General features: G+C 35.4%; 6 protein-coding genes and 5 long non-coding RNA genes across 14 annotated transcripts; 5 read left to right on the top strand and 6 right to left on the bottom strand.

Moving 5' to 3' along the window:
- The first annotated feature begins 6,675 nt into the window (after positions 1–6,675).
- Positions 6,676–9,302, top strand: LOC136062839 (uncharacterized). Its single transcript, XR_010624571.1, has 2 exons — positions 6,676–7,334; positions 8,906–9,302. It is a non-coding gene; the product is annotated as an uncharacterized LOC136062839 (long non-coding RNA).
- A 465-nt stretch (positions 9,303–9,767) lies between these two features.
- On the bottom strand, positions 9,768–10,942 carry LOC112032421 (protein FAR1-RELATED SEQUENCE 5-like). The gene is made up of 4 exons (XM_065762428.1): positions 10,405–10,942; positions 10,183–10,308; positions 9,865–10,062; positions 9,768–9,793 (listed from the first exon to the last, which is right to left on the bottom strand). Exons 1-4 carry the CDS (start codon positions 10,940–10,942, stop codon positions 9,768–9,770), a joined length of 888 nt encoding a protein of 295 aa, XP_065618500.1.
- Positions 10,943–11,018: 76 nt separating this feature from the next.
- Positions 11,019–13,328, bottom strand: LOC112032420 (uncharacterized). Its single transcript, XR_010624573.1, has 3 exons — positions 13,131–13,328; positions 11,964–12,025; positions 11,019–11,528 (listed from the first exon to the last, which is right to left on the bottom strand). It is a non-coding gene; the product is annotated as an uncharacterized LOC112032420 (long non-coding RNA).
- Positions 13,329–15,861: 2,533 nt separating this feature from the next.
- LOC112032419 (potassium transporter 7) lies at positions 15,862–37,172 on the bottom strand. 2 transcript variants are annotated; one of them, XM_065762432.1, is made up of 10 exons: positions 36,546–37,170; positions 34,408–34,636; positions 33,889–34,137; positions 33,649–33,699; positions 24,405–24,665; positions 20,315–20,367; positions 20,051–20,168; positions 19,622–19,876; positions 17,709–18,231; positions 15,862–17,353 (listed from the first exon to the last, which is right to left on the bottom strand). In XM_065762432.1, the coding sequence occupies exons 1-10, from the start codon at positions 36,822–36,824 to the stop codon at positions 16,813–16,815; spliced, it is 2,559 nt and encodes an 852-aa protein (XP_065618504.1). In that variant the 5' UTR covers positions 36,825–37,170; the 3' UTR covers positions 15,862–16,812. The 2 variants fall into 2 exon arrangements, with proteins under 2 accessions (XP_065618504.1, XP_065618505.1); XM_065762433.1 differs by lacking the exon at positions 33,649–33,699 and having other exon boundaries at positions 36,546–37,172.
- Positions 37,173–54,751: 17,579 nt separating this feature from the next.
- Positions 54,752–56,940, top strand: LOC136062834 (uncharacterized). Of its 2 annotated transcripts, none has more exons than XR_010624564.1 (3): positions 54,752–54,851; positions 54,985–55,056; positions 55,149–56,848. It is a non-coding gene; the product is annotated as an uncharacterized LOC136062834 (long non-coding RNA). The 2 variants fall into 2 exon arrangements; XR_010624563.1 differs by lacking the exon at positions 54,752–54,851 and adding an exon at positions 56,911–56,940 and having other exon boundaries at positions 54,867–55,056; positions 55,149–56,783.
- A 427-nt stretch (positions 56,941–57,367) lies between these two features.
- Positions 57,368–60,297, bottom strand: LOC112008711 (G-type lectin S-receptor-like serine/threonine-protein kinase At5g35370). Its single transcript, XM_065762436.1, is given in 2 exon segments — positions 57,368–58,187; positions 58,189–60,297. Coding segments are annotated over 2 exon segments (2,586 nt in total). The 5' UTR covers positions 60,193–60,297; the 3' UTR covers positions 57,368–57,605.
- Positions 60,298–64,793: 4,496 nt separating this feature from the next.
- On the top strand, positions 64,794–66,288 carry LOC136062836 (uncharacterized). The gene is made up of 2 exons (XR_010624566.1): positions 64,794–64,926; positions 65,964–66,288. It is a non-coding gene; the product is annotated as an uncharacterized LOC136062836 (long non-coding RNA).
- A 213-nt stretch (positions 66,289–66,501) lies between these two features.
- LOC112008656 (uncharacterized) lies at positions 66,502–69,582 on the bottom strand. Of its 2 annotated transcripts, none has more exons than XR_010624570.1 (4): positions 69,310–69,582; positions 68,892–68,972; positions 67,002–67,462; positions 66,502–66,896 (listed from the first exon to the last, which is right to left on the bottom strand). It is a non-coding gene; the product is annotated as an uncharacterized LOC112008656 (long non-coding RNA). The 2 variants fall into 2 exon arrangements; XR_010624569.1 differs by having other exon boundaries at positions 66,502–66,873.
- A 5,490-nt stretch (positions 69,583–75,072) lies between these two features.
- On the top strand, positions 75,073–82,137 carry LOC112008647 (serine/arginine-rich splicing factor SC35). Its single transcript, XM_065762431.1, has 11 exons — positions 75,073–75,287; positions 75,380–75,458; positions 75,584–75,663; positions 75,749–75,815; positions 76,381–76,452; positions 80,083–80,313; positions 80,429–80,615; positions 80,746–80,876; positions 81,135–81,340; positions 81,444–81,650; positions 81,748–82,137. Exons 1-7 carry the CDS (start codon positions 75,212–75,214, stop codon positions 80,598–80,600), a joined length of 777 nt encoding a protein of 258 aa, XP_065618503.1. The 5' UTR covers positions 75,073–75,211; the 3' UTR covers positions 80,601–80,615; positions 80,746–80,876; positions 81,135–81,340; positions 81,444–81,650; positions 81,748–82,137.
- An 11,336-nt stretch (positions 82,138–93,473) lies between these two features.
- LOC112036616 (MDIS1-interacting receptor like kinase 2) lies at positions 93,474–97,051 on the top strand. Its single transcript, XM_024069450.2, has 2 exons — positions 93,474–95,936; positions 96,490–97,051. Exons 1-2 carry the CDS (start codon positions 93,506–93,508, stop codon positions 96,888–96,890), a joined length of 2,832 nt encoding a protein of 943 aa, XP_023925218.2. The 5' UTR covers positions 93,474–93,505; the 3' UTR covers positions 96,891–97,051.
- Positions 97,052–107,192: 10,141 nt separating this feature from the next.
- Positions 107,193–121,007, bottom strand: LOC112036615 (SUPPRESSOR OF ABI3-5). The gene is made up of 10 exons (XM_065762427.1): positions 120,773–121,007; positions 120,342–120,576; positions 119,890–120,015; positions 119,658–119,810; positions 118,140–118,266; positions 117,957–117,998; positions 114,873–115,214; positions 114,657–114,699; positions 107,662–107,739; positions 107,193–107,552 (listed from the first exon to the last, which is right to left on the bottom strand). Exons 1-10 carry the CDS (start codon positions 120,865–120,867, stop codon positions 107,486–107,488), a joined length of 1,308 nt encoding a protein of 435 aa, XP_065618499.1. The 5' UTR covers positions 120,868–121,007; the 3' UTR covers positions 107,193–107,485.
- Between the last annotated feature and the right edge of the window lie 1,941 nt (positions 121,008–122,948).

The raw sequence follows: 122,948 nt of genomic DNA, 5'->3' as shown, positions 1-122,948 counted from the left end.
TGATTCGGCCTGATGACTTACATTCACGATGTGAAAGTTCTTCAACAACTAGATATTTGACGTAAATACTTTGTGTTATAATGAACACAATGTATGATTTATGTATGATTTATATATTATAGAGAACTTGACTAACCCTAGACTAACTCAAGATTAAGTTTATTCTACAAATACATAGATCTGCAATTGGTTTAGGCCACTTAGACTATAATATATCTAACACAACGAAACATTCAAGGTTAAAATCTTCTCACCCCAATTATCTAATTAAAAATAAAAAAGAAAAAAAATTAAATAAAAAAAGAAGGAACAATGGGTAAAATCGAGTTTCAATAAGAAGGTCGGTAGTTTAGAGAGAATGTGTACAAAACCCAATAGTAACAAACTAGAATTAAAATTAAATTCATTAACGAAATGAGGTTCATTAGGAAAAAATATATCATATTTCGGATACATGAGTTCTCTCTCTCACATGAGAGTGGATATACCTCCTCGTCCATCAATTTGCCAAACACAAAAATAAGTGTGCTGGTAGAAACAAGTACAATTTGGGACCAAACAAGGTAGAGTAATCAGTAATGTACATGAATGCTACCTAGTCAAAGGAAAAGGCCAAGTCTAGCTTGAGTTTCAAGCAACAATGTGAGAAACAATTGCAAAGCTGAGGTTTAAACATTTGCTACAATCTCATTTCGTTAAGGATACTAGACAGTTTGTATTTAACGGTGATGTAGAAAGTATAATGGAAGTTGTTTCCAAGCCTAAAAAAAACCCTGGCGTGGATGTTGATCAAATTGTGAGTAATATTAAAGATCTGGTCAACTCAGTGAACTGCAATTTCACCTTTTGTTTTATTAGCAAGAATAAAATCATGCCAATGATTGTATAGTAAAATGTTTTGAAATGTAATGTTAGTGAGCTTTGGCTTGAGGGACTTCCCCAAGTTGCTAGAGGTGCCCTAGGTAGGAACCCTTAATATATTTCTCCTGGTTTTTAGGTGTACCATGATCAAATTAGTGCCCAAAAGGCCCCCAAACTCAATGAAAAATTTTATATAAAAATTGGGAGGATAGAAAATAAAGTAAGTATAAATATACTCATATGTCCTTATTAAAAAATTATGCCCAATTAAAAATAAAAAATAAAAAACCAACAAACAAACAAACAACAACCCAAAAAAAAAAAAAAAAGCAATCACCCAAGTATATTAAAAAATAAAAATCATGCCAAGTACAAAAGAAAAAATGTATTAAAAAAAAAAAAAAAAAAGGCACATACAGTTAAACCCAAAAAATGAGGAAAAAAGAAATAAAGAAGACCCAAATCGAAAAAAACAACAAAACAAACAAAGCAAAGCCCAAAAAAAAAAAAAAAAAAGGAAGCTGTGTATGTGTATTACGCCCAGGAAGAAAAAAGTAGGAACAAAAATGAAAAAGAGAGTAAGAAACAATCAAAATATGAGAGGATTCGTAGTTTAGTAATTGATTGCAAGTACTCTTCTTCTCAGTATTTTCTCTCCAAATTGAGGAGATAGCATTTGATGGTCCACCTAACAAAACACCCAAAAACTTACTCTCCCCTTTTCTTTCCTTTCTTTTCCATCTGCTTTAAAACACACCCAACCAAACGGACCATTAAACTGCTACCTGAACCCCTCCCCTCCCCCTTAACCGCTAGGTACTAAATACACCTAGGCAGGTGCAATTAGACCAATGGTGTCTTGGCAATCTTTCTACAATGCTAGTCAAAGAGTATAAGTTCAAATGCAAGATGTCTAGTGACATAAACTTTGAAACTCAGTGCATGATAGGTTCAAGATGTTGCGGTGGAGAATTGGAGCTAATTTTTTGCCCAAAAAAAGATTTGCTTGCTCAAAGATAGGATTCTTGAAGCTAGATGCTGCCTATGTGAATGAAGCGATGTGTTGTGCATCTCTGTTTTTTTAAAATGCCCTATGGCAAGGGCTCTCGAATTTGGANATGGCAAGGGCTCTTGGTTTTAGCTATAGTTGGAGTCTCAAATCATAAAGGGTGAGGGTCTTCAGTAATAAAGACATTCTAAAGTAGGCTCTAGATCCCTTTATTCAGGCAGCTTTGACAACACAACATTCCAAATCTCTTGCTTATTAGCGTTCATTGCTTATGGTCATCACTTCAGAGACTCTTTGGATTTTAAGGAACTAGATTTCTCATAAGGAAGAATAGGTAAATCTAGTTTTAACTATCAACAATCTGGAGTACAGGGTCAAGGAATTCTTGCTGGTTGTTGAATGTTTATAGAAGCAAGTGCTGCATGATGTAGTGCACTGAACATGCCCACCCCTGGCATGGTGAAGAAGGCCGGCCCCAAACATTTTGGGGTTTAAGGCGACAACTAAAATGGAGCTTTTTATATTTATGTATTAATTAAATTAATATTTATTTTATATTTTAAAATTATAATATATTTCATTTAAAATCTATTTCTCTTGCCTTTTGTGATGCAAATTAACTAATTAAATTTTTGTATTCAAGTTATTCTAACATCCCATTTTCAATCGATAATATAGCTAATCCACTTAATCTTTCTTGGGACACTGTTGATCTTAGATATGATTTTATTAATTTTAATTTTGAAAAACTTATTTCCTGCAGAAGCAACTGTAACAGGTATTATTAGTAAAATTCTATAAGCAATACATATATTTGGAAATGAATCTAACATTTTTATATAATTTAGTATGTTAATTGTTCAAACCTATTCTCGATTGAACAAATTGCTTAATCTACTATATATAAGAAATAATCAATACTAAAAGATTCTTCAACAATCATGTTGTCTCATTATGAACATTAAGGTGAACTTGTTCATTTGAGACTCAATTAATTTTTCTTATTTTTTTTTAATTTTTTTTCATATCCAAATGCATATTTTCTAGTAGACATTTCTAATTTAACTATATTTACAAATAAATTAAACACTATCCATAATATATTTATAATAACTGGAATAAAAAATAAATTTCTAGCATAGAGCAATAGAACCTAATATATAAAAAGTACTAATGTAGCTTTACCGAATAATAATAAGTATCTAGCAATCTCAACTTGCATAAATAAAGAGATTAATTATACTATTCAATGAATTAACACTAATAAAAATTATATATATTTATTCTAAGTTACAACTTACAATTTTTTGTTTTTTTGGATTGAAATTTTTTTTTAATTATTTTTTGAGATAGGTTCAAGTTACACCTGGTGTAACCCTTAAGGAATTACACATTTTTTGTATCGTAGATTTCTAATAAATCCAACGGTTGAAAAAATAGCATTAAATAATTATTACTCTCCACCTTATTTTCCTAATTAATTATATTTTTTCTCTATCCTCATTTATTATTTTCCATAGACCTCATTGAATTTTGTTTAACTGTGTCCCTTTCTTCCTAAAATTGCTAGATGTATAAGAATCTAGGCAAAAAGCAAAGACTAACAAAGTTTAAATTTTTCTTCTCTCAAAATCCTTGGGTGCCGGCCTGCTGCATATGAGGTTCTCAGCAATGAAGAAAAACAAACAAGATATGATAGAGGAGAAGACGTTGAAGACATGGGGGACAGGGTGGGGGTGGTTTCAACTTTGGTGGGGGATAGCCATTTACATTTACTTTTGAGGGAGGCTTCCTTGGTGGTGGTGGATTTGGTGGAGGATTTTCAGGTGGGTATGAATTCCACTCTTGATTTTAGTGAAGAATGGACTCCTCTTCCCCTCAGGTTCACAAAGAAAGAAAAAGTGTGGTTTTATTGAGGAGCCCAAAACACCAATGTGACTAATTACTGACTGGTACATGGTGGTAAATATTTAGGCAACCCAGAGAGGCTTGTTACTTGAAAAGTGTATCCCTTGAGAAAGATTTAAAGATATATAATTTGTGATTTTATAAATACACTATGCCTGACAGAACTGCCCCTAAACAATTCACAAAATGAGCAAGAGCCTTGTGGTTTCCAGTTTCAACACATTATAGCAAAAACACATGACAAAACTCAAATCTATTGAAGACAAAAAATAAAATAAAGAAGGAAGCAGGACAAGTAGAGTGTTTATGTAAAGAAAGCATCAGATTTTGTGGAGTGTTAGTCAATGAGAGAAGGTGGCAGAGTGTCAAAACTGTGTTCTATAATAAAAATAATTTTCGTTACTAAGCTTGCAAAAGTTTTTTATTTTATTTTAAAGGAAGAAAGGGACATAGTTAAACAATATCCAATGAGGTCTATGGAAAGTAATAAATGAGGATAGAAAAAATAAGTTATTTAAAGAAGGAAGCAGGACAAGTAGAGTGTTTATGTAAAGAAAGCATCAGATTTTGTGGAGTGTTAGTCAATGAGAGAAGGTGGCAGAGTGTCAAAACTGTGTTCTATAATAAAAATAATTTTCGTTACTAAGCTTGCAAAAGTTTTTTATTTTATTTTAAAGGAAGAAAGGGACATAGTTAAACAATATCCAATGAGGTCTATGGAAAGTAATAAATGAGGATAGAAAAAATAAGTTATTAATTAGGTAAATAAGGTGGAAATCCTTAATCATTTAATGCTATTTTTTCAACCGTTGGATTTATTAAAAATCTACGATACAAAAAATGTGGTGTAACTTGAACCCGTCTCTTTTTTTTTTTTTGCTAGCTCTACGTGACACCAGTATATATAGTATAGTACTACTATTCTACTAATAATACACAGTAAAAGTTAAACAGATCCAATAACAAAACATAATATAAAAAAGCAAAAAATGCAAGATTTAAAAAATAAATTAAAAAAATACCAAAACTTTACAAGCCCATAAGTAAAGTAAGCCCACAGCACAGCCACAGCCCACGAAAGTCCACCATGACGAAACAAAAAGCACGCATGAAGATTCACAGCGCACTAAGGAAAACTGAAAAATCATATTTTAAAGAGGGAAAGAGTGGAACAAACAATACCTTAGGTCAGGTCCTTGATGAGATCGAAGGAGAAGTAGAGCTGAGACAGAGAGACGTAGAGAGCAAGAGTGAGAGAGAGCAACGGTGGGTAAATTTTAGGGATTTGAGATTTTTGATTGTTTTGATTTGTGATTGTTTTGTATGTAATATTTTTAGACTAGATTTGTATCTTATCTTGTTGAATTTTGGTTTGTCTAGAGGTTAATGACATTTTTTTTGGGATAATTGATTTTGTTTAAATCAAAGAATTTTCTTCTTTCTTCTTTGGTCAAAAGGATGTAGCCGTTTTTTGGAGTTTTATTGGAAACCAAAAAAAAATTTTCCTGCTACCCCCTTCTTTTCCTTTTTTTTTTTTTTTTTTTCCCCTGCTAGCCCTTCTTTTTGGCTCTAGATCCCTTTATTCAGGCAGCTTTGACAACACAACATTCCAAATCTCTTGCTTATTAGCGTTCATTGCTTATGGTCATCACTTCAGAGACTCTTTGGATTTTAAGGAACTAGATTTCTCATAAGGAAGAATAGGTAAATCTAGTTTTAACTATCAACAATCTGGAGTACAGGGTCAAGGAATTCTTGCTGGTTGTTGAATGTTTATAGAAGCAAGTGCTGCATGATGTAGTGCACTGAACATGCCCACCCCTGGCATGGTGAAGAAGGCTGGCCCCAAACATTTTGGGGTTTAAGGCGACAACTAAAATGGAGCTTTTTATATTTATGTATTAATTAAATTAATATTTATTTTATATTTTTAAATTATAATATATTTCATTTAAAATCTATTTATCTTGCCTTTTGTGATGCAAATTAACTAATTAAATTTTTGTATTCAAGTTATTCTAACATCCCATTTTCAATCGATAATATAGCTAATCCACTTAATCTTTCTTGGGACATTGTTGATCTTATATATGATTTTATTAATTTTAATTTTGAAAAACTTATTTCCTGCAGAAGCAACTGTAACAGGTATTGTTAGTAAAATTCTATAAGCAATACATATATTTGGAAATGAATCTAACATTTTTATATAATTTAGTATGTTAATTGTTCAAACCTATTCTCGATTGAACAAATTGCTTAATCTACTATATATAAGAAATAATCAATACTAAAAGATTCTTCAACAAATCATGTTGTCTCATTATGAACATTAAGGTGAACTTGTTCATTTGAGACTCAATTAATTTTTCTTATTTTTTTTTTAATTTTTTTTCATATCCAAATGCATATTTTCTAGTAGACATTTCTAATTTAACTATATTTACAAATAAATTAAACACTATCCATAATATATTTATAATAACTGGAATAAAAAATAAATTTCTAGCATAGAGCAATAGAACCTAATATATAAAAAGTACTAATGTAGCTTTACCGAATAATAATAAGTATCTAGCAATCTCAACTTGCATAAATAAAGACATTAATTATACTATTCAATGAATTAACACTAATAAAAATTATATATATTTATTCTAAGTTACAACTTACAATTTTTTGTTTTTTGGATTGAAATTTTTTTTTAATTATTTTTTGAGATAGGTTCAAGTTACACCTGGTGTAACCCTTAAGGAATTACACCTTTTTTGTACCGTAGATTTCTAATAAATCCAACAGTTGAAAAAATAGCATTAAATAATTATTACTCTCCACCTTATTTTCCTAATTAATTATATTTTTTCTCTATCCTCATTTATTATTTTCCATAGACCTCATTGAATTTTGTTTAACTGTGTCCATTTCTTCCTAAAATTGCTAGATGTATAAGAATCTAGGCAAAAAACAAAGACTAACAGTTTAAATTTTTCTTCTCTCAAAATCCTTGGGTGCCGGCTTGCTGCATATGAGGTTCTCAGCAATGAAGAAAAACAAACGAGATATGATAGAGGAGAAGACGTTGAAGACATGGGGGACAGGGTGGGGGTGGTTTCAACTTTGGTGGGGGACAACCATTTACATTTACTTTTGAGGGAGGCTTCCCTGGTGGTGGTGGATTTGGTGGAGGATTTTCAGGTGGGTATGAATTCCACTCTTGATTTTAGTGAAGAATGGACTCCTCTTCCCTCAGGTTCACAAAGAAAGAAAAAGAGAAAACGTTCTGTCCGGAGCTGGCAGAAAAGAGGCTATTTACGCCACTAGTCAAAAGCTGCCACATCATATATTCAATGAGGCCTCAGTACACTCTATCACACAGGATTGAAGCTCAAATAAAACCAAAATCACCAAACAAACGTGTTTAGAAGCCCTCACCTAGAGAAAACAGAACCAGCACCAGCACCAACGCCTCCTCTTCTCTGATCAACGGAGCTCCTCCCCGCCGCTATAGCCGCCGCCGCTTCGTTCTGAGCCGGCGCCCACACACCCAAATACTGCGGTTTGTTCCGATTTCCCCTCCGTTGTTTGATTAGTTATCTCCCTAATATTTAGGTTTTGAAATTTTGATGGGTTTGGGTTTTTTTTTTGGATATCAATCTGCTCATACTGGTATAGGTTTTGTTGATTTATATGGATTTTGCTTCTTTTTTATTTTTTTTACCCTTTATTGTTTGATTTGTTATTTCCCCAAAATTTAGGTTTCGAAATTTTGATGGGTTTGGGTTATTTTTTGGATATCAATCTGTTCATATTGGTATAGGTTTTGTTGATTTATATGGATTTTGATTCTTTTCTATTTTTTTTTTTATTTCCCCTAGTGAATGGATATTTTAGTTTTATTATTTTCTTTTTCGTTTTATTTTCTGGGTAATGGAGTGGAGTCATGGTTATTATTATTAAGGGAAGTGACACCAAAGTCTGCTATACAATGGAGATTTCATCTTTACATAACCTATGAAATGTTGACAAGATGCAATCCGTGCCAAATTGCTAGATTAAGCAATACCACCGATATTTTTCTCAATATATATGATGTTAGTAGCCAATAATGATTTCATTTCCCAGTTGAATGAATGTAACTAGCTACCATTGATCTAACAAACTGTCAGTTTATCTAATCAAATAAAAGGAAAACAATTTCATGTCACTTCCAATGGTGCAAGATTTAAGTTTTAGAAGGACAAATATTGCAGAACAGGATAATACTACAGCATAGAAAAAGTATAATGTAACCCATATGAAATTTGCCCACTAAAATATCCTTTAGCAAATGTATAATGTGAAACTTATAGAGATTTTGATTTTGGTTTTAGTTCTTGACAATGGATACCTCTGATTCCTAACCTTACAAACTTTGACTGAAATTAGTAACACTTATTTTATTTTTAAATGTTACCAGATCCTTATTGAGATGTATCAAAGTTGCTATTCAACTGTTGAGGCTCCTTTTCTTTGTTTTTTTGGTTGATGAGCTTGATTGTTCTCCTTGTTCGTAGCTAGGATTGTGTTTCTCAATTATCTGAACTATATATAGTAATACTATTGGATTATAAACCTCACTGGATATCTTTTTTTCTTTCTTTCTTGTTTTTGAAAGGTGGTAGTCCTTTCTATTATGTTATCAAAAAGCTTATTGTTCTGATGTATTGAATTTCCTTGTACAAATTGTTTCAACTTGGATCAGTGCCTACCATTTAATTTTTAAGTACTTGTATGACGATTGAATTTGTGCTTTTTCTTAATTCAAGATATTTTCTTAACTCTATTTATTTATGGCTAAGACTAGCATGAACCATTTCACATCTTCCATTCTTGAAATCCTCCTCTCATTCATGTATATTTGAGGCAACTTTCCATTTCAATTTAAACTTGAAACATATTTAGAACCAATGTAAAACCATAAAAAGGTGAAAATACCTCCATTTCATGACCATTTGGTGGTGGAAGACATTAACTTGTCCTGTCTGTCTACTTTATTGCAATGTACAAGAGTACAAAGATTCCATAAAAGATGTTTTTATTTATTTATTTTTTTTTTAATGAAAGTAAATTTGTGTTTAAAATTGGCAGATGGAAGCGATGAATATCAAAAATGTGCCATCATGTCTCAGATTTTCGTCCATATCTTCTGGTGAATGCTATTCCTAGCTAAGAAATGAAACTTTAGTACTACAAAGCACTCGAGTGATTAAAATGAAAGATGCAAGTGATGAAACTGTTATATATTGCTATGTTTAAAGGTGGGAACGACTTGTGTGGAGGGTGGAGTGGATCAGCCAAGGAGATTGTACGAGATACTTTGCATATAAGGATAGCTGTTGCATGTATATCGATATTTGATTTGTTGATGATTAGATATAGTTGTATTTGATTATCAAATATTTGATAATGAATTGTTGATGATTAGATTATTTGTATTTAAACACCGAAGGAATAATAAGCAGTAGAAAATGGACTTTCTTTCCCATGAGCTACCACCTTATATATCTTCTTCACTCCTTCTTCACAATATTTGGATGCCTTGTATTTTTGACTACAAAATAACTTTTCTTGAAATTTCATAAACATCTTTCTTGTATAAACTTTTGTCACCTCTACTTCCATCTTGTAACATGTTTTCAAAATTGGCACTAAATTTTTTGTCTTTACATCCTGTTCTTTCTCTTTAAGATAACGTGCATTCAAAGCTTGCTCATATTGATACACAAAGTCACTTATCGTTGTACTTGAACGAACATAATCTTTAAAAAATTTATTCACGCTTTCACTCCTTTGAGTTGTAGACATCCCAGCACAAAATTTCCTTCGTAAGTAAGCGGGAATCCATTTTTCACGCCGCATATAGAGATTTCCCAACCAATCGTTATCCCCCAATCCATAGTTCTCCATAATCTTACTCCATCCTAACTCAAACTCTTCAATGGTGAGTGTATCATGGATGCAATGGTGAAATTCTCCCTGAAAATATGGATATTTATTATATATATGGGACAACTGATCTGGAACTTTCTGTAAAATATGCCACATACACAATCTATGAGTTGCATTAGGCAATACATTTGCAATTGCCTTAGCCATAGCCTTGTCATCATCTGTGATAATTGTAGAAGGAGGATTTCCAAGCATTGCATTAAGCCAAGTCTTCAACAACCATGTATAAGATTCAGCTGTTTCATTCACAAGCAAAGCACATCCAAACATCACAGATTGATGATGGTGGTTAACCCCTGTGAAAGGAACAAAAGACATCTTATAAGTATTTGTTTGGTATGTAGCATCAAAAGTAACAACATCTCCAAAATATTGATATGCAATTCTTGACCTAGCATCTGCCTAAAAGCAATTACCCATGCACCCATTTTCATCAACTTCAACTGCATAAACAAAACCTGGATTTTTACACTGTTGCTCAATAAAATATTTATACATTCCCTGGACATCTCCATCTTGAAGCAACTTTCTTCTTTTATTACCTAAATAATTTTGAATATCAACCAGAATACATCCAACATTATAATCACCACCGAATTCTTTACTTAACACAGACATTATCTTGCTTGGAGGTATACCTGTCTCATTGAGTGTATCTATAAGATTCCTTTGAGCATTTGTTATCACTCTATGCCCACGAAGCATGCTTGTACTCTTAGGAGTAAGAAGCTCATGATTATGATCCTCCACAAACTTACACACAACCCATGTATCTTCAATTTTCTTTAATCCTATCATTGCTTTGCATCCCACTCTTGTTTCTGCACGCTCTAGACCTATTCTTTCTGTGTCTTCATCATGTCTACGACGAAACCCTTCCTTTGAACAAACATATTCAATACCAACCAATATTCTATCATTTTTAGTCTTTCGAGTATGATTTACTCGTATGCCAAACCCCTTTCGCCTTGCATATGCATTATAACATGCTTTAGCATCCTCAAGCTTATCAAATACCATATTAAGACATGGTTCCAAATGCCTATTGCATGCAAAAGGTTGATTTGAATCATTCAATGACAAGTCTACATCATTTTGATCTTCATTTATTTCTAACTCATCATCCACCATATCATAAAGTGAGATTGTTTCAGGTTCTTCATTGCTCGCACTCATATTTTCAATTCAAGTAATTTTAAATTTCAAAATACCCTATAAAAAACAAAAGAGAAGAAAAATTCATAAGAAACGATTGAGAATAAATTCAAATATTATGCTATTACAATACCAAAGTTGCCCAATTTGGCAAACTTGTTTAATTACAGACTTGTTTTAGGATACAAGTAAAGAGTAAATCCAACCACTCAATACAAAATTGAACAACCAATTTGAATTTTTAGAAATTCAAATTAATTCCACATAAGCACAACAAAGGCAGAGTACATTTGAACACCCTGCTTAACAACTCAATAAACACTACATAAAATAGCTCCAACTACATCTTTAATTGCACTCTGGTACATATAGAGAGCAAATTGACATTACAAGTAGGAGAAAATTGAAATTACAAGTAATATAAAATTATATTTAAAGCTAAGAATATGATAATATCTATCAAATAAATGATACCAGTTGTGTCCCAAAGGCCTAGGTTCACGGTGGAGAATTCAACAACCACAGTAAAAATGAAGGACCAAAGTAAAGGTTCTGGACTCAAATTTGAGAAGTCAGCCGCTAATACCATTCAGAAGGCTAAGGACATCTGCAACAGTAAATCGGTAACAATCACATATATAGTACAATCGATTAGGATCACATCTTATAAAGTAGAACTCATTGATTCAAATCTTTCCCTTTTCTCGATTTGGGGACAATTTCATGTGCATAATAAATAAATAAGGAAATGCTAAACCTACTAAAAATATTTAAAAAAAAAAAAAAAAAAACTAGTCACTAACAATTAATATGATCTAAACCTACTAAAAATATTTAAAAAAAAAAAAAAAAAAACTAGTCACTAACAATTAATATGATTAGCATCACTTTAATAATATAATATAATAAATTATTTGAATTAATTTTTTTGTGATTAATAATACATTAGTGTGTAAAATTTATGTAATTAGAATTATAGTACCCGCTTAACAAAAAGAAATAAAAATAAAAGATCAATGTTATTGAGCCGGATGTGACTTACATGGTTGAGTGAGTGTCATGTTGCTGCTAACCTTTGTAAATGGCACTAATTGTATGCAAGGCCTGCATAATTACACTCAAAATGATCTTTCTAGATACTAAATAATTGACATAGTATTATTGGAGAATTTGAACCTATAGGCCGGCCAGACCTTCTAGAATGAAGTTTTGCATTATGGTAAGAATTATTGTTATAGCTTATCGAATTAATGAATTAAAATTTCTGTGCAGATTGATGATGTGTCAACTGAAGTGAGTCAAGGAGATCCCTGGAATGTTTTGTGTGAGGCTATAGATAAACACCATGCATCTATTTCGGTAATGGGCAATCATGGTTATGGAGCAATTAAAAGGTACAATTCTATAGCACCCAGTTACCAATTACATTAGACTATAATGTACATTTCTAGTTTTTGTGCTTATTTGGTGCAAAGCAATACTTTTCATAAGTTTTAAAATTGATTCCACAAGGAATTCAAAGTCCAAACCCTCTTTCTGCATCTAGAGCTCATTGGGTACAACTATTGAACATTTCATGTTGGTATTTGAAGTACTGTTTTTAGTACAAGGAGTTAGCTTACAAAGTTTACATACATTCATTCAACTGGGAAATGAAATCATTATTGGCTACTAACATCATATATATTGAGAAAAATATCGGTGGTATTGCTTAATCTAGCAATTTGGCACGGATTGCATCTTGTCAACATTTCATAGGTTATGTAAAGATGAAATCTCCATTGTATAGCAGATTTTGGTGTCACTTCCCTTAATAATAATAACCACGACTCCACTCCATTACCCAGAAAATAAAACGAAAAAGAAAATAATAAAACTAAAATATCCATTCACTAGGGGAAATAAAATAAAAATAAAAAAGAATAAAAATCCATATAAATCAACAAAACCTATACCAATATGAACAGATTGATATCCAAAAAATAACCCAAACCCATCAAAATTTCAAAACCTAAATTTTGGGGAAATAACAAATCAAACAATAAAGGGTAAAAAAAATAAAGAAGAAGCAAAATCCATATAAATCAACAAAACCTATACCAGTATGAGCAGATTGATATCCAAAAAATAACCCGAACCCATCAAAATTTCAAAACCTAAATATTGGGGAGATAACTAATCAAACAACAGAGGGGAAATCGGAACAAACCGCAGTACTTGGGTGTGTGGGCGCCGGCTCAGAACGAAGTGGTAGCGGCTATAGCGGCGGGGAGGAGCTCCGTTGATCAGAGAAGAGGAGGCGTTGGTGCTGGTGCTGGTTCTGTTTTCTCCAGGTGAGGGCTTCTGAACACGTTTGTTTGGTGATTTTGGTTTTATTTGAGCTTCAATCCTGTGTGATAGAGTGTACTAAGGCCTCATTGAATATATGACGTGGCAGCTTCTGACTGGTGGCGTAAATAGCCTCTTTTCTGCCAGCTCCGCACAAAACGTTTATAATAACTGGAATAAAAAATAAATTTCTAGCATAGAGCAATAGAACCTAATATATAAAAAGTACTAATGTAGCTTTACCGAATAATAATAAGTATCTAGCAATCTCAACTTGCATAAATAAAGACATTAATTATACTATTCAATGAATTAACACTAATAAAAATTATATATATTTATTCTAAGTTACAACTTACAATTTTTTGTTTTTTGGATTGAATTTTTTTTTTAATTATTTTTTGAGATAGGTTCAAGTTACACCTGGTGTAACCCTTAAGGAATTACACCTTTTTTATACCGTAGATTTCTAATAAATCCAACAGTTGAAAAAATAGCATTAAATAATTATTACTCTCCACCTTATTTTCCTAATTAATTATATTTTTTCTCTATCCTCATTTATTATTTTCCATAGACCTCATTGAATTTTGTTTAACTGTGTCCATTTCTTCCTAAAATTGCTAGATGTATAAGAATCTAGGCAAAAAACAAAGACTAACAAAGTTTAAATTTTTCTTCTCTCAAAATCCTTGGGTGCTGGCTTGCTGCATATGAGGTTCTCAGCAATGAAGAAAAACAAACGAGATATGATAGAGGAGAAGACGTTGAAGACATGGGGGACAGGGTGGGGGTGGTTTCAACTTTGGTGGGGGACAGCCATTTACATTTACTTTTGAGGGAGGCTTCCCTGGTGGTGGTGGATTTGGTGGAGGATTTTCAAGTGGGTATGAATTCCACTCTTGATTTTAGTGAAGAATGGACTCCTCTTCCCCTCAGGTTCACAAAGAAAGAAAAAGTGTGGTTTTATTGAGGAACCCAAAACACCAATGTGACTAATTACTGACTGGTACATGGTGGTAAATATTTAGGCAACCCAGAGAGGCTTGTTACTTGAAAAGTGTATCCCTTGAGAAAAATTTAAAGATATATAATTTGTGATTTTATAAATACACTATGCCTGCCAGAACTGCCCCTAAACAATTCACAAAATGAGCAAGAGCCTTGTGGTTTCCAGTTTCAATGCATTATAGCAAAAACACATGACAAAACTCAAATCTATTGAAGACAAAAAATAAAATAAAGAAGGAAGCAGGACAAGTAGAGTGTTTATGTAAAGAAAGCATCAGATTTTGTGGAGTGTTAGTCAATGAGAGAAGGTGGCAGAGTGTCAAAACTGTGTTCTATAATAAAAATAATTTTCGTTACTAAGCTTGCAAAAGTTTTTTATTTTATTTTAAAGGAAGAAAGGGACATAGTTAAACAATATCCAATGAGGTCTATGGAAAGTAATAAATGAGGATAGAAAAAATAAGTTATTAATTAGGTAAATAAGGTGGAAATCCTTAATCATTTAATGCTATTTTTTCAACCGTTGGATCTATTAAAAATCTACGGTACAAAAAATGTGGTGTAACTTGAACCCATCTCTTTTTTTTTTTTGCTAGCTCTACGTGACACTAGTATATATAGTATAGTACTACTATTCTACTAATAATACACAGTAAAAGTTAAACAGATCCAATAACAAAACATAAATTTTTTCTATATGTTACAATTTTGAAGGACTTCACAACCACTTGGGGGCCTTAGGAATTGACCTAGTGGAAGAGCCAGCCCGTGAAACTCAATGTACATGTTGCAATTTCGAAGGATTTCACAACTCTAGTTGTGGTGGCTCAAAATGACAATGGTAAGATCTGAAAAGCTCGAGCAAAGGAACATAGTTGTTATGATCCTATGTAAGCACAGGCCACTGCAATTCTATGGGCTTTGTAGTTGGCAAGCTTAGAAAGTTTCCAAAGAGTTACTATGGAGAGAGATGCAAAGGCCTGTTTTGATGTTCTCACTAGAGCCTCGCAAGCTCTTTGGCATGTTTCTAATGTGATTAGTAATATAAATGAACTTAGAAATTCCTTTGAAAGTTGAAATTTATGCTGGGTTAGAAGAGTGGCAAATGAAGTAGCTCATACTATGGAAGAATTTGCCTCTCCTCTTAGGTGGTTTTTATCTTGTAATAAGACATCCCTTCTTGAAGTTGTAGAAACAGTATCCTATGTTTTTATTACATGTAGCATCTCTCAGACTCTCACATTGTGTGGAGATGACGTAATGTTTGTCATTCAGCAACATATCTTAAAAGAATTGCCTCTTTTAAATTGTAATTTGGAGATCTCTAAGTCTCAAAAAAGTATAGTGTCATATTTTTTACTAATTAAAATGACCAGCAGAGAAAGATTACTTATGGCCCGTAGGCCAACTGGTACATCCCCTTGTATGGGGCATAGGGCTGTCCAACCCACCTGGTCACCCGCCCAACCCGACCCGCCGCTGCCATGTCCAGGGGTCCATTCCCTCAATGATGAAGACTAAGTTGGGTGGCTATTTAGGCCTGGTTGTGAGTTGCTTAGAGGAACTAATAGGTGGATAGCACCTCTGCAAAAAACACTGAATTCTCAAAATAGCACTCAAGGCTAAGTATTTTCATTAACAAACAAAACTTGTTACAATTTGAAGCCAACCTACTATTATTTATACAAGCTGGATCAAGTTACAGGCACTTGATTGGCTCAACTAATCTTTATCTACTAGTGATCTAGACTAAAACTAACCAATTAACAACCTAACTGATTCCAAGAAGATCTTATTGGCTAGAGCACCATAACTACCTTTACCCTAGTGTTTGGCAACAGGTCTAACTATCTACCTATTACACTGAATCTGTTACATCTGAGACTTCCAACTCTCCTTGCTCCTTCCAGCCGTTTCCACAAGGCTTGGTAACAGCTTGGACACTTTAGCTAACCTTATTTTGTCATTGGCTGGCTGCTGCAAGACTTGGACTTCAATAGGCAAGGCTGCTGCTGTAAACTAGTTGTTGCTACTTTGCACAGCTGATGCAATTAAAACGAGGCTACTGGATGCTCCTGCATCACCCAACCCCCTTTTAGCTTGGAGAGAGTGAGAGAGAATTAAGTGAAGTAAATCTATGGACTTCTCTCATGCCTAAAGAGTTGACAGGAGGTGTTTAACCATGCCAGTCCAAAGTCATTTGAGGTAAAACTATTCCAAGTGGAATTATGTCATGATGAATCACATTCACATATCTTTGAGATTGTAATTACAAGAGTAGATTTTTTTTTTTTATATGCATAACTCAAAATCAATACAAGGCAACCCAAAAGGAAATAATACAAAAACTTTCCGATTAATGAGATAAAATGTTTCTAGATTGGTGGATCCAAATAGCCAGGTATAATCACGAAAAATTTGCTCGCATTCAAAAATGTGACTTGCATCAACAGCAGAGCATGCCAGAAAACCCATTTTGAATCTCAATAGTCTGTGTCAACCTTTGTTGTCAATTAAATTGAAATTTTCCTTATTAGTAGCAAAGCCCACCTTCAAACCATGTATGTCATGCCAACCTGCATTAGATTTGAGTGGGGCACACTCAAATTTGCAATCCCCCTTCTGCAGTTCTTTCTCAAGAAAGCATAAAAGTAATTTATGACTAGTTTCTTAATAAACCAGGAATCTTTCCTCGCTCTAATATCTCCATGACCAAGAAGATAAACTACCCCAGATTCTTTAGCCTTGCGTATAAAAGACAGCTCTCTCTCAAGACTATGCTCTGTATCAGACATTGCTGGGTCTGCCGGAGGCAGTACTGGCCTCATCTCCTCTGACGTGCTTGCTTCCAAAATGGGCTTGCTTGTGTCCCTGAACTCTGACAGGAGAGGAACACCGAGTGAATAGACACTCCCATTGGGAGCTATAAGAATCCTTGAGGCAGATAACTCATCCTCAGAATCTGTATCACCATCCCCATCACTCTCCAATGATCGTTCCTGAGCTTCACGACGGATGAACTTCTCAAGACTCTCAATCAGCAGCTGCTCAAATGTCTGGTGATTTTCTTTGCGAACATCTTTATAGCCATACCTGTTAGAGTAACAAATTTCAGTTGTTTGGTTACAGAGTAAGTTAACACATAAAACAAATATAAACCGATATATATAAATATATCAAACAAAAAGCATTACATGATAACAATGTTAAGATTCAACCTCATTACTTTTAGGAATTAAAAGGAAGTTTATTTGGCATTTTTGGTGAAGTGCTCAATTGGTAGTAAATGGAATGTTAAAAGGGTAATTCTCAGTTAAAGGTAGTTAATTTCCCATAGATGACTCAACCATTTGGCTTCACCTTTTATGTGGAAGCCAATAGGTTTAATAGTACATGTCCAAAGATCTAAAGAAGACAGCTCCCTGCTTACAAGAATCTGGCAGTTTACCTGGCAATGCAACGAAATATGTGGTAGCCTTTTGCGCAGACACGCCGGAAAAGGAACCTTTCACTCTGAGGCACTACAGGAACTGGAACATACTTTATACAGACAAATATTATCATAGAGTGGATTGCCGGGAGAGTTGTCAGAAAATGGCCAAATATTGCTGGTATTCCCTTCACCAGCTCATTATATAGTAAACCAATGCCGGGAGCTCTGATTGTCCCAAGATCAGAACCCAATTCCCGCATCAAATCCATTGATAGCTTTTGCTTTACTTCAGTTTCATACTTCAGCTTGCTTCCATAATTCCAGATATACATTATCAAAAACATTATTACAGCAAAAACCAATATTATCCAACTTCCATCTACTACACTCCATAAAACTGATGAGAAAAAAATCAATTCCAACCCCAAAAAAAATACCAAAAAACTCAGCACAATGACAATGTTTATCTGCCATATAAGAAGCATAACAATGGTTACTAAAATCGTTGTCATCATCATTACTCCCAACTCAGCAATGCCTGTAAAAAAGAATTGAGATCAGAAAAAATTAAAAAATTAAAAGCTTGTTTAAGTCACCACAGAGGAAGCAGTACTAAGATCAAATAAAACAAAAATTGGTAGATCCAATTGATTCCTATCTAATATACAACATTATCATTCATACTTCAAAAACCTTTCCTCCCTATTTTCCTAAAGCTCTTATTCTCTATCACCGCTTTCCAACAAACTTCATTTGGAGGGAAAATGACTAGTAGAAACAACTATTCTTTTATTATTAAATGGGATTGAGGAACCACTAACCACTGTGATGTACATAAATTCTTAACGTTTAAGTTTTATGGCACCTTTTTTCTTTTTGGTATGAGATAATCTTTACATGTACTGAAAAAAGTCATCAAATAGAGAAGAATTCACTTGTATTCTGCTATGACTTCATTCCTCAAAATGACTGAAAACGGAATAGAAATTCTTTAATGATAATATAAGTACTAAAAATAAATAAAAAATAAAAAATAAATTGTCAAAAAAAAAGTGAAGGGGGACTTCAAAAAATGAATGCAAGGCACACTGCCAGGCTCGCCAACGCCTACAGAAAAAGGCAGAAAATGTGTATGTTAAATTTCACAAGGAAACAATTTATATAGCATTCACATTTAATTTTATGGCATTTGAAATAGATTATTCCTTATTTTGAATGCAAAAATCTTTAGGTTTTCTAGAAAAGAAATCGGATTGGTAAAATCATATTTAAACAGTAGTCCTCTGTTGTTTTGTAACAACCCCACTTTGGATCCCTCAAAATACTATAGAAAACAGAATAAAAGGACTGCAGTTCCAAAGTAATACAGTATAACGTAGGAAGGATTTATTGTAAGAATGCTGTGGATTCCAAAAACTAAACAAGAGCAAGCAAACTGCCAAGTCAAACACCAATATTTGCAAGCCGATGGAAAATTGAATACAAAAGAAGGGATCAAGTCTATCCATTGCTGCAAATATAGTGCTCCCTAAAGCACCCATTCCGGGAAAAAAATGTTTAGGCTGTCTGCTTCACATAAACTCAAGGAGAGTGGGGGGTAAACACTACTATATCAGTGGGTGCAAATCATTTCTTCAGTTTCAACAGAAACTAGACAGTTATAAGCAGAAACATACAAGGAAAATAAAGGCAGATTTCATCACAACAAAAATGAACAGAAGATGAAAAACAAAATTTAAATGATAACAGGGGGAAAAAAAGGCAAGGAAGAATCATTTCTTCTATTTCAACATAAACTAGACGGTTATAAGCAGAAGCCTACAAGGAAAATAAAGCCCAGAATTCAACCACACAACAAAAGTGAATAGAAAATGAAAAACAAAATTTACAATAATAATGGGGATAAAAAGGCAAGAAAGAATTATTACCATATGCATTTCCAATCTCATTAATGCTTGATATACAGCAGACAAACACCAGGCAAACTGCCAGCAAAAACCAGTTTATGACAGGAATATAAATCTGGCCCATGAACTTCCGAGAAGTATGAATGATTTTAAGACGAGGGAAACAGCCAAGTGCTGTTGATTGTTTTATGCAAGAAAATGTGGCTGTTGTCATTGCCCGACTGGCAATTAATGCAGCAACATTAGCAATGAGGAAGACTGGCCAGAAAGCACCACCTACATACAGAAATTTTTGCTTTACAGTGTAAGCATTCCAAATAGCAAAACAGAATATTCTAGTACATAAAAATAAATAAACCAAGTATTACAAGTAGGTCCTGAAAACTATATATAAAGAATTGTATAGACCTTAGTACTTGCATACTGGTTGAGATAAATGGTGAGGCTTACTAGGAATAGAAGAAAAGAAAGCTTGCTCAGCAGCAAGACCTGGGTTTTCCATAAGATACGCAGCTTGACCCAAATAACCCAAAAGAAGGCAAGGCAGAACAAGAAATACAAATGTAAGCTGCGAACAACCATTATCAAGTACATTAGAAATGTAGCTAATCTAATCAGCAATAACAGTAACAGAAAAGAACACTGAAAATGCTATCACTATTAAGGAAACATGTAAGATATATGATCCAGTAACTGAATCTCTTGCTTCTTTACCTGAACTGATCGCACAGAAAAGTAGCAAAGATCTGCAAACATTGCTTCGGAACCTGAAACAAAATTTGTCATCAGCAATATTATAAAGGTCAAGACAATAATAAAAAATTATAATAACCATTGATGTCAAATTGCATTTTCGCATTTTTAAAAGCACAAAAATTATTTATATTAATTTAGATTTCTTATGAATGTACGTTAGCCTTTGGGGCAAATATATAATATCATTGCAAGCACCTCAAATAAATAAGACTAAAGTACACTTTTGGCCCTTAAAGTTTGGGGTTGTTTTCATTTTGACTTTTCATTTTAGCCCTTCATGAAAAAGAAAATTTTGAAATGTAAAAGGCCAAACAAAAATTAAATCAAATATGAAGGCCAAAATGAAAAGTTTGAAACATAAAAGGCCAAAACGAAAACAAACCCAAAATTTAAGGGTCAAAAGTGTACTTTAGTCTATAAATAATATGCATGTTTGTGAGAGCTAGTTCTTAAATCTTTTTTAATTTTTAATATTAATATTTTTTTTTAAAAAAAAATTTTATAAAAAAAAAACTTCCCAAGACTTGAAATGGCATCAAGGCCATAAAATAAATAATAATAATAATAAATAAAAACCTTCTGACACCACCTCCTGAGTCACCCATTGCCATCAACCACACTAATCACATCTCTTAAGTCTGGTGTCCACAACTATACTCAGAAAACCCAAAACTAAGCCACCAATACTTTGAAACCATACTGAGCAACCAAACCTAGTCACCATCACTCATTCAGCCACCATTGCGACTCCAACCAACATCATCTGAAGCCACCATCTGACTGTAATGACCTGACCTAGTTGCCATCACAACTCCAAAACATTCCCAGTGATGTCTGTAGTCCAACCATTATAGCAATTCATATTGCTTCTAATCCTTTTTTTCATGAGCAAACTAGGTATATAAAGGTGGATTGTCATCTTATTCAAGAATGAGTGGAAAGTAGCGTTATTAATGTTTAGGACAAAATTGTAATTAACCTAGTAATATGCATGTTAAACCATTGTAATTAACCTAGTAATATGTTTGGGATTTAATGGGTGTTGCCATCAACAGTAGCAGCTTTATTGTTTGGTTGGAGGAATTGATTCAGGAAACGCTCATCAGACATTGGGAATCTTGTCCTGTCATGTTTGATGTGGATCATGCGGAAGGAACGTAATAATCGCACCTTTGAGAATATTGAGTGCACTCAAGAGGAATTGCACTCCGTGCTAATTCAAATGTTATTTTATTGGTCTAGAGTGTGAGGTTTTACTCATTGTAATTATTTGTTAGAGTTCCAAGACTCTTTCTTTTTCCTAATGACTTCTGTAATTTTATAATCACTTTGTGTTCATCATCGTGAGCATATAGTGATTTTGAAATTAATAAGACTTTATTACTTTTTTTAAAAAGAATAATAATTCAAAATCCTGGTAATATGCAAGTGTTTGAGTGTAAAATTGAACTAAAAAAGAAAAAAAATAAACATAAACACACTTCCAAAGACTTAACAAGATTGTTTACTAATTCCATCAATATTTCACTCCTTCGATTGCTAATAAATGATGAAACATATCCATAATTCATGCCTCCAAATTTGTTCTTACAAGACATAAGGCATGATCCCTGGTTCTGTTGCAACATCAGTGATGAATCTATCGTATATCTCATTGTTACAAATGTGGAAGAAATTTAGATGAGTACGGATTCCATGTCTTGCCTAAACCAAACTAGTTGATATGACTAACTCATTATTCCTTTTAACGCATGTGCCTGTTGAACAAATGTGATGAATATTATTCCAAAAACCTTTCTCCAAATTCAAATACCCGAGTAGCATCTCCTATGACAAAACTATGACCATATAATAAAAATTGGATAAGAGACCAAAAAATTCCCAATAAGTGAGGCGTTACATGAGGGAGCAGTTTTAAACACCTGCCATAGGTATGTAAAATTCTCACTTTCCAGCTTCTTTCATACACCAAGATTCATCTTTTCCAACCTTAGTTAAAGTACAAACTCTAAACCTTTCTCTACCATTCTAAACCCTCATTCACAAGCCAAACTCCATCACAAAATTGATTTCTGGCAGGATACCAATCAATCCCAAATCAGACTACTAAGACCTGTCTACCTTCCCAAAAATCACAATATGATGTGATTCTAAAATGCATTTATAACACGCATGACAAATCTAATCAGCCTTCTTAGTTCTGACATAGGACGAGGGTGAACAAAGCAAAATCTGACTTAGAATCCCTGGACCAGATCTGGGCAGCAATGATATTTTGAGGATTAGGGTTAGGATTGGTGGGAGAAATGCTGGAAATAGTAAGGGTTATAAGGTTTTTAATGGGAAAAAAGAATAATACTTATCAAAAAAAAAAGGGAAAAAAGAATAATAGAACTTGGGGAAAAACAAAGGAGAAAAACCGCGATCTGGGATGTTGTTCCAAGGCTATGAACATTGAACAGTAACCCATGAACAGTAATGGGACTGTTTTGAGTTCATTTGGAGCTATTTGATGGATAGGTGGTTTAGGGATTTTTTTATTTTTTATTTTTTTTGGATAAGTAATAAGTTTTGTTGATATCAAAAAAGGAATACCCTAGCACATAGGGAGTGTACAAGGGGTCAACAATTCAAGTACAAAAATTACAAGAATCAGGGAAATCAATAAAAGAAGGGAATGATTGGTTTTGCATAGCAACCAACCAATCCAATAAAGTTCTAAAGAAAAATAACTTGAGGTCTAGTATGGATCTCTCATTATCTTCAAAACACCTACTATTTCTCTCTCTCCAAAGACACCACATAAAGCAATGGGGAACAATTAACCAAATATAACCATTTCAATGACGACCAAACCTGCCTTGCCAACATGCTAGGGCACAGCTTAATTAAAATTATAGGTAAATAAATTGAAATTATATTAAGAATTAGTGAACCACTAGACAATTTAATAAATTTATTTTATTTTATATAATAACACTTTGATAAAGTTTTACTTAAAAGTATACAACATATCTAAACAATTAATGATCAACATGATTAAACCACATAAATTTTAAGATATTTAATACATACATACATTAAGACACTTAGCGCAAGTACGATGTTTAGTGTATAAATATTGGAGTTTAATTTAAATTTCTTGAAACTTAGATAATAGAATTTTATGCAAAACAAACTATTGGTGATAGAGTGTAATTTAGAATAAACTATCCTAATATTATCTTTAAAAAATAATAATATAATAATAAAAATAAAAAACTATCTTAATATTTAATGAGTGAAGACACTTGTCATAGACAGAAGGTAGTTGCACAACCACGACTTCTAGGACCCAACTTTCATTACATAGTTTACGATATTTTTTTATTCATTCAAAAGAAAGATTACATCCCATTAAATAGAAAAATAATGCCTATTCCTAGTAGAACTTAGACGTCTTAAAACCCTAATAAGACTTGGGCTTAGACTCCTTGGGATTTACTACTAAGCCCAAACTAAATAACTATACTCAAATTAAACTCAATATAAGACCTAATGGACCATTAGTACAGCCTAGTTCAGAAATAAGGAAATTACAAAATGCCCTTGGCAATTAAAAATAAATAAAATAAAACTGAGATTGACTTTCCACTGCCTGCATCACCTTCACTCATAAATTTATCTATTCAGTTGTCAAATGCCACCCAATCCAGCAACAACAGTTAAATCCCTTAAACTGCAACCCATTAATCTCTTATATACCCTTTAGAATCAAATTTTTCAGTTTGACAAATTATTCAACCTAAAGGTAATAAAGAAAATTAATTTGGATTTGGCCAGCATGAATTCTATCTAATCCATAATCTAACATATAACTATCAGGTACTTCTCAAAAAAAAAAAAAAAAACTATCAGGACAATAAAGAGCAATAAAATTATTCAAATGTTATCACTGAAAGGAGAAAACCAAAATCACAAGTTTAATCAAAATTCTGAACATTTTTACAAGGAAAGAAAAGCAAGCATTTGCATTAGTGAATCCAATATTCCCAAACTGAAGAATTACCTGTTGCACACAAGAGACAACCCCCAAGACAGTACCATGCCTTAGTTGAGTTCCTCTTAAAGAAGTAATAGATATGAACAGGATTAAATGCTCTCAAGACACTAGTGTCATATTTAACAAGGTTGTAAATCCCAAAGCCCGCAAGAGAACAAAACCAAATGAATAAAGCAGGGCCAACAGCAAGTCCCACTTTACTTGTCCCAAACTTCTGGACGCTGAACAAAATCACAAGAAAAGCAACTGAAATCATCCTCACTTCACCTGCACACAAAAATAAAATTTATTACTTAAAACATGACTAGTTTCCTCAATAAGATATTAAAATTTTCAATGTAATAAGCACACTCAATATATGCACAAGTAAAAAGAAAATTAGAAAGAAATGAGTGTCAGTTGGCTCAATATAGATTCTAAGTCATTAGATAATGGACCTGGCATCAAATCCTGCCTATACCAAGGGAGGGAGGTTTTCAAGATGGAAATGAGCCACCTCCCATTGCATATAGCCCATACAACCAATGGCTTCCAACAGAAAGAAATAAAAGGAAGAAAAGTTCCCTACCCTATTTTTTTTAAGTAAAAAATTTCATTAAAGAGGGCGAAGGGATGCAAGCCATGTACAAGGAAACGTACAAGATAGAAAGCACAAACACTTCATTTGGGGTGCCGTATCCATGTCGTACACGGGACACACCTAGGACACTTTTGCACCCGTGTCCCAACCGTATATTGCTAGACATGAGAGTGACACTTATCTATTATTTCTTTTTAGTTTTAATCTTGAACACTTATCAAGTTATCTTTTATTTACTCTTTTAGATCTTATTCTTTAGTTTGTATTCTAATTTCTAAACATTTTTTTTTTATAAGTAATAAAAGTTTTATTCTGATTTCTAAACATCATGTATTCACTTTATTATCCTTTATTGCTCTTAAATTGATATATTTAACATTATATGAAAAAATAAAGTGCGGGAAGTACCTATACGAATCCTATATTTAACATTAATGATATATTCACTTTCCCAACATTCTATTTTATTTGAAGTCATGAATTTCCTAGTTAAAGACTCTATATTCCAAATACCTATAAGAATCCTATTTTCTTGGACTAACTTCTTTATCCACACCCATCCAACAAAGTGCGGGAAGTCTTGCCTATTTTTCACCTCACCTATGCGCCGATGTAGCACATCACTTATGGGAAACAGCCTAGCTAACCCTTACCCACTTTTACTGCATCCAAGGTCCAAAGCAATATGTCACTAGTAGGGGACACTCCAACGAGTATCTATAATGGATCCATTCATAACAAAGTGACTAAATTTTACACTAGCCGTCAACCTACTGCAGCCCTCCTAAGAAGTTTAGAATTCACATCTAACACTAAGCTTTCATGTTCTTCAAAACACTAAGTATTCCTTTTCTTCCAACTTCACCATATAAGGAAATGAGGAATTGCATTCCAAATGCCTATGCTACAATATTTACCAAAGCAAACATGCTTACAAGCTAGTGAACCAATCACACCAGTAGGCATTACTAACTAAATCCTGAAGAGACTGCAAATCATCGCCAAAGTATGCTACCAAACTCCCAATGAATAAGTGACCAGCAGTCTGCCCACTCTTCTTGAACAAACAACAACAAACATTCACAATTAAATGTCGCTAAAAAAATTCCCTACCCTATATATCACTTCAAAATTTTTGATAAGTGAAAATAACTAACATGCTGATATGGATTGAATTCATAACCTCACTCTTCACTTTTTTTATTTTAAAAATTTTTATTTTTTTGATAAGTAATAAGTTTATTGATATCAAAAAGTGGAGCACCCTAGTACACAAGGAGTGTACAAGGGGTCAAACAATCAAGAACAAAAATTACAAGAATCTAGGAAATCAAGAAAAGATAAAAATGATTGGTTCCACAATGCAACCAACCAATCCATTAAAGTTCTAAAGAAAAATAGCTTCAAGTCTGATATTAATCTCTCCTTATCTTCAAGCACCTACTATTTCTCTTTCTCCAAAGACACCACAATAAGCAATGGGGAACAATCAACCATATCTACCCATTTCGATGACAACCAAATCTGCCTTGCCAACATGCTAAAAGCCCCACTACAGATTGTGGCATAACCCAGCTCACTCCAAACAATCCGAACACCATAGCCCACATATCCATTGCAACCGGACAATGAAGAAAAAGATGATCAACCGATTCACCATTACACTTGCACATGTAGCACCAATCCAATATCCAAACCTTCCTTTTTTGTAAATTGTTAATCGTTAAGCACTTCCCCAAAGCAGCAATCCAAACAAAGAAAGCTACTCGAGAAGGAATCTTCTGTTTCCAAATACTTTTCCAAGGAAAGCAATAGTCATTAGAGCCCACTAAGAGACTATAATAGTCTTTAACCAGGAAGCCCTTCTCTCTATCAAGTTTCCAACACATCTTATCCTCACCAAACCATTTCACCGAAGCACCATAAATGGTATCCATGAAACCAGCCAATGCCTCTAATTCCCGAGCATGCACACCCTAAAGAAACTTACATCCCAAAAAAGAACTCCATTATCAAGCTTCATAATCTCAACCACACTAACCTCCTTGTCTCGCCAAACTCTAAACAATTCAGGATAGTTAACTGCAAGAGAAGTCTCACCACACCAATGGTTTTGCCAAAATTTCACCCTAGACCCATCCCCAACATCATATAGAATGTGGTGAGACAAAGAAGGCCATCCCCGACTAATATATTTCTACAAGCCAACACCATATGGACCATTAATAGGCCTAGTACACCAGCCACCCCATTCACTACCATATTTCATCTCTATCACTTGCCTTCTTATGGGAAACAGCCTAGCTAACCCTTACCCACTTTTACTGCATCCAAGGTCCAAAGCAATATGTCACTAGTAGGGGACACTCCAACGAGTATCTATAATGGATCCATTCATAACAAAGTGACTAAATTTTACACTAGCCGTCAACCTACTGCAGCCCTCCTAAGAAGTTTAGAATTCACATCTAACACTAAGCTTTCATGTTCTTCAAAACACTAAGTATTCCTTTTCTTCCAACTTCACCATATAAGGAAATGAGGAATTGCATTCCAAATGCCTATGCTACAATATTTACCAAAGCAAACATGCTTACAAGCTAGTGAACCAATCACACCAGTAGGCATTACTAACTAAATCCTGAAGAGACTGCAAATCATCGCCAAAGTATGCTACCAAACTCCCAATGAATAAGTGACCAGCAGTCTGCCCACTCTTCTTGAACAAACAACAACAAACATTCACAATTAAATGTCGCTAAAAAAATTCCCTACCCTATATATCACTTCAAAATTTTTGATAAGTGAAAATAACTAACATGCTGATATGGATTGAATTCATAACCTCACTCTTCACTTTTTTTATTTTAAAAATTTTTATTTTTTTGATAAGTAATAAGTTTATTGATATCAAAAAGTGGAGCACCCTAGTACACAAGGAGTGTACAAGGGGTCAAACAATCAAGAACAAAAATTACAAGAATCTAGGAAATCAAGAAAAGATAAAAATGATTGGCTCCACAATGCAACCAACCAATCCATTAAAGTTCTAAAGAAAAATAGCTTCAAGTCTAATATTAATCTCTCCTTATCTTCAAAGCACCTACTATTTCTCTTTCTCCAAAGACACCACAATAAGCAATGGGGAACAATCAACCATATCTACCCATTTCAATGACAACCAAATCTGCCTTGCCAACATGCTAAAAGCCCCACTACAGATTGTGGCATAACCCAGCTCACTCCAAACAATCCAAACACCATAGCCCACATATCCATTACAACCGGACAATGAAGAAAAAGATGATCAACCGATTCACCATTACACTTGCACATGTAGCACCAATCCAATATCCAAACCTTCCTTTTTTGTAAATTGTCAATCGTTAAGCACTTCCCCAAAGCAGCAATCCAAACAAAGAAAGCTACTCGAGAAGGAATCTTCTGCTTCCAAATACTTTTCCAAGGAAAGCAATAGTCATTAGAGCCCACTAAGAGACTATAATAGTCTTTAACCAGGAAGCCCTTCTCTCTATCAAGTTTCCAACACATCTTATCCTCACCAAACCATTTCACCGAAGCACCATAAATAGTATCCATGAAACCAGCCAATGCCTCTAATTCCCGAGCATGCACACCCCTAAAGAAACTTACATCCCAAAAAAGAACTCCATTATCAAGCTTCATAATCTCAACCACACTAACCTCCTTGTCTCGCCAAACTCTAAACAATTCAGGATAGCTAACTGCAAGAGAAGTCTCACCAACACCAATGGTTTTGCCAAAATTTCACCCTAGAACCATCCCCAACATCATATAGAATGTGGTGAGACAAAGAAGGCCATCCCCGACTAATATATTTCTACAAGCCAACACCATATGGACCATTAATAGGCCTAGTACACCAGCCACCCCATTCACTACCATATTTCATCTCTATCACTTGCCTCCAAAGGGCAGCCCTCTCCATCCCAAATCTCCATAGCCACTTCCCAAGCAAACCTTCATTAAAAAGTTTTACCTTCCTTATCCCCAAGCCACTCGAAGCAATGGGAATGCAAACAGTAGCCCATTTAACCAAATGGAATTTTGGTTCATCTCCAATGCCACCCCATAAGAAATTTCTCTAAAGTTTCTCAATTCGGTTAGCAACGGCTACAGGAATAGGAAATAGAAATAGAAAATAAGTGGATAAATTAGATAGAGTGCTTTTAATTAAAGCGACTCTACCTCCCTTAGATAAGTACAAACGTTTCCATCCTGCTAATCTCCATTCTATCTTCTCCAAAATTGGGTTCCATATGGCCTTATCCTTAAATTTAGCTCCCAAAGGAAGACCCAAATACTTCATTGGAAGAGTACTTTGTTTACAGCGAAGGACAATCAACAACAAGTCCAAATTATCCACCAACCAACAGGAACCAACTCTGACTTACCCAAATTTATCTCTAGACCAAAGATAGCCTCAAACCAAATGAGGATCATACAAAGAAACAAAACCTAATCCAGATCAACACCACAAAAAATCAAAGTGTCATCCGCAAAGAGAAGATGAGACACCACCAATGATCTTCCCTCTTCACGACCCACACCAAAGCCTGACATGTGACCATCATAGACAATTATATCCATCATTCCCCCAAGGGCTTCCATAACCAGTACAAACAGCAAAGGAGACAATAGGTCACCTTGTCTCAACCCCCTGGAACTCTCAAAAAACCCACAAAGAGAGCCATTTATCAAAATAGAGAAATGAATTGTAAATATACAAAAGAATATCCACTGCTACCATTTAGCAGAGAACCCACCATTTTCTAGTAATTGCATAAGAAATCTCCAGTTTACATGATCAAAGGCCTTCTCAACATCTAATTTACAAAGTAGCCCTGACAACCCAGTTTTCAATCTACTATCAAGGCATTCATTAGCAATAAGTACAGGGTCAAGAATCTGTCGATTCCTCACAAAAGCATTCTGTGAAGCAAAAATTATATCTTCCATGACTATGCGAAGTCTGTTGGCTAAGACCTTAGCAATGATTTTATAAACCCCCCAACAAGACTAATGGGGCGAAAATTCTTAACTTCAATTGCTTCATTTTTTTTTTTTTTTAGGTATGAGAGTGATGAAAGTTGCATTCAAACTCTTCTTAAACTGACCTTTAGCAAAAAAAATGGTGAAAAACAGACATAAGATCAGTTTTGAGAATTCCCCAGCAAGCTTGGAAGAAAGCCATTGGAAACCCATCTGGTCCAGGCGATTTGTCACCATTAAAATTCTGAATGACCTCAAAAATTTCTACCTCATCGAAGGGTCTATCTAGCCAATCTGCATTACCACCAGATATCCTAGGAAATACCAAGACTTCTGGAAACGGTCTATCAACTTGCTCCTCAGAGTATAATTTCATAAAGAATTGAGTAATACAATCAGTAATCATACCTTGATCTGAAGACAAGATTCCATCAACCATAAGGCTCTCAATACCATTATTTCTTCTATGGGAATTAGCCATTCTATGGAAAATTTTGGTATTTGCGTCCCCCTCCCTCAAAGGCAACACCCTAGACTTCTGCCTCCAACTAACCTCTTCTAAAAGAGTGAGCTTTTCAATATCGGTACGGATATTAGTTTGTTCCAACTTTTCCTCAGCTGTTAAAGGCTAAGTCTCCTCTCTGAAATCCAAATCATTCAACTTGTTCTAGAGTTGCTGTTTTTTAATAGTGACATTACCAAACTCCGCTTTGTTCCACTTTTTTAGATCCAACTTCAAAGCTACCAACTTCAGCTAATACAAAACTTGGGTTGCCTTGGAACAAATAAGATGCCCACCAAGCCTCACTTTATCAACAAAATTCTCCAACCTCAACCACATATTTTCAAAATGAAAAGGAGTTCTACCTTTCCAATGACTTCCCCCCTCCAGCAAAATTGGGAAGTGGTCTGAAAGTACCCTGGATAGTCTTTTTTGGGTAAACATAGTGAAGTGATCCACCAAAAGTGGAGAGAAAAGAAATTGATCTATTCTAGAAGCGGAGGAATTATTGGATCAAGTATAAAGGCCCTCGTCCATAGGTATATCCATCAGCCCATGGAAAGAGATAAAATCAGAAAATCCATACATAGTCCGAGTACAACTTGCAGCCCCTAATCTTTCTTATGGGAAGCGGATTACATTGAAGTCCCCTCCTATACACCATGGCAAATCCCACCAACTAATCAGCCCTGTCAACTCCTCCCACATTTTCCTACGCCTCTTATTCAAATTTGGCCCATATACTCCTGTAAACGCCCACTCAAATTGATCCCCAACATTTTTAAATTTGCATGAAACAGAAAAATACCCCACTGCTTCATCCACTTTTTCCACCACTCTTCGGTCCCACGTCGGAACAATACCTCCAGAAGCACCTTCAAAACCCAGGAATAGCCAATCTACATATGGACAGCCCCATATACTTCGAACAATTCCTCTAGTTATCCATTCAAGTTTATTCTGCTGCAAACATACAATATCGGCCCTCCAGGTACGCAGCAAGTTACGAATCTGAAGCCTCTTCTCAACCACATTCAAACCTCTGACATTCCAAAAAAGTATCTTCAAATTCATTTTGAAACAAATAGTGCCTGCTCCCTATTAGTACCATTACGCCTAATATGAAGTAGAACCATAATTAATCGAACTAAATAGACCCTTCAACTCTCTTATACCTTTCACTCCTAAACTCTTCAAGTCAGATGCTTTTTTCTCCAAAGCAACCCTACAGTGTAACTCAGCCTCAACAGATAACAAGAAATTTGTCGCTTGATTTTCCAAACCTTGTAAGGACACGCCAGGAAGTTATCAAACCCATTGAATCTACTTTGGAACCACTCAAAGTAAGATTCTTTCCTTACTGGATTCCCCACACCCTCAACTTCCTATCCTTCCATGGCCAAGGGTAGTGAAAAAGCTAGTGGTTCCACCGCTAGAGGTGACAAACCCCCTTCGTTAGGTAGCTCAACAGCCTCCGAATAGGTCTGAAGCCCAGCCCTCCACAAGTACTTCATCCCCCTCAAACTGAGCTGATGACACCTCCAAAGAATCTAAAGACATCAATGGAACCAAGGCCAACTGATTTTGCTCTCCCAAAACCTCTGTGACTTCACCCGGTGGTAGAGAAATTTGTATCAAAACCACCACTCTCCTTCCATCTCATAATTCAAGCACCCACTACTCTGAATTCCCCCATTTCTTGACAACATTGTCAAAATGTTCCAGAAGTAACAATCTGATGTCTCGCTGCAAGTTAACTTCAACCTCAAAGATGGTTGTTGACACCTCAGTCTCATCGGAGCCAAGAGATTCTATATCGGCCTCGTCAGTGTCGCGAAACTCAATCTCGGCATTATCGGAGAGCTTCATTGGCTGGGCTAGCATCGAAGAGCTGCAAGGAACAGCTTGAGAATGCTTCAGCTCGACAATCACTACCTTGCAGCTTTTAGATCCTTGCTTAGAGCTCACTGTGACCGACGGCAAAGAGATCCCAGTGTTTTGGGTCTCGTCAGATGGAAAAGAAAAAGGGTGGGTTTGTTTGGCTTGGACCGCCATACTGAAATGGGCTTGGGAATAGCAGTTTGGCGATTTTATTAATAGCAAAGGAATCTAAGTGTGCAAGAAGTACAAGAAGGAATTCTCTAAAGAAATACAAATGAACATAGTCAAAGAAAGTTAGAAGAAAAGAAAATGAGACCTTGCCAAATGCATAAGACCACTCATACAAAGTTTGTAAAAACGAGAGTTTCATCTCAATAGTTGGCAACTCAATGTTGTTAAATGTGCAATTATTTCTCTCTCCAAATCGTCCCCATAAGGTCTTCACACTTATTAATGGGAGTAGGCAATACAATTTGGCCAACTGATCATTAGCTCTGCAAATTCAAAATTTTGGGAAAGTGGAATGGAAAAGTATCCCTTAACCTAAAAGGTTTGATCTATCTAGTATAGTCAGAAACTCATTGATATATAGACAAATTTAAAAGGGCAGTCGTAAGTGTGTTGTGTACTCTCCGATAGCTCCATATTCTCCTTGAATAGAACAACACTACTCCCCAATTTATCAACGATCTCAACACTTGAGCCAAGATATTCTAGAATTGTGGTCTACTCTCAATGTGTGACCTTAGCACCTTTTATAGGCTATTGTTCTCTACAATTGTAAATCTATACATTGCACTGACACTTCAACTGAGGGATTGAACTGTAATCTTTTCTAAAAACAAAAAACATTTCAATTTTCTTCTACAGTCCTTTTAATAAGTAAAAAAACATATATTCTCTTCTACAATACCAATGACAGAGGTTTACAATTACCATACAGTCCTAAATATTCACCACCTAATAGGACCAACAGATCAATTACATTTTAATTGATTTAATCATTAAGAAGAATACCCCCAGAAACTTTTGATCATGTATTAGTATAACTATATATCTTTCTTTTTTTATAAGAGTATTAGTATAACTATATATCAAAAAGCAGGAAATTAAACAATCACAACTAAAAATGTGTAGAGCTGAATAACAGGTTGTCATATTAACTTGCTCAATTTTTTTTAATAAAAGTAACAAAAAAATTTATTAAAAAAACAGAAACCAAGTACACTGGGGGTGTGCTCAGGCTGAAGTACCTTCCCCAATGGCTTCTACTCCAACTTTTAGGCCACTAACAGCTGACGTGACTGCAATAATTCAATGATAAATGATCATAAGGAAACAACCAAACTGATGGATAATTATGTAAATCCATTCTTTACACAATAAAACTGACTTACATAAAATATACATCTAAAAGGTTTTTCTTTGTTTTAATCATAGGATTAGAAAGTCTCCCAGAAGCAACAAGAAGCATGAAGGAATACAGTAACGACCTGACATCGCTGGTGTAATAACCCCATCAGCTATCACCATAGAGGTGCCAGCAAGCACTAACATCAGAAGAAGCTTTTTCAAAGCCTGTGAATTCTCAAGTCTTTCCTTGATTTTTAGTGATCTCTCAAGCTCAGCAGATGGCACCTTTAGCCTGAAGCTCGATATACGGGCATCCGATGGAAGCTGATTCGGGAGAAGACTAACCTTAGCATGCCGACAGATCAATGAGTATAAAGCAAAAGTACCACCTGCAGCATTAAGTGATCCTTTGAAATAATTATCTATATGCAAAATTTACATGAATCCCAATGCACACGCAAAGGGGAGGAAGGAAAAAAAAAACCACCTACTTCTCCCCCCACCCCCCAACTCACAATCACAAACACACACAAAAGCCAATGGACTTCCAAGTTTTTTTTTTTTTTTTTTTGGGGGGGGGGGGGGGGGGGATAGTTACAATTGGGGAGGAAAGATTTGAACCCTGGACTTCAAGATTTAATTCAAAACATTCAGCATACCTTCACCATCATCATTAGCCCAAAGGACAACCAGGACATACTTGACCAGAGGGATCAAGATTAAGGTGTATAGGACAAGTGATAATGCTCCAATAACATCTTCTTTTCCATTAATAGGTGCCTTGCTAAACATCACACTAAAGGTATATAATGGACTTGTTCCAACATCACCAAAGACAACCCCAAGGGTCTGGAAAGCAAGTGAAATTCTTCTTGCCATACTAAAGTCCTGCAATTATATTTACATAACCAAGACAATAAGTACTGGCCCTTTTAAAAAAAAAAAAAAAAAAAACAACTGCTATATAATCAATCCTTTCCTCCTTCACTAAAGTACAAGATCAAAGCAAGCTTGCACTAATAAAAATATGAATTTTCTTCCAACTAAAAAAATAAATTAATCATCACGAGGGGAGAAGTATAGAGTATAAGAAATTGTATGCAGAAATAAACAATTAGCCTCCAATCATTGAATGATGAGTCAAAGATTCAAAAAAAGTAAAAAAGGGCATTAACTTACATATACCACAAAACATAACCACTGAATGAAGATGCACCTCATCTTGTGTGTGTGTGTGTGTGTATTTGTTGATAAGTAACGAAAATTTATTGATCAAAAAGAAAATATCCATGAGCACCAGAGGTGCAATCGAGTAGCAGTACATCAATCTATCAAATTACAATGCTCAAACATGTCTAATAAAAAAAAAGAGGGAAGAGAAGTAGAAGCAACACTCCAATCCAGTAAAGAATGAAGGAGGAGAGATTTAATCTCAAGAGTAGAGTGCTCACTTCCCTCAAAGACCGCTCAAGTATTTTGTGACATCATCCAGAGTGTGAACATATAATCTTACCATTTCTTTGTAAGCTACTGACCAAGGACACAAGATAGAACACAAAATAACAGCAAAGTGAGTGCATAAACAGGTAGGAAATCATTATTTAGCAGTTTCTGCTCAATCCACCTTCCCTATAGGCAACCATCTCTAGCCATATTAATAGGCTTCCAAAAAATAACAAAAATTTAAAATAAAAATACACATTTACTGTTCCTTAAACCACATAGGAAGCACAAGTACAGGTGAGGGTATGGGTTTGACATGGTGACACAGCAATTAGGTGCTCCAAGCCCAAACGTTTTCATGTTGGCTGAGGCCATTGGGCCATCCTAATCATAAGAGAGTACCAAACGGAAATGTCCAAAGTTGACGATCGGTCCTCATCATTGAATCTTTGCAATGCAGACATCACCGAGTCCTTCAACAAGCTCAGCAGTCAGCGCTACACTAGAATAGCCAAATCGAGGTCAGGTCCCTAGCTGAGCTCCTTGGAGTTCCAAGCCCCATACGTAAACATATTCTAAGAATGTCCTGGAACATGTACTCTAGTTCCAGAGTTCCTAGCGAGATTGCAATGCAGCCTCATTGGTCTGTGCAAGTTATGGTTCCGTGGAGGCACTAACCTGATTCAAGTCCTTCAGCGGCAATTGCCACTTGGTCTCACCCCATTGGTGAATGAGATAAAACGAGACAGAGTGGTCAACTCAGTACATGTAAGCCAAGTCACTCACTATTCACTCTAGAGGTTTTTTTTTTTTTTTTGGGACCAAGTCTCAGAACAGACTAATCCCCACTCATTGCTCAGGATTCTAATAACACAATGATAATGGGATTATTTTATTCCTCTGAACTTTTACCAAAAAGCCCCGATCCAAGTCCCATATAATGATCTTCAACCAAAAAAAAAAAAAAAAAAATGAAGAATTGAACAGAAGGTGATTCAATTCCTTAGCTATTTCTCATTATTCTTCCATAGAGTAATAATTTAGACAAATCTTAAAATCCCAAATATCAGTCCCACCTCTAAGTGCATATAACGCTAAGAAAGATTCATACAAATCACAGAATCACTTTTGCAAATCGCTAAGACATACCAAACTCCATTTAAATTGAGTTCAACACACTAAGTTCTAGTAAAGTAAAATCAAACTTTACTTATCTCATCAGACATTTCTCATGAACCAAACAGTAACTATGACAAAAACACTTAAAATCAAACACACACACACACACACACCGAGTGATTCACAATAGTTCCACATAACGCAAAATTTTCAAAAAGGAAAAAGAATTCAGCACCTCATATTCATTTCTGACTGCGCCAGGGATCTCGAGGGCCTCGACATCGAAGGAGTCGATGCGCGGACCAGTGCGAATCAGTCTCTGCTCGGCATTGTCATCTTCATCCTCCGAATCCAACGCGGCAGCCGTGTTCGCAGTCCGCTGCGAAGCGTCGTCGTCTTCGTCATAGTCGTCCTCGATCTCGGAATCGTCTTCGTCCTGGAACACCCAGCGTGACTCCGTGGAGTCCATCGAGGCCAGTCCTCCATCGATCTCCGACTCCTCCTCCTCCGCCATCGCCGGCCACTACCGGTTTTGAGTTCAAGAAATGCGCGTAGCCGGGGAGGTTTTCTCACGAGCGAGGTGTTTGGGTGGCAGGAAAATGAGGGAAAATGTTTTTAGGGTTTGGCATGGAAAATTTTGGGTTTGGAATTGGATTTGGATTTTGTTTTTGTTTCTCTCAGGAAACAGTTTCCCAGTGTGGCTCTCTCTTTATGTACTGTACAGTATTGAGCTTGGAGATCACGCGATTTAAGAGAGTAAAACAGGTAAATTGGCTGGCTGCGTTCGTGGGTTTTGTACGTTAACTAATTTTACTGGGAAAATGTTTTGAGGCAAATTTATTGTTTTTTTCTCTTTTCATGAACTGAGTGTGTCGTATCTGTCTCCAGTGTCAACAACGTGTGTGTGATTCGATAAAGTAATTTTTTAATGAAGTTAAATACTAGTAATAAAAATAGATATTTGGAAAGAACAAATGGAAAATATCATAACATAACCTTTTTAATTTTTTTATTTTTTTAAAGAAGAAGGTGTAGCCGTGTCGGCGTATCGCAAAGAAAATCTATATTTAGGGGGCTTGTCCAGATGGCGAACAGCATTTTTTTCTCCTTATATTTTGCTCCATTTTTCAATTTGGTTCCTAGAATATTAATAGTATCCACTTTAGTCTTTACAACTAAATTAGACACACATATGTCATATAATTGAGATTTTTTTTTCTTCTATCTTTTACTAAATTTGACACACATATGTCATATAATTGACAATTTTTTTTTCTTCTATCTTTTCTGTAAAAAAAAAAAGAATTTTTTTCTTGGGTATTTAAAAAAAAAAAAAAAGTTATCAGCTAAGCAATTACTTGTTACTATGTTAGTTTCCAGCTTTTGGCTTCAATTCTTGTCTATTCTAAAAACAAATAAGTATTTTAACGTAATAATAAAGAGCAATCATCATTGAACAGATATCATAAAATTGAAAACTATGGTCTTAATTAAAAATAATGTCATGTAGCCAATTTGTAAAGATTATATAGTAAACGTATAATAGTACTCCCAAAATTCGTATTTCCCAATCCTAAAATATATATATATATATATCAATTAGTCCTTTTACTTTGGTTCTCGTCCTTTCTTTCTGGGTCATCATCCATTCTATGCAACAATGCCCGTAAGGGTTTCATGTTCATTTTTCTCATTTCTCTAGTTTTCATTGCTCTGTTGTTTCGTTTTGTAATCGTTTTGCCTCCTCCTTTTCTGATTGTTTGTGTTTCCCTGCCTTTTTATTGTGGTGCATTTCCTTATTTATCATTTGTGCTCTGAATTCATTCTCATTTTGTTTATGTTGCCTATACATTTTATGTTCTTGTAGTATGTTTCCTTATTTTGTTGTTTCTCTGCACTCCACATCATGGAACTTGACGATCTCAGAGAAAAAGATCACCTTTGTTCCTGGTGGTAGAGATAGGTTTCAAGGGGCTTCAATTTATTGTTGGTGGCATCAAGTTGTAATCTTGTTTGCTTTCTTGCCCAAAACAATTGCTAGCTACTGATATATTTGCCTTGCCAGTATTTGCGTTGATGCCTAATGGCGAGAAGCTGTGAGTTAGACAAGGCCGTGAATTGGGTTTGCAAATAGCAGACCCATTTCCCTTAGCGTTGAAAAGATGAATTGCGGCTTATGGTTTATCACTCTATCTGACCTATGGCTATAGTTTAGTTGATATGAAGCTAGAGGCTTATGGTTTATCAGATGGTTAAGTGGACGCCCACTTTGCGTAACATGTGAGTTTACAAATGTAATGTGTTAAGTTGGCACCATATACTAAGATGTACCTAGCCAAATTGACTAAGCCATTGTGCATCATAGGACATTTTCTAATTGCTGGCAAGTGGCAATTATAATCCTACCAAATAAATCATAGTTAATGAAAATATACAACCATATTTACCAAAATTTTTTTTTATTGTTAGAAAATATTTTATTATTCAAGTAACCAAATGTGTTTTTTATTTAGAAAACAAGAAAATTGTTTTTTTTTTTTTAATTTTTATTCTTAAAAAAAAAATTTTGAAACTTATAAAAAAAAAAAAAAAAAACATTTATAAACATACAATCTTGCCAGTTTGCCTTTTTTACTTTTTTCCTTTTAATTGTTAACTAAGCATTACTTTGTTTTCAGTATTTTTACGTGATTGTTTATGAAATATGTTCTTAGTTGACTTCTCTGAGTTTCTCTAACTTTGCCGGCCATTATCATCATTCGCTCACTCTCTATATATCATTATTATTTTCCATCTACGACTATAACACGCACGCGCATATATATTCTCCATCTACATCAAAATGTTCTCCATTTTTTTTTCTCGATAATGTCATTAACATAACTAGAGCATAGTACATCAGGTTAAGCATTCTCAAAAAAAAAAAAAGGTTAAGCATTACAAAATTCTAGGTGTGCCCAGTTGTGATGAATATACATTTTTTGTGGCTAAAGAGACCATAACAACTACATCAGACAAGACCACTCTAGGAACAACCTTCATGCTGAACTTCACCCCTTGTTGTCTTAGGTATTGCAAGTTAGTAATCATAGCTTTGTTTTTGCTAGTGTGGTCTTCTCCCATTATTGCAGACTTGTTTCACATTTATGCTTCTTGTGAGCACAATGATGTGTAGGAAACTCAACTCATTAGTACACATAAGTGCCACCACCAGTGCTTCCTAAATTGCTATGACTGGAGAACCAATTCCATTACTATTGCATCCCATAAAAATCTTGATGCCCTCTTTATTTATGGCTTCAAAGGCATACCCAATTCTTTTAGACTTTCTGTTCCTGTGGTTGCCAATCTTGATAAGCAATTGTCATTCCCTATTATCCACTTCCTTCTTGTTGCGGCGTTTAGGCTCCCAGTTTGAGGAATGAGTTATGCTAAATGCTACTTGACTACCGCTGAGGGTTTCTCTATGTGTTCCAATCTGACGGCAGTAGAGGTTTGATTTGTTTCTTACAGTGATTATGAAGGAATCGTAGTTAATCTAGTGGTTGCGAGGGTGGATGATGATATTCCTTAGTATTTAGTGCCATCTAGATGTGAGCAACTTTTCCACATGGAGAATTCTCATGATTAATTGTCTTTGGTGGTTAATATGGAGGTGGTTTATGATTATCAAGTCCAACTTCTTGTTGTCATTAACCACGTGTCACCATCAGATAATGCTTATCCTAATGATATTTTTCTAAAAATCCACCAATTTCTAGTTGTTGTTATCCAAGACACTACAAACCTCATCCCACTAAACTAATTCCATCACCTAAATGTAAAACTTGATCATATAGACTTAACAAAGCCCCTAATACTAAATGTCAAAAACCATGTCTACCCCCTTCACCCTTTTGCGTCATCTTCAGTCTTTTGTAATGAGCATTATTTGTTGGAATGTCTGAGGGCTTGGGAACCCTTGGACAATTAGAGATCTCCTTTCATTAATATAGGAGAAGGTTCCCAATGTCTTTGTTGGGCAATTTAAACCCCAATTGATAGAATTAACAAGTTATTAAACTAAGTTGTTAATTAGATTTATTATGAATAATCCTTGTTGAAACAAACATACATCAATATTATGTCAATATTATGCACAACAAAATAGTAAATAAGACAAGAAATGATGACCCAGAAAATCAAAAACTTGGGGAGAAACCTTCTCAAATAGTAATTCACTATAATAAAGAAAAGTTTCAGATCTAATACAAAATCTTTGTCCCTAAACTCTACAAACCCAGTAAATGAACTTATAGCAAAAACCTTCTACCGTTTCAAAACCTCTAAACTCTCCAATATATGAACACTCCACCCACAATCACAATTGAAACCTCCAATTGACTGCAAGAACCTCTTGAAGGTTTTCTTCACAGTAGCAAGTTTGTGTTGGTTGCTATGACTTCAACTTTTATTACCAATGGAATTTTCAAATTTACTTTGAAACCCTTTGGTATGGTGAAATAGAGAAAACTTGGTTACAAAACCCTAAACACATAAACGGAGTGTTTCTCTCTCTCTCTCTCTCTCTCTCTAAAAAGCCCTCTAATAGACAGCTTATGATGTTCTTTAAATACCGGTTCAGACAGATCTCAGTTTGGGTTTCAAACAAATAAGTTATAGGCTTTTTCGCGTTGCTGATTTTTGCTAATTTGCGTAGCTAAATGTATCAAGGAGGTATCAAGTTGTATTGAGGAAGGAGTAAGTTTCGAGCTTCTATCAAAAGGTATCGAGGTAGTATCAAGTCAAGACTGCTATTGAGGTACATGTTGAAAAAGTGTTTTTCTTGACCTTTTCTTGACATTTTCTTGAGCAAATTTTGTGTCTTCAACTTAGTCTTCAATTACAACTTTAAAACACATCAAAACTCAATAAAAGACACATAATTTGGCATAGTTTGACAATACCAAAACACATGACCCTAACAATCTTGTTCCTTACCAAACACCCTTAAATGTGAAAATAAGTCATTTTTTAATGTTCAATTTTAGGATTTGAATAATAAAAAGAGAAAATGAAAAGTGAATACACCATTTTTAGAAACCAAACAGGGCCTTAACTTCTCACCAAAATTGACTTATTAAACCCATCTCATTGAAGGTAAGCCAAATTTTTAGTTTACATTCTCCAAAACTATCGTTGTGGGAAGGTAGATTATTAATGTAGTTATTCTTTTTGGTTAAACGATTTTAATAAATTGTGAATACATTTATTTGTGTACTAGTTCTGGATATATGTGTATTGGTTATGTATGTCAAACTTTATTTAGATGGCAAATGCCACAAGTGATGCTGAGGATGGAAAATTGTGGCCTCCCCTAGTAGAGAAGCATTTCATAGATGTGTTAGTGGAGGAGGAGGTTAGAGGGAATATGCCCTAAGGGCAATTTAAGAAAGGACTTTAGGGATCCATTCAACGCGAGTTTAACCTATGCGCAAATAAAAATTACCAAAAAGACCAATTAAGGAAGAAATATCAAAGGTTGAAGGTTAGCACCAAGTCTTCTTTGAGCTCATCGGATGTTTGGGGATGAGATGGGACCCCGTTGCGAAGACAGTTGTAGGAAGTGATAAGGCATGGGCACATGCAATTGCGGTAAGTTTCACAACTGTACATAATAATTACCAAGTAATTCGTAGTGATTTTTATATAAATCTATACGACATGCGATTAACCCGATATATACAATTGTTAATAGGCCAACCGTAGGTGCAAGGAGTTCTGAAAAAAGAGGCTTGAACACTACAAGCTGTTGGGATAGCTTTTCAATGCCAACACTACCATGGGCTTCCTACAAATTTCTTCTGCCTAACCAGCTCAAAATAGTGACGAAGAGCGAGAGCTCGATGCGGCATTCCCATTGACGAGGGTACATGTGAATGTCGAAGCCGATAGTGGGGATGAAGTAAAGGAGCTGCCCACACCAATTGAAAGGCAAAGCAACAGGCGTTCTAAAAAGTGGCCAGTCGAACCAGTTCATTCAAGCAAAAAAAAGAAGGAAGGAAGCTCTCTTAGCGAGACGACTAAGGCTATAAAGGGCTTCGCTAAGATGTCAAGGGCAAGGCTTAATAATTCCACCGACAATATGCCCCAATTAGGAGAGTCTTTTGTGGGGGGGGATAGTTTCTCAATTGACAAAGCAGTTGTTATGTTCAACTCTTACATAGATGTGGATCATTTCACCTATTGCAGGGTCATAAAGGAGCTTCATAATCCCAAAACTAGAGTTGCTTTCTTTGTCATGACGGTAGACAGGAGAAGGGCTTGGATGGATTTCGTTGGTAGTGGACTATAGTCGACTTAAAGGGGGTGGTTGATGGTGTCGTCTGTTTTGATAGCCGCGATTTGATAGTTGTGGCTGAACATCATCTTTAGTTTTACTAGTCGCGGACCAACGCATTGCGCATGATAATTTCTTTTATGGTGATTGGATGTTTTTGTCATGGAATTTATTTTGTATTATTAGAGATTAGTATTTGAAATAGAAAGATGAAATTTTATTGTTGAATTAATTTTTTGGAACATAATTTTAACCATACTCAGTTTGCTAATTTGTACATTTCCAAGTCAATTTGGCACATTTTGCATGTTACATGTAATTCTTCGTTTCCATAAGAGTAAGGGCAGTCACGATCCCAATGACCCACTCTATTTTTCTTGCATACTTGGTTTTTTGGGATGCAAAATATGTTTGTTCAAAAAGTTGTATGTCAAAGGATTTGTCGATAGTTTTGTAGCAATTGTTTCCCATCTTGTTGGTTTAAAATTGATAATAGTCAGATTCCTTCCTCATTAGATTCACATAAGAGTGCAATTGCGAGTCCATATTTTGCATTTTTGTCCCCTTCTTTGTTGGCTTGAAGAATGATTTCTTTTCTTGCTTTAGTTTTACTTTGCACAGAATATTTGGGAGCTCCGACCCAAAATAGTGCTTGTTTGTTTCCCGCCTTAAAGCATCGATGAATGAGCTTTTCTTCATCTTTTCGAAGGAATAAAGGATTTTGAAGCAGTCCAGTCAAATTGATGTGGTGAAGAACTTTTGTTTTTTTGGTTAGGCAATTAAATCACTTGTAACTGTTTTTTAAAACAAAGAATTGTAGACACCCAATTTTACAACTTGCATTTAACCAACCGGTAGATCTTTAGATTTGTGATACAAAATAAATCTTGATTTTCTAACGATCATAATGGTATGTCATGGGTTTTGATCGGACCACCTAATCAAAAAGTTATCATACAAACAATTTTCAATGATCATGGTTCACCTACACGATGGGCCTAATCAAATCCTATTTTAAACACTTAATTTTGATTGGTTCTCACAAGAATTAATTTAAAATTAATTAAGTGTAATTTTTTATTGGATTTCATTTTATTTCATTTTTAAAAAAAAAAAGAAATAATAAAAAAATGTGTTTTTTTTTTTACGGCATCTTATCTGCTCTTTTAAAAAAAAAAAAAAATTGGAGATAGGATACATGAAAAATTCAAAAAAAGAAAAAGAAAAAAGAAAAATGCTCAAAAAACGTCATTATTTTCAGCAGCAACTTGAATCGCATTTTTGGCCCAGAAAAAGTTGAAATTTGGTTTTCTATATTTCTATAAAAGTTGTAGAGAATTAAATTTCCTTTCCAAAAACATCAATCCCGAATCAATTGGAATTTTGAGCAGAAAGTTATGGCCAAAATACGAAACAGGTGCAGAAGATAATACAAATTCCATCTTCAATCATCTTTCAAAATTTCAAATGGGGATCAAACTCAAATCTGTTCAGGCTTATCTAATAGGCTTATCCCTTCCCTTAGTTTCAGAAGAAAGTTTTTTGAAAAATAAAGTGGATAGAGAAACAGATACATCCTGTGAAAAATTTCAAAAATGCTCAAAATACGTTACTATTTTCAGCAGCAATTTGAAATGCATTTTTGGTCTGGAAAACGTTGGAATTTGGTTTTATCTATTTCTGAAAAAGTTGTAGATAATTGAATTTCCTTTCAAAAAACACCAATCTTGAATCAATTGGAATTTTGAGCGGAAAGTTAGAGCCAAAATATGAAGCAGGTGCAGCATCATCTTCAACTTCCTTTCAAAATTCAAAAGGGGATTTATCTCCCTCCTTAGAGCATCCACATCCGGATCTCATATCCTATTCTATTTTACCATTTCAAAAAACTACTTTATCACTTATACTATACCATTTTACAATACACCCAACATCCCATATTTTATTTTTTTTCATTCTACTTATTAAAATAATAAAAATTACAAGATAAAATAATATAAAAAATCTCTCTCTCTTCTCTCTTCATCTCTGTTCTCCGTCTCTCTGTTTTTCCCTCTCTCATCCACCTACCAACAACCCAAACCCAGAACAACCACCCACCAATACAAGCCTGCAACTTGAAAAAATCCTTGATTTTTTTTTCTTCTCTTCACTGCCAATTTAGCCATATTCACAAAGAAAGAAAGAGTAGAGATAAAATTCAACCACCATCCATATCAAACCCATACTTAATTCAGCCATACCCACCTCTTACCTAAGACATTGGTCACAACAGAGAAAAAAAAAAAAACACACACACACACACACAGAACCCAGATTGCAACCCAGAAGAACCGGATCGCAACCCACTTCAGTAGCGCTTTTTGACACCAGATTCTCCACTTCAGCGCCTACAAACTCGCGTTCATCGCTTTTCTCCTATTCACCGCGTTCATCGTCACGCTATCTAATGGCATCATCACGGAGAGATCGTCTCGTGTCATGGAGAGATCGGCTCATGTTGCTCTGAGCACCGACGATCTGCATGGACTCAACGGCGGCAATGGACCGAAATCGATGACGTCTAGTTTTTGGACCTTGCATTGGAGACGGACCGAAGGTGTGATAGAAAAGAGGGAAAAGAGAGGAAAGTGTGTGTGAGAGAGTGAGAGAGAGATGAGAGAGAAAATAGTGGAATAAAATACTAATATTATTTTTGGTATAGTGCTACAGTGCCATCTTACATGTAAGATGGCACTGTAGCACTATGCCAAAAAAATTTACACTTTCCCACTTTTGGCATTCCAGCTGCTAGGTCCAATTGTTGCTCAATGCTTAAATTTTGTGGACATTTGGCATATCCGTGTCCCATTGCGGATGCTCTTAGCTTCAGAAGAAAGCTAATAACTTAGCTTTAAAGCTAAGCCATCCCTTCCCCTATAAATAGAGAAGGCCTCTTCCATTTTCTGGACCCCAAATTCCCTCTAAAGAGCTAGTGAAAAAAAAAAAAAAAAAAAAAAAGGTTGTTATGCAACCATTGTTCCTACTTTGGTAGAGAGAGAGAGAGAGAGAGATGAGAGAGAAAATAGTGGAATAAAATACTAATATTATTTTTGGCATAGTGCTACAGTGCCATCTTACATGTAAGATGGCACTGTAGCACTATGCCAAAAAAATTTACACTTTCCCACTTTTGGCATTTCGGCTGCTGGGTCCAATTGTTGCTCAATGCTTAAATTTTGTGGACATTTGGCATATCCATGTCCCATTGCGGATGCTCTTAGCTTCAGAAGAAAGCTAATAACTTAGCTATAAAGCTAAGCCATCCCTTCCCCTATAAATAGAGAAGACCTCTTCTATTTTCTGGACCCCGAATTCCCTCTAGAGAGCTAGTGAGAAAGCAGGAAAAAAAAAATCTGTTATGCAACCATTGTTCCTACTTTGGTTGTAGTTTAGTACTTCCTTGCTTTCTCCCTAGTCCTTTAAGTGATCACTTCCCATTTTTTTAATTTATGTTCTATGCTGATAAGTAGTTAATTAAGTTCTTAACTTTCTAACCATGCTTGAATAAATGTTTAACAAGTCATTATTTGTTTCTTTTATGATATGCTTGGATGAACATGCCTATATGTCTCATTGTTATTCCTTTTACATGCTTAGATGAACACTTCTAGGCTAATACACAATTTTTTCTCTTGAATGCTTAGACGAGCAATTCTAGGCTAAAACACAACTTTCTCTTCAATACTTAGATGAACATGTCTAGGTAATTGTTTTACTTTTCTAAAAATGCTTGAACGAACATGTCTAAGTATTTTGATTTTCTCTAGGTAAACATGTCTAGGGATTTTCCTTTACTTCTTTTCATAATTTCTTGGATGATCAAATATGCTCAAATGTTTTATTTTTATTTGTTTATCTTTGCAATTATGTTGATGAGAAATAACATGACAACTTTGTTTTTCTCTCTTCACATGCTTAGATGAACATGTCTAGACTAGGAGTTCTTTGTTTACATTGATTTCTTGGATGAACATGCCATGACCTTAATGCTTTCTTTACATTGAAATTGTTATCTAACAAGTTTCACTTTTTGTTTCTTTTTATGTCTAATTCCCCTAACACATATTTGTTTATAATTCCTACAAGTTAACATGATTATATGACATATTGTTTGTATTTGTTTGACATGACACGATGTTGGCCACCTTAACCTAGGAGACCGGTTTTACAAGGTGAGATGGGTGCTTAATCCCTTCCCATCTCGTAAATTAGCCTCCGAACCAAGATCAAGGGTTCTAGACTATGCTTTTGCACATGTAATTTTACATTTTTTAGAATGTAACTAGGAAATAAAGCAATGTAATTTACTTTTCTTAGATTGTATCTAGGACAAAAAAGCATTGTAAATTTTTGTTACAAAATTGATGTAACTTGTCATATACATTAATACAATAGAAGTATTATTTTTTTATTGAAGGTTTTCTTATTTTCCCTTTTAAATTAAATAAGTGGCGACTCCATGTAAAACCCTCAATCTAGGGGGGAGTACATTTTACAATGGCGACTCCACTGGGGACGTTGAAGGCTAGACTCTAGTTTAGGTTATGGTGGCCAACCATGTCATTTGTTTGTTTATTGCTTTTAATAATATGTCATATTTGCTTGCCATAACATCACTTGCATAATTGGAATTGGATATGAATTGTGTTTATTGCCCAGAAACCACGGTAATTGTAGCCATGGATCGCGGTCCTCTTGGATTCGTGTACCCAGTGGTGAACCTACCACCCCATCGCCTAAGACTCGCTTGATATTTCTTGCATTTCATAAAGGACAAATTCTACTGTTTGGACCAACGTGGCATTCATATGTCACAAGTTGGGAGCTACAACATCCTAGCTTTTGGGGAACCTATTAGCCTACCTTTTACCTTCGTGTAAGAAGCCATAGAACTAATCTTTAGGTCAATCCCATAAAATGCGTAACATCATATGCACGTGTTTGGCCATTGTTTGTTTATTCTCAATAAGGCCCAAACTTAATAAGAAACTAAAAAATTGTCCAACTTTTGGGTATAGGGAAGGACTTGGTCTAGAGATGGTGAAGGTTGATTGAAAAGATTATCATGGTCCAAGAGTACAGTTGAAAGCCCAGCTCAAGAAATCTCAGCACAAGGAAGTTCAATACAGAGAAGTTTGGATTCACCAAATTCAAACCAAGGTCTCAATCCTATAGTAATTCTTGAACCCACAAGCCTAAACACAAGCCCGCACCTACAATTCTCAAATCCACTCTTCCATTATAATTCCCTATATACTCCTCCAAGCCTTTCTCAAAGCTTAATCCTCCTACAAGTCCATTCCAAAGTTCCCTTACCAGCTTAACTCAAGAGGACATACTCATTTCTTCACCAAATTTATTCACTTCAGAAATGGCCCACGAGAACAACAACCATGAGGATCAAAACATGAATGATCATGAACAACCACCTCTCACCACTCAAGATTTACTCAACATCATGGTAGCTGGACAAGCCCAACTCCAAAAAGACATCCAAACATTGATCCAACAGATAGGGAACAAGAATTCTCATGAACCTTCTAGTGCCCTGAATGAATCTCTGGAATTTGAAGAAAGTCATCACTTGGGGTTGACTGAAATGAGAAGAAGATGATTGAACGAATGGACCAAATGGAAAAACTCCTCCTGAGATCTAGAAGGGTTGAAGAAGCTATGGATCTACATTCACTTTCACTCTTTCCTCAAGCAAGGGCCCCGCCAAAGTTTAAGATGCAAACATTGGACAAGTTTGATGGCACAGGTTGCCCAAAAGCCCATCTGAAAATTTATATGAAGGCACTGCAACCCATAGGGGCCAATGAAGAGCTAAATTGTGTTGGTTCCTAAATTTGGATGATTCTCGAACTCGTAATTGGGAAGATATTGGTCGTGAGTTTTATAAACAGTACAAGTACAATACTGAAGTGGATGTTACTCGAAGAGACCTTGAGACAACCAAGCAAGACTCTAAGGAGTCTTTTTCTGCATTCATCACAAGGTGGAAGGCTAAGGCAACCCAAATGACTGTTAGGCCCAATGAGGAGGAGCAGTTGAACATGGTTGTGAAGAATCTTCTCCCAGCCTACAACAAGTATCTTTTTGCCCAGTATTTCCCTAGTTTCAAGGCCTTGATTACTACTGGGACTCAGATTGAAGATGCTATCAACACTGGCACCCTTAAGGGAGAAGAAGTAACAAGGCCCAAGAGGTCTTTTGGTCCATCAAGCTCAAAAGTGCCAAAGATATCTGTCATAAGCAAACAGTCCCCTTTTCAGTTAATAGCTTCACCCCCATTGGCCCAAGCTCCACAAGGAAGGCCTAGAAGGCAATAACATGAATTGCATATGTCGTTCAATAAAGTTTTTGAGAAACTTAGAGAGAAGGATCTCCTCAGACCTCTTGATCCCAAGCCAATACCAAATCCCTTGCCAAAGTGGTTTGATAATAGCAAGAGGTGTGCATTTCATCAGACACCAGGGCATGCTACTAATCAATGCTATGTGCTCAAGAACTCTATCCAAGATTTGATTGATCAAGAGATTATATCTCCACCAGCTCGACCCAATATCACCACAAACCCACTCCCTAATCATGTTGTTGGGCAAGGCCCAAAGGTTAATTGCTTACTTGAAGAAGAAAGCAAGACACAAGAGGAGCTATCAGCCATGATCCAAGACATCCCAAGTTGCAACACCTGGATATGGGAAGAACTTATGATCAAGGAACTACCGTTTCCTAAACCTAGAATTGATATTTGGAATGAACAAGAAAAGCCCACATCATCAAATCAAGCCTCACCAAAATCCTCACCAAAAGAATCAATCTCTTTCCCTAAAAAGGCCACTTCCCCACAAAAAAGAGCCCACCTCATTCTTTAGACTCACTTCACAAAAGCCCACATTCCCAGAAAGACAAACATATACTCCCCACAAAAAGCCCAACCTTTACAAAGCCACTAGAATAGCTCACCTTACTCGAGGTGGCAGATACTTTAAGCCATCTTACTTGGAAGCAGATGATCCGGTGGAAGCATTGAACAGGCCATCTAGGCCCACCCAGTTACAGCCAGAAGATGATCTTGTTCTCAAGTAGCTATAGAAGACTCAAGCTAATATTTCTCTATAGGGTTTGCTCACTGCCTCTTATCATCATCGTTAAGCTTTGCTGAACCTCCTAAACAAGATCCAAGTTCCAACTACCATAACTCCTGAAGCCCTTAATGCCATGATTGGAGTAATAAGGACTAAGCCCACTATTTCTTTTTTTGATAAGGATATTTCAAATAAGGGGTATTCACACAATAACCCCCTTCACATTACAATTGACACCCATGGCAAAAAGGTGCCAATGGTATTGGTGGATGATGGTAGTGCATTAAATGTTTGCCCTCTAAGGACCGCAAGTTGCTTGGGCCTAAATATGGAGGATTTTAGGCCATCCAATCAATATGTAAGAGCCTACAACAATACCCGAAGCGAAGTACTGGGGAATGTTACACTTGAGATAATGATTGGTCCTATAATTCAGAAAGTACATTTTCAAGTTTTGGATATCTCAGCTTATTTCAACTTGTTGTTGGGCCGGCCATGGATCCACACTACAAAAGTTGTTCCTTCCTCATTATATCAGAAAATTAGATTCCCATACAAAGAGTCAATCATTACCATACATAGGGATAAGTCTGATACTCAGAGTCTGGTGCATGGAATCCAAGTAGAAGAAGACCTAGCTTTGTCTAGATTTGACATTGAAGAAGTTCAAGCCATATCATGGTCAGAAGAAGCTATAGAAGAACACTTTCCTATGGATTTTGATCCATATAGCAATGACAAAGTGGTATCCATGATAAGGAAGATGGATTATTTCCCAAGCTTGGGCCTAGGAAGGAATAATCAAGGCCAACCAAATTTTGCTAGCTGTGCTACTACTATACCACCATTTAGGTTAGGATACAAACCCACTGATGAAGATTTATTAGAAGAAGGATTGAAGAAAATAGCCCGTTCTAAAGCAAAGATGAAAGGGTTATCATATGAGCCTCCTACTTTGAAGCCTTACACTCCTACTCTTAATGGAAAGTTTGTCAAGGAAGGGGAGGTCCAACTTTACTCCATGTTTCCAGAACCTTGGTATGATCAAAGGACTGCAACAAAGCTTCATGGGATGGAAATCTTTGTAGATTGTAAAATTGAGGCACCTATAGCAAAAGAGAAGAAGATAGAAGATTGGGCCTCACATCTAGATCCCAAGGCTATGGCAACTTTATTGGGTGACATTATTTTCAACATGGGAGAAGGAAATGGGGATGGTGAAGTACAACTGATTTGGAATCCCACGACGGCAATGAATAATTGGGAAGTCTTTTAAAACGATTATGAAGATCTTGAAGAGCTTGTGGGAGGAATTGACATGGATCAATTTCTCATGGAAGACGATGCTAGGTCATGGGGAGACTTGGACTTCGAACTTGTAAACATTGGAGAGACAAGGAGACTATTTTATTTTTTTCAAGTAACCAAATATGTTTTTTATTTTGAAAACACAAGAAAATTGTTTTTTTTTTTTATTCTTAAAAACAAATTTTTGAAAACAAAACTAAAAAAACATTTACCAAACATACTATCTTGCCAGTTTGTCTTTTTTACTTTTTTCCTTTTGATTGTTAATTAAGCATTACTTTGTTTTCGGTGCTTTTACATGATTTTTTATGAGATATGTTCTTAGTTGATTTCTCTGAGTTTCTCTAACTTTGCCAGTCATTATCATCATTCGGTCACTCTCTATATATCATTATTATTCTCCATCTACGACTATAATACACGCGCGCGCGCGCATATTCTCCCTCTACATCAAAATGTTCTCCATTTTTTTTTCTCAATAATGTCATTAACATAACTAGAGCATAGTACATCAGGTTAAGCATTACAAAATTCTAGGTGTGCCCAGTTGTGATGAATATACATTTTTTGTGGCTAAAGAGACCATAACAACTACATCAGACAAGACCACTCTAGGAACAACCTTCATGCTGAACTTCACCCCTTGTTGTCTTACGTATTGCAGGTTAATAAGCATAGCTTGTTTTTGCTAGTGTGGTCTTCTCCCATTATTGCAGACTTGTTTCACATTTATGCTTCTTATGAGCATAATGATGTGTAGGAAACTCAACTCTTTAGTACCCATAAGTGCCACCACCAGTGCTTCCTAAATTGCTATGACTGGAGAACCAATTCCATTACTATTGCATCCCATGAAAATCTTGATGCCCTCTTTATTTATGGCTTCAAAGACATACCCAATTCTTTTAGACTTTCTGTTCTTGTGGTTGCCAATCTTGATAAGCAATTGTCATTCCCTATTATCCACTTCCTTGTTGTTGCAGCGTTTAGGCTCCCAGTTTGAGGAATGAGTTATGCTAAATGCATCTTGGTACTTGACTACCGCTAAGGGTTTCTCTATGTGTTCCAATCCAACGGCGTAGAGGTTTGATTTGTTTCTTACAATGATTATGAAGGAATCGTAGTTAATCTAGTGGTTGCAAGGGTGGATGGTGATACTCTTGAGCACTCACAATAGTGGAGGCATATTGCTATATTACTAAAATTTAGCTCCACAAACACAAAAATCTTGCTACAGCAGCAGAGTTAAATCTAAAAATTTTAGCTCCATTGCTACAGTACACATCTATAGATAAATGTGCACTATTCATGAGAGCTAAAAAAAATATATTATTTTATTCAATTAAAATATTATCACTTGCTCTCTTTCCCTCATATCGTGCCTCTCTCCCTCAAACCATTCCTCTCTCTCTCTCTCTCACTCCATCTCAACTCTGAAGCTCATCACTTCGGTCTTTCAAAGCTCATCCGATCTCTCAAAGCTCATCACTCCGGTCTCTCACCGACCCACCAGCCACCATCCACCTCAGACCCACGCCGTTGATCGCCTTCAAACCCACACCGCCGATCTGGGTTTTAAGATTTCTAATTGTGTGTATTGTGTGCTCTTGGCTTGGGAATCTTGAGGGTGAGATTTCTGGGTTTTTTTTTTTTTTTTTTTTTTTTTTTTTTTTTTTTTTTTTCAATTGGTGCTAATTTTTTGGTTGAGCTTGAGGCTACTATGATGGTGGTTGTGCTTTGGTGTCCTCGATGGTGGAGGTGGATTTTGTTTGGTTTGGTGATTTTGTTTAGTCTGGGTTGAGGAAAAAGAATTGGGAAATTTTTTTGGGGTTTTTTTTTTTTTTTTTTTGGCTACTGTGGATTGCTACTGGTGGTGGTGGTTGTGGTGGTGGTGGTTGTGGTTGTGCCTGTGGCTGATGGTAGAGGTGGTTATGGTTGGTGCTGTGGTTGTTTTTTGGGTTGTGGGATATATTATTTTATTGTAGTAGTTATATTATTTTATTGTGATATTTATATTATTTTATTGTATTAAAAGCTAAAATAGATCTACTGCTGCAGCATGTATGTAGGTAAAATAAATAAAGTAACTTTTGGTGGAGCTAAAAAGCTAAATTTTTAGCTCTACTGCTGTGAATTCTTTAGTGCCATCTAGATGTGAGCAACTTTTCCACATGGAGAATTATCATGATTAATTGTCTTTGGTGGTTAATATGGAGGTGGTTTATGATTATCAAGTCCAACTTCTTGTTGCCATTGACCACGTGTCATCATCAGATAATGCTCTATCCTAATGATATTTTTCTAAAAATCCACCAATTTCTAGTTGTTGTTATCCAAAATGAAGGGTGCAAAAGTCAATAATCATATAATGTATTAAGTTTGAAAGGATGATGTATTGTATCTATCATCTAATCCAGTGTTTTCAAAATAGATAATACACAATCATACCTACGGTTTTTGGAACTGCCTTCCCAAAAAGACCCATCAAAGTTTGACCTGAAAGATGATAGATCATAAAGATTTAAAGAGTATCATATTAACCATGATCACAGTTCCTCTAACAACACTATATCCTTAAATTTCACAATTTTTGATACCCATTACTCACAGCCAATTCCAACATGGAATTGGCAAAATACTTCTACAATATCAAAGTAAAATACCTTTTTTTTTTCCGGCAAAGTAGGTCTCTTTCTTTTATAAAAAAGAAATGTAATGGAATAGAGCATTACCAATGGGCTTTCCACCAATCTCAACATCAAAATAAACTTTATGGGTCAACGTGAAACAAATATATGAGCCAAAGATGGTAAATTTGTTAGATAATTTAAACGGAGGATTTAAAAAATCAAAGAAAAACAACCATCGGTACCCTACCTAAAATAACCATAACTAAAAAAAGCAAAGGCTTTACAAATCAATGTCAAGCATTTGTTCTTCCTAAATCAAAACCAATCAGACCACAATACCAAAACCTAAATCATATTTCCAAATTTAAAATAAAATAAAATAAAAAAGAGAGAAATATTTCCTCTGTTTTCATCATTAAGTAGGCTGCCTTTCCTCTGTTTGGTTTCAATTGAAAAACTTAAATTCAAAGAAAAGAGAAAGAGGAAAGCAAGCGTACCTGGCCATTGGGTATGGAGTTTGATTTTCAATTGAAAATAATAATAGGTAGACAATGAGTTGCATAATACAACAAAACCAAAAGATGCAGGGGCGGCAATCTGTGGTGGCAGTGGCGGCAATGGGAGAATCTAAGTTTTGGCTTTTGATTTTGGGGGAAGGAAAGGGTGAGTTTTAGGTTTAGGGGAAGGTGATGTTAGCATGTGAGAAGAGAAGAGAGATTTTGAAGAAGTACCGGTTTTGGGTTTAGGTTTTGAAGAAGTACCGATTTTGTAATGCGTATTTGGTGGGGGGAATAATGAGATTTAATATTTATTTTTAAATTAATAATGCTATCATGACTAAATGGGTTGGAAAAAAAAATCAAAACATATAAATCAAATTTAAAAAAAAAAAATTAAATGCTGATGTGGAAAATTGTGGGAGTTTTAAAAGTTTTGGTTTTATATATATATATATATAGAGAGAGAGAGAGAGAGAGAGACAGAGAGACAGAGATAGAGACACACAGAGAGAGAGAGAGAGAGAGAGAGAGAGAGAGATAAATAAATAAATAAGTTAAATGTTTACCCCGTGCATGTTTTATGTTTAGTTTAATTATTATTTCATCTCAAGTTTACCATTGTTTTTATTACTTCTTAACTAATTTTTATGGGTATGTAGAATTTGTACTTTATCAAAGAATCATGCTTTTTTTTTTTAATAAATTTGATAAGAATCTTTTTTAAGAACAGCATCTAGATTTTTGAGGGGTTTTGTTTGATTCTTTGTTTGGTTGCAAACCCCAGCTTCTTTTCCAGTGTCCTCTTTCTGCAACCTTGGCTTCGCTGTTTATCTACAAATTTTATTTGTTAGTTATGGTAAGGTTTGTATTTTAAATTTTGGTATAACCATGAAAGCTAAGATTCGTTCCTACTACTGACTTTTATTTTCTACTTTCTGCCATGCACAGCGAAGGACTGAACCTATAAAGTTCAGAAGTTGTTTACAAATTCCAGCAAGAGCAAATTGAAAAGGTAGAGCTGTGTTATTTTTTCTTCCATATCTATTTTTGAAGCATATTTTGAGAGACTTCACTGTGATCCAAGCTAATATATTGATTATTGAGTCTAATAGGCAAATAGTGGTTTAAACTTCGTGTTTTTGATGAATTTGGGGATACCTAAATTATATATATATTTTTTGTATGGATGAGAGAACAAGAACTTAACTTAGAGTCAAATCCCTCTCATAATAAAAAATTTTTGATTACATGACCTAAGCCATGCTTTCCTATAGCCTCTACATACTGTTTGCCTTTGCCTTTATGTATTGAAGTCAATATGTGGTGATAGGCTACTTGAGGTGTTGGACATAGATTTGTCTTATAGTAATTAGGTGGTCAGATTTTACCATATCAAAGCTACCCTGAGATTTCATTCGGGAGGAGAAATTGAAAAAAAAAATTGTGCTAAGTGTGCTTCTTTCAGTTTTCTTTTAAAGTTCTCACATGTCCAATTAAACATTTTGTTGACTTTGGTACGAATTTTTCATGTTTACGCAAAGTGAGAAAATTTTATATTTGAAATGGTTGAGATTTAAGGAACTATTGTTGCCATTGATATCGGTGACAATCTCTACTAATTCTTGCTACATCAATATTGGTAATATGTTTTTAGGAAGAATCTAAAACTTGACCAGTTAGTGTTTTTAAATTAACCTTACCTCCCATAGAAAAGATGGGTTTTAATCTATTCAATATATTTATTTTAATTTGTTGAAGTGTTTAATTTAAACATTTTCCTTCTATTTTTCTATGTCTAACAACAAAGGTGCAATGAGAATTAAAGATGTGTGCATCGTTTTCAGAATTACTTGCAATGCATAGAAGAGTGAGTTTATCTTCATTCTCATGAAGTTCTCTTTTCTCCTCCATTTGATGTTAATAGTTTTAGAATTAATCCCAATTTGATGATTTGGATCTACACAAATCTGATGGACTATTCTATGCATTGTTACAGATCTTGACTCAATATTGTTCAAAATCCTAAATTCCTTGATGTGTGCTGTATAAAATTTTCATTTGAAAGTCAGATTACTTTGAAATTTTCATAGGATTTATCAAGATGTTCAAATTTATTATCTATGTCCCTTCCCATTTCGCATTTTTTTTTTCTTTTTTTTTTGGGTGAATGATCTTAATCTATGTAGCAGATTACATTGCATTGTTATTAACTACAAGTATTTTTTACATGGGCTACCAGTGGACTCTGATTATCACAATTGGGTATTATCGAGTTTTCTTATAAACACTCTCTTTCTTTTTGTATCATTAAGTATATTTTTTGTTTTAATAATAATTTTGGTTTGGTTATTAAGAAAGTGTAGGGATAAGTTTTGGGTTTTTATTTAGTATGTTTGGGATTCAAGCATCTTTATATAGTTGTTTGAGATAGAGTTTAGTAGGGATGGTGAAGGCTTAGCGTGCTAGGATAATGCCTTTGAGAAGAGGTGATGGATTCCTAAAAAAGAAGAGAAGCTGACAGTTTACAACTTTACATTAAGCGACATGGCATTTGGAATTGGAGTCAGAATCCAAAACCTTATGGTAGGAAACATGTAAATGTTCAATTTCAATGAATTAAAACTCAAGTCATAAATTTTTCATGGTTGTTTGCAGTTGTTCCACTGAATGATTATTTGATTTAAAGTTTTCTTTCATTCTTTTCTTCTAGGTTTGGTAAGGTCTGGGAAGAGTAGTTCACTTTTCCTAAAATAAATAAGTTGCCTTACAACTTTACAAGTAGCAATTGATATTCTTTTTGATAAAATTACAATTGATATTCTGGAAATATTCTTTTAATTATTTCAAATAAGCAGATAATGATCCATGTTCTCAAGCACATTGATATCAGCCAAAGTTTCGGTTCTAAAATCACAACTTTCATTCTGCGTTATTATCAGTTTATCACTTGTTACATAGTTACATCGCTTACACCGAGGCACCAAAGTTCTATTAAAAAGTCCTAACCGATGGAGCGCCAGAAGTTAAGTTCACTAATATTTGAGAACAAAATTTGGAAGCAACATTAGTTAATATCTTCATAATCTTTTTATTTTGGTTAGACATGCAGCTCTATATGATGCGATCGGAACTGACATGTGTCAACCAGAGCATAATACCAAAATTTCATATCAAAATTGGATAAAACTGACCATGAAAAGTCTGAGTCACACACATGGGCTCCCAATATCAAAGCAAAGGAGAACCAAAACTGGCGTACTTACAATTGGCAGAGGAAAATTGCAAGCAGCATTAGCAGATAAAATGAAAATACAGAGAGTCTAATAAAACTAGCCAAAAAGCTAAATACATAGATACCCTTAAGCCAATTTTATATGGCAAGTAATATAGACAATCTTTGGAGCATTACCTGGGACCTGAGAGCTGTTGTGAAGAGATGTAAGACAATGAGTTACATGTAGCAATTGCAGCACCATTCGAAGTAGGCCCTTGCATTGTTGTTGTTTCGGTGAATCTCTGGCCGTAGGCTCGCAAGAAATTTAGTGACTTGACCCTCGGCTCGCTCAAAGCCAATCCACCTTCCAACATGCCAACAACGTTAGCCATAGTCGGCCGCAGTGCTGGATCTTGGTGCAAACAACACAAGGCAATCCGCACTAGCTTCTCATTCTCTTCACTTGACACTCCTCCCTCTAACCTTGGATCTGCAAGCTCCAAATATCTTCTTCGCACATGCATATCTAATGCAATTCGAGGGAAATATATTAGTCTTAGTTCCGAGCCAGAAGAGTATGAGGATACGCCATTTCCTTCGATATCATTTTCGGCAATGTGGCTATATCTTTGTAATGTGCAATTCCTTCTGCCCCTTACAATCTCCAGTAAAACCATCCCATAACTATATACATCAACCTTGTTAGAAATAGCTGAACTTGTCATCCACTCCGGTGCAAGATAACCTCGAGTTCCTCTCATTGTAGTAAAAAAAAGTGGATTGTTCACGACTTATGAGCTTCGAAATCCCAAAATCGGAGATTTTCACTTGTAAATTGTCGTGCAAGAGAATGTTCTCTGGCTTCACATCACAGTGGATGATCCTTTGCTCACATTCGCTATGCAAATAAGCAAGTCCCCTAGCTGTTCCAAGTGCTATTTCCACTCTCTCTCCCCATTGTAAAACAGGACCATCACCAAAGAGTGCACTGTCCAATGAGCCTCTGTTCATATACTCAAGAACAAGAAGGCGCTGATTCCCTTGTGCACAAAAACCTGTCAATCTAACCAAATTGACATGGCGGATGTTCCCAATTATTGAAATCTCAGAATAAAACTCCTTCTTCCCTTGGACTCCCGAACTTGTAATCTTCTTCACTGCCACAATAGTTTGGTCTGTCAGAATTCCTTTGTATACAGAACCGAAGCCACCATGACCAATCTTGTTCTTGAAGTTCTCAGTAGCAGCTGCGAACTCTTCATAATCAAACCTTCTTGGTAAGCCTGGGATGGAGATCATCTCTAGCTCTGCAGATAATAACGAGTTACTCTGGCCTAGTTTTACAGTTTTGGTTCTAGAAAGCCGCTTTTTCCTTAACCAAAGGATTGCAATGATTACAAACACTATTGGTATTAAGAATACTGTTAAATTTAATAGTACCAAACCAGCGACTGAAAATTTTTGTTTCTTATTTATGTTAGACCCAATTGAATGAGAAGAACCAACCAAAACTTTAATATAACCCAAACGGTCTGTACTGTTGTCTGCCAACATGAAAGAACCTAAATGGTTTTCAAGAAGATAACAAGAACCAGAAGAAATTTCATGGAAAAAACCCAAACAAGAACCACTTTGAGAGCATAAATCTTTGCAAACCGACAACGTTATATTATTTTTCACTGGTTCCCCGAAATTATTAGCAAAATAGTCCATACCAGGGCCGAATTTTATATAGGAAATAGAGGAATTCAATTGACTGCCATTTCTAGCCGCAGTACAAGCTGAAGGCAGAGAAAGCGAACTATTCGCTGGCATGCAATCAGTATCACCATAGGTTTGATAACTGAATTCTGGTAAACAAGAACAAATTCCACCCAGAGGCTTTCTTGTGCACAATCCAATTTCTTTACAATTGAGAGGAAGATCACAATCCTCAAATGGTCCTGCAAATTCTACCTCCCATTTGTTATCGCTCCGAGTCGGAGGTCTGACGATGCTAAATCTGCCATTGGGACCCAACTTACCACTCCTAAAACTTGATAAACCATTCAAAGCTACTTCAACAACCGTGGAATTATCACTTGCTAGCAAATACAAACCTGTACCATTCATCACCATCAACGATACAGCCTTGTTAGAGTTCCTGACAGCCTCTGGATCCATGGACGATTCCCAATAATTCATCTTATTCCACTGCAGCACCACGTCCCTGTCAGTAACTTCAAGTTGATAATCACCCACCGACATGTCCTCGTCTATCACAGCGCTTTGCAATGATTTTCCAATAGGAATTCTCTGTCCCATGACAATAGTGTCCGTCGGATGATCAAAACTCTCCCACAACGTATTGTTTCCTGCATCAACTAAAACGAGATTTCCTGTCTCCGAAAGCTGCATAGCAGAAATATCAGAATTGAATTGCGGGGTTGACCAGAGTGTTTGACCAGTTTGGTTTGTGACCGTGACACCGTTAACAGTTAGTGACAACTTGTCAAAGCTTGACATGGGTCTGTCGCGGTTGGCTGACCAGTTTATGGTTTTGGTGGCACTGTGGACGATTGAGAAGTAATATTTTGAGGAGGGTGGACTGGCATCAATTGTGGCTTTGAAAGTACCATTTTGAGAGCGTAAGAAAGCGCCTCTGGTATCGTGGAATTGGAAGTGTGAGGCTGTGAAATTAGGGCTGATTGAGTGGGTGGAAAAGGAGCCTGAGAAAGTAAAACTTGGAAGGAAAACGCAGCATATAAAGAAGGAGAGTGAGAATAAGAAGCAACCCATGCATGCAGAGCAAAAAGGGTAGGAAAAAAAAAAATTGGGGTTGGTTTCAAGCAGAATGATGATGATGATGATTGTGGTGGAGCTAGAAGAGGTGGGTGTTTTTGGTCTTCGGCTCCTCCATTGGATAGTTATGTCATATTGTCACGCACAGACTTACTTTTTTTGTGTGATAAATGCATTGACTGAATGAAAGTCTTGGACCATTAGTTTCTGTTATGAATTTCCTTTCACGTCCAAGTTGTCTGGCTTGATTTGCTAAGTTGCACCCGCAAGAATTGTGTCCTCATATGCAAGCCGAATTCAAATGACTAAACAAGTTTCATGCGCTGAAATTACAACTTCGGCTGAATTCTTTTGCTATAAATAGAGGGTGAGCAAGAGAGGCAGAAGTGGGCAAGGTGTAGGAAACACAGTGAGAAGCTTGGGTATGTTTGGTATTTTATTTTTTTCCTTATTTTTTTACGTTCGAAAGCAACTTTCTATTTTTGAAACTAAAAAAATTTGTTTAAAAACTTTAAAATGGATGGAAAACAAAATCAGTTCTCAAAGGACGAAATGGGTAAATAGCCATAAAATTCAAACTATGTAGTTAGTTATCATTAGTTTCAAACTATATTTTTTACTAACATCTCGAGTCTAAAAGACTCAATTTAGGGGCTATAAATCGAGTGTTTGAGGGTCGATTTTTATATTTTGATTGGGTCTGAGTTGGCACTTTTTTTACGTGGTGTGCACATGTAAATCGAGTTTCTTATACTCGATTTATAAGCCCATATATAAAAGAAAAGAACAGCAGCTCAGCCAAAAAGAAATCAGAGCAGAAGAAAAAAAANGCGACCCAGGCCGTGATCTGACTCTTTCTCTCTCTCTGATCTCTGATCTCTGATCTGGCCTTTCTCTCTCTCTCTGATCTGATCTGATCCGGTCAGCCTAGCGAGCCCAGGCCGCTGTTTCTGGATTTTTTTTTTTTCTTCACTGATGAACATATTTGAGCTCTGATCTGATCTTTTTCTGGATTCTTTCACTCTCTCTGATTGTATTTTTTTTTTCTTTTTTTGGTATTTTGGCTTGTACGAGAGACTTGGAGGCTGAAAATTTTTTTAAATTTTTTTAATTGTAAATCGAGTGTTTGAGTCTCGATTTTTAGGTGGTCTCCACGTGAGAAAAAGATGCCACATCAGACCATAAAAATCGAGTCTTTAAAACTCGATTTATAGGCCAAAATCGAGTCTTTTAGACTCGAAATGCTAGTAAGTAATATAGTTTAAAAACTGAAACAACTAACTAGATAATTAGAAAAAAAAATTAGTTAACTATTTTCCCCGTTCTCAAAGGTGGTTTTAAAAACCGGATCGAATCGGCCGGTTCAAGCGGAAATTGGGCACTAATTCGGTCCGGTTATTCAAAAAAATCAGAAATGAAGGAAAAGTCGGAAATAACCGGTAACCGTAGGTTCAACCGAAAAAACCGAGAACCGAAAAGGTTGAAACGGTTTTGCAACGGTTCTGCAAAATGGGTGAAAGTGTGAAACAGATCTGAAACCAAACATTTTGCAGCAAAGATCTATTTCTTTTTTTCCTTAGATCCGCGTCTACCTGTGATGACTGAAGGCTTTGGTGAACATGGAATCAAAGCTAGCCTCTTGAGCAGTCAAAATTCCTAACCTTGCCTGCAAACACACATCTTCACAAAGAGAGGCAAAGAAGAATCGGTTGAAAATCTTCACAGATACACACACATCTTCACAGATAGAGAAAAGAGATGGTTGAAAATCTTTGTTTGGATGTGATAGAGGAGAACCACAATACACATGAAATAAAATTGATCCATTTTTCTTATGAGAGCTTCTTCTTAGTTTGTAAGAGAGAGATTGGTTTGCACAGTTTGTAAAACTGTGTTGTGCCATGTTCTGCCACTGCTACTTGTTCAGTGTGCACACTGCACACAATAGCCAATAACACAATGAGAGCCACACATTTATTTTTTATTGTTTTTTGAGAACCACTGACAGCCACAACTTTAATTTCCTTAACCTAAAGCTTTACTTTTACCGTTAGTACTTATAGGGGCAGCGAGATCAACTGAGGGCTTTCCCCCGTCCCTTTTACATTTCATTAGATAATTACGATATAAAAAAACTTTTGAGTAACAGTAAAAAAAATTTAATGAAAAATGTAAAAAAAAATGCTATATGCAAAATTAAAATGTTATTTGCCAAGACTTTATGCACTTTTGCATGAAATCTCTGCTTATATATATCGATGATTATTCCTTTATAACTTCTAATCACTAATCAATATGAGTCTCTAAAAATTTTATGATAGAACTTTATCATACGTACAAATAAGTATATATATATATATATATTTTTTATCTTTATTTTTTGTTTAAAGATATTGCTATTGTGTCCATCCTTATAAGAATTTAAGCATAGATTAAATTTTCATTATTTTTGACATTTTTTCTTTGATTCCTTTATAATTTATATATTGTGTTGGTTTAAATGAATTTGTTCTCAAGCTTTCCGATGATGGACTTTAGATAAAATATTCAACTTTTATACGCCAAGCATTGAATATAAGTCTTCTACATGGAACAAATAGAGATAAGAAATTAAGAATATGGTCCATTTTGGTTGGCCTTAGCTTGATTTGTCTAGACATCAATTTTCTCTTTTGCCAAAAGTCCGACTTATTTTAGGCGAAAGTTTCCTTGATTATTACTTGTATACAAAATTTCTGGATCATTAAATTGGAATAGGTCCCTTACTAACCTAACCAATTGGAATAGGATGAAATTTCTTCTCATCCACACTAAACATTGTGTACACTTCAAATTTTGTCTACATCTCATAATAATACGTTATTGATGGGTGTCATCCAAGTCCAACATGATTGAGAGTTATAATTGAGACTATGGCCCAGAAGCTTTACTATTCAATACTTTGCAAGAAAAATTAAACACTCGTTTGATGTAACAAGAGACTATGGAATTTGACATTGTATACACTGGGGTTTAATCTTGATGTTGTGAAATTGCAATAGGTACTAAAAACTCTAGTTTGATTAGTTGGCAAGTCATGTTCTTTAATCAGGAAAAGTTTACAATGGAAAACTTTTGTGTTTTTACAATAAATATTTTGGAGAGAAAATTGTTAAGATCCCATCCAATTGGTGAGAAAGTATACCCTATTTCAATAATACTAAGTTAGAATTTGGTTTGGTGTTTCTTCACCAATAAATGATTGACACTTGTCCAACAAATCCAACTCACTTTACTCCATCGACAAAAAAAGAAAAGACAGTCTTGCCCCTGAAATGTTTTCAAAGCCCGCCACTTATTACCCTTTTCAGCTCCTACATTCCTTCTTCCTCTTTCAAATTTATTCCCAAAATCAAACCTTGAAATTTTTGGGGCGTAAATGCACTTTTGCTCTCTATATTTTGGGTAATTTCTCAATTTGGTCTTTAAATTGATTTTACTCCTAGGTTAGTCCTTGATTTTTTAAAATCGTTTTTAAAATAATTCCTGCCGTCAACCCAATTACGGAAAATGCTAAATTGGCAAACGAAATTCCTCGTTTGCTGCTGTCGTTAATAAAATAAGAGAAATGATATGTCTACAACATTTTTACAACAAATCATAAGTGGCAGGTTGTTACTGGTTGTTATTGTTGAGGCAAAAAAGTAATCTTAGTGTTAGTTTCAAATTTGAACCAATAACAACTAACCACCTGTGATTTGTTGTAAAATTGTTGTAGACGTAGTATCCCTCATAAAATAATAGTAAAAATATATATTTAACATTTTTTAAATGTCATGTCAGCATTTAAATTAATAAAAAAAAGCCAGCTAAGAAAAAATTTTTTAAAAAAAAAGTAAATTAAATTTAAAAAAAAAAAAAAACCTAAAATCTAATTTAAACTAAAATCATTTCTTAAAAAAAAAAATCATAATCGTTTTAATTCTTTTTGCTTTTGTTTTTGGTTAAGCTCATCAGCTTAAACCCATAAATTGAGATGAACATTAAACTCAGAAATTTACATGAAATCCAAAAAATGAAGTGAATATCGAACCCATAAATCATTATCAAACAACAAACCCTAAAAAATTACATCAAACAACAAACCCAGAAAAATTACATCAAACTCACAAATTTACAACCCATAAATAAACATATAGAGAGATCAAGCAACAAAGCAACAAACCCACTGAGATGAATAACCCAAAAACCATAAGCAGCTCCTTATTTCAGTCATCAACAAACCCAGACCTCAAAATCTCTGCTTCGATCATCCACTTCGTCAATGGCCAGATCTGAAATGTCACACTGAGTCACTGAATTGCAAGGCCAACAATGATGGCTTTCGTGACTCGATTTCAACGAGCTCAGTCTGGGCTCACCCATTTCATGGCTTTCATCTCTTCAGAAGCGCCACTTAAGACCCACAACCAACAGCGTGATCAGCTATCGTCACCATTTCCTTCTCCATGGTCACATCGATCTCCACGACCACAGCCCACCCCTACTGAGACCTAGAAACACCCAGCCTCTCCAACCAAACCCAGCCATCTCCATCTCCAACCAAACCCATAATCCAAAACCCATGGATTACTGATCTCCACCCCAACCACCAATCTCCACCTCCATTACCGACCACCCCACGGAAAACTAGAAAAACCCAGAGATTAGAGAGTCGGGTTTAGATTGAGTTTCAGTCATTAAATTGTTAGGGTAAGATTGCTTTTTTTAGCTATTCATTTTAAAGATTGTTTCTTTTAGATGTATCTAAGTTTGTATTATATGCTGGCTTACTTGAAAGTTTCAAACTTTGATACTTTGCAGTGGTTTTTTGTTGTTGTAATTGTTTAGTATACCACTGGTAGTAGAATTGGAATTGGAATAGTAATGCATTTACTTTAGTTAAAATAGAGAGATGAGATGAAGAGATACTTGGTAACAGAGAGATGATGGATTATTGTAGTGGTGGCAGTGGAGGAAATAGTGGCAGGGGCATATAGGAACCAATGGAGGGCTGTGATGGTGGTGAGATAGATATTGTCCATCTGCTCCTTCATTGCCACTATGCACAAAATCTAGGTGCAGTTTGGCTTCAACGTCTGCGTCTGGAGTCTGCGTTTTCCTCCTCTTTTTTTTTTTTTTGGCCGCTTTGTTTGACTTTGGAGACAAAAAAATTGGTGCATGAACAGTGCGTGCACTGTTCACGCACTGTTTATATAATAAAAAATATTAAAAATAGGTCCCACGATACTATTTACACATTTAAAAATTATTTTGCTACAGTGTTTTCAGTTTTCAGTTTCAGCAACAATAAGTTCAATCCAAACGGACCCCTATGGTCTCTGGTGTTTTCTTTGTTTTAGGATACATTGGGTTATACTTAGAAGTGTCTTGGATACATTTTTGTTCTTGGACCGTGATGTTCCTATTTTTTGAATAAGAATTATATATATATATATATACACATATATAAAAATAAAAAGATATTGAATTATGGACTAAGTTGAGAATGAAATATTGTTTTTGTTTTCCATCTGATTTGGATTGGCATTCCCTTACTCTTTTCAATGAGAATGGTTTTACTAGTTTGAAGGTTTGAGCTGGGGAAGTGAATAGGAATGAATTTGTTCATTTTCATGTCTCCCATGTGGGGATGGATCCTTCTCTTGGTCCTTGCAAACAAAAAGTGGTTATTTTATTTAGAAGTGGTGTAGGATCATTTTATAATTTATTATTTTGTGTGATTTCAGGTGATATACTCAATGCGACATCAATTTATTTGATCCAGTGTCATCTATTTATGAAAGTTGTTCATTCATCCTTCACAAAATTTGCTGCGCATTTCGGCTTTTTGTTTGATCAATTTTCCTAATGCAGAATTTGGTGATCTTATGGAAATCTATTCTGTAGAATTTGGTTCCTTCGAAGAACCATTTCTTTCATCAAGAACCAATTAGGTTCTTTACAGTACGCAGCTTGTATAATGAGATGTTGTAGGCTCTTTATTAGTAGTTTTGAGATGAATGGATTGTATTTGTTTCTTAAATTAGTTAAACAATAATCTTTTCTGTTTCACTTTTGTTTTAGCAAAGTCATTCGTTCTATTACATATTTCTAGCATATGGTTTGGTCAAATGCTTTAAAGATGATTAGATGATTGAAACCAATTATGCTTTCATGGATGGCCAATTAAAATCAACTAAAGGATCCTACCACTAAGTTTTTGAATTATGATTGATAGCGTTTTTGGACAAACTGATTACTTATTTAGAATTGTTCATTTCGATATAAGCCTTTTTCATAAATTTGGTTGCTTACAATTGAGAGTAAAATGTTGTGGCTACATTGCAGCAAAGGGAGCAACAATTAAGAAAAAAACTATTTGATTTCTCTAAAATAATATTACAATCACTCATTTTCACTCTCTAAAACCTTTCAGTTCTTTATCCATAATGTCCAAGCATTAACTTCTCAATCACAAAAGGTCTTGGACAAGTGACCAAATCATCTATTGGAACCAGCTATCTTAGACAATTATGCTCAGCAGAAAGCAAACTCAACAACTTCCATTTCCTTTTTCCAATGTCATAAGATTTCACATTGATGAAGCTGAGAAGTTCACCAATGAGTCACACAATACCTTCACGCTCGTATGTTAACCTACACAAAACAAAGGAGAAAACCTATCAAAGGGCACCGATGTGGTGCCGGCCAAATACCCTCCGAAGGTCAAGTCAGAAAGTATTCTCACAACTCTAGAGTGCTAAAGAAGGTAAAATAATGCGTACCTTGGTTGGCGAGGGTATTGAGGCATTTATAGTAGTAGAGGGTTGACATCTCTTCCTTGGCGCGGAAGTCTTTTCCTTATAGGGCTCTTCTTGTAGAATCCTAAACGTGATGGACAGATCTTCTCCTTATAGGGAAGATCTTTATCAAATATATGAGATTTCTAGAGTCCAAGTAGTGCAAGGACTCTGTTTAGGACCTTATGAGAATGAGCCAAAATATTCCCACTAAGGGGTCCAACAAGCCCATGGTCAACCAGCCCATCTTTCTTCGCTCCGTCCGTATCAGGTCTGTCCACATGAGATCCGTCCACTTAAGGCCCCGTGCAAATGACGGGCTCGTCCATCCTAACGTCTGCGGACTATAGCCGGCCCGTACAATCACAATAGGCATCCTAGCGTGTATTTTCTCCCTTTCACACATCAACAAATTGAGAAAGCATTTAAGCTTGGTCAAATCATCGCTGTAACACCAAAATACATTAAATTATGATTCAACTAAAAAAACATTCAAGTGAGAATATGCAATTAGTTGGCAAAATTTTGCTCTGAACAACAACAAAAATACACAACTAATATCCTAGTTGATACAATTATAGCAACTTGTTACAATTACAATGACTATCATCCTAATAGAGTCAAGTACACAATAGCCACTTGGTCAATTACTTTCAAGTAACGGTAGAGATAAGCTAATGCTTCTCAGCACATCAACTTGAGCATCACAAGCACAGAAGCTCACAGGACATAACTCAGCAGCTGGCAGCAACTCATCTCAACCGCACATATGTACCAGCATGCTTTCCATAATGATCCTAACGAACGAACAATTAATATTTTGACATCTTTTTTCATTTCTTATAAAATTGGTGTCAAAACTTTCTTAAAATGGATTGTTAACCAATGCCCTAAGGGCACTCATTAGTCATTAGCATTTCTCATAATTAATTTCCATAATAACTCAACCAACCATGAACACATGCACACTCAACTAGATCTCATACCCATTCTCTGGGTATAATCATTTCATAATAACAACCAAGCTAACACTAAAAAGAGAAAACTGGAAATTTTTTGTTGTTGAGCACTTATACCTTAGAGGAAGGTCTTAGAAAGACACTACCTCATAGAATCAATTCCTTTGGCAAACTCGACAAAACAAAAACATCACATTCTTGCACCAATGACATTCAAATTTTATAGAGATCAAATTCAGAAATAAACAGCTAGAACACAAACTACCATAAGCAAGAGGTACCAGGGTTTGAAAATTCTAACAATGAACAAGAAAATTAATATGTACTAGAGCTGCTTTTGTTCCTAAAGGACTTAATATATCAAATTGAATGTAAGTTCATGATCAAGAAAATTAAATAGACCACAGCATGACTAAATCAAGGTTTCAGGCAATGAAAATATACTATTAGTACTAAGAAGCAAGTGGCCCCACAACTAGCATTCCCTTTACCATCAAAAAATTGAATATGATTTTGCCAATATTGAACAAAAGAAGTCCTTTGTGAGGTTAAAATTAAACAAACGAAAATGTAAAATCCAAAGGCCATCTCCAAGATTATTTTCAAATTGTCCAAATGGTAGAACTTTTAATTTATTGTACTTTTTAGATCACAAGGGTTTTCTTCAGAACTCAGTTGCATTCCAAGTTTAATTTCATAGTATTCACCCAAAATTACATTTTCATGATTGACTTTGATCATTGTCACCAGCTGAATCAAGAGCATTTTCTTAAAAATTCATTACTAGTCTAGCCTAATAATGAAAAATAGAATATTGTGAATGAACAACTTGAACACACAGAACTCATAATTTTATAATAACGGAACCAGAGACTTTAAGCTAAGAAAAAGACAAAGGAAGAGATAGATTGAATACCTTAGAGCAGACTCTTAGAAAGAGACTATTTATTGGAATTAAATCCTTCAGCAAACCCAACACAACAGAAGCATCATGTCCCTGTACCAATACCAAATTCAAAGAGGTACAGATCAGTTTCAATACCCTGATGAGTATTTTTCAGCTCTTTGTTTCACAAAAGCTGGGATATATATCAGAAATAAATATCTTGATCAGGTTATCACATATTCAACATGTTTCAACTTTCAAGTTCTAGTATTCCTATCTTTCTCCTTTCCACGCTCAAATATTCCTTTGCCTTTTTAAATATATATATTTTTTTAAAATCTTTGTGATAAGTGAAAAACTCGTAATTAATTGCAAAGAAATAAGAAGAAAATGAAAAAGAAGATGCGAAATAAGCACTGAAAAGAAACAGATAGAAAGGAAAAATTACCCATTTGCGTTGATGGGTGTCGGAATCGGTGAGTGAGAAAGTGGCGTAGGTTCTCCAAACTGAAGGTGACGCTAGAAAAAAGAGTAAAGGTGATTTTCAGAGCTTTTAGAAGATACAAAGGCCGATCTCGTTGGATCGGTGATGCTCGGCAGTGGCTGTGAGAACCCACAACGGAGGTGGGGGGAGGGGAATGGAAGAGGCAGTTGTGGTTGGAAGGGAGCTTGGGCGAGAGAGAGAGAGAGAGAGAGAGAGAGGACTGAGGAGTAATCCATCTGATTTACAAAGGCCGATCTCGTTGGATCGGTGATGCTCGGCAGTGGCTGTGAGAACCCACAACGGAGGTGGGGGGAGGGGAATGGAAGAGGCAGTTGTGGTTGGAAGGGAGCTTGGGCGAGAGAGAGAGAGAGAGAGAGAGGACTGAGGAGTAATCCATCTGATTTTGGGAATTAGATTTGAAAGAGGAAGAAGGAATGAAGGAGCTGAAAAGAGTAATAAGTGGCGGGCTTTGAAAACATTTCAGGGGCAAGACTGTCTTTTCGTTTTTTGTTGGTGGAGTAAACTGGATTAGACTTGTTGGACATGTGTCAATCATTTATGGGTGAAAAAACACCCAACCAAATACTGACTTGGTATTACTGAAATAGAACATACTTTCCACTCATTGGGACCCCCTATTTATACAAAGTAAAAAGGGCTTTATAATCAAGTTTTGTAGCTTGATGTTTAGCAAAAAAAAAAAAAGTTTTGTAGCTTGATATTCTGATAAAATAATATAAATTTAATAATATTAAAATTTTGAAAATTTAGGTAATAAATATTATCTAAATTAAATTTTTGTATGATAAATATTATCTTTTAATTTAAGAAATATATCCTAACAAAAAAAAAATAATGTTAATTAGATGATAAATATTATCTAAATTAAATTTTTTTATGTTAAATATTATTCCTTAATTTAAGAATTATATCTTAACAAATAAAAAAAATAATGTTAATCTAATTTTATTTAATGATAAGAATGAATTAGAGTTCTAGTAGTATACTATTCATTTTTAGTTCTTTAAAAATCTAAAAATTTTAATAAAATTTCTGCAATTTGATGAAGCCACATAGCGTAACAATGGCCTTTAAGCCCAACTTTATTAATTCATACATATGTAAACAATTTTTTTTATTAATTTACTTAAAAATAAATAATAAAAATAAATGGATATTTTACTTTTAAGTTATGTAATGAATGTATATTGTATGAGACTTAAGGTATCATAATATATATATATATATATAATTGAACGGAAGATGGTAGAAATACCTTAAAAAATATATAAAATGATTTTCATTAATATATTGAACTATAAGGCTCAATTAATCACATGTATTTAAATGAGTAAAACTTGAATTTAATAATTAAAACCTATTGAAAGTAACAATTGAAATCATATTTAAGTGGAAACCTCAATTCAATAATTAAGAACATCTAAATTACTAAATATATAAATTTTTGAAGTAGAGAGACTCACATGATAATTAAATTTTTGTCCTTGAAAGCATGAAAGAAAACACTGAAACTTGAAGTTTAAGTTTTGTGAGTATAAACTCATAAAACGTATAATTTTATTTAAAAAATTATAGCTAAATGAATTACAATTATATAATCAAAAAAAAGAAAAATCATGTACATGTTTGTGTATGTGCATTAAAAAAGAACTGAATTCAACAATTTTTTTTTATAATACACATTGCTATTATATATATATATATATATATATATCAGGATTAGATGGATTAATGGAGAATTTGAGAAGGATTAGATTACATTATGTTGTTGCATTTTTTTTTTATATTACACATTGCTTTATTTTTTTTTTTATAATACACATTGCTACCTATATATATAAATATATATGTTTTCTCTTACGTGTAGTATAGTAATTAAATAAGAATTAGATGGATTAGATGAAGAATTTGAATTGTAATTAAACTAAGATATTTATCTACTTAGAGATTATAGGAGAAGATAAATTATATATATATATATATATATTTTTAAATGATGTTTTCTTTTACATGCAGTATAGTAATTAAATAAAGATTAGATGAATAAATGAAGAATTTGAATTATAATTAAATTAAGATATTTATCAATTTAAAATTATAGGAGAAGAAATATTATATATATATATATATTATATTTTTAATACAGTTGCTTTTTTTTTAATAATACACATTGCTACCTTTTTTAATATATAAATGTTTTCTTTTAGTACAGTATACTAATTAAATAAGGATTAGATGGTGTGGGGTTCCTTTTTCTTAGCACACCGGCTCAAGGGTCCTGGACCAAATAATTGTAGTTTGGTGACTGGACTTGGTTCACCGCAGCTAAGGGCTGTTTAAAAACCAAGTGGTGACAGGGCAAGTTTCCTACAACACAAATAAACTAACAAGCGAGAATATCTATATTGAATGAAACCAAAACAAAAAGAAATGCAAAGTAATCAAGAAATACACAAAACAGTGGTTAGGGATCCTCAGATTGATATAGAGGTACTTTATTAATTTTCTTTGATTATAGTTACAATATGCTCACTAAGACGTGATACAAGGTTCAAATAAGCTCAAAAATTGCAAACTTTGATGGCTATTCAAGCTTCTAAGACTTGCAAAGTTTGAATAATTTGAATCTAAGTATATGCTATAATGGTGTTTTGGATACCGGAGATATTTCATTGTTTTTTCCTTGAATTTTACAGAGTTCTCTTCATAATTTTTCCGTGTCTATTCACTACTGCTTCCCCCATTTTTATAGTGTCATTCTAGGGTCCCGGGAGACTATTGATTCCCCTCTCTTGTTTCCCTGGGAACCAGGCCCGTTTGTGCTTATCACTCAGAAGGTTGAGCTTTCTTGTTTCTCATAATCTCCTCCTTTAGGTGTTGTTTCTTTGAAAGCCCATGGTTGACTTTCCATTCCAAGGTGTGCTTAGGGAGCTATTCTCAATTTCAGTTCCTTAAAACTTCTTACATTTTCAGACCCAACTTTTGGCTGCCTTTTTCTTGTCATTTTCCCAAGTAGTTGGAATCTTTTATGCTGGGTTAAAAGTTTCCTTCCAGCCACTTCCACTTATAGTTTCTCATTCTAGGTTCCTTAAGGTCCGCTCATTTGTTCATGAATGGTTGCTTTATACCTTTTGATTCTTACTGTATCACTGGCGCTTGAGAGGGACTCATCTGTCCTTCGTTTTTGTGCTCTTTGATACTTCCTTTAAACCGTTTCAATCCTATTTAGACTGTGTTGTGCGTCCCAAGGATCTCGGCCCAGTTCTTCCTATTAGGCTTCTTTTGGTTTACTGATCTTGGCCGGCTAAGCCTTTCCTTCTTCATGAGTTTTAAAGCCTGTTCATCCATGGGCCTTTAGATCCCAACTCTTTGGGCCCCTCATCCTTTTCTTCTTTTTTCTTTTTCTCTTCATTACGTGAGCCCAACTCTTTTATTTCTCATAGGGTTAGACCAATGTGTTATTTCTTTGGGCTTTGGGCTGTGATTTTTTTTTTTTGAACCTCAATAGATGGATTGGATGAAAATTTTAAATTATAATTAAATTAAGATATTTATCAACTTAGAGATTATAGGAAGAAAAATTATATATATTTAAAACCTAAAAATTATGCAATATGGTGTAGCCAATTGACACAACCATGGCTAGTATAGTAATTACATAAGAATTAGATGGATCAGATGAAGAATTTGAATTGTAATTAAATTAAGATATTTATCTACTTAGAAATATAGGGAAAGAAAATTATATATATATATTTTTAAAAATATAAATGTTTTATAGTAATAAATTAAGAATTATATAGATCAGATGAAGAATTTGAATTGTAATTAAATTAAAATATTTATCAATTTAGAAATTATAAGAAATAAAATTATATATATTTTTAAAAATCTAAAAAATTATGCAATATGGTGCAATCACTTGGCGCAATCACAACTTTTAAGCTAAACTTTTAGGGATAATTAAGTAAACCTCCCTGAGGTTTAGGTCCGTTTCACTTTGGCTACCCGTGGTTCAAAACTTAACACTTTGCCCACCTGAGGTTAGTCCCGTTAGCCTTCCGTAACCACCTCTCTATTTGCCATTAGAAAAACACATTTTTAGGCAAAAACAAATATAACAAGAATCAAAAAGTGTTTGTTTTGATTGCTTATGAACTTCTATAAGAACATAGGGAAGGAATAGCACCAGGATAATTTGAGTTCAAAAACAACATTATTGAACCAAATAAAATGAGAAAACCACATTACCCCATCACAATTAAACTCAAAAACAACAAAATCCCAAGAACAAACATCAGTGCAGCATAAATTAAACAGAACCACAATTTTGCAATAAGAACATAAGATTTCCAAAATACCCAAAAACTCAAAATTCATACAAACAAGCATAAAAAAAGAAAAAACCCAGAAGACCCAGAAGCCGAATCTTTAAATTACCACCAGACAACAAAAACCCAGGAAATAAAAGGAAGAAACCCCATTATAGGTGCGAGTCAGACCGTTCTGGCATCAATGGTGTGCTTGTCCTGAGAACCTTATCGAGAATGGAGGATCTGCAAAGACAACAAAGCCATTTTTATAATGCACTTTCAGCACCATTTTTATAATGCCCACTAACCTCATCAAAATCTTCTCTTAGTTCACAACTCTTTTGGGTACTAGTTTCAGGTTCAGAATCAACCCGTAAATTCCTGGTATTGCTTTTGCTTCCATGAATACAAGGAGCAGAACACCCGGTTCGGAAACACAGAGCTCATTGGGTCACTCATCGATTCTTTAGCCTCAATTCCTGAGTCAGATACACAAACCCAGAAGATTTCTGTCTCTCCTTATCTTCATGTTCTTCTTCTGGTTCCTCCATGAAATTTCTCTCTTTTGGACTGGTTTGAGCGACCATTTATCTTTAATTGCTCAAAGAAGCTCGGCTTGGGTTTCCTTTTCTCTTGTGGTCCTAAAGCAACTTTGATTCTTTAAGTTGTTGATGCTTGTCAACCTGGGATGTCTGATTTGCATAAGAAATTCTGTGCCTGAGAGTTCTGGGAATACTCGAAGAATGAGTTTGGGGTTGGAGAAGAAGCAAGAATAGAGAAGGGAATGAAGGGTAAGTGCAAGGATAAGCCCAAGCCCAAGCCCAAGCCCATTTTATTTGGTTCAATAATGTTGTTTTTGAACTCAAATTATCCCGTAGTTTGCTATTCCTTCGCTATGTTCTTATGGAAGTTCTTAAGCAATCAAAACAAACAATTTTTTGATTCTTGTTATATTTGTTTTTGTTTAAAAATGTGTTTTTCTAATGACAAACAGAGAGGTGGGTTACGAAAGGCTAACGGGATTAATCTTAGGTGGCTAAAGTGTTAAGTTTTGAACAACGGGTAGGTAAAGTAAAAACAGGCCTAACCCCAAGAGGTTTATTTTAATTATCTCAACTTTTATTATATAATATATGATATAACATGATAATATGACATGATATATGATATATATATATATATATAAATAAGCTAAAAAAAAAAAACAAATACGCACACACACAGCTCAAGGCCTGTTTGGTTTGTGTTTTCAAATAACATTTTTTAGTTTTTAAATAGCATTTCACGCATTTCAACACATTTTTTCACCCACACGTATTTCAAAAAATTATAAATAGCAATTTTCAAACTTCTCTACCAAACACCCCTCTCTATATAAATTTAGAACCAAGACCACCAACTCAAAAAAAGACCACCAAACTCAAGATCCTTCAGGAGAATTCTGTTCTGTCCTTATCTCTCAACAACAAACAAACCCTAACCCTAACCTAATCCAATCCACACCTCATTCACCACCCTCTCTCTCTGCAACAATGTCGCACTTCGGAAGAACAGGCCCTCCGGACATCACCGACACCTACTCTCTCCTCGTTCTCAACATCACCTTTCGTAAGCTCCTCGCTCTCTCTCTCTCTTCAAAATTTTTGTAGGTATGAAATTGAATGGTTTTGTATTTGATCTTGTTTGGGTGTGGATTTTAGGTACAACTGCAGATGATCTATTCCCGTATTTTGATAAGTACGGCAAGGTTGTCGACATCTTCATCCCCAGAAATCGCAGGTATTATACCTCTATAACCAAAAAAGAAAAAAAGAAAAAAAAAGAACTTGGTGTTAAATTGAATAATTTAGCTTATTTTCGAGCTTTCGGCTTTTCGATTATAAGTATTAATTTTTGTGGTTTAGGACTGGTGACTCGAGGGGTTTTGCGTTTGTGCGGTACAAGTACGCGGACGAGGCGCAAAAAGCCGTGGATAGGCTAGATGGTATTTACTCTTTCTATGCCTCCCAATGTATATATCATTGTTAATTGATTGCTGATTGCTTTGACAACATAAAATTTTCATTCAGGAAAAGTTGTTGATGGTCGGGAGATAACGGTTCAGTTTGCAAAATACGGGCCAAATGCCGAGAGGATGTAAGTTTTCGCTAATATTGCTCCAATTGATGTGCATTGTTATAAAGGTGGAATCTTTAATTGTTTGTGCTTGTTTCGTGGCTGAATTTATAGGTTATTAGTTATGTTGTGGGAGATATTTAGAGGATATTATCCACCAAAACAACCTTTTGTTTTCGCTACTATACAACAAAAACCAAGCCTTAGTCCCAAATTTTTTTGGGTCTGGTTTGGATCTCAATATACTAGTCAGGGTCGGTCACTATATTAGTTTTTGCCGTTCTATTACATCACTACTATAATTATTGCATTTTTTTTTTTAATAATGTTATCTGCAATTACTAATGCTGTTAATATTGATTTTTTGAATGAAGTTATTATTCACTTTGTTACCAAGAAAGTTCCTTCACTTCACCTCAAGGCAGTGCATTTCTTTGTTGAATGGTTGGATTTGGGTTGAAATCAAGTTTGCATTGGTGGTGGATGTTTGCTGCTCTTTTGTTGTTGTTGTATTGTATGCAGGTAGATTTTAATCCAGTATTTGTTTGATATTGTATCTTCAGCTAGTTTATCGTTTCTATTGCAGTGACAAAGGTAGGATTAGCGAATCGTTCTCAAAGTCAAGCTACAGGTCAAGAAGTCGCAGTCCTCGGAGAAGGTAACTTTCATTTTCTTTTTCATCTCTTTTCGGAACATTTCTTTATACTCCATAGAATTTCAACTGAACTTTTGGTCTTTATATGCTTGATATTGTAGCATGCCCATATAAATTTATATTAATGTTATTGTTTACCCAAAGCGTGACTATGGTCAATGACTCAATGGTCATGGAAGGGGAAAACACTCACTTTTGTATCTGGACTATTTAGTGTTTAGAGATGCTTAGTCTTATGAAGATTAATGCAAAATGATCTTTTCATAATTACTTTATTGATTGCATATTATCATGCATTTAAAAGCAGTTAGTGTGTAGCAAGTCCGGGTATGTAGAGCACAGGGATTTAATTATCTTTGGTCACCATGTAAAGGAGAAAGAGCCGAGGATAGCATGGAATTAGATATGATTGGTGTTTTGCACAATTGATTTTGTAGCTTGAGATTAATTATATACTTATGGTGTATGGGCAGTTCATCAATCTATATTGTCTTGTTCAACATATGAAAAGCTCAAAATCTCCTCATCCACATTTTTAATCTGCCTCTCCATTTGATGTAGGAAAAATACCTAAATTGGCATTGATACCAATTTTGATGTAGGGTCTTTAAGAATTCAGAACTAAATTAGGGTTCTTGAATATGGTTGGATGCTTAAGGGGTTAGGTAGGTTAAGCAATGAAAAGAGGATCTTGTATGACTTTGATGGCTATTTGGTGTTAAAATTGTGAGTAGAACAAGAAACAAAGAAAGATAATGATGTAGGACAGCTAGAATAATTCAATGATAAAATTGAAAGATAGGATAATAAAGGTTTGGAACCTGGGAATCAGCACCTAGGTCCTAGGCTTGTTTGGAGTCAACACCAAGTGGAGAAAAACCACTAGGAGTTGACACCTAGAATTGGTTGGAGTTGGCACCATACCAAAGATACTAAAAGAAATTATATATTCATCAAAATCATTCCTAATAATTTAGTTTTATTTATTCCTATGTAATTTAGTTTTATTTATTTTTGGACATCAATTGTGTTTTTATTTTAGGCCCTTGCATTTAATTAGGTCAATTATTAATTTTATTTGAAGTTTAGGGTATTTTTGTTATTCAGTAAGTTTATATAAGAAAACTATTGTACCCTGTTTTGGAGAGGATTTAGAGATGACTTTGATTAACGAAAAATTTCTTTAAGTTTCTTTGGTTTGGTGCCAACTCCAGCTAATCCTAAGTGTTGACTACTAATAGTTTTCCTCCGCTTAGTGGACTCCAAGCAAGACTAGGGGCTGATTCCTAGGTTCCTAAATTTTATTTTCCTATCTTTCAATTTTATCCTTGAATTGTTTTGTTTGTCTCACATTGTACATGTTCTGTTAGTGATTTGATGTTGTAATTTGTGTGTTTGATTGTATTGGTCTCCAGTTGTATACATCCTGTATACTTGGGTGACTCTTTTTTGGGAAAAAAGGGTGACAAAACTCGTGTGTGTTTGCAAGGGTTTAAGTTGTTGGGAATTTAAGAGTGGAAAATGAAAAAAAAGGATATATTTCTAGGCATCACCCAAGGCTTCCTTGGCACTACACCTAGGGTTTCCTTGGCACCACACCTAGGGTTTCCTTGGCACCAAACCTCAGAGAATGTTGTATCACACAAACCTTAAATTCAAAGCCTTTGAAAATAAATTAGAAAACATTTTCTTTCCTTTTGAAAGCATTACATTTAAATAGAAGACTAATGCTCATTCCTAGTAGACATTGGACTTTATAAAACTTTAATAAGAGTTGGACTCTTTGGGTTTTTACTACTAAGTCCAACTAAATAAATAAACATAAATAAAACCCAAAAATTAAGACCTAAAGATCATTAATACAGTCCATGTCCAGAAAGTAGGAAATTACAAATTGTCCTTGACACTTAAAAATAAATAAAATAAAAATAAAAATAAAAGGGAGATTGACTTTTTCTGCATTGCATAATTATAAAGAAAAGTAAATGAGGGTTTTTAAACCATTGAAAAGGGACTCAAAACATAAAATAATTCTTATGGAACCCTTTCTAATAATTTGGAAATTACCAAAGTACCTGTACTTTGGAAAAAAGTTTATTACTTATAGTAAAACTTTACTAAATGGACCAGAAACTTTCTAAACTAAAGGAACTTAATGGTAAGACTCAACTGACACCTTCCAGCCGCCTTATAAGTTTGAAGTGGAGGGTGAGGTCATGGGTTCAAGAACCATCGGGGTGCGTGTGTAATTTACCAATCAAGAAAAGAAAAAAAACCTATGAAAGGTGCCAATTAAGCTCCTCATTGGAACCTAGATAACAGTTTAATCTTGTTTTTACTTGAACTCTTTATTGCTTGCATCACTGTTTGTTTCAACTACGTTGTTTACTAAAAATTAGTCAGTCAGAGATTTGCTGAACTTCAAGAGCTTGGAAAAAAGATCAAATGTGAAGATTTTTTTTTTTCTTTTGGGAGCTTGTTTTTTTGGGGGGGGGGGGGGGGGGNACCAACTTTAAAGAACGCATCTTAGCTGCTGTCCAAACAACATCCCTGCGAGTGGATTACTTAATTTTACATATTTTGTCATCCATCTAGATTCAATATTTATAACCCTAACCCAATCTAAACATCAAGCATTGCTCTATGTTCTCTTTGTTACTGCAAAGTGCAATTAAAGTTATTTGCCTTATTTAAAATTCTAAAACCCACATATTTGCTCTACCAGCTAGGCATTGTACCAACTTCAAAGGATCCCTCTTAGCTGCTGCCCAAAACTTCCCTGCCCTGCTAGTGGACTTAATTTTTTTTTTTTTATTCATCTTCATCCATCTAAATTTAATGTTTTTAAGCCTTGGCCAATCTACAAACGCTTGGGTTCTTTCTCCAATGATTCATACCCAAAATTCACCAGTTTTATGATTGTAAAGTACCCATTTAATCATCTGTGGCAGGTTTTCCTGATCCATGATACATCAACCATTGGTGGTTGTCATCATGTGATCTGGCTTGATATCCATGCTGTGCTTGTTTTCTGAATTAAAGACAACATGTATAAGTTTGATTGGAGCTTGTTTGGCTTTTCATTGGCAGCTCCTTGATATGTTTCATGTCCTTTTTGGTCATATGTTGAGGCAGTCTACAAAACTAACAAGATACCCATTGTGTTTCTGGGCTCCATGATCAATGAAGCTCTCTCAAAATATGGTTTGGCTGCATGACTTCTGTGGCTGTTAAAATGCACCCAACTTTAATTTAGCTCTCAAGTTAATCAGATTTGGCTAGTTTTACATCTCCATAATAATAGAAGCCTCCTTTATTTCTGCTAGCTTTTTTTGAACTCTAGGGATGTTTTAAGGGCACCAGGGGTTGGAGCTGTAGCATTGCCTTCTGAACTGTATTAAATCTTAAGTTGTGTGGAAATTGTTTCTGCACATCTTCCTGAAAGTAGCTTAATTAATTATGTGCTTATGTCAACAATCCATAACAGCAACATGTTTGCTCTCCATTCTTAAATTATAGCAATGTGGCACCAGATTTCTTCTCTTTTTGGGAGGCAAGAAGGTTGATGTTGATCTTTTCAAGCTTATGAGGCCTGCTTCACAAGCAATCCATAATAACTGATAATGTTTTCAGGTACCGTGATGACTACAGAGATCGGGATTACAAGAGAAGAAGCCGCAGTCGAAGTTTGGATAGGTATGATCGTGACAGGTATCGCGGGAGGGACAGAGATTATCGTCGCCGTAGCAGGAGCCGCAGCCGCAGTGACAGTCCCGATTACTACAGGGCCAGGGGAAGAGGCCGTTATGATGATGAGCACCGAGGCCAAAGCCGAAGCCAAAGCCGAAGTCGATCTATGGATAGGTTGAAACTAAAGTTTATTATTGCCCGTTTTTTAAGAATTTAATTATTATGTCATTGTTATGGATGTATTCTGCTTCACCTTATATTGTGCTGATTCCATCTGTTTGTGTCACAGTGCCTCTCCTGCTCGGCATAGTCCTACTCCTCGCAGAAGGGCTTCACCACATAGGTCTCTATCGCCTAGGGGTGTAAGTCCTGATAGGCATAGTGGTGATAGAAGGTCCCCAACTCCACATGGTGTTTCGCCCGCAGACCGTCCTGCTGATTCTCGAAGTCAATCCCCTTGAAAGTCAGATGTTGATGTGAGTTATCTCACCAGATGTATTTATGATCTGTTTCTGTAAAAATATTTATAAAAAATGTATTAATTTTTAGTTTATGTTAGAAATAGATTATCTAACTTTTTTGGTTAATGATCCTTGTTTCTTCTAGGAATGATTAATGCGGGTTGTGTGGAAGTTCATGAAGACATATTGAGTAGTGCACTTGTGGCTGTTAACACTAATGTTGAGGAGGCTTGATCGTCTTGCATGTTCTTATCAGAATGTTAAGTGCTAGTTTTGGTAGGACTGGACTTCTTTGATGTGTTAACTATTTATGTTGGACCTAATCCTTAGCTAGTCTTTTGGTATCCTTGGATGTCATAGTTTGTAGGCTGGTATTCAGTATCAATAGAGTTGTTTCTTGTGGGTTGTTCTTTATATTTATATGCTGTTATATGTCTTATCTTGTTGTGCCTTTACTGCATGTGCATTACCTTTTTTCATTTTGTTTTACTAGTTTATCCTGATTCATCCTGAGCTATTTATTGGGTTTTATAGTTATGTTCGGGAACAATGAGTGGGGCTTGATAGGCGGATGTTGAATTATGGCCGTTGATGCTGTATCTAAATTGTAGATGGATGATCGTGATAGTGATGCTGGTTGCAACAGTATTGCTGGTTTTAGAAGTATGATTTATCTAGCAGTATGCTGGTTGGAGGGACTATATGTGTTAACTAATTTTCTCTGGATGGTATAATCTTTGGTAAGACTTATATAGCTCAGCTCTTTGTTTCTGAAAAGCTATGTATATCCTTCAGGATTCAGATTCTGACCTGACCATCCTCTTTGGTCTATCTTGAAAAAAGTTTGCCCTAAAAGAGTTTCTAGTTGCTGTGATGATCTAAAAAGATGGACACAAGTTGAATGTGTATTTAACCAGTAGCTGATGATGAACATATGAGATGGACCTGTGATTCATTAACCGTGCTGTGCATACTGAACATGAACTGCAAATTCAAAATGTGAACTGGTAAATGCTGGTGTGAGTTATGCGGCCAGAATAATGAAACATGGTAACCAATTTATGATTAATAATTTGTTTAGGATTATTAGAATTTACAATATCTAACCCCAATCCTTTAAGATTATAACTTCTGCTGCTTAATGTAGTGAGATGTTGTAGCACATGGGTCCATGACCGTAGCTGTGAAGTGGTTGCTGATGCTTGTACTGTTGTATGATATACATTGGTTCGTGATTAAATTTGAAGTATTAGTGAATAACAAATGCTACCTGGCTGTTGCTGCCCTTTTGCTTGATGATGGCTTCCTGGCTGTCTTGCCGGCTTGCATCACTTCCTAAAGATCTGGTATAAAACATATGCCTGCCATATGTGGTGTGTTGATGGATTCATAGTGTTATCTCATTGCTATAATGCTTTAAAATGTTAGCTTTTATATTATTTGGGTTGTCTTAATTATTATTTTTGTCATTCGTGTCGCCGTAATTTTAACACTGACTTTATCTGATAATTCCAAAGTTCACCTTTTACTTTCTGTATCTTTTGGATCTTGGTTTTGGTACTTTTGAATTTTCTTCATATCAAGTGCCTTATTTTTAGGGTTAGGCGTGACATTTTATATATAAAATAGGTTAGGGTCAGGCTTGACATATCTTGCTAGACCTGTTGGTTCTGCTTGTCCTTGTCCAACCTTTTGCATACTGAGTCTATGCAGTACCATCTGGTTGTTGGTTGTGGTGAATTTGAATTTAAGACATTGTTTGTGCTGACCTTAAATACTCTATTTGTTTTATATTTTGACCGTGAGGTTCATTGGTCACTGACTACACTGTTTTAAATGTTGTTTTTCAGTTTTAATTTCTTTTGCAAATGATTTGGTGGATTTGATGCTCTTATTGTAGGTAGCGTTATTTATTTATTTTATTTTAAATATTTATATTTATATTAGGGGTGAATGGCAAATTTGAGTGGGTTTTGTTTTGGGGGGTGGCAGCAGGTTTGGGTTTGGCTCTCGGAGGTGTGTAGGTCTAGGTTTTAGTGACGATGGTATTTGGGTTTGGTTGTGGTGGATATGGGTTTCAATGGTGTTGGTGTTTGGGTCTAGACAAGCTGTAGGATGTAGCGTTTGGGCAATGAATGTGTGAAAGAGAAAAAAAATATTGGGTAAAATATCATTTTTGTCCCTAAGTTTTCACAAAAATTCGTTTTCTGTCTCTAAACTTTCGAAAATTTGTTTTTCATCTCTAAACTTTGCAAAATGTTCTATTTTACATCCTTCTGTCTATGACCGTTAATTATATCTCACATGGCGTAACAGAATGCTAACATGGTATTTAACTTAAACCAAACTATTCTATTTTAAAAAATAATGGACTCATGGCTTGCCTTTATTGGCTGTGGAAAACAATAATTCCCACTCATCTCACCTTCCTTGCTGAAGATCACCATTATAATTTATTAACTCAATTCTTCTTCTTACCTATTAGCCTCTCTCTCTCAGCAAAATTGATACATTGATAATTCTGTTCTTTGATAATAAAGACACTACTCAGAAAACCCTTTTATAGAAATCGTAAAAAAAAGTAAAAAATAAGAAATAAAAGAATAAAAACAAGTGAATGAATATTTGGGGTATATGGGTTTCGTTTAGAGATTGAAGGCTTGCACGCACATCCTGAAAGGGTTACTCAAGATTTGGTGGAGAAAATGTTGAAAGCGGTAGAGAGAGAGAGAGAGGGGTTTAGAGATTGAAGGCTTGCACATATATCCTGAAAGGGTTACTCAAGAGATTTGGTGGAAAAATGGAGAGAGAGAGAGAGAGAGAGAGAGAGAGAGTTGGGTTGGTGATGGGGTTTTGTTTGTCTTGTAACTGAATAAATTCCTTAACCAAATAACACATGCCATTTTAAATTACATTGTCTACTAAGAGTATTTTCATTATTAAACTTCAGAATTGAAAATCCCCAATCCTGAGCTTGAATCTCTCTCTTCTCTCTCTGTCAGTTTGTAACTCACTCTCATGTCGAAATCTAGCAAATTTGGAAGATTTCTGGTATGAAAATCGTCGAAATCTGGCTAGATTCTCCATGTTCACTTTTATTCAAATTTAAAGTTTTGTGAACTTGAAAATCCTTGACATTTTGTTTGGTTGCTTAGAAAAGTAAAAGGAAAATGAAAGGACATAAAAAGTATGAAACCTAATTAAACGTTTCACAATGTAGTGTTTTGGATTTCGAACAGTGGAAAAACTCAGTTGAACCTAAAATAGCTTACTATAAGTTATTTTTCTTCATTTTCTCAATTGACAAATGAGAACTAAAAAAAAAAAAAAAAACCTCATCTTCCTGTCAAACCCAGTTGGCTATGTATTGGTGTGGAATGGGAATGTGTTTTCCACGTGCCAATAAATGCATGCTATGTGTACATAATTTTTGAACCAAATAGTTTGGTTTAAGTCAAATACCACGTTAACATTCTGTTACGTCACGTAGGATATAAACTAACAGATATAGACGAAAGGATGTAAAGTAAAATATTTTGCAAAGTTTAGAGATGAGAAATAAATTTTTGAAAAACGAACTTTTATGAAAGTTTAGGGTTGAAAATGAAATTTTACCCAAAAATATTTGAATAGAATGAATTATACCATAGAGGATAAGATGTAAGGTATATTGTGTGGATTTGTAAAGTAGAAAAAAGTTGTTTTTAATATAGAAAAACCATATTAAAGAATGCGCTAATGAGTACATTTAAAAATATATATGGTAGAGTAAATAACCTTATGGCTACAATACTTATAATATAATTTGGATTATTTGCACTATAAGTAGAACTAGTTGGTAACTTGTGCAATGCATGAGAAAATTTTATATAATATGAATTGTTTTTTGGTAGTATAAGTGTATGATTTAATAATTATGATAATTTTTAATAAACATTTATTATGATTATGTTTGTATATAAAATCTTGTGTTGTATGTTTTATCATTTAAATAAATAACAATATTTAAATTCAATTAAAGATTATATACTAAAATAGTGGTGTGTAAAATTATGAGCACTCATAAAAACTATGGCACAATATTTTAAGATTAACCAAAGCATACTGTTTCAGTTTTTATTACACACACTTGGATTAGAATAATACAATATAAAGCTTTATTAATATCACAGTGGGTTTTTTTTTTTTTTTGGAGAATAAACGGCATGATCTTGTTCAAAAAAAGGAACAAGTTGATACAATAGCAAGGCAGCATATTAGACCAACCATGCTAAGACTATGCAAACTTCAAAGCTTTCTCTTCTCCTAACAATAATACGTGTCAATATTCAAATTTACATCAAGGATTGTATATTTACATCAAAGATTGCCTAAGAAATAGCAAGACAAACCATGCCAAGACTATACATCTCTCGCATGTATGAAGACACAAACCCACTGTAAAGTGGTCTGTTATAACAGACCACTTTACAGTGGGTTTGTGTCTTCATACATGCGAGAGATGCTTTGGTGTGTTTCGAAGAATTTTAGTGTTTTGACCGCTTTATAGTTTTGGGCTGTTAAATTCCCATTCTATTCTTATACTTTATAATTTTTTGAGCCGAAATAATGGTGCTTGCAGTTCTTCAAAATAATAGGATTATGTTTTCGAAAACCACGACCACATATTCAGTCATCTTCATTGGCAAATGCTATAGAGTATTAGGCAAAATACAAATTATAGCTATTAAGTTTGGTCTTATAAGTTCCTTTTTTTTTTTTTTTTTTCCTGTAAATTTATCCCATTTTGGAAAAGGTGAACATTTCTAGCAAGTTTTTAATTTTTACTTTCCCCTTTTCCCTTGTGCCTTCTGTCCTATGCAATTTTATGAAAGGTAAATACATGATAGTGGGCTACACTTCCTCCATTTACGACTGTATACAAGTCAGGTATTGGGCTAATCAAACTCAATCCGTTTATCTTTAAACAATCTCGAGCGAGCCTTTTATTGCACTAGTTTCAAGCTGAACGTGCAATTTATTTTCCAAAGATAAGTCTTCAAGTTGAATTGAATATTACGTACGAGCTCAACTTAGGAGGTGGCTGATTAGTCTCTTGAGTAAATCTCAAGCCAATTAGGAAGCTAGACTTGTCTTGCAGCTGGAATAGTTGTGGGGGGTAAAAGCCCAGACATACCTGTTGGGTTGGGGGCCCTGTCTTGAGGAGTACTGTACGTCCGAAGAGTAATAGCGGGTCGGAGTAGAATTCATCTAAACGCAACCAACCCAGAAGTGTAGGAAGAGTAGCATCTAAAGAAGTTACCTTTTGTCCGAAGAGGTTATACTCTTCGAACGCAAATAGTCTTGACCCAGCCAACGAATGGAAGGTTCGAATGGACTCTCTGGCAATCCTAACGATAAAGATAAACTCTGGGCATGTCTGGGAATAATTAGAACGAGAAAATATCTCAAGGAAAAACTACCACCACCGCATTAAATGCACTGCAGCTGCTTTTCTGACTGCATTAATGTGAAGAAGACCCTTGAACAGTGTAATCTCAGCTACTACCACTCACGGAGGGGTAAAGAGAATACCTGATGGGACATGCACTCAAGTGGATGCTTAGATGAAGAACAAGTAAACGATGAGAATGATGGGAGAGGGTGTTATATAAGCAGAAGAGGTCTCTGATAATAGAGGCCGGAAAAAAGGTGGAGAGAAGAAGGAGATAATTTTACTGTGGCTCCAAGAGTTGTAATCATCTTTCATTCAATAACATACCTCTTTGGACAGACATTTGTCAGGGAAGATGAGCATGATCTTGTGTCAATGAATCCTTAAACACTATAACCAATCACTGTTTAATTCGCAACCAGCCCAGCTCTTTTGCCCACTCTCTACAAATTCATTGTCTTGGGTTCATTGGGCTTGTAACTCATCCTTCTTGGGTTTGGGCCACCAAATCAAACCCTACAGTTACAATTTTATTTATTTATTTTTTGTGCTTATCCAGAAAAAATTATTCAGTACTTCGGGAGTATAATAAATGTGTGCTCTCTTCTCTCACATGGTATTAGGTAGGCTCTACTAATGAAATTCATAGTAGGACACTATTCATGCAAGAGAGGTGAACATGCATTTATTATGCTTATAATTACACGTAGTTATATTCTCATTCTAATTAGGTAAAAATTATTTCTAACTTGAGTAGCGCATTCAACTTTAACTAAAACTTATTGGATTTGAAAATGTTGACTTTTTCGCAAAAAAGAAGAAGAACACAATAGCAATGATACAAAAATTATAGGATTAACAATTAAGGCAAGTTTTGGGTGACTTGATTGGCCTAAGTTTTGTCACTCTATGGAAACCAGTTGTCTGGTTCATTACCTAGGGAGATCAATAATCTCTCACCAACTTGACATTATTCTTTTAGTCAAACAAGAGAGATACCTCTGGAGCTTGGAGAAGCTTCACGTATGCATGTGCTTGACCTATATTCAAATAAACTTGTGGGAAAAATTCCTAAGGACTAGGGGAAGTAGAAATTAATGTTCAATGCAATTGAGAAATTAATATAATATATAAGAAGATCATAAGACTTTTAAGAGTGAAATTCGGGCACTAACAAAGGTACGTCATCGAAACATTGTGAAGCTTTATGGTTTCTATGCACATGTTCAAGAATCATCTTTGGTATATGAATACTTGGAGAGAGAGAGGAAGCATATATAGCTAAAATCCTAAGCAGTGTGGAACAACCAAAGGAGTTGGATTGGATAAGAAGGATTGATGTCGGGTTGCTAATGCTCTCTACTATATGCATCATAATTTCACCTCACCAATAATTCATCAGGACTAATTGAGCAAAAAAATATTGTTAGATTTAAATTATGAAGCTCATATTTCTGACTTTGACATGGTGATAATAAGACAGTTGCTGAAATCTTGAGGTTTTACAGGCCAAAGTGATACTAATTTTATGATGCACGTTATGTCTAAAATTGTGAAAAATATTGTTTTCTTAGATTTATGGTAAAAGTTTACTAGGGTACTCCTATAATAAAATGAACCCAGCTTTAGTTTATTAAAAGAAACAAAAATAGCTAGGCATCACTCGGTAATTTTCTTTATGCTTTTATATATTCGGTTAGAATAGATTGAATGTATTTGAAATTGACATTATTTTATTTATTTATTTAAATTTTCACAAATTTTTTTCCTTGAGGATTATGGGTGACGTGTTCGTCTGAAATCCACCTCATGTTAGTTCTACTGGAACAAATTGTTTGCCTTCCTAAGCATCTACAAAGAGGCTTCCATTACTAAACTTAACCCAGCCGGAAGAGAGAGAGCAAAAAAAAAAAAAAAAAAAAGTCTTCCATTACTGAATGATGCCTATAAAAAAAAAAAAAAAAAAACTGGGAGATCGAGGAAGAGAGAGCTCGAGGTGCGATGGCGCGATCGAGGGTTTGGGTCTGGGTCGAGCGGCGTTGGAGCGATGGCGCGATCGAGGAGGCGATGGGTCTGGGTCGACGGCGAGGTGCGATGGCGCGATCGAGGTGCGATGGCGATGGCGCGATCGAGGTGCGATGGCGATGGTGCGATGGCGCGATCGAGGTGCGATGGCGCGATCGGCGCGGTGCGATGGCGAGGTGCGATGGCGATGGCGCGATCGAGGTGCGATGGCGATGGTGCGATGGCGCGATGGGCGCAGTGCGATGGCGAGGTGCGAGCCCGGTGCGATGGCGAAGTCGAAGTCGAAGGCTCGTTCTCTCTCTCGCTCTCGCTCTCTCTCTCGCTCGGTTTGGTTCGGCTCTGGCTCTCTCTTTTCGGGAAATCATTTGAAGGTAAAATAAGGATGTAAAATGATTTCCGGGTCAAAGGAGTAAATCCGGTCAAACTGAAGCTGATTTTCCGAAAAATAAAATTTTCCTTTCCTGCCAAACATTGGGGTCAGGTGGTAAATGATTTCCGGAAATCATTTACCACCAAAACAAACGGAGCCTAAGCTACAACTTACAAGGGAATGCTTAACAGGAAATTACATCAACTCCTACTTATAGATTAACTATAAGAACTACCTTTTTCCTAAGATAAAAGAAGGCATGTTGTCTTGATGTTGGATTGCTGTTGAAGAGTGGTGTGTGTTAAGTCTGTTCTATCTTCATGCAGTTGACAAGTGGATTCAATCCCCGCGCCTTTGGGTGACTTGATAGGCCTAGGTTTTGTCACTCTATGGAAACCAGTTGTCTGGTTCATTACCTAGGGAGATCAATAATCTCTCACCAACTTGACATTATTCTTTTTGTCAAACAAGAGAGATACCTCTGGAGCTTGGAGAAGCTTCACGTATACATATGCTTGACCTATATTCAAATAAACTTGTGGGAAAAATTCCTAAGGACTAGGGGAAGCAGAAATCAATGTTCAATGCAATCGAGAAATTAATATGATATATAAGAAGATCATAAGACTTTTAAGAGTGAGATTCGGGCACTAACAAAGGTACGTCATCGAAACATTGTGAAGCTTATGGTTTTTGTGCACATGCTCAAGAATCATCTTTGGTATATGAATACTTGGAGAGAGAGGAAGCATAGATAGCTAAAATCCTAAGCAGTGTGGAACAACCAAAGGAGTTGGATTGGATAAGAAGGATCGATGTCGGGTTGCTAATGCTCTCTACTATATGCATCATAATTTCACCTCACCAATAATTCATCAGGACTTATTGAGCAAAAATATATTGTTAGATTTAAATTATGAAGCTCATATTTCTGACTTTGACTTGGTGATAATTAGACAGTTGCTGAAATCTTGAGGTTTTATAGGCCAAAGTGATACTATTTTTATGATGCACTTTATGTCTAAAATTGTGAAAAATATTGTTTTCTTAGATTTATGGTAAAAGTTTACAAGGGTACTCCTATATATAATAAAATGAACCCAACTTTGGTTTATTAAAAGAAACAAAAATAGCTAGGGACCACTCGGTAGTTTTCTTTATGCTTTTATATATTCGGTTAGAACAGATTGAATGTATTTGAAATTGACATCAATTTATTTATTTATTTAAATTTTCACAATTTTTTTTTCTTGAGTATTATGGGTGACGTGTTCGTCTGAAATCCACCTTATGTTAGGTCTACTGGAACAAATTGTTGCCTTCCTAAGCATCTACAAAGAGGCTTCCATTACTAACCTTAACCCAGCTGGAAGAGAGAAAAAAAGTCCTCCATTACTGAGTGATGCCTAACTATTTTGTTTCTTTTAATAAACTAAAGCTGGGTTCATTTTATAATAGGATCCCTGTAAACTTTTACTATAAATCTAAGAAAACAACATTTTTCTCAATTTTAGACATAACATGTTCTAATTGGTGCATCATAAACTACTGTGAAATTGATATATATTGCTTCATTAATTATAACCTAGCTACCACTTTAACAAGTAGTGAAAAAATTAATTTGTATCTCACTCTAACTTTTATGATAAGAAAAATTATATTTTGCCAAAAGCCTTAGAACTTAAATAGCACATCTTGATGTTTTTAATGAAAATGATCATGGTTCAATTCTCCCTTCCCATTGTAACTATCAAATATATATATATATATATATTTTTTTTTTTGGTTGAAAAAAAATCATCATTTGATTTGCTAACTTCTAATTAAAAATGCATTTTCACCACTATTTTAACATGATAAGAATCTGTCTAATATATAACTGGCAAATAGGAATCTATCTAATATTTTTCACCAAAAATGCTTCTGAATTGATAAACCAGTTAAGTAAATATTTAATAATTTCTACATATTAAAATTCAAACGGCTTGAGTAATTGTTTCCACTCTTCTACCACTGCCAGTATATCAAACAATCAATCATCCTTTCCGAAGAAGTTGGTAAGTTTGCCCGAAAGGCAAGTTGCATATATACTGACTACTCGATCGGTCTTCTACGTCAGGGACTGGTGGAGCCATGCATGTCCTTGCAATTGCAATTGTAATGCCAAAATGGATTTTATCTATTGGAAGATTGAATTGAAATCCATGGCCTCTCTTTTCTATGATGACATAAACATAATTTACTTCATGAATTATGTTCCACATAGCTGTGTTACTTTTTGACAAACCAGCAAATTAACCACTTACAATCTAAGCGAGTTTCAAAGTCAAATTAATATCAAAATGAGTGTTCTTTAGGTTAAACTGACAAAACTACAGTAATAAAAGGAGCATGCAGCATTAGGTATTGTTTATATATATTTGTCTCTTTATATATTTCTTTGCCAAATGTGTGATTGGTTATCAAAAAATTTTAGATCGACTTTAGAAATTAAATTGTACCCAATATCCTCACATACGGCTAGATGTCTAATTTCTTTGACTACTCAGTCATCTCTATAGGGAGTCCAACTTGCTTGTGATTTGGATTTGATGGGATACATAATGCTTGTCAATTCCTTCACATTCAATGGTCATGTAGAGCATAAAATTCAAAGCGTGCTAATGCAGGGCTGAGATGTGCCAAGGTTAATTTCTTGGACATTTCTGAAGATAATGGCAGACATGCCTCTATGACGTTAAAAATATATTAATAATTTAATACGAGTCTTACGACCTATTATTTACTTGGCGAAGCGAAAAATCAAACCTCCCAAAAGACTAATGTGTATTATATAGTTTTTTCATTGATGTTATTTTCAAAGCATTGTCTCATCTATAGAGTTATAGACTGCAAACTGAAATAAACTTAAACAACCTAATCAACCTAAGCATTGCCTATAAACTCCTACTGATCAAAGACTTTTTTAACTAATAATGATAATTTTCCTTATTATTCAAAGACTCAAAACAAATAAGAGATAAAATAAACAACAAATGATAGATGTTCAAATGATAATCCAGGACTGAATCCTCCAGGTAATTTTCTTTTTAATTCAAACAAAAATTTATTCAATTTTAATGAAGAAATTGGCTGTACCTAGTTAAAATTTTATTTTCTTGTTTTAAATGGCCGATTATCAAATTGATTTTTTAGTTGACCTGGGAAACTAATGAGGTGACACCCCTAATTGATAATTGCATATAAAACTTGTGATATATTATTCTAATTATTTATTGTCACATTGTTGAAAGGTGATGATGCAATTTGATCAATAGAGCTTGTGAAGATACCTCTCTTGAGATTGCAGTCATGTGTATTTATACTAAGATTACTCCAAGCATACAATACCAACCGACCAAGAAAAAACTCCATTCCTTCATTGTTTCGTTCACATTATTTTCCCATTAAAAAAAGAAGAAGACTATATATACCGTTCCTTTAGTACTATTTATTGTTGTGCATTATGATTCTTCAATGTCCAAAAAGAATCTGTGAAAGTGAATAGAAATACATAACAAATTTTAAAAAGAGAGAGAGAAAGAGATTATGATATATGTTTGTTCATACGTACCGACCTGGAGGACTTTGACCGAAGAACACAAAAACAGTCTCAACTTCTATAGCCAAATCATTCCTCAAGTAAAACAAAATAAATCGTAATAATTTCATTGAATTTCTAGGGAGCCAAATATGAAGTAAGTAAGGATGAGAGAGAGACTTGGTGCTGCCAGAAAAGAGAATGTGCCGCTATCCTCGCCGTAGTCAGCAACTTCAGATCTTGAGGATGAGGGAGAGGAGATGGAGATGAGTTTCGTTGGTTGGATTGATTTCACATGTCTCAGTTTTAATTTTTTTTTTAAAAAAAGAAAAAAAAATTGATATGGCAGTATGGATTGTAGCTAATGTGACATGAAAAATATTTTTTTATTGTTCCATTTGACATATCAGTCTTTTCTATATAGGGGACAATGATATATACTAAATATATACAATACTGAAAATATTATAAACTAAATTGAAATATAGTGTATAGAATAAGAACCAAATTTGCAATTTACCATAATTTTTATAAATTTAATACACTTATTTATATTTTAATTAATTACAAAATTAATTATGACATCAACTTCTAGTCAAGTCTCGATGGGACCTCAAAATATTTAAACCTTTCACTCATCAGTTTTTAAAAAATTGTTGACATCTCTTAGAGATGCTTTGGTCTGTTTTGGCGAACTTCAAATGTTTTGACCAGTTTAACTTTATAGTTTTGGGTAGAAAATGTCCATTATTTTTTAGGCTCCTAAACACAAACACAAGAAAAAAAGAAAAGAATCCCAGTCCATTATATTCCATTCAATTATTTTTCCTCTATAATTCGTTGAGCTGGAAATGGTGCTTCTTCAAAATAGTATGATTATATGTTTTTGACAACCATTGCCTCTTATTCGGAGTCATCTTCTTTGGAAAATTCTATAAATATATTACTTGAAATTTAAATAAAAGAATAGATTATGAAATTACTTCAACTTTAATTTTGTATAAGGTGTCAAGTTGAATTGAGATTTGAGAATTGCTCAAGAATTACACACAAACTAAATAGGAAGCTACTGCTGTAGTCTCCTAAGGAGTAAATCTCAAGCTATGGCCCTAGACCTACCTGTCTTTGCTTCTAGATATAATAGTTTCAATTTCTTTTATTTTTTTCCCTAAGAGTTATATTGACCTGCTTTTATATGTAGTTATATACTCGTTCAAATGCTGAAATGATTACATCCAGTGGCCTAAGCAATTTTATATTTAAGTCCAACAAAATATTTAGCAGATATCTCGAAAGATCTATTTGATTAAAGAATTAGATACACAAGAAGAAAACGAAAAATAGGACAATATATAGAGATTGACTTGTCAGCTCTCTCCAAGTCGGGAAAGAGACTTGACTGAATTCTCCAATATCTTTCTAGACACGAAGTATATTTAAGCTGTCTTTTATATATGCATTAGTTCACTAACCCCTTCTTGTAGTTAAACAAGACCATGCTGCCCAAGGCTCTCTTACTGCTTTCTCTCCCCATCTTCTTTTCTTATTTTCATGTTGCTTCTCCTGCTTCAGCCTCTTCAACAGCACAAAGAAGAGCAGAAGTGGATGCACTGCTCAATTGGAAAGCAACTCTCCAAAACCAAAATGAGTCTTATTTATCTTCATGGACACTTTCTCCTAGTAATACAAGCTCTAGTTCAAGCCCATGCAGCTGGATAGGGATCAGTTGCAACGTCGAGGGAAGTGTCACCAGCATAAATCTAACAAGCTTCGGTTTGAGAGGTACACTTGATTACTTCAACTTCACATCCTTCCCCAACCTATCTATTCTTGCTCTAGCTTATAACTCACTTTTTGGAGATATCCCTTCTCAAATTGACAACCTTTCCCAACTCACCATTCTCAATCTGACTTTCAATCAATTCACTGGAAATATTCCTCAAGAAGTAGGGAAGTTGATGAAACTCAATGTATTAAGCTTCTCAAATAACCTTCTCTTTGGCTCCATTCCTTCTGCCGTTGGAAACTTGACAAATCTTTCATTACTATACCTTGCCAACAACCAGCTATCTGGCTCTATCCCACCAGAGTTTGGAAAGTTGAAATCTCTCACTGAGCTTCGCTTGAATTTAAACAACTTGAGTGATTCAATTCCAGCGTCTTTGGGTGGTTTGGTTGGCCTAAAGATTTTGTCACTCTATGGAAACCAGTTGACTGGTCCATTACCTAGGGAGATCAATAATCTCACCAACTTGACACTATTCTTTTTGTCAAACAACAGCATATCTGGATTTTTACCAGAAAATATATGTCATGGTAACATACTTGAAGATTTTTGTGCAAGTAATAACAGATTTACAGGTACTGTTCCTAAAGGCTTGAAAAATTGCACAAGCCTAACAAGACTCCGACTTGATAGGAACAACCTCATTGGGAATATATCTGAAGACTTCAGTATATACCCAGTGCTTGATTACATTGATTTGAGCTACAATAATTTTCATGGTGAGATTTCTCCAAACTGGGGAAAGTGTCAACTTCTAACAAGCTTAAAAATCTCCAATAATCAAATTATTGGAGAGATAACACCAGAGCTTGGAGAAGCTTCCCGTTTGCATGTGCTTGACCTTTCTTCAAATAAACTTGTGGGAAAAATTCCCAAGGAGTTGGGGAAGCTGAAATCATTGTTCAATCTCACTTTGAGCAGTAACAAACTTTCTGGCACCATTCCTTCAGAACTCGGAAGTTTACCCGATTTGGCCTATCTTAATCTAGCATCAAACAACCTAAGTGGTCCAATACCTAAACAGCTAGGTGACTGCTCAAAAATGTTGTGCTTAAATTTGAGCAACAACAATTTTTTTGAAGGTATTCCCATTGAAATTGGCAACTTGTTGTCTCTGCAAGTTCTGTTAGATCTTAGCAGGAATGAACTCACTGGGGAAATTCCATGGCAACTTGGAAACCTGGTCAAATTGGAAATACTGGATATTTCTCACAATGAGCTTAATGGTTCCATCCCCTCCTCCTTCAATGGAATGCAGAGCTTGACGTTGGTTGATATATCCTACAACGAGTTGGAGGGTCCAATTCCTAACAGCAAAGCCTATCAAGAAGCACCAAGTGAAGCATTTACACATAATAGAGGCTTGTGCGGGAACCATACCGGGTTGATGAGTTGTAACCCTCCTGTGAAAGATAAGAAAAAGCGCAATCATGCAGCTTTTTTTATCATTATTCTTGTGCCTACAGCTGCATTCATTTTGACCATTAGTATTGGTATGCTTCATATATTGAGAAGAGAAAGGAAAAAGGAAGATGGCGAGCTGAGAGATTCACGTAAGGAAAATTTATTTTCAGTTTGGAGATATGATGGGAAATTAGTGTATGAAGATATTAAGGAAACAACGGAAGGTTTTAATGCTAAGTACTGCATTGGGGTAGGGGCAACTGGAAGTGTTTTTAAAGCAGAGCTGTCAACAGGTCAGGTTGTAGCCGTGAAGAAGCTACATTATGAAATGTTGGAAGATCATAAGACTTTCGAGAGTGAGATTCTAGCACTGACAAAGGTACGTCATCGAAATATTGTGAAGCTTCATGGTTTCTGTGCACATGCTCAAGAATCATTTTTGGTATATGAATACTTGGAAAGAGGAAGCATATCTAAAATCCTAACTAGTGTGGAACAAGCAAAGGAGTTGGATTGGAAAAAAAGGATCAATATTGTTAACGGGATTGCTAATGCTCTCTACTATATGCATCATAATTGCACCCCACCAATAATTCATCGAGACATATCGAGCAATAATATATTGTTGGATTCAAATTATGAAGCTCACGTTTCTGACTTTGGCACTGCTAGACTTGTGAAGCTTGATTCATCTAACTGGACAGGGCTTGCTGGAACATATGGATACATTGCTCCAGGTAATTTGGTTCTATCTTCTTCCTCATATATGGCTTATTAATTCAATTCTATTGGATCCATGGTTTAAAAATAATTTGATAATTCACAATTATGTAACAAGCTTACAACGAATTAAATGAAATTTCACTTCTTACGTCAATTTTTATATCATATGAATAATAACATATGACATGTAAAAAAGTCTATAAAAATAAGAATAATTAAATATAGATATCACTGTAGTACATGACTCAGTTGCAGTGCGGTACTTGCTCTTTTTAAGGCATTTTGCTGCACCTTGAGAAAATATCAAAGATACATCTCAACCGATACAATGGGTTAACTAGCATGATGCCCCCAAAATACCAGAAAAATAAAAATAAATAAATTGCACAAGAATAAATATTTTCAATTTATTTGTAAATTAATATTAAAATGCACCAACAAATTCTACAATAGAAATCATCAAATATAATTTTGCTTTTTCCCTTTTTCTCATGCTTATATCATTAAAAATGAGACATCATAAAGTTTATATGTCTATTTGTTGATTGATTCATTCAAATTTTGTAGAGCTAGCTTACACAATGAGGGTTACTGAGCAATGTGACGTGTATAGCTTTGGGGTAGTGACTCTGGAAATAATTATGGGACATCATCCGGGTGATTTGATATGCTCTCTTTCAACTTCTTCACCGTCAACAGCTTCACCATCAACATTGTCATCTTTGCCATCAAATGCCTACAGTATGCAGTTGAAGGATGTGTTGGACAAGCGACTAGCAACTCCTGATCCAGAATTGGCTGATGAAGTAGTCACAATTGCTAGACTGGCATTCTCATGCATTAGTGCTAATCCACAAGTTAGGCCAACAATGCAGCATGTATGTCAAGGGTTATCAACTCATAGGCAATCTTTCTCTGAGTCATTTGACATGGTGACATTGAGACAGCTGTTGAATCTTGAGGTTTGATAAGAGTAAAAGAGGCCAATTGATTTGTATACTTAGTGACACAAAGTAAGACACTTGCTATCTCCATGTATTGTGGAATAAAAGCAATTTTAGTTGTGCTTTTGTATTTTCGTCCAGAACAGATTGAATGTACTTGAAATTACATCATCTCTTTTCACAAATTTTTCGTCTTGTGGATCCTGTGTGTATGTCTCAAATCTACCTCTTGGAAAAAAATTGTTGCCTTTCCAAGCATATACAAATTAAGTGCCTTCCATTACTAAGCTTAACACCCCCCCACCCCCAACCCCCACCAAAAAAAAAAATGTCTTCAATTACTGAGTGATGCCTAGCTATTTTTGTTTCTTTAATAAACTAAAGGTGGGTTCATTTTATATTAGGAGAACCCTTGTAAACTTTTACAATAAATCTAAGAAGACAATACTTATCAGAATTGTTTGACAAAGCATATTTTAATTATTGCATCATAAAAATGATATTGGTGGTGGGCTATTGTGATATTGATGTTACTAAATTCACAACCTGCCACCTTAATAAATTGTGAAAAAAAGTTGTCTCTAGCATTTCTCAAACTTTATGGTAAGAAAAACTATATTAAAAAAAAAAATCATTATCCAATTTGCTAATAACTACTAACAGTGCATTGTCACCATTATTATAACTAAAAAGAATCTATCTAATATATGACTGTCAAATAAAGAATCTATCTAATTTATATTCAGGATTTTCATTTTAGAAATGATTTTAATTCTCACACATTCACTATTTCACATCCACTTTTATGTATTAAAATGTGAACATTCTCATATCAATCGTGGATATATATGTGAAATAGTGAGTGTAAATGAGTGTGAAATAATATTTAGCCTTTAATCGATTAGTTTTGATCAATCAAGAGTCTTGAATTGAGACACCAGTCAAGAAATTTTTTAATAAATTCTACTTATGATAAATTCAAACGGCTTGTGTAATTGTTTCAACTCTTGTACCAGTGTAACAAACAAGTACTTCATCCTTTTCCAAAGAAGTGGGTAACTTTTCCCGAAAGGCAAGTTGCCTTTCAAATTGGTCTTTTACGTAAGGGATTAGTGGAGTCATGCCATTGCAATTGAAATGCCAAAACGGGCTAGATATCTTTTTGAAATATCAAATTGGAATCCGTGACCTCTATTCTATGATGACATAATAGACTTCTTGAAAAATGTTGTGCATAGCTGTTACTTTTTGACAAACCAACCCACCACTTAATCTTAAGGAGCTTTAATGTCATATTCATAACTGAGTTCTCTTTAAGGTTGAACTGAAAACTACAGTAACACAAGGTACACGCAGCTCAATACGTTTTAAAAGTCATAATCATGAGTCCAAATCTTCTGTCTCACTTTTCCTGCTCCACTCTATACTCCACCAATAAATACTTGCCACGTGTTCACCTAATTAATTAAATATTATCATTATTGACTTATTAATACTACAGTTATTAATTAATAGTAGTATTTAATTAATTAGGTAAACACGTGGCAAGTATTTATTGGTGGAGTATAGAGTGGAGCAGGAAAAGTGAGACAGAAGATTTGGATTCCATAATCATTGCATAAAACTCATATTTCTGTGTAGTCTGAAAGAGGCCAAGATAGGTACTGTCACACCTTACCTCTTTTTTATTTATTTAGAGAGGCTAATTCCTAAACTCAAACACACGATCTATCGCTTGTAATAGAAGGCACTTGTCAAAAATGTGTGATTTTTTTCAAAAGAAACTACTATATCTACTTCAGAAATCAAATTAAACACAATATATTAGATTGTGACTACGACTCACATACGGCTAAGGTCCCTAAAAGACGTTTTCTTTGACTACTCAGTCGTCGCCTGAGGGAATTTAACTTGCTTGTGATGTGGACCGGGTTTAATGGGATACAATTACATAATGCTAGTCAATTCCTTCACATTCATGCTCAAATGGACCAGCTCTCAAGTTTCAACTTTCAAGCCATAACTTTCAAGCCATATCGGTGAATGTGGAGCATACAATTCAAAGGTTGAGATATGCTCATCTTTTGTTCCACTAGTTCTTCAGACCGACATTACACCAATCCATTAGATTTTCTTAGACATTTCTGAACTTGATGGTAGACATATATACCACTATTACTTAAAATATAAATAAATAACTATCTTGCAATTTAAGCAAAAATGAAGTAATTTCTCATGTCGAAATTGGCTGTCTCTGGACCTCTGGTTTCCAATTTGATTTTTCAAATGACGAAGGAAACTTGAGGTGACCCCCCTAATTCATAATGCATACAAAATTTGTGATACTTCAAATTTTTTAGTGTTACCTTGCTGAAAGGTAAGACCATAACAAGAGCATCTAGATTTTTAAAGGTTTATTCTTTATTCTTTTTCTATTTTTTTCTTTTTTCTTTTTTTTAATTCAATAGTTGTGATGGGGATTGGGATTTGAACTTTAGATATTTCCGTTGAAAACACTAAAAGGTGCTAATCAATTGAACTACAAGGCTCTTGGCAAGAGTTATTCATTTTTTAAACATATGAAAATACCATAATCAATACTTCTAACCAACCAACTTCTTTGAGCCGCTTAAGGGAAAAACAACTTCAATTCACATGATGATGAATAGCAACAACCATGACAATAATAACAACTTGATGCCTTCATTGATCTCAATTTCTCAAGTATTCTTTTTTACTTTCCTTATAAAATAATCAAAGTTTAAGATAAAGAAAATAAACAAATAAAATTGTTAGGGGTCATATTTTTAGATACTGGCATAATCAAGTCAAAACGTACTTTCTATATACTTGAGTTTTAGGTTGAGTGTCTCTAATTGTATTCAAGTGGTATTCATTGAAGACAAAAGAAAACAGCTTAAGAAACTGCTCAAGCTGCTAAAATAGGTCCTTTCGATCCCTCTCAATACCTTTTGATCTATTGAGACTTAATGAAACTGAATACATACCTTGACACCTCTCAATCTATAGAGTTATGGGAATTCAAAATAGTAACTTCTATTCCAACCCATGATGACTTGGCATATTTTTGAATTCATGCTCTAGGGTACTAGGACATATAAAAGCCATAATTTTAGGTTGTCATTATGACACCAGTTAGACACATGAAAACTGTGGAGCTGCTACAATGTCTGTGTGCTTAGGGTTCTGTAACGAGTTGCTTCCACTTCATTAAAGTGTGTTATTGCAAAGAAATTTGTACATAAACTACAACAATAACTGATTGTTGTAGAGTTGGACATAAATAGGAGATTTGTGCAAAGAATAAGTTTTCTATAAGGAGTCCAAATGAATTGGAGCTAAGTTGTCTTATAAATCAGTAGGTTTTATTTAGGTAGATATTTCAGGGTACAGTAAGATTCCTTATATTTGTAACCTTGATTCTTGTTAGCATTTTCTTTAGGAGTAGTGACCTAAATAATCAACCATTGGGGATTTTCTTGCGAAGGTTTTCCCATCATAACCATATTGTCAAATTTATTTTCCATTGCACTTAACTCTAGATTAAGGAGCATAAATTCATGGGTTGTCGATTGGGGGGTGCTAAAAGTTCAAGAAAAATAAATGTAGACGGAAATGGTTTTACAGGGTCAGAGGGCATATTTTACGGTTAACGAAAATGATTTTCCGTTTGACCCAATTTTCCTTGTGCACCCAAACACCCTCAAGGGTGTAAACGTTTTTCTGATTTCCTTTACCACCGAAACAAACACAGCCTTATTTTCAAAACTTTTTCCTATTATTGTTGTTTATGACGATAGATGAGAAGATGGTCGTAGTCTTCGATGATAGGCACCATGAGAGGGACCTTCTAGAAATAAACATTAATGACTACCTCTTAGATCGGTGACTACACAAAGGCTGAAAAGTATCTAAGCATCTTTCACTTTCGTTGATTTTGTGGTGCGTATTTTCCTTTTTATCGGCCATGATTGTCAAAGTGGAATATTCTTGTTCAGCTTAGCATTTGGAATTTTCATAATAAATTAGGCTGTAAGTACAATGATATCTTCTTTAGTAAGTAAATCCAACATCATTTTATTTGACTAGACTATCCCCAAGATTTTCGGAATGTTATTTCGAGAGAAGAAATTTTCATATGAGGCAGGCTTATTCAGCATTTCTCTCACTAACATGTGGGCATGTCAGTGAGAGAGATATATAGGCCCAAAGTGAGAGATACCAATCCCATGTCAATGAGAGAGATGTACAGGCCCAAAGCAAGAGATACTGATCCTATTTCGAGACTAATATACTTTGAGAGGAGCTTGTAAATTTGGGACCAATAAATATTTCTAGAGGGTAGTGTTAAGCAATGCTACTCCCCTATTACTATTAAGGAAATACCCTGTTCAGATATCACAAGAAAAGTGCCACAAGAACCAAGATTTAGGCCATTGTTGAAGATCATATTTATAATATTTGCATTAATGTAGTTACAATATTCAGGGTCCCTATCTACAAGTTTCATGTATATAAATCAAACCCCCGCCAGAAGCACAAAAATAATAGATAATTTAATAAGAGGGAGAGCCATGGACTTTCGATAAACACTTGGTAGTAATGAGCTGATATGAGAACAAGTCCTCACTTCAGGATATAAGGTTTGAAAAGAAAAAATTATGGGTCCAACTGCATGGAATTCCCATTAAGTTTATGACATTAGAGGCTGCGAAAAAAATTGGAAGTGTTTTGGGGGAGGTTTTCGTGCCAACGGATCTGAAAATATTTGATGGTGGGCATTTTATCCGGATTCAGGCCTCCATTGATCTGTCATTACCATTATGTCTTGGTCGATTGATTTCAGTAGGTGAGGGAGGTAAGTAAGTGCGGATATCGTTCAAGTATGAGTGGTTGTCGAATATGTGCTACTGGTGTGGACGACTCACTCACAATGACAGCTGAGATTGTGAGTTATGGATTGATAGTGAAGGAACTCTCACTCCAGACCAGCGTAAATTTGGTCCATATTTGAGAGCTCCATCGTTCGTTGCTGCAAGATGAAGTGCAATTCTAGTCCCTGGGTTCTATGCCAAGAAGAAGAAGAGGTATTCAGGTACACCGGGGGGTATTGACTCAGGCCGGAGTTCTGATTCAGGTGGAGGAAGAGCACTGAAGCAACCATAGGGAGTAACGGCTAGCAATAATATCATCATTGAAGTTGAGGAAATAAATGTCTCATTAAGGCGTAATGAAGGGGATGGGATTACTAGGGAAGATTCGGTCAATCAAAACAGAATTAATGAGATAATTACTGAGGAATTGAAGATTCCTAAGAAAACCAAAATTGCTGGTGAGGTAAGTAATGTGGAATTAAGTTTGGCTCAGGAGTTTGGGGTGGCTAAGTTGTTGGGAACAGGAAGGAGTGTATCAAAAAACCCTAATGCACATGACAACTTAAGTGAGCCTCCAAAACTTAACGAGTCACGTGCTGCTAAGGAAAATAGGGTTCACGATTCACCTAATCCAAGTGCTTCAACTACCTGGAAATGCAGAGAAAGGAAGAAGTATAGAGACAACATGGCAGCAAGTTTTCAGTCACAAAGGAAGAAGAGAATGATTGAAACAAAGGCAGCTTATTATGAAGTTTCAGCAAAGCGGTTTCAACTAGCCCTAAATGGAGAAAACAAAACCTTTGAAAAGGCATGAGCTGATGTTCAACCCCGCCTAGAGCAATGAGTTGTTTAGCATGGAACTATCATGGGCTTGGGAACCTATATACAGGTAGGGAGCTCATGGAAATTATACAAGCAAAAGATCCCACTGTAGTGTTTTTAGTCGAGACGCTTACAAATTATGCAAGGCTAGAGTTTGTTCAAAGGAGTAATGGTTTTGATCATAGATGGGTTGTTCCAAGAGTGGGCAGAGGTGGAGGACTAGTTCTTTATTGGAAAGCAACAATCAATCTAAAAGTGGAAGGTTCAAATAGATACTATATTGATGTGGTGATTGATAAAGATACAGAGAATGAGTGGAGATTAATGGGATTTTATGGTGAACCGGAGATAGTGAGACGTCATGAAGCATGGACCAAGCTTAGGGCTTTGAACTTATGACCTGAAAAGCCATGGCTTTGTTACGGGGACTTTAATGAAATTATCAGACAAGAGGAGAAACTTGGGGGTGCAAGAAGACTTTATAATCAAATGTAGTAATTTAGGGAGGTGATTGATGAATGTGGGTTCATGGACTTGGGATTTGAGGACTCTAAATATACTTGGAGCAAAAACTTCAAAAATGGAGTTTCAATTTGGGAGAGGCTTGATAGGTGTTTGGTCAATAATAGTTGGTTTATGAAGTTTGGAGGTTCAAGGGTGTTCCATTTGTCATGTAATTCATCGAATCATGTTCCAATTCTTATATCACTATTGGGTGTGAACCTACCTACCTGGAAAATTTTTTTCGATTCGAATAGATGTGGCTCTCAAATTCCAGTTATGAGAAAGTGGTAGTTTCAGCTTGGGGGTAGTGGGAGTGAAATTGGAGTAGAGGGTGATATACTAAGAAAAGTGGAGAAGTGTGGGAAGGAATTGGGGCAATGGGAGAAAAATGTTTTTGGGAGTGTGAGATTGGAATTGAGCCGTTTGAAAAAGACTTAGCTAGAAAAGAGAGGGCAACCATGGTTAGTGGGAACAATTGTAGGGTGAGACAAATAAAAAAGGAGATTGAGGTGTTGCAAGATAGGGAAGCTAAGATGTGGGCTCAACGATCACGAATCCTATGGGCAAATCAGGGGGATAAAAATACTAAATATTTTCATAGTTGTGCCACAAGGAGATTCAAGAAAAACTCAATGGAAGGTATTAGGGATGTGGGGGTTGTGTGGAGAACTAGTCAGGAGGATATTGGGGAAGTTATGGTGAACTATTACAAGTCTCTTTTTACCTCAACGGATGGGAGGGTCTCCACAGGCATCTTAGATTGTGTGCCTATAGTGATTGATGAGGAGATGAATGAAAGTTTATGTAGAGAGTTTGAAGCAAGTGAAGTAGCTACTGGCCTATAAGAAATGGCGCCCCTCAAGGCTCGTGGTCCGGATGGCATGCCCTCGCTCTTCTATCAACATTTTTGGAGCACGGTAAATCATGATGTCACTTCCTCCATCTTGTCATGGTTGAACTTAGGTACAATACCTACTCCCCTAAACCATACTTTTATCACACATGTTCCAAAAATAAACTTTCCTGAATATGCACACCAATTTCGCCTAATCGGCCTATGTAATGTCCTTTACAAAATTTACTCCAAAGTTCTTGCAAATCCCCTCAAAAAATTACTCTCATCCATTACCACGGAACACCAATCAGCCTTCACCAAGGGTAGATTAATTTCAAATAATATTTTAGTGGCCTTTGAGACTTTGCATAGCTTACAAAACTATAAGGGGGGTAATTATAGTTATATGGCACTAAAACTAGACATGAGTAAGACGTATGACCGGGTGGAGTGGTATTATTTAAAGGGGATAATGAGGAAGATGGGTTTTAGGGAGAGGTGGATAAATCTTGTAATGGGTTGTGTGAAAACAGTATCATATTCGGTCTTGGTAAATGGAGAACCATGTGAGATGATTTTTCCTACAAGGGGGATTAGGCAGGGAGACTCACTTTCCCCCATTCTTATTCCTTCTTTGTACAGAGGGGTTGAATGGTTTAATTAAAGAGGTGGAACTACAAGGTGATATCCATGGCTATTCCCTTTGTAGGAGGGGCCCAAAACTAACACATCTGTTTTTTGCAGATGATAGTCTTATTTTTTGCAGCGCCATAATGGAGTGTGATAATGCCTTGGAGATACTAAAAGAGTATGAAGAAGCCTTAGGTCAAAAAATGAATAGGAGTAAAACCTCCTTGTTCTTTAGCAAGTCTATTTCGAAGGAGGTGAAGCATGGAATCAAGGTAGCCTTAGGTGTTCTGGAAATCCTGCACTATGAAAAATACCTTGGGCTGCCCTCCTTAGTTGGGAAGGGAAAAAAAGAAAGTTTTAACTACATTAAGGAGAAGGTTTGGCGGAAACTTCAAGGATGGGAAGCAAAATTACTTTCACAAGCCGGAAGGGAAGTGCTCTTAAAGGCGATTATACAAGCCATCCCCACTTACACTATGGGATGTTTCAAATTGCCGGTGAGTTTGTGCAATGAAATTGAGGCTCTAATCAAAAGATTTTGGTGGGGCCAAAGAGGCGATTGTAGGAAAATTCATTGGGTTAAATGGGAAGAGATGACAAAATTTAAGACTATTGGAGGTATGGGCTTTCAAGACCTTGCTATGTTCAATGATTCCTTTCTAGCAAAGCAAGCATGGCGACTCTTGAATAAAAAACCTCACTATTTTACAAAGTGTTTAAAGCTCGTTTCTTCCCCAATTCATCACTTTTGGAGGCTGCCGACTCAAGGATGGGGTCAAATGCGTGGAAGAGTATACTTAGAGGACAAGACATCATTCAAAGGGGGGCCTTATAGAGGGTAGGGAGTGGAGAAAAAATAAATATTTGGCAGCATCGTTGGCTGCCAAGAAAACACCCAACGCTTTAGCCTATTTGCCCATTGGAGAGTTTCGAAAATCATAACGTCGACTCACTTATTGACCCAAGCACAAGAAGTTGGAATAAGCAGATGATGGATGGATTATTTGTGGAAGAGGATGCCAAGTTGATCAAGAAAATTCCCCTTAGTCGACACATGGCAAAAGACTCCTTGTATTGGCCTTACACTACCTTAGGAAATTACTCACGTAAGTCCAGATATAGGTTCCTTAAAGAAGAAGAGGAGCTACAATTGAATGCTCAAACCCCTCCAATATGTCATAAATGTGTTTGGAAGGAAGTATGGCAGATGCAAGCCCCACCAAAGATAAAAATATTTTCTTTGGAGAGCTTGTTGTAATGTACTTCCAACCAAACAAGCTTTGATGTGAAGGAAAATTTTAGAGGACCCAATCTGTGAAAGGTGTAAAATGGCAGTAGAGGATTCAATGCATGCTTTATGGTCATGTTCAGAGCTAGATGTTGTGTGGGCTAATTAGGAAAAATGGGGGTTCAAGGGTGAAATTGATTTCACATGTGTAAAGGAGTTACTATCATGGATGATAGAGGAAGGAAAATCACTAGAGCTGCTAACATACATGGCCTGCACTGTTTGGAATCAAAGGAACAAGGTGAGGCTCAATCTTCAAGTTAGTCTGCTGCACCAAGTTGCTGCACAGTCAGCAAAAATGTTGGCGCAATTCAGAGCCAACACAAAAGCTTCAGGTATGCAGGTGAGAAGCAACGGAACTAGAGGAAACAATTGGCAGGCACCGCAAGCTGGTTTTGTGAAAGTGAACTTCGATGGAGCGGTCTTTGGTGAATTAAATAAGTCAGGTGTTGGAGTTGTAATAAAGGACAACAATGGGGTTGTTTTAGCATCATGTTCAGAGAAGATGTCTCAGGCGTATAAGGCAGAGGAGATAGAAGCATTAGCTGCTTGGAAAGCCTTGATGTTCGCCCATGAGTTAGGGTTCGATAGGGTAATACTAGAAGGTGATGCTCCTAGTTTGATTCAAGCTTTGAAGTCACAAGAGCAGAACTTAGCCCATTGGGTTTACTGGTGGAGAATGTGAAAGCTTACTCAAATCATTTTCAAAGAGTGTTGTATTGTCATGCAAAGAGAAATAGCAATAATGTAGCTCATAGTCTGGCGAAACATGCTATAAGCGTACCAGATTTACAAGTTTGGATGGAAGATATACCCTCTCATATTGTTTCGTTTTTGCATTCGAATGTAACTCATTTACATTAATAAAAGTACTTAAATTCTCTCCAAAAAAAAAAAAAATTTTTCTAATACCCATATATAAATCCAACCAAATCTGGAGTTTATTAAAATGTTATTAGATGTAGTATGATGTATTAAATTTTAAATAAAATGCTAATATGACAATTTCTTATTAGATGGTGTAAAACATGAGTTTTACACCTAATCCTTACCAAATTCAGACTCATTTAATAAACAATATTTTTCTCTTATATAAGATTGGAAAAAAAATTAATTATAACATAAGCATAATAAATAAATCATACAATCCACCTTTTTCATCCTTTGCCTTTTCTTCTCAAGGAAATTTCCATTTTTTCATCATTCTCTACCAAATACACAATAGAAATCTGGAATCTTTTATATCTTCCTACTTTTTCATCCTCTCATTCAAACAAACCCTAAAACAATTATATAAAAGTTTTCAAGGACAGCTATCTATGTAATTGTAAAAGAATTACACTTCAAGATCATCATTCAAGGCAAAATAGCATTCCCATAGATGCAATGTTGAGATGGTACTGGATCAATTTAGATGTGAATTGAAAACCCATTCATAATCATCTAAAAAGCAAAACGATAACATGTTGTCACATCATTAAATTAGGTCACCTTGGGCAAGAAAATCCAAAACTATATGACAATCCAATTGTAAGAAACACTGGTTCCCACGGAAAACCTATCTGACCATTCAATTCCACATATTACAACTCTATGCTCCATGAACTGTACAAAGTCCTAAAGTGAAGCAGTAGAACTCTCCCCTTCAAATCGCATTGGATGCAACCTGCTGAACTTCAACATATGTGCCGGTTTCTTCATTATACGAATACCTACATATAAAAGTCAAGATGATTTAATTAGGGTAGTTATCAGCAACCAATTAGGAACACAACACAACATCAAATAAATACTAAAAAGTAAAGGACGCATTTACATTACCATTGTCCTGATGCTGCAGAACAAAACAGTCCTGTGGATGAGTCATAATAGTACCCCAAACTGCTGCTATAGTAGTACCTGAAGCGTTGAGATACCCAAGATTAAATTAAAGAAAGCAGAATCAGGTTGGGTATGAAAAAGATACAAACATAGCCAATAAACAAATGTTGAATACATTTAAGGAAATACACGCTCATGCAACATTTGCATGAACTAATAATGAGATATCATAAAAACATGGAGACAAGTACACTCAGATCATTGCAGAACACTATTACCAGATAAGATACAAGAGCGCACAAGCCTATAGAGAGAACAGAAACTATCATTATCATTATATTGTTGTTACTACTCACAATAATCACATAATTTATCTTCACTGCTTTCAAGTAACTAAACCCACAAAACCATTTCTAGGAAAATACCGACCAATCATGATACCAAACAACCTCATTATGAAAGTTTTCAGGTGACCTATTAATAATAAATTTTTAGTGGAGGTGGCCTTACAAGGAATTTTCTTATTTGTTGCTGCTGGGCTCCATGGCCCAGTACTAATAATGTCTTGCATCAGTGCAACCCATGGGATATTTGGCTATGGTAATGACACAAATGGTCTGATTGAGTTGAAAGGGTGCATCATGTAAGAATTGCAGGGGCATTTGTTGATTAAAGGTTAGTATACTCAAGAGGAAATGAATTTTATTTAGACATGTTATCACCAAGTCTGTCTGGGCTATTACCGTGGCTAAGGCATCCTAACCTTCATAGTGAATAGGTTATTAGAACTTGCACAGTCCTGGTTGTAACTTTATGGGCTATTTGGTATCATAGGAATACAGTATTTGAGTTTGTGCAATGTCTCCTATACAGTTTCTAATGTTTTAGTAAGCCTTTGGTTGGCAGGTACTCTCTAGCTCTGTAAGGGTGTGGCTATGCTGGCAGGATTTGGTTCCAAGAAGACTGAAGGAGAGCTGAGGTGGCAGCTGATAGCATTAAGGAGTGTGGACTAGTTGCAGCTTTTTTTTGGAAGGGGGGTGGGGATGGAGGGTGATTGCTTTTGTGGCCAAATGTCAAATTGGGCAGGAGGAATTTGTGTGATGTTACAGTTCTAACTACACATCAAAGCAGGAAGTCGGAGTAGTAGCACTGTAGCAGTAAGGGAGATTATGCAAAGAGGCAAGAGAGCAAGGCTTCCATTGCATTATTTTCTTAATTTGGCAGTAGACAGGTGGGAAATGTGTTTAAGGGAAAGAGGGCTGTGTCTTGGCTAGTTGAAGGAACTACTCAAAATGCTACCCATGTTTTTAGTTTCAAACAGTTAGTTATTAACATTATAAGGTTGTTCATGTTAATTAAAAAGCTTATATAAGATATATACATTTTTTTGTTTTTTGATAATTCAATAGTTGAGGGTGGGGAATTGAACCCAGGATGTCTCCATTGGAGAAACCGGGAGTTGCCATTTGAGCTACAAGGCTCTTGTATTGTGTAAAATATATAAATTGATATTGATGTGTGTACTATACCTTCATACAAAATTGATGCACAGTTTTGAGATTTATAAGTCTGAATTGTGAGGAATCCACATTCTTCTAGTCAAAAGAAAAAGGAGCAAGCATGCAAACACATACATGTAGATGCATGTGAGTGTTCAAACACACACCTACACCTGATTCTAAAAGAGATCATCAAATTACATAGATTGTTCAGAATGCTCTAGCGCTCTACTAAAGAGAATACAAGAGCATGCCCATGAAAATAATGGTAGCAATTTGATAGAACCAACAATCTACAACAAACAACTACAATTCCTATACTTGATGCTCTTAAGTGAGAGAGAGAGAGAGAAACCCCACAGCAAACATTTCAAAGAAAATATTGGCAAACCAAAATAGCAGGTGAGCCACAAATTGTAGGGGTCAACTTCTAGTAACAAAAAGTACAAGATTCATATGCTCAGCTTGGTCATGTTCATCTATTCAGGACGGGGAAGGCAGATCACATACATTTCTTTAAATGTAAAAGAGCAAAGGTCATTCAACCAGTTATTTTATGCTTTTTACTTCACCCCAAAAATGGTATTAATTATTTATATTTGAAATTGCATGCTTTTTACACTAGGTAAGAAAAATATATATAACGAATGAATAAGAAGTTCTCTTCATTTATGGTGACCACATCACATGGGTAGTGCTGCAAACAAGTGATCTGGTATGAAGCTCTGTTGGCCGGGATAAGCGGTTCAGCCCATTCATATTTTAAAAATCCAAATTCGAGACTGAAATCAGGCAGGTAATAAGCGAGCCTGAGACTGAACCTGAGCTGTAACTTCAAGGGGCTCAACTTATAGGCTTTAAGCCAAATTAACAAGTAAGATATTGTTTCAAGTGGTTGTCATCCATCCACATTAGCCATCATATAAGTTCCAAAACATTTCTCTCCAAAGACTTCCTTTAATCCCATTCTTTTGGTGCACTTCACAATAACCATTTATTAAATTTTATTGGAAATTAATGTACTCCTTGGGAGATTGCTACATCTATGCCTTGAAGAACCTCTCCTTGGATGTTAAAAAGGAAATTGAGGAATTTGTTCATGTAAAATATATAGATTTCAGCTGATCTCATATAAGTACATAACTATTTTAATAGATATCTTTCACTTTGAATTTCACTACAAAATTGATCGATTTATTCTTGTTTTCTATTTCATGTAGTTAGCAAATAAAAAAGTGTCTCCTAATTTGACCTCAAGTTGGACTCCACAAATTAAATGAGAAATGACAGAATCTAGGGCTAGCAAAAGCACTTCACAAGAACAAGAAATAAAAAAATCACATATAACAACAATATTTAACATGGTTCGACCACAAGCAATGACAACTAAAATCCACAATCAATTATATGGATTACAAACACTCAATCAAACCTTACAAACCAAACTCACAGACTCTCACAAATCTGCATCAACCCAGTTTTTTCCTTACAACAACCAGGTAGATTTCACATCCTTGCCGAGATTTCATCCAACCCAGATTTCTCCTCCTCCTCCTCACCTCTTATCTCAGCCAAGCCACCACCCTCTAACCTCTTTTGGGTCGCTTGGGTCTCAGATCTACTTTCTCTCTCCATTGAATCTGATCTGATATGGTTGTTTGGGTATAAAGTGGGTGAGTTTTGGGATCTAGATCTATTTTCTCTCCCATTAATATTTTTTCTGCTTTTCTTTCCACCAATTGAAGAATCAGACCACTGCACCAACAAAGACAGCCACCAACATGGCCGAAATCTCAATCCAATAGGATGGCTGCAGTACGTGTTTTAGGAATACCAACAGGTTGGCGCGGTGAAGAGAACTCTCCCAACACAGGATGCACCGGCCGCTGTTCACCCCTACCCATACATCCAACAGACCCTCAACTTACAAACATAAGTATCTTTTAACCTCAAAAATATACTAAATTACTCTTTGAAGATAGTCACTCATGTTTTTCTGAGTCTTCTCTTCACATAGGGAATACACTTGGGCCAAAGCTGCCAAATCCTTTACAAAACTGTCTATATATAATAAATCCTATGGAAAAAAAAAAATAGAGTTGAATATGAGGTCTGGACCTGGGATGCACAGATGTGGCAAAATGGGCGATGCCGCTGCCCGCGCGTCGGTGTTGTGTCCAGTTTTTTTTTTTGGGTGGATCTTGCCATCATAGCTACACATGAACTTCGCTTTGTAGTTCTATTGAGGCTGATCATCCCACGGTGGCGGATTCTCAAAGTCGATTTCACGTGAGCGCGGCGAGGATTTGCCGGAGTCAGGGTATGAAGTGAAGGACTAGTTTTCCATGGGTTGATTGTAGAGAGAGAGAGAAACAAAAAGGAGTGGAAGAAGTCTAGTAGGTGTGTGTGTGTAAGAACTGTAGAAGCACTATGGCTTTATTTAGTTTAGTGCACGAATGAAACACATGTGAAGTTGTGCCCTATAAAACAATTGAGATTTTAATATAGATTAATTATTGTTGTATATAATTAGTTACATACAGTCTTGCATATATTTTGTGAAGTTGTATTTTAAAAATATAATTTCAAATATAATTGTAAAATCATAAAATTGTATTTTCAAAACATAATTTTATAATTTATGCTTAGCAGTATATAGAAAATATAAATAAAAATATTTTTTTTTAAATTTTAATCGCCGCACCCCGCCACACTCGTACCCTACTTTTTCAAAAATTGCCGAGTCCTGCATCCGCACCCACACCCACACCCGAACCCGAATCCAGAAATGCACCTGTGCTTCATAGGTCTAGACCAATGTGTTTAAAAAAAAAAAGCTGTACTGTTACTATTTACTATTTTTTCTTACTTTATTATTTTTTTGTCACTCCTTGAAAATTTTTTTTAAAAAAATAGAAAAGTAAAAACCTGACCGTTTACTTGTGTAGTTTCTAGGTTCTTCGAGTTTTACTCCATAAAAGAACACCCCCAGACTACAGCCAAAGCTACCAGTGCCAAAAATGAAAAACCTCTATTCTTTTTGTTCCCCAGAAAGTAAGAACTCAAAAAAAAAAAAAAAAAAAAAAAAAAAAAAAACACCAACAGTCGTAACAATCCGACAGAGAGAAATCTAAAGGCCAATCTTGTGCATAAAGTCAGGAGGAAGAAATAGATCTGCACCGATCTGAGCTTGAAGAAGCACTAATGAACCTGGAGCAACGCCAAGCTGTGTCAATGACTTCAATTTGTGCAGATCTGTTCTGAGTAGTTGGAGTGTAGATCAAACAAGAGATGAGAGATCTAAGGCAACAATCGCTTTTTTTTTTTTTTTTTCTTCTCAATTTTTTGGGTGGCCATATCTTGACTGTGTCCAAGCCGGGTCCCAATTAAGAAATTAATTTTTCCTTTCTCCACACATACTAGACACGAATGAACTTGTGTCGATGCAGTACCCGAGTTCTACACGTGTCAGACACAGGTATGGCATCCTTTTTCATTTGTCCATGCTTCACAAAATAAATCAATACATACTCATTTTGGACTAGGAAGACCTCCTTTTGTAAAGAAGGAATGCCAAATTACTTCTTTAACAAGGAATAGACTTTCTACTCCAAGGGTGTGTTTACCTGTTAAATTGGGTGGATTGGGGATTAGAAGTGTGGCATCGTTTAATCAAGCTTTATTAGGGAAATGGTTGTGGCGTTTTGGACATGAAGTTACCCATCCTTGGCGGAGGGTTATCTCCACAAAATATGGTGAGGGTCAAGGGGGGTGGTGTACGAAAGTGTGCAGGAGGTCTCATGGATGTGGTCTTTGGAGAAGCATTCATGAAGGGTGGGAGAGTTTTTCTAAGCATTTGTCTTCTGTAGTGGGTGAAGGCACCCGTATCCGCTTCTGGCATGATTGTTGGATTGGGGATAATACCCTAAAAGATCTCTATCCTGAGCTCTATGTGTGTTCAGCTGCTAAGGATGCATGCATTTTTGAAGTTTTGTGGACTCCAGAAGGAGGTTCTTTTAGAGTGTGGGACTTAAGGTTTTATAGAGCTTTTGAAGATTGAGAGCTAGCTGCATCTTACTCTCTTCTTCAGCTTATCCATCCTCGTATTCCTTGAGGGGTGAGGAGGGATACTCTTTGTTGGAGGCTCAAAAGGGATGGTAAGTTTGATACCTGATCTTTTTACCAAGCAATTTAGGAATTTAGGGTACTCCGCATTTTTGGTTTCTTTGGAAGGGTGTGTGGAAACCAAAGATTCCTAAGTTAGTGGCCTTCTTCTTGTGGTCAACTACTCATGATCGGCTTCTCACTTTGGATAATCTCATGCTTAGGGATCGCCCTTTGGTAAATCGGTGTTGTATGTGTTGTGGTGATGGGGAGTCGATAAACCATCTTCTACTTCATTGTCCTGTTTCACATACCTTATGGTCCTTCATGCTTCAGGCTTTTGGTATTCATTGGGTTATGCCAAGATCGGTGGCGGGATTGTTATCTTGTTGGCATCAGTGGCTTGGGAAGTATAACTCGAATATTTGGAATTTGATTCCCTGGTGCTTAATGTGGATTGTTTGGTTGAAAAGAAATGGTCACTCCGTGAACATGGAGAAGACGTTGGATGAGTTGTTAAAGGTTTTATGCTAGCGCGGTCTTTTTGAGTGGGCTCGATGTTGGGGCTTTACTGATTCTTTGTCTCTTTCAAAGTTTATGTTTTCCCTTAGTTTATCTGTCTGATTTCCTTTTCTTTTGTTTTGCTGTTTTTTTCTTCTGTTTCTTGTTGTTCATCATCATGAACAACTTGTACTTTTCATTTTTTCTCATTAATAATAGTTCTCAAATTACCTATCAAAAAAAGAAAACCCAAACTAACTATAAATAGGAATTTGAGACAATTTCTAACAAGTAATCAACTAGTACTCAAGCTTGATAAAAAATTCACTGATCCAAGCTCAAGCACGATTGTTCAAGCACACTCAACACTAATTTGGACTTGGTTGCTCCTAGGCATGAGCATAAATCACTTAGCCAATCAGGGGTGAATGCCCCTAGATTACCTAGCAATTGGTTCTGGCAAGTGGGGTTAGTTGCCTATAGGTTTTACCAGCTAAAGGCGAGTCCGAAGTGTTCTTCTTTAGAAAGGTTCCCTACATTTAAATTATATATAAAATAAATAAATAAATAAATAAATAAAAAGGTTTGGCATGATTCATTTGTGACCTAGCAAATGGTATTAGCTTCACCCTGCATATTTGAACCATTGCAAAACCCCACCCAACCTCCTCCAAAGAGATTGTCTCTATCATTATAACTAGGACAGGATTTCCAATTGTAACATTGCATAAATTCAAATCCTAAATAAAACAAACAAACAAGTCATGAACACATCGAAGACATTAAATTTCATGACATATCAAGATCATCTTTTTATTTTTTTTTTCAAAGTGATATATCAAGATCATCTCAGGAAAACCAGTTCAAAAAGAGAGAGAGAGGAGAGAGTACCCAGTGGACTCATCATACACGTAATCATTTTGCAAAGCTCCACCTGAAAACCAAGCAATTAAAAGACAAAAGAAAAACCATGTCAAGCAACAAAGAAAATAGTATTTCATATGCCAATAATGAATTATCTAGGCCCAATAAAATAATATGCCAAAAATTTTTTTATAGATAAAATTCTAAACTTTTGAACTTCTTACAATCAATAAAATAGCTTACTTTCTGATTCAGAGTTTAGGGTGCTTGCTGATGGTTGGTTGACTGCATCAGAATTATGTCCAGAAACTACATTACTTCCATCAAAAGATGGTTTAGCAGTGGCATTTTCATCCTCCTCCCCAAACATATCATAAGCATCAGCGTCATTGCTTGATGTTTCAGCAGTAGACGCACTTGGGTTCAAGGTATCCACAACAGGACCAGGCAGCACTGTGGAGGCTACTTCAGTATCTGTCATGTCAGACAGCAAGCCATTTCCTATGCCAAAATAAGTAGAACCCCCCTGACCTGCACTTGTTGATATGCCCTCCCCTCTTGCCTTAGCCAATCTCTCATAACCTTCTGAAGAAACATGGTAAAAAAAAAACCATAGTTTATAATGCTATCAATAATCACCCACCCTTTTGCACCAACTCAAATGCAAGTGTGATTGAAGAAAACTGACTCGTGGAAAAATCAAATGTAAAATAAAAGATATGAAATAAATAATAACAATGATAATGCATGCATCCATTATGCTTTAATTGACACCATGAGTGTAGAATTAAGTTTGATTCCATATAATGACAGAAATAAATTAATAAAAATATTGCACTACATTCTATAAGTGATAAACAAGTAGGTATTGATTTAAAGGCCATATATTAAGTGCGGAGGAACTTCCACCAATTGATATAGGTGGATCAAAAGACTTCACATTCTTTAAAAAACAAAAAGGCTAATTTTGGAATCAAGAAGAGCTCACGATTCAACTAGAAGAAGAAAAACTAAGAATTGGGCAATGAATAGTACCCTTTGGTGTATCAACAAATTACTACCCTCCCCTAAAAGAGAAGAACCAGCGAGAATAAAGAAAGAAATAGCAAGCAAGATGTTCAAAGCCCAGAAACGCTGAGACTTAGGAACTAAGAAGCAAATGGTGCTCCTCCTTTCAAGGGAACCACCAGGCACTCCACCAGACTTACCTTGATAATAGGTCCCCTGATAACAGAGCTGAGAGGTCCTTGTGGTGGAGGGGCAGTAGTTTAGTAGTACGTATGGGAGGTCTTCGATTTCTAAGGATTGAATCCAAAAGGCTTGAACTAATTCTAGAGGAAGGGGGCAGACCTACAGACTTCGGATCATAGAACGAGGTAACACATACAAGCATAATGTTCTTTTAGGCAGAGAAGGCATCCAATGGTCTCTGTACTTTCCAGATTAAACCACACCCATCTGTCCTCCAAATTCATATTTCACTACTATCCAATAATGGGAAAACCCATATAAACATCAATAGTTCTCTCCCTTTTCATCCCCATTTTTTTAAAAATAAAAATAAATTTTCAGCACTATACTTCCAAAGTAAATTACTCAGTCCCCATTGATCCTTACCAATCATATTGCAAAATATTCTAAGTGTACTATCAAGTACGACCAAATGCCAAAAATGACCCCTTCTGAACAGTTCACAGGATGCTGTTCATACCCAGAAAAGTACCTGTGATTCTCTGTTTTTTTCTTTTCTTTTCTTCATCAATCTTAACCTCCTTGATCTAAAACCGGCCTGCTTAATCAAAGGCCCTTGTGTGGAGTAAAGCCAATCTCAAAGTCTAAGTTTTAGGCTTGTTGCATAGTACGTACATGCTTGATTATGTTTTTTCTGATCATGTAAAAACATGCCCACTATCAAATAACACCAGAGGGGTACTCCTCTTTTTTTTTTAATTAAAAAAAAAGTTTATTGATGGACAAGAGAAGCCAAGTTCATAGGGAAGTATACAATGGGAAAAATGCAATCAACCTCTCAAAGTACAAAGATCAATCAAATCACATAATGAATACAAGGATAAAGAACCCAATGCTAACATCTTTTTTTTTTTTTTTGGGATAATCAAGAATTTATTATAAAAATAAAAATTAAAAAAAAGAGCTCAAAATGGTGAGCTTTCTAAAGAATTACAAATGAACATCCATATGATTCAAAAATCCAACCATAGAGAAAACAAGAAACCCCCAATCTCAGTACAACAACAAAACAAAACAAAAGGTATTGGTGATAGCGGATCCCCTTAAACTAATCCCCTTGAACTCTCAAGAAAACCACTTGGGCTACCAATACCATTGATCAAAATTGAGAACCAGACTGTCTAAATACACAACAATATCCATCTCCATTTTTTCTAGAATCCAGAACACCTAATTAGATAAATAAGGAAATCCCCCTGTTAACATGATCATATGCTTTCTCTGCATCTATTTTACACAACAACCATGGAACTCGTCTTCAATTTGCTGTCCAGGCACTCATTGGCAATGAGTACGTAGTCTAAAATTTCTCTGCCCTTCATCTAAGACTCTTAAACTATCTCGTGAAGCACCACCTGCAATCTATTAACCAAGATATTGGCAATAATTTTAAAAAAGTGTGACCAAATTCGTTACAATACTTGCTTAAATAGATAAAACCCACACAAACCTAGGAAGAGAGAGAGTCCTAGCGGTTGGAGGCTTGGGATGAGTTGTAGACTCATACATCCTGGATTCAATCCCCACTAGGAGTTCCCCTAGATTACCTGATACACAGTTTTGGTGGGGTCCCTATGGGTGGGTCCAAAGGGCCCTACCTTGCTAAGAGTCTTATTTAGAAAACGAGACTTTCTAATAACTTAACAAGACTCAAACAAGATTAAAATAATCCAGAACCATAACTAAACATTCCTAACTACAGACCAAACATCCCACTTTTGTAATACCTAGGATGGAATAACTTCATTCAAAGAAACTGAAAGAAAAAAGAAAAAAGTAAAGACACTACAACTATATAGATTGATCCATCCAAAGACTACCCCTCTCATGTGTAGAATCTATAGGGGAATCCAATAGTGAATTCTGCATTAAATCTTCCTGAACACATCAGGTGGTTAAACATTCCAAAATATGAAAACAAGCGAGCAAACACACAGACAGACATTTGTGTAAATTATCAGGACAACACAGAAGCAGACAACGCAATAATAAATACCAATATACATACAAAAGCACACACATGCACACTTAAAGAAAGAGTACCTTGTTAAAAAAAGTACAGAGCAAAACACTGACCTGCCTCACGCTGAAAGACCTCCTGCTTTTCATGATACACATCTGCAGAACAGAAATTCCACCAATAAGTGATGCAATTTAACCAAGAGAAACAGATTCTTACAGAGAGTTGAATAAAAATGCAAATCTTTTAGGTTCCAAGTAAACCTGGGGCTGACAAAATTGAGAAAGCAAGCACTTTACCATATTCACCATTCTCCATCAGCTTCATTGCATCTTCTGTAAGCTGGTCAAATACAATCTTTGATTCAGCTGACATCTTCTCCTTCCTGTTTGAAGTACCCTTTAACCTTCTCAAAGCTCGCAAAACCTATCAGGAGATACACAATTAACTTTGTTACCCTAAATGAATACACAAATCATAATTCATACATGATGGAATAGTGATGAAATAATGCTGCAACTCATATTCTTCTGCAATAGTATAAATTGAAAAAAATCAAGCCAAAACAATACAATCCTGAATGGAAATTGAAAATTTCCCAGATACAACATAAGATATAAGTCAAATGACTCTTAATGCATTCTTTAATTACCACCAGTGTATGAATTTTTTCACAATGCATAAGGTGCTGGTTATATTTTGTCGTTGTATTTGTAACTCTAGGAAGTATTGCCATATTCAAAAAGAATAAGAATCAGCAAAGGGATGATTAATCTCCTGCTACCACCTGCCAAAAACCCACCACCACCAAACCTAATGCTATCACCCCCAATTAATTTTCAACTACCACCTCCATCAAACATACAGTATCGCCACCAGAATACAGACAAAGCAGTATACCCCCACTCAACCTACCAACATTCCTTTTGCTAACAATTTTCCTATCCCAAACCTTCATCTTCCCTTTTCAACAAATCCACCCCCCAAGTTCCAATCCAACTCCCAGCAAAGCAAAAATAGTGTGCATCCCAAGAGGGTAAGGATGGTAAAGCGTGGACAGGCATCAATAATCTAACTTGCAAGCAATTTTTAGGAGGAAGAGATCCCTCAGTTATGCATAGAAAACACACTCACCACAACAAGTTCTGCCCTTACTATAAACTAACCACAACTAATAAAATATTGTTTTGATAATTCAATAATTGGGGGCAAGGGGATTTGAACCCTGGATGTTTTCATTGAAAACACCAGAGTGTGCCAACCAGTTGCTACAAGCTATAATAAAATAAAATAAAACCTTAAATTAAAAAATGGTTTAACCCTAGACCACTAATGACTTGACCTTTAAAACCATAGCATTCTTGCTTTAATTGGCATCACACTCAAGCCCCATAAAATAAAGTTTGAATAAATGAATTTGTAAAGAAGCAACCAATTTAATCTTCCATGATTTTCATCATAACTTCCACTTTAAATGAGTACACAGATACCATTGGTCATTGCACATTGTTATTTACACAATATGCATTGTGGTCATCTAGAATATCCAAAATATATTTATATTCATTTCTTGTCACATCATATTGACTGACCAAAACATGCCTTCAAATCAAAAAGGCCTAGGTTCAAATACAACATATAAAGTATGCCACTTTCACAATTGCAGAAAAAAGCCATACATAGTCAGTTTTTAAGGGAAAATAGTATGTACAATCTAGAATACACAATTTTGTAATCTTATTGACGTTGTAATTACAAAATAGAAAGCTGAAAATGTTTACCATAAATAAATGAATTTAAAACACACTATAACTTACAGTTTCTCCTGGCTCAAGTATGTCAGCAATACGCCTCTTCATCGTTCCGATATCGTCAGAAGAAAGGTCATTGGCATCATCTTCATTGTTTATTACAGCAGACCCTTTTCCAGCATACTTTGGTTCAGCCTCAACACTATCAAGCCATGCATCCTACATGAATCCATTTTAACTCTAACATACGTGTAAATTCCACGTCTAAAATGCACACGAGTAAAGTCCTTCTTTTTACCTTAATTTCATTATCGTTGACATATTCAACAAAATTTCCGTCCGCGTCAAAATAGCCCTCTTCCCTCTCTTTGTTTAAATTGAAAGGTTCTATCTGAATCCCATCATCGACAAAGCTGTCATTATCCTGCCAAAAGATATCCCCATCATTGGCTACCCTTTCCATTGATCCAATAACAGATGAATCTGGCAATCATCTTGACTCTATAAAGAATGCTGCCAATTCAAGAAATAATCATTCAAAATTATAATTGCGCTCTAACATTTAAAAAAAAAAACAAACACGGCTCCAATTCCCTCACCGCCTAGTCGAAACTATTCATCACAATTATAAACAATACCACCAAAACCTAAGCGAGCTCGATACATTACTCCATTCTAGAAGCCTCAAAGTACATTCAAACCAATATAAAATCTGAAACCTACCGACATAAATTAAAAGAAAATACAAACCTTGTAATCGACTTCAGCAGCCATGACATCATTGAGAATGCCTCTACTTTCTTCAGTAAAGAGTTCAGCAGTGAACTGTGTCCGCCGCTTTGCACGCTCCTTGGCGGCAGCGCGGGGATTCATCAAGTCGATGGGATCATCTTCCTCAGCTGGACCGCGGTCCACGACCACCACGGCTTCTTCTGCTGCTGCTGGTTTAACCTTCTTTCCCTTTGGGAACCTAACCCTCTTTGGCCTATAAAACCAACAGTCACTAAACACTCAGACTCAAAAATCTTTGGTTTTGAAACTCTCTGATTCCATTTCCAGGAAAACTTTTTTCCGATACAACAACAGATATTGAAAACTAGAAAGTGAATGAATTTGAGAGAGAGAGAGAGAGAGAGAGAGAGAGAGAGATTAGGGATTTGGAAGAGAGAGAAGAGAATTACGCTGAGGGTTTGTTGGAGGAGTCAAGGTTGTTGTCGTCGTCGGCGTCTTCGAAGAAAGGGCGCTTGAGATTGGGGCGCGATGAATTACCTTCCATGGTGGAGAGTGGCGCGTGATGAAAACCTATCTCACGAATGCCGAATCCTCTTCCTGTGTCTGTCTCTCTGTGAAATTTTGAGATTGTAGTCGATGTTTGGCTGCGGAGAAAATGTAACCCGGTCACCGTTTCGGTACCAGTATAAAATAGATAGATCGAGAGATTGAGTGATTTGACGGTGAAAGAGAAATAAATAATTAAATATTAAAAATTTAAAAAAAAATGTAAAAAAAAAAGGGGCAAATACTAGGCTTGTTCAATTTGATTAGGGAAATAAAATTTCAATATCAATTAATATTTTTTGATAAGCCAATATCAATAAATATTAATATACTGTTTTTCTCTCTCTCTCTCTCCCATACACACATATATATATATATATATAAATTATAATAACATTTTTATTATATTATTTTTTATTGTACTATTTTGTTTTTTTTTTTTGAAAAACTTTTATTGTACTAGTTGTAACACGTGAAAATATTAAAATTCATAGGATTATTGCTAATGGATTAATATTCGTACACGTGGAAAAAAAATTTGGAATTACCATTATTGGATTAATGGTGGTACTATACATAATGTCTTATGGTATTAATTTATTAAAAATTTAGTTACAAAATTAGTTATAACTTATAACTTAAAATTAAAATTATACTCAATATCATTTTATTATAAGTTAATTTTAATAATTCCACTATTAGATTACATTTTCTTCTTATATCCTCTATACTTGTAAAATTCTTAGAAAATTAAAGATTAATATCTATGTCATCAGTAAATTGTTTAAATTGTAATTTTTGTAATTTAAAATTATGCATATAATATAAACTTATAGATCATGTAGTAATTAATATCTGATTAACACAAAATTTGATATGTGTATTAAGAGTGTAAAGAATGATAATTCCAAAGGAATTCTGATAGATTCAAAGGAATTCTAAGGAATCAATGGGCTGAAAAGTCTCCGGATGTTCTTGATCTAGTAAAATGAGTCCTGAGAAAACAAAGAAAATCAGCAGAGAAGACCGGTGGTGGCCGGCCTTTGATTCTCCGATGGTAAAGTTAGAAAACTGGGGGATAGGAAAGCTCTCAATGCTTAACGTTTCTAAAATTCTCTTCCAGAGAAAGAAAGAAAAAAGGTCCCCTTACCTCTGCACCGAAAGGCCTTTATATAGCAGTAGAAATCAGTTACTTCTGCTAATCGTTGTAGAGTTTGGAGGATTCAGAGGGTAACTTCCTTAACTGCCACAAAGGTTACCTCTTCAGAAACTGCGTTGAGACTCGAGCGATACAGCTTTTGGTTGAAAGGGTGCTTAGTCCAGCTGTGAATTGACCTCGTCCGTCATTAATGAAGGACGAGGTCTAGCTCTTTATTAACCCATCTCGTCCGTCATAACTGAAGGACGAGATACGCAGCCCGCTCGTCCTACAATGGACGAGCGTGCAGGGGTAATGGTGGTAATGGAGGGACAAGGGTATTGAACACAGCTCTGAGTACTGATGTGGACGACCATAAGGACGAGTATTTGAACTTGGATGTTTTCTGGCACCATCAGTTGCCCCCCTTGTCCATGTGTCGTCCACGGATGTGCAATTTATTCTGGACGCATGACCCCCTTCAAATAATCAGAAGCGCCACGTGTCACGATGTAATTGGTGATTTATTTCGTCGGTTCATTTTTTCGAGACGTATGCCACGTGTCAATGCCTGATTGGTTGTGTCGTTTTATATGCTCAGGTCAACATCTATAAATAGTGGAATGCCCCCATTACCCTCTTACTTCTGAGATTTTTCTTCCTTGACATCCCTCGTCTAGAGCCTCGTCTAAGACTTCCCGCGTCCATAGTTTCAGTACGTCCTAGATCCAGGTAATCCCTCTTTCCTCGTCTTTTTAGGTTTTCTTAAAAAATTTCCTCTTTAGACGATGTCAGGAATTACCATTTCCTCGTCTAGTGATAGTACAGTAAGAGCCATAGACGAGTATTACAACGGAAGCAGTAATAGCTCTAGTAATACTACTAGTAGTAGCAGTAGGGGAAATACTACCGACGAGGAATACGTCTCAGGTAGGTACCCA

The sequence above is a fragment of the Quercus suber genome, unplaced genomic scaffold, assembly GCF_002906115.3.
Source record: "Quercus suber isolate HL8 unplaced genomic scaffold, Cork oak 2.0 scaffold_458, whole genome shotgun sequence".
NCBI lineage: Eukaryota > Viridiplantae > Streptophyta > Magnoliopsida > Fagales > Fagaceae > Quercus > Quercus suber.
The sequence above is the reverse complement of the archived record's forward strand: the minus strand, read 5'-3'. Positions and strand labels throughout refer to the sequence as shown.

Bases quoted from the DNA above. Each gene is read 5' to 3' on its own strand.
- LOC112032421 (XM_065762428.1), bottom strand. From the start codon at position 10,942: ATGAGTGCGAGCAATGAAGAACCTGAAACAATCTCACTTTATGATATG. The intron at 10,309-10,404 runs GTATACCTCCAA...AAAATTATTTAG, and splicing joins AGATACACTCAATGAGACAG to GTAATAAAAGAAGAAAGTTG. The intron at 10,063-10,182 runs GTAATTGCTTTT...TTCCTTTCACAG, and splicing joins TGATGAAAATGGGTGCATGG to GGGTTAACCACCATCATCAA.
- LOC112032419 (XM_065762432.1), bottom strand. From the start codon at position 36,824: ATGGCGGAGGAGGAGGAGTCGGAGATCGATGGAGGACTGGCCTCGATG. The intron at 33,700-33,888 runs GTCGTTACTGTA...GAATTATTGCAG, and splicing joins TATTACACCAGCGATGTCAG to TCACGTCAGCTGTTAGTGGC. The intron at 17,354-17,708 runs GTAAACTGCCAG...TTACTCTAACAG, and splicing joins ATATTTCGTTGCATTGCCAG to GTATGGCTATAAAGATGTTC.
- LOC112008647 (XM_065762431.1), top strand. From the start codon at position 75,212: ATGTCGCACTTCGGAAGAACAGGCCCTCCGGACATCACCGACACCTAC. The intron at 75,459-75,583 runs GTATTATACCTC...TTTGTGGTTTAG, and splicing joins TTCATCCCCAGAAATCGCAG to GACTGGTGACTCGAGGGGTT. The intron at 76,453-80,082 runs GTAACTTTCATT...TAATGTTTTCAG, and splicing joins AGTCGCAGTCCTCGGAGAAG to GTACCGTGATGACTACAGAG.
- LOC112036616 (XM_024069450.2), top strand. From the start codon at position 93,506: ATGCTGCCCAAGGCTCTCTTACTGCTTTCTCTCCCCATCTTCTTTTCT. The intron at 95,937-96,489 runs GTAATTTGGTTC...CAAATTTTGTAG, and splicing joins ATATGGATACATTGCTCCAG to AGCTAGCTTACACAATGAGG.
- LOC112036615 (XM_065762427.1), bottom strand. From the start codon at position 120,867: ATGGAAGGTAATTCATCGCGCCCCAATCTCAAGCGCCCTTTCTTCGAA. The intron at 120,016-120,341 runs GTTTGTATTTTC...ATCTTTTGGCAG, and splicing joins CTGCTGAAGTCGATTACAAG to GATAATGACAGCTTTGTCGA. The intron at 119,811-119,889 runs GTAAAAAGAAGG...GGATTCATGTAG, and splicing joins TCAACGATAATGAAATTAAG to GATGCATGGCTTGATAGTGT.